The sequence below is a fragment of the Phaethon aethereus genome (assembly GCF_964289735.1).
Source record: "Phaethon aethereus genome assembly, chromosome: 9".
Classification (NCBI taxonomy): domain Eukaryota; kingdom Metazoa; phylum Chordata; class Aves; order Phaethontiformes; family Phaethontidae; genus Phaethon; species Phaethon aethereus.
The window spans coordinates 16,367,505-16,511,683 of NC_138585.1; the positions used below are offsets into that span (position 1 = coordinate 16,367,505).

General features: G+C 46.3%; 1 protein-coding gene across 8 annotated transcripts; it reads right to left on the reverse strand.

The window, feature by feature from the left end:
• Positions 1 to 6,007: 6,007 nt before the first annotated feature.
• Positions 6,008 to 111,021, reverse strand: TP63 (tumor protein p63; the record flags this gene model as incomplete). 8 transcript variants are annotated; one of them, XM_082003410.1, is made up of 14 exons in its annotated part: positions 6,008 to 6,310; positions 7,547 to 7,640; positions 8,503 to 8,647; positions 9,672 to 9,829; positions 21,248 to 21,384; positions 22,328 to 22,410; positions 23,435 to 23,559; positions 23,841 to 23,950; positions 24,276 to 24,391; positions 26,108 to 26,294; positions 55,230 to 55,484; positions 89,378 to 89,510; positions 90,256 to 90,384; positions 110,960 to 111,021. In XM_082003410.1, 14 exons carry the CDS (start codon positions 111,019 to 111,021, stop codon positions 6,014 to 6,016), a joined length of 2,031 nt encoding a protein of 676 aa, XP_081859536.1. The 8 variants fall into 8 exon arrangements, with proteins under 8 accessions (XP_081859536.1, XP_081859535.1, XP_081859534.1 ...); XM_082003409.1 differs by having other exon boundaries at positions 23,423 to 23,559; XM_082003408.1 differs by lacking the exon at positions 110,960 to 111,021 and having other exon boundaries at positions 90,256 to 91,224.
• Between the last annotated feature and the right edge of the window lie 33,158 nt (positions 111,022 to 144,179).

A 144,179-nucleotide genomic window follows, 5' to 3' on the forward strand; every position in this document is an offset into this window, starting at 1 on the left:
GCTCCAGCTCCTCTACTGAAAGAAAGGCACCTACTAACAGAAACACACACAAACCCAAAACCACCTGGTTCCACAGCACTGATGTTAAGGCCTTGTGTTGAAGGGATGGTATACATATATGGTTGGGAGAGGATGGGCACATAAGGAAAAGGGACCAGTCCATGGGGCTCAGATCGAGACAGAAAAGCTGTAGCAAACGGCTACTGCACCAAATGCTAAATCTTAGAGCGCTGAGGTTGAAACCCAGTTGCCCATGGGCCTGTGTCTGACGTTGCTGTGGGAGCAGAGCGAGGCATGGTACTGCTGCGACTGCAGCCACCAAGGCAGAAACAGGCTGGGCACAAGAAACAAGGTGCGGTTGGGACCCTTCAGCCCTTGGCTTCAGTGCTGCAGGCACACAGTCACTGCACACTGTCCCCAGAGGTGCCCCTTGGTGCTTGCCTGTGCGCTGGGGCTGCAGCTGCAGCCCCCCCACCCTGGGCCCACCCCAATTCCCGTGTCTCCTGCCTCCCCACTCCCACATAGCCTTGCCTTTACTCACCAGTGGTCCGAGGCGTCTGGCTCGCTTCATGGATGCAGAGCTGATGTTTCCTAAGAAAAAAAATGTGACACTGCAGGAGTGTTTACACGGAAGTCAAATCATTTTAACAAAACCAGCTTATCTCCCTACCCCCCATAAAAATGACTTAGACCAGTTTGCGCCAAGAAAGCACGTGGCCATACTCACCCGGCAGCAGGGCATGGCTGTCATGATGGGCTGCCCTGCAACATCCGCAGGCAGACAGAGGAGGCTGCAGAGGGGCTCCAGCTCCTCTACTGAAAGAAAGGCACCTACTAACAGAAACACACACAAACTCAAAACCACCTGGTTCCACAGAACTGATGTTAAGGCCTTGTGTTGAAGGGATGGTATATATATATATGGTTGGGAGAGGATGGGCACATAAGGAAAAGGGACTAGTCCATGCGGCCCAGATCGAGAGAGAAAAGCTGTAGCAAACGGCTACTGCCATATACCTCTGAGTAATATTTTGGCTCCTTAATCTTAGCGAAGCAAGCTGGGAGAAAGCTGCAGCCAGTCCTTGCGAACAGAGCATAGAGATTAACTTCCTTCCAGTTTATTTGACCGTCATGGCCAGCGTATCTGGCTACAAAACTCCAGCCTCCACTGTTTCCTATATGCTCAGGAAGATGATTCATTGCTGTCACAGGTCACAGAAGAGCCAAAACAGCTCAGGACCCAAAAACCACAATCTTGAGCCTGGCTGTTTGCCAAACCTGCCTGGTGAAGGCGCAGCATAGGCATGGCTCATGCCCAGGTGGCCACGCTCCACATCTGGGCAGTAGCCATGCACCGCTGCCCCACGGAGCAGAGCAGGTGCTTTGCAGGACTAAAGCACTGGCCTGGTGTAGCTCCTCCCTAACCTTCATGCAGCAGCTGGTATAAGCTATGCCTTTTATAGCTCTGCAAATCAGAAGGCCCAACAGCCCAAGCTCCTGCTTGGTGCTAGGGCTGGGCTGCGCACATGGTTTTCCCACTGAGAAATAATGTGCAAAGAGGCAGAGTGGGAGGCCGGGTCCTGTAATCCTCCCGCAGCGCAGGCGGACGCTCTGCCGTCAAGAAGGAAGGGGTTTCTGCTAAGCTGCACAGGACAGGAAGAACGTGATAAGCAGTACACCCTTCAGAGGCTCCAACTGGGTGTTTGCCAAGTTTTGTTGTGTCCGGATAAGTTTCATTCCAGAGGACTGCTAGCTTCAGCACACTCAGAAAACAGCAGAGAAGGGCATGCACATCTTCAGAGGTCCACCCGGGCTTGCAAAACATAGCTGGAAGCTTGTGATAGATCCCTGCCCTGAAAACTTCATGCCCGCATATGAAGCATCCCAATATCCAAAGAAAAAATTCCAACGGGTAGGGATGGAGGGCAAAAGCAGGAGTGCCAGCTTGGGATTCCTTAGCACTGAAACCCTTGCTGTAACATAAGCAATGCAAAAGCTCCTACTCCAGCAGTGGATCACAGCAGACAGCAACCACAACCATCAGCAAATATGTTTCAAGCCTACCTGGATAATAGAAACTGAAATCCTATTTTACCTGATCCCATTTGCTCATCTAGAGGCACGGAGTCCATCAGTTGAAACAGCAAGGTCTTGCAGTCATTATAGTAGCACTTCTCGCTTTGAGGACAATGTACTAGTTTTTAACATCACGTTCAAGTAATCCCCGATCGACTATCAGGGTGGAATCAGGGGACGGATGCCTCTGGATATTGATACCCAGAGACAACTGCTTCTCTAATCCTTCAGCTAAAAGGAAAAGAAACTGTGACCAGAACCAAAGAAACCAGGCAGCCATTAGCCTACTCTAATAGTAAATGTGAAACTAACTCCCAAGGGAAGCCTTTTCCTCTTTTAAGACCTTTGTAGGTTTTTTTCAGACTCTTCCCATTCCTGAGCCCCCTCCCTCAACCATAACCCAGGAAAAATGTAAGAGAGTGAGAGACATGGGGCCCCATACAAAAACCACTAACGAAGCTGGGCTGTGAATGTGGTGGTCCACAGACAGACTGAAGGCCCTGACAGACAGAGGCCACTCCATCACTTTCAGGACAGCCACCTCACTGGCTCTGAGCTGCTCTGCTTTCAAATCCTTGGAAGAGGCATTGGGACGCAAAGGGCTTTGGTAGTAGAGAGAGGATGCACGGGGGGATGCACGAGGTAATGTGCGAAGCCTTTGGTGCAAGTTGAACGAGGACAAACCTCCCCAAGCTCTGAGTGGGGTGGTGGAGATGGCTGTGTAAGGCTATTTCACAAGCGTGGAGGTAGGAAAGGGCAGCACTGAGCCTGTCTGCTCAAAGCACACGTTCCCTTCCCCGGCCAGGGCACACAGCAGTGTTTGAGCAGGACACTGAACCGGGGCACTTCCCAGTGACCTGCTCAGAAACAGAATAAAGAAACCTGATGAAAGGGCAAAAAAAGAGCCATGCAAATGATGCAAAAGCCAGAAGACTTCACATTTCATCAAGAGGCTTACAGAGGCTAACCCATTCCATCGGCCAGAGGGAAGGCAGATAGGTGTGAGATGGCACTTCATGACAAACCTTTGTGACACGGATGGTGTGGGGATGAGAAAACAGCACACATGGGTGAAGGCGACATGAAGCCCTGGCTGCTCAGAGGAGGAAGCAGCGGCAAAGTCTCCTGCTCATTTCCAAGAAGGCGCACAGGCAAGAAAAGAAGCTGTTTGGGAATTCAATGTCATTTTCAGTTTGGCTTTTATTTTCATTGACTTCAACAACAAGGTGTTCCAAAACACACACAGGTCCTGGTGCAGGCAACACTGTCATTGCTACAAGCATTGGCAGATTCTCAGCTCAATTAACCCATACGCTTTGATGTATCAAAATAAAACAAAACAAAAAAAAAAATCACAGCTCTACAGGGGAGGGTAAAAGCTACAGCAGTTCAAACTCACTTGAAGATTCCAGTTATACAGAAGTGGGCTCCACAGTGGTATACAGTAGAAAGAAGGTTTTCACAGCATATATTTTAATCATTAGTGATGCAGCAGAAAAGCTCCATCTCACTGCTGAGTTGAAAAGCAGATACTGAAGTTCTTGCACCCAGACTCTGGGCACAGCATTAACTGCATTAACCTTTATAGTCAGAAGCTTCCTAGTTCCTAAAATGACGGTATTTTTGCATCAATATTTGTACAATACTGAAGCAGCTCAGAAGGATTACACAATGGAGATGCAAAACCTTGAAGGCGAGAAGGGCATGATTTAATTAATCTCCAGGAATTTGCAAAGTACCCGCACTAACACTTTCCCCGCACTAACACTGCCCCGCTGAATTAGTTCTTGCATGGAGTCAAGAGCAGGATGACTCGCTTCTTTTGTAGCATATAGGAAAAAAAAAAGAAGATATAGTAAGTTTTCACACTGAGTATGTTAAATACTTTGAAATCTAGGACGCTTCTCTTTGAAGTGTTACAAAATAAAATGATAAAACAGGCTTTCAGTACCTGCCCCCTCCCCCCTCAACTGCAAAGTAACACAGGAATCTCAGTATGAAAAATACAAATATATTTGTCCAGTCACGAGTCATTTGTTACAAGGTATACTGTAAGCATTCTGCATAAAAATAATAATTAAAAAAAAAAACAGAAAAAACAAACAACATTTTCTTGTGGTTCTGTCAGACCCGGTAGCCCAAGAAGAAATAAAAATTGGCATGTTATGCTGTAGGAAACAAAAATTACACGTACAAAAAAATATTTATATACACACACTTTACAGGGTAACCATCCTGCATTACCATTTAGAGCTATCTAAAATAGGTTTGCGCAGTTACCGAAAGGCAGTATTTGAATGTAACATAGACCTGACACAAGAGACAGATGGAGGAGGATGCTAACAATATTGGACTTAAATGAAATACATGGCACACAGCAGGGACCAGAAAACAGCCACTGCATTGAAACGAGATTATTTGGTTGTAGCAAGGTAGGATGACAAGTCATTTAAGTTACTTTTTTTCATCTTTCCCCAACCAAAAATAACTCAGGCTTACTGTTAAAAAGAGCAAGCCAACTTGAAAGCAGCTGTGCTAAGCCAAGCTCCTCAGTTTAGGTTTGTTTTGTATACATTAGTCTCTCACTACCTTGGCCAATATAAACGTGGAAACACGCACTCTGTTCAGTTACTTGTCCACAGGATCACTGGCAGTCAGAGGAAATGCCTCAGAGCACAGCTGCTGTAGAGCCAATAAAGAAAAAACAGAGAAAAATCAATTTCTCATGTAAACATGACTTTTTGCAGTAGCAACACTCATATCATAGTCCCAGGAACTGGTCATTGTTCCAAGGCAGTTGGAAATTTCTTTTTTTACTCTCCACTTCTAGTTGCTCATCACTTAGTCTATAGTCACCAGCAACAAACCACAACAGGCTCCAGCCTATTACAGATCTATCTAAAGATGGTTCTACTTTACTTGGCAGGAAACCAATCTAGCACGGTCTAAATAAAAGGTTGTCTGGGCTTAGGATAGCTGAAGCCCTACAAATCAGTGTGTAGAGCTCAGTTGGTCCTCCGTTCAACTGGAGGCTAGGCAGGCGAATCATTATGCTAAACTAACCAGGCTGCATATGTGGCAAAGCCTAATTCTCTAGCTTAAATGTCAGTAGTTGTACAGAATGGCTAAAGGTTGGGTGGGGGACAGAAGTCACGAGGGACCAATGGCTGTATTTGTGTTTATATCCTGAAACGAGCAGACCAGGACATACACATGAATGTAAATTCAAAATAAGAAGAGACAGCATGTTTGGTTTTTTTCCCAGAGAAAGTGAGGGAAAAGGAAAAAGTGGGTTGCAGGTGGCCGTAAGCGCTGGCCTGCCCAGCAAAGTGCATGTGCTGTCTCCGCTGGAGAATATTACACATGAACAGAGCACTCAGCTCTGTGGGAAGAGGCTGTTTAAGTGCAGATTAATTCAGCAGACCGATTCCCATTTATTTTTTCGGATGAACAGCTAGTTCAGTGTTTGGTGGCTTTAGACTTTTTGCATTTGGTTTTGGGGTTGGGTGGGGGTTTTTTGGCTTTTTAAAAATTTATTTGAACCTTCCTGCTTTTCAAAGCAGGATCGCTGGATGAGAGACACAAGTTTGCAGGTCAGGACACCAACAAGGTGTATGAGGATTCAAAAGTCAAGAAAAGAAACCCTCTCCCCAAAGGAAAACACGAAACAAGAACGACGCCTTCTCGAGAAGGTCAGCTGCGTTCAAGGAAATACCACCCGCCTTCCCCCTTCGCTCAGCTCTTCCCCTTGCGAGAGCTGGGGTGGAGGTCGCGGTCCAGGAGTATGACCTAGACGGCATCAAGAGCGTAACTAGCATGAGCGAGCAAGAAGGCTCCCTCCGCCCTTTGTCTAGGGGTGCAGTACCAAGCAGAAGGAAGACAAATGAAGGGCTGAGCAGTTTGTAGCCGAGGCAGGGTGGAGTGGGGTCCGTGGAGCTCACTCCCCTTCCTCCTTGATGCGTTGCTGTTTGTTGCGCCGGGCATCCATGTCAAAGTTGAAGTCGTTCCACTCATCGCGGGGCGGGAAGGAAATGGTCTGCCGGAGCGTGAAGCGGACCGCGTCGATGACCCGCTCCCCCCGGGTTTCGCTAGAGCCCACGCTGACGGTGGAGGCGCCGCTGGGGGTGCGCAGGAGGTGGGGAGGGGAGGAGAAGTCATGGAGCTGCCGGTGGTCCAGGATGCCCTTCCAGATGGCATGACGGAACTGCTCTGGGATCTTGAGGCTCACCAGATCCTGCAAGGCAAGGTGAAGGGCTTAAAACAGGGCAATCCCTTGGGCAAGCTGAGCTCTGGGAGTAGAAGCAGCCTCTGAGCCACCCTGCAAATGCCTATTAACCAAAGCAGCTACTAAAACCCCGGTGTCCGTGATGCACTGTAGAAGACAAACCACTTATCCTGAAGGTGGTGGTTCACTTCTGAACAAGCATGTGTAGCCATGAAGCAGCAAGGACTAATGACATAACGTCTGTTTTGAAGTTACACAAAACACACATTCAGGCATAAAATATGGTGACCTAAAGCTAGATATTTAACTGGACTGCAAGGCCTCCAAGACAACCTCAGGGAGACCTGCTGGTTTTCTATGGTGGGGGATGCTGGGCTGCAGAATTCCCGTGTTTACTTCGAAGCCTGCTGCAAAAGGATTTTAGAATCCAAGCTTGAGCTCCAGCATTCAAAGCTCTGGGTCTGACTCTATTAACTGCCTTAATTACTTGAACATAACCAAAATTTAAGAACAGACACATAGCCTTAGAAAACTTGGACTTTGAGGCCCCATCATCTCTGGTGCGGTACCTGAGGGTAGCATTACCTAAGATCTGGGAAATAGGGTATCAGCTTCTGAAAAAATTAGCAACCGGCTTTGGTTAATTTTGGTCAGCTTTTCTGATTAGAGCAGCAGCAGAAGGCAGACAGCCCACGCTAGGAAGCGAAAGCACCACAGCCTTGCAAAGTTTTGGGGCAAAAAAAAGGGACAGCCAGCTCTGAGGTGAGCAATGGCACAGGAGCGGAAGCAGCAACCCTGCAGCAGAAGCCATGCAAGAGAAAAAATCCAACCATCTGGGCTGAGATGCCAGTGGCAAGGGAAAATTGTTAAGGTAAGGCCAGAAAACAGAAGCAGGGAAGGAAAAACACAGACCACTTCTGGACAGCCTACTTGTCTGCAGGCGAGTGAGGTGTTTCAGAGCAGTGTAAACTGAAACCAAGCCTTGCAGAATTAACAGGCATATGGGCTGGGGCCACTTTTGGGCTAAAATGCACAGTGGTGGGGAGGGGGAGACACTCTTTCTCTGCAGTTACAATGCTGGCCCTGAGTCCAGCCTCTTCACCTCACACTAAGTGATCTCTGTGTGCAACAGCCTTAAATCAAACTAATCGTATAAAAATAAAAATGTACTGAGTCTGGATTTCTGACCCGTTCCTACAGCAGGGCCAAGAGTGCAAACAAAGGAAATGGTGAGGAGTTACTTACATCCATGGAGTAATGCTCAATCTGATAGATGGTGGTCAGCCCCTGGGTCGTGAAATAATCCACACAGGATGAGCAGCCCAACCTCGCTAAGAAGCTGCAGAGGAGGAAGGAAGGAAGGAGAGAGAAAAAAGGATCACCCTGGCTGCAACAGCCCAAACCACAGAAAAACCAAACACTCAGCCAACCTGCAGCAACAGGAAACAAAGCTTTCACCCTTGGCTTGACCTTCTCCAAGACATCCCAGGCCAGCAAGCTGTGTTGCTGCCACATCAAACAAATGAGGGAGTCCTTCAGCTTGGCTCCTAGCAGACAGCCCTCGTGGCAGCACCTTGCCTTAATCAAGAGCTGGTGCTACACAGCCTGGATCTTGGGGCAGGAAGGCTCTTGTGGACCCTCCTGCCAGGTCACTCCAGGTGGCTGAGCCCATGGCAGCCTGCTGCATGGATAGAGGGCTTCAGCAAGGCAGTGGGACTGGGGCTTAGGCACATCATGCACACAAAGTACTTCAAATCAGCACATTCCTCCCTAAGCGTAAAGGATTCCTTCTTTATGGGCAGCATCTTTCAACCTGTGCGACTTCATGGAGGGCAGAGGGGCTTCTGACCCCAGCCAGTGGCTTGCTGACTGGCCAAAGGGGAAAAAAAGAAAAAACAAAAAAAGAAAAAAAGAAATGTTTGCAAGACTGCCTGGCACCCTCAGCTCCACCAGTCCAACAGATGCTGCATCCCTGGGCTTTCTTGCAGTCCTAACGTCCCTGTTTCTCTCAGCTGCTCAGAGGCGGGGGTTTGAGGCTCAGTGCTCAGAGGGTGCCAGCCCCAGGACTGCCAAGACCCACTGGGATCCAGTGCTCCAGGAGAACGGGGTGAGGGACCCGGCAGGACCCTTCAGGCTCCCGACACGAGGCCTCCACTCCCTGCGGGTGGGAAACGTGCGCCGGGCAGCCTGCTCCCGCTCACCTGACGATGCTGCAGTCTGTGGGGTACGGAGGAGGGGGGGTGCAGTGGGATGTTGAAGGCATGGAGAGGGGAGGAGGCAGCGCCTGTGTGGGGCTGAGGCCATTCATGTCGCCGGTCATGGCCATGTGGGTGCCCATCATGGGAACTGGAGGAGAGAAGAAGGAGGAGCACATTGTTACCCAGGTGTCCCGTGGACCCCCACTTTGCCCCCAGCATGAGTGCCAAGGGACAGCATCCGCAGCTCAAGCAGCCTTAAATCCCCTGCAAAGCCCCCCACGGAGTGAGCTCATGGGGAATTTCAGGCAGGGCCACAATGACCGCACAAGGACCAGATGACAGACAGTCCTTTAGGAGCTCTCCCCTCGCCGGAACAACTGCCAGCGGCGCCGCCACCGCCGTGTCACCTTCCCTTACAAACAGGCTCGGTAGAAACCTAAGCGAGCTGCAGGCATCTCGGCTTTCCCTGCTGCAGGAGAGGAGCGGGACAGAGCCAGCAGAGTAACCCAATACAGAAGCCAAACAGCTTTGTTTTCAGAGACACTAAGAGTACCCGAAGGGGATCAGCAACAGGTGTGGGCAAGAGCCCAGCGCTTTTGAAATAATAAAAAAACCCCCCACAAACAACCACCTGAAAACCCCCACAAAAAACCAAACACCACCCCCCTCCCCCAAACCAACCAACCAAACTCAGCCCCCAGAACCATGTCTGTCATCCTGGATTTACAAGGCTGCTGGGCACTCTTCAGCAGCCAGGAGGAAGCAGGTTACAGAGCTGAGAGATGTAGGTATTTCCTTTGAAACTAAGAAGTGTCTTAATTGAACTGAGGGGAAAATGTTTGCTAACGTTTGCATCTCCTCTGCTGGGAAAGGAAGAAGAAACAAGTCTTGAAAGACAGATGACAGTGCAGCCAGACAGATCTGCAGCAAGCAGCAGCTCTGTTCACACCCGTGAGGCTCAGAGCAGGATGCTGAAACATAGAGAAAGCAGGAGACTCGCGCCGTGGCACAGCAACGAGCAATACTTGGCTCTGCAGGTTCCCAGCCCTGCTACCATGAATGACTCCAGGATCCCCAGACTAACACTAGCGACTTAGAGATGCCAAGTCTCCTTCCCTACACTAGTGGGGTGCGCACACAGAACAGGAGGAGAATGAGCGAGTGTTTCTTACTGTTGGTTCCCATGCCGTCGGGGATGGTAGTTGGGGTCAGGGCATTGCGCTGCTGGGGGTTAATTAGCTGGCTGACCGAGGGCAGCTTGTTCATGCTGTTCATTTTGCTGAGCGGTGGAGAGTTGGAGCCGTAGGACGACTGTGACTGCATGGAGGTCCTGCAAACCAAAGAGATGTTAGGACCGGAATCACAGCAGTTGGTTGTTAAGAGCGTGCATCCAAGGGGCTAAGTTTTTTGTTTGTGGCAGTGGTGAGCTACTGCTAGTGAAATCACTGACACCATGGGAGCATTGCAGATAAATATGACTGGGGAGAGAGTCAACAGGAAATAAGAAGTTTCCCATATATTCTGGGCATTTATTAAAAAACAAATGGTGAAATACCAACAAAGGTAAGCTTCACTTTTGGTTCAAATTTTTTATTTAAGGAAAAGTTTCTATGTAAGATTTTCAGTTGAACATGTGCAAAGCCAGCAAACAGCTGCCAAAACTCAAAAAAAGTATTTTTAAGTTAAGATCTCCTTGTAGTCAAAGACTTTTTTTGTAAGACCAAGAACTGAGGAAGCCATCTCAAACCATCCTGGCTACCCCTAAAACCTGACTGCAGAAACAATTTTCAGATCGGGTCATACTTATCACATTGGTTTCTCGAAAATTCCTAGTTATTCATATAATCAGGTTGTTACCAGGTGTATGTTACAGCCAGAGGCTCTTTGCTCAAGACGGACTCTGTACACCTTAGATCGTCAGAGCTGCCTAGGATGCAGACATGCAGCTTTTGCTGGTGTTAAGGAGAACCTGGTATCCGAACCCTGCAGGCTGCTTGCAAAGAGTATCAGATTCCTACTACCGCTCGACAACAGCACTAGCCTCCCTCAAGTCCAGACAGCCCCGAACTCCATCCAGCATATCCACAAACTGGGCCAGACAGCCTTGCTGGCGAGCTCCCCCCTGCCCAGCCCTGAGGGTCCCAGCTGCAATCCTGCCTCGTAAGCGATCCGGAGGGCGAAGACCAGACTGCTTCTGAATGACAGCCCAGTTCCCAAGATCGAGTTACGGCTGCGGCATCCCATCTGGAGTGGGGTCTTATTTGGGATATGCAGAAAATGATCATTAAAGTGGGCCCAACAGTGCAACTGGCAGAGAGATGTCATGCCACAAGGGAGCGGGTTTTTCTCTCTCCGACACCAGGGGCGTTTGCAAGACCGGGCAGAGGCGCTGGGGAAGCGGGCATGCTTCCCAAACACGACGTACCCTCGCAAGCCGTGCTTGCCCGGCAGAGCGGAGGTCGCCCAGGCTTAGTGACCCTGTGGTGAATGTGCAAGGGCACATTCCCGTCTTATTTCCCCTTGGGAAACTCGTTCGTCTGGGTATAACTGGTTACACCAATTCCTGTGAACTGGCTTTCCTTCTATGCAAACAGAATAGTTATTACTTCAAATAAGCAAAGTGTAAAGGAAAGAAAAGGCTTATTCCTAGATAATTTATTAAAACCTTCAGCACTCAAGGTCAAGTTTCATACAATTACATTGTCTCCAGCTTCCTGCACTTTTAAGACTTGCAGCGTTGGGTGGAGAAAACATCTATCCTAACAGGCTAGAGTATCTAAGGCCCTGAAGAAATGTTACCTAATTACACAATTACAGGAGGTACAGAAGGGTGTGAACTGTCCTTTGGCAGTGAAGATGCAGGACAAGATCCAGCAAACTTCATAGACTCAAGGAAGTGGAAAGCACAAGAAGCTTCACAAATTAATATTAACAGCAATTCCCAAGGGGAAGTGAAACCGAGCCATGAAGTTCAGACCCACCTTTTCAGGGTGAAGGGAATGATTCAGATCTGAGGTTTCAATTCACCAATTATAAAAGTTGAGGCCAGCTGTGAAATTCAAGTCAGGTTGACACCACCCTTAACCTAAGAGACTTCTGGATTTAGGACCAAAAATGAATATTGCTACTTTACAGGTTCAGGCACCTAGTCTAACTGAGCTTCAGCTGAAATTAATACAACACCTGAGTAGTCTCTTAGGGCAAAATCTGCATGATATGCAAGTGAGGTCACCACATACAGAGTGAAATTCCAAATCAAATCAACAAAGACTTCCCAAAAAGGATTTAGTTGCATTGGTTAAGCTCAGAACAGATTTTATTCAGAGAGCTCATGACTAGAAACCTTTTTTTTTTTTTTTAAGGGATGCCTGTCGCTATGAAACAAGATTCTCCATGGAAGTCAGTAGTGGACCTAGCTTCACCCGCCCCACCACTGACTGTTTTAGGGACAAGAAAAAAAAAGAAACAAGCAAACACAAGCCAACCCAAAGCAGCCTACACTATACAAAACAAATGCATACTTTAACATATCACTTAAGGACTCCATTCTTATCTCATTCATAATCATAAGAATCAAAATTAAGACAATCAAGCTCAAGTGAATAAAACTGGAAACAAAAGCATTTTTCTTCATACTTTTTTCAACTAAACTATTCCATCACATAAGCAGACATATAAAAGGTCTAGAGAAAGCCATCTAGCCAAAGAAAAGTTCCAAGATAAACCAAGATGCAAAATTTTATTGAAAATTCATGTCACACATCAATATAGCAACAGCCTCAGAAACACAAGAAAATGTTTTTGGTATTAAACACACAGACTACATGGTGTTTGAGGATTCATTTAAAATATATTGCTTTTTTATCAAAAATTTTTTTAAACAGGTATTATAAGAATGTCATGCACAGTGATTTTCATTGAAATTATACATACTATGTCTCAAGAAGATTAGAAGTAGGAGCATTAACATTTCTTTGATATCAATGCCAATGAAATGCATTTTAATATCAAGGTATAAGGACTTCAATTAAAAGACTATTATACTTCTTGGAACAGTCTGATACGAAAGGCACTGAGTCACATTCTGCAACTGATTTTTCTCTCTTCAAGAGGCTTTGTAATTATTTAACCAATGACATTTATAGTTGTGCAAGCTCATATGAGGGCAATTGCCTCTCGTGCTTCAAGGCATATACTGATCATCTCAAGAGGTCAGGAAGGAACTTCCTCCTTCTCCCACATATGAAGCACAGCTCAGTTCACAGGTTACCTTGTATAATTCTGAGCTTTCCCATCTCACTGGATATCAGCCCTTCACCAGAGGTAGGAAACTGCTCAGATAGACCAATTACCTGATTCAGTAGACAAGTCCTAGAGTCCTCATTCGCATTAGATGTATGTAATCATGTAACCATCATGTAAGCAGCCTTAATGCAAATGACATCAAACGTTCATTAAGTGCAAGAATAGGGCAGCTCAGAGTTTAAGATTTCACCCAAGACCCTGTGCCAACAGGTTGCTATCCCTGAAGACCCAGAGCTGCCCACAACACAGAGAGACGCAAGTGGAACTGAAGCTGTCCAGTTCTGGGCTTGCCTTTACTTAGAGCAGCCACAGCAAGCATAGCAAGGATTACATCCCCAGTTCACACACGGTCAACATGCCCATTTTGCAACGTTTTTTCAAGTAAGGTTGCCCACTGGGCTGCATAACACTGGGATGCCACTCATGTAGTCTAGTAATGGCACACAAGTGACACAGGTGATGCTCAGTTGCACTTATCCACTTTGAAGGCCCATGAAACAGGACACTGAAGAGCAGAGAGATGCCCTTGCTCTCCATACGTCAAACAGCTGATATTCCAAAGCAAACAATAGCGCATCTTCTCAACCACAGAAGTCGTTTGTAGGCTTCGTAACTGCGATCACGGAAGGGAGGAGCCCTGATGGTCACCAGGCAAACAGCAACTACAGCACAGGGACAAGGGTGGCGATAATGACTCCCCTTAGATTGCAGGTATGGGAGTTTCCCAAGGCAGGCAGTGGATGCAATCCGCTCTCCAGGGAATGGAGCTATAATACAGGGAGTGGATATACATCAACTAGTTGACATAGACTGATATGACCTGACTGACTGACAAGGCCCAATTAGTCCACTTGGTTATTCCTTGAAAGGAAAACGCTTACTTTTCTGAAGACCCAGATATGACAAAGGAGCAGTCAAAAGACAGCTGGGAAAAAGTTTTCTTTTATCTCCAGAGGTCAGACTACAAAGGAACTCCAATTGCTTCCAGCTCCAGGTTATTTGATTAAAAAATAAAGCAAGCACCTTCTCATATAACCACCTTGTAGCTGGAGAGCAAATCAAGTCACCATTAAGACCACTTTCACAATCATCATCCTCTTATAGCTAAGGAGGACAAATCAGAAGGCTTTTCCAGAGAACAAGGGGATCCAAATAATTTACATTCTTGTTTGGTGGAAGTCCCAAGTGCTGCATTGCCCATCATGGTACAAGAAATTTCCTAGAGGTCAGACTAGATGAACTGGAGCATGAGCTGGAATCTCCCAGTGCAGGCTGTGGATGCCTTGTATCTTCTGGTGGGCCACCTCCTCAAATTTGCTGGTGGACAGGCCCTGGAGCAGAGCTCTAGATACAGATTAGTGTGTCCCTGTCGCATCTTTCTGTATTGCTATCCACAAGCAGACAAGACCAAGATCCAGGAATAGACCGTCATGGGAAGGACAGAGTGACAATGCCAAGCATAATCCTGCATCTGCGCTGCATTTGCGGTTCAGATTCCCACCTCTCACAAGGAAAGGAATTGCTTTTCTTCTCCCAAATAAAATGGCACAGAGCAAAAGTTATCTGCTTTGTGATCTTGAGGTATGTCCTGGAGTTTCCAGGAAAGTAAAGAGGCACTTGATTTGTCTAGCTTTATGCAAGGAACAATGATAGAGCTGCAGCTGTATGAAATAGTCACTCCTTGCATTTAATTAGTTATTATTTAATCACAATTCTGGGGACTCTTCTCCATCAGCCCTCTCCACTACTCCTATGGTTAAACAAGTCTTGCTAAGACAACGAAGGACATATCCAGGGATGGGATATGGCTCTCAAGGGAGATGTTAGTATGAGTCATCACCTGCTCAGATCACAGCTCTGCTGCCTGGAAGCGGATGACATGATGTTCAGAGATAAAGTCTTCTCCCATTGCATCAGGCTTTTTTCCTTGGTGGGTGGCCAGGAGGCCCATTCTGCATTTGGGAGGCACCTTCTGTTCAGGCTGTGCCTAACCACAAGTGTCAGAGCTGGGTACACACCTGCCTCAAATAAATCCAGCATTGACTGTGCTGCAGGCACAGAGGTCCCTGCACCTCTGTGTTGATCCAGCCACCACGCTGTGTTTCCCAGGGGCTGCTGATCACTGGCATTTACATCTGAGCTCTGTTCCCCAACCACCGCTGACCTGGGCTGACACCAGCCCGCCAGGAGTACCATTCCTGGTGTACCTTCAGTAACTTCTTCACATTTCTGTTTCTTGCAGCTGTGAACATCAGACAGTTCCTTGGGAGAGATGCCACTGCCTGAGAGCATGGCTTGAAGGACACTTCTCTTCCAGTATTGGGGTCTGTTCTTCATGTCAGGATGTTTAAGCATCTGCCAGTAGGGAAGAGCCGCAGCAGGAATCATGCCTACCTCAATCAGCTCCTCCCTCTTTCCCAGTGTCCGCACCTAGTGCCACACCACCTGCAATGCTGGGTTAATTCCATGGCATGCTACTTGCCTGTTGATTGTTCCTCCTTTGTGCTGGTGTGGGCTTACCACTTAGAGATGACGTTTCCAAAGGATTCAAATCCACCTTGTCAAGCCCCGTACAAACAGCTTTCAGAGGTAGAGTTTGATACAAGCAGTGTGAGGATTTACATGTCCTTCCTGAGAAATGATCTCCTGCACAGGAATTGCTAAGCCAGGATGGACTTTATGGACATAATAGGCAAAACCAAAGGCAACTGGTTGCAGAATTAATGGACAAGGTGGGCATGGCCTGAGGCTACTTGGTTGAATCAACTGCAACATGTGCTGGCACCACTTTCCTTTAAACTGTGACGTTTATAGTGATGGGGTAAAACATAGTAAGGTTGATGACTACTCTGAAGCAACATCTAATAACTGCTGAATGTCTGCAAGGAAAGGGGCAAGCGCTGGCCCCTTTACACAGGTAGGGCAATGAGCAGTTTTGGACACACTACCCTTTACACCCTCAGCTGCAAAAGGGACAGGGACACTGGGCACGCATGGACGTCATTACACAGAAGGACTCCAACCTCACATTCACTTTGTGCAGCTCAGCCCACCACTTGGATCGAGCCCACAGAGTCAGGAGGGACCTAAGTTCGGCAAAGCTGGATTAATGCCAGTGGTGCTGGTACAAAGTCAATGTCACCCAGTCTTCCTTACAATTTTTATGTATTTTAGATCAGACCCTTCATGATTAGAAATAAAGGGCAACAACTCATGATGCCAAATTAGTGGACATTTCTACAAGAAAAGGAAAACATGATTTCTTACCAGTGCCAATTCATATAATTATTACCTCCCCCTGTCCAGCAGTACAAATACTTCAGCTACTTGTGCTATACTTATTACTGCATGACCAGCATTAAAACAGGCCAAATTTACTATCACAGACTGTTTAAACACACCCAACCCATGAACACATTTTTAATTTAAACAAGACAAGAGGCATTTTAAAATTGAGACCTGCTCAGAGAAACCCCATTGAGTTTCACAAATACAGAAGTAACAGGAAAGAGTATCGACAGGTTACAAAAAAAGGAAGAAAACGTTACACTAAGACAGACGACGTTGTGGTTCCTGACCTCCCAATGCTATAGGCTACAGCTAAGAGGTCTGTAGAAGTGTCTTGTTTTTGCAAAGTTTGAGTCCCTTCAGAAGATTACTCTCACTATTTACTCTGTTGCTATCAGGCTGCATATTTGCCCCACTGTTCCTAGTCCCGCCAGCTGGGCAAAGCGACCCCACCAGCCTGGTTTATGGATATACTGATGGGTTTGGGGGGCTGGAATGTTTTAGGATGGCATCGGTCTGTTTGGGAGGGTCTCTCCTTGAGTCCGTGAGTTCACTCCTGAAGCAGGCCGAAAGGAGACTGTAAAGAAGGAACCAGAGAAAAGAAAAAGATGAATGTACAGGACCCTTCACCAGCCACCAAGAGAGAAACAGTCACTTTCCACCTTCATGATCACAGTATGGGCTTTGAAGGAGGGGAGAAGCAGATGTCTTAACACCTACAGTGAGGGTATGTGACAGGGAGATTTAGAAAGCCGGAAAGCCCCACGTACAAACGCGTGCTTGGCAAGGATGAGAAAACAACTAGTTAATAGGGAAATCTGATTTCTGTGTCCCAGTCTCATGGGTGCAAATGGTGCCCTGATACTGTTCCCAGTGACAAATGCAAGAGGAAAAAAAGCACTCAGCCAAAGGGGAAAAGGAAAGAAGCAGCTTCCATTGAGCCCACTTCAAACTTCAATTACTTAAAAACCGGGAGCTGCTGCTAGGAAGAGAGGATGGTGCCTACTGTGAAAGGGCCATATCGATTACATCTCAACTACTCCCCTTTTCAAAGCTGGGGGACCCTCTACACTGAAGCTGAGGGGTCCCTGGGGCTGCCAGCTGATGCAGAAGGTACTGCACCCTCAGACCCAGCAAAGCAAATGCAGCACATCTTCATATACCTAATTCCACACTTTTTCTTGCTTACTTTCATCTTGGCAATTCTCTAGTGAGAAGACTATCTGAGTGCCTGGAGTTCACAACGCATGCAAGCACAGCACTACAAAACTAAAAACCATGCAAAAATTCACTATTAGCTTCCACACCAAAAATGAGAATAACTAGGTGGAGTTATGAAGAATACCTTCCCCACCAGCCCCCTCCGATGACAGCAAGCGCCAGGATCCTCGCAGTGCCCATCTCAGCTGGAGCACTCCAGGCACTTGATAGCTCAGCTCTGTCACACCTCACTTGCAAGGTTAATCCCTTCTCATTTGGATAACGAACGTGCTGCTCATTAGATTGAAAGGCAGCCAGTGGGCAGGTTGCAGCCCTGCTGATATGAGAAAAATGTTTGCTGGGATACAAGATCCCGCTTGGACGTAAGAGCCCTCCTCTTGGTAGGCATTGGAAGACTTTGTGAAAATCCTTCAAAATCATGGGAATTGGACTTGATGATCCTTATGGGTCCCTTCTAACTTGAGATATTCTATCATTCTATGCTACGGCAAATTGAAATAAAGACTGTTCTGAAAAACAGTTCTGGTGAAACCCACCACAGGAAATTTTGCTGAATATGAAAAAGTGTTTTCCAGTGAAACCTTTAAAGACGGTGCAGATACTCCCTGGGAATATTAATGGTAAACATGTTTCACAGCAGAGTATCAAAGAAACCTTCCTTCCCCAACAAAGTACAGGCCACCTCTGGCATCTCTGCAGCAAGGATCTTCTGGCAAATCCATGTTTTAAACAGCGGCAGACCGTGAAAAGGAAGTCTTCTAAATAAACGTGTGTGTTGCTGTTCAAATGTGGGGCCCAGGATTTGGCAGTGAAAAAGGAAGAATAGAAATTGCCTCAAAAAAACCCAACTTCCCACCTATGATCATGAAGGTATTTGGCATAACAGTAAATAAGAGAAAACCATGCACAAAGCAGCAAACAGAGAAAGGAGATGAGACAGAGAAAGACTGTGGCCTGGCACAACGTGGAGCATTGCAGTATGTTGGTCATCTTGTCATCTAGACAAAGCTTTCTGATTGTCACCGGATTTGTCCTTTTTATTCCAGAACAGTAGGACAGTTGTATCTGCGGGCCTGCCAAATGCCGTGCTGGTCTGTATGTGCCTGAGAGCAATTATACAGTTGTTTTCCAAAATGGCAGATTTATATTTTTAAAACTGCCTTTCACCATGATAATCTTATCCTTACTTTTCCTACTCTTCAAAAAAGATGAAGCTTTCCATGTTGTAGGAATGAAAGGGAAACTTCTTCCCACACACCTAGATAGCTTTTCTATGTTAACCATTGCTAGAGAAGTAAACTGAAAAATCAAGTAATTCCTCTATCAAGGCTTGACTGTGGAGCACATGTGGATGCAGCTCCATTTTGAGAAGAAAGAGCTAAAGGCTCTTTCTCTTCATAAAGATCCCGGCCCCACAGAGCCCTGCTAGGACCTACAGCTTCCTGCACATTCGAACTTGGTCACTGCATAGACACTTCCCTAGCTCCCAGTGTTAACAAACACTTTGAACAAAAGTGAACTAAGACTGAGTTTTGAAAATACATCCCTACTTATAAAGTGAAGGGCATTTTCTTAAAAGTGAGAACAGACTCGCAAAGGAGTCACCGTGCTGCTGGGGTTGGCGAGGCTGACAAGGAACCAGTGGCCGGACATCTCCCAGCAACCTGCTCGCGTGCAGGTTTGCTCTTACCCAAACCAGTTCCTACAAAATGTCTTTTCTCCCTGCTCTCACACTGAGATCTGAAACCCCTTTATGATTCTTTTCAGCCTAAATGCCCCTTTGCCTTGAACACATTGCTTCAGAAATTAAGTCATACCCTGGATTATCAAGGCAAAAGCACCGGAATGCAACTGTACTTAAGAAGCTATTGCTTGAACATGCATCTCAGCACAGAGGACCCTGCTTGATGGCAGGCTGTCGGCAAAGACAACTGCAGCAGCTCTGGACAAACACTGAAAGTTATTTTTCTCCCAACTCCTGGCATCCTTAAAAGCTCTTAATCTTTCTCCCCAGTATCTGAGCACACTCAGCAGCTGAGAAAAATGAGTATATAACTGGACAAGTGCCAGGAGACATGCTAAAAGAAGTTTCATTAAATTAAATGGCTGGACTTATACATGCTGGTCTTAAAGGTAACACAAATACCAACCTCAGTTGCCAGGAACCCGTCTTATTGATATAGGAAGAATGAAAACAGTAATTATGGCAAAACAACTGTCAGCACCAAGTGAAAGCTGTCATCTGCCGCCATCCATTTCTGCTTACAAAACCATTTCTCAGCTGAAATGGCTGTAGTTCAGGTGGAGCTTTGAAGACACGCGGCTGAGCACACAGAGGCCACAATGCCTGGGAGCTAGTAAATACAAGCTATAGTATATACAAACAGTGCAGATGACTGATAAAAATAAATAATAATAACAATGAGAATTTTAAGTGCCCTGAAAAAAAGAGTCCAGAGCCCCTGGATGCTCCAGCCATTTTGGCACAAGACTTTTTTCACACCTCCACAAGACTCCAGCTGACACTAAAAACACACAGGTCGAAATGTGAACACATGCAGGGATCTGGCACAAAGCCATGGTATTGCAGAAGTCCTGAGACAAGGCCAAGGCACCGAAATAAATCCCTACAGGCTCAAGTGGGACTTATGTGGTGCCTTGGCCTCATGCTAACCTCCGCAGAGGAATGAGTTATACCCGCAGCCTCTTGACGCGTGAGCTTACCAGCAGGAACGCATGAGATCCTAAGCACTACCGCTGGCGGCTACCTAGAGCCCAGACGGCTATTTTCTGTCACCTGATACAGCAGGTGAAGCAATGCCCATGAATGACACCGCTTACGGTCTGTCTGGGAAGTCACTCTCTGACCCAGTCTCTGTGATTGCAAAGCTCTGGGAACAGAGGGGAAAATGGAAACCAGACACTTATTTGGCCCTTCTTCTCTCCATCCTCCTGCCACTTACACCACTCAAAGTAATCCTGGCACAGTCCTGCCAGCCAAGTTCAGATAGGAACTATGTCTGCCTGGATGGAAAGTTTCTCATGTGCAATGTGGAGACACTTGTCAGTGACAAATTAGCTTTTAAAAATGCTTTAAAAGTGCATGCATAGTCTTTTCTTTGAAGAACCCAGTGGTCACAAAGAAATTATTACGTCACATCCTTGCTCCTCATTTTCAGCTTCCCTTTTTATAGCTGAGGAACCTACAGTATTTATACCCCACTGAAACACCAGCCCTCCAACAGCACTAGGAGATGCTCAGCAGTGGGGTCCAAGTACTGAGCTGAGATGGTGCACACAGTCACGGCTTCGTGCGCTCTCGGCAAGATGCTCAGATGGACACCCTGGAGAAGGCGTGGAGGTGGCTCCGTGTTTGCTGCCGCTCCCACAGAGTGGACGAGAGAAGAGCACACCCACCCTGCGCCTCCCAGCTCGCACACGCGTGTGCGCTGGGTTTGCGTCTGCAGGCTGTTCCACAGCCTGCCTTGCTGTGCCTTGGGCCCCGGCTGGAAGTCAGAAATGAGGCACTGAGCCTGTCCTCATTCACCCTCCGAGGCCAAAAGGTGAATTGTGTGAGACAAGAGACCAGAGAGGGACCTTGCAAGCAGTCAGGACATGCGCTTGGGGAAGAAGGACTGCTTTGACAAATTGTGCAGGTCATGAAATCTGAATCTCAAACTCATAATCTCTCAGGTCCTGGTCCAGAAACTTGGCTTTGGCCAAACTCCTGGCACCAATTTCTATCAGCTCTGGACCAGGGGGTTAACAAGCAGCTATGCTGTTGGAAAGGATTTTGCTAGTGCAGTACTCTACGAGTGCTTGGCCCTCGATTGAGCACCACGCCCCAACAACCAACTGCGCAGAGCCTTCTGTGTCTCTCTCGTCTCTCCTCCTTCCCCACTGCACAGGTCACTGCAAGCATGCTCATACTCACTGCTTCTGGAGCAAGTGCTGGTGTTGCTGCTGCTGCTGCTGCCGGTAGGTCTCAATCGTGTGCTGGGGAAGGTACTGCATTAGTTCCAGGGACTCTTTGATCTTTAGTAGCATTTCATATGTCTCCCGTCCTCTCACCTGGATCATGGGAAAAGGAAAAGGGGGAAAACAAAGGCCTTAGAGACTGCATCTATAGTCCCTAGTGACAGCCACCTTAGCGAGTTTTAGATAAAGTCAAGCAAACAACCAGAGCAGGATGCAAATACTCTGTTTAAACACTATGCATACGCAATAAAACTGCTAAGCCTTGTGCTAGAGGTACAGCAGATAATGTTGAAGAGCGATAATCCGATACTGCAGGCTAATGAACATCTTGGGGTTGTCATCTGGCTCGATGTAAATCTATGCCAACCAAAAGCAATATTCTGATCCCATCTGTTAGACAGAAAATGTCTTTACCTGCCTCAGATGTAAGCAAATCTGGTGCTGAATCTTACATGCCTTGAGGAAAAAAAGAGTACTTGAATTTGGGTGTTGGGTTTGGATCTCTCTTCTCCTCTAAGCACACCGTGGTCTGTGATTTATCCAACTAAATGTGACTCATGGCGAAGCAGCTCAATGGCCAATAACAGATGCTTCTTGCCCTTTCTCATCCTACACTTAATATAGCACATTTCACTTCTATCGCTACAATACATATAAAAGCTGCAGAAGCATCCACCTTTGTCAGCAAGACAACTCCCATTATCACTAGAGAAAGCTCAAGTGCCACAGACTCAGAAATGACAGAGGAGGAAACCCTGTTAGGTCTCCAAAACAATGTTTTCAACAGGACAGACAGATCCCTTGGGATATTCTCATATGCCTTGCACAAACAACTCTCAGTCAGCAGCTAATGGGATTTTTTCATATTTTCTGTTTGGAATATGCATTTAAAATAGATAGCTCTGGGGATTAAAACAATATTCCACATCCCGTTCCCATCCTCAGTTCTCTCTGAGGTCTAGGTGAGCAGCTGACTTGCCTCAAGACACCGAGGAAGATATTAAACATAGGGTAAATGCAAAGAGAAAGAACTCACTGGCAAGTATAAGAGCTCATCATCTGGCGAACGTCTTTTTTTGATAGATGTCATCTGTATGCCATGAGTTCCTTGTCGAAAAGCTGGAAGAGAAACCCCAAAAGCATCCCATTAAAAAAAAAGGAAGAAAAAGAAAGAGAGATACAGAAGAGACATTAAATGCATGGCCAGCTCAAACCCGCAGTGCTGTGAAAGGGTCTCTGCCTGAGCTGCTCCAGAACCGTGCTTGCAGCTGCTGGCTCCGTAAGGCAGACATGACTTTGCAGATATTGTGTGGCCATTCCGCTTGGGGAAACACATCAGCCAAGGAGTGCTGGATATACAGCAAAACCCCAGCAAGGCACACCTAGAACAAGCACTGGCTCTTTGCATGAAAGACTCTGAGCTTTGGTGTTACGGTGCTGACAAGCTGTTGGTGGATCAGTGATCTGCGAAAGTGAGACAACAGGCAGGGAGCATGCAAAATTCACTGCAAAAACGAAGTCCCCCTCCAAGCTGCCTCCTGTTAAAAGCTGCTGCCTTGCTGTTCAGCCTACTGTCATCACTGAGCCTATGCAGGAAAACAAAGCTGGGTCTCCACGTCTTGCATGTCTGATGAGCACGTTGTGCTCTTTAGAGCACAAAGGAGAGGCCACTTGCCAGAGCACCTCTGATGCACAGCAGAATTTACGTGCAGTCTTAATCTAGATCGTTGCGGCTGGAAGACACATGCCATGGCACGAGACACTGGCTAGAAGGAGCAGAGAATGACAGCACAGTCCCAAACAAGCAGTAAAGGTTCAAAAAGTAGCTACAGAGTCCCAGCCATGTACCTCGAGGTTGGCAAACACACATCCCCTACAGCCAGTGCTGGCAGGACTAATCTAACACAGGCAGCGCTGCAAGGGAGCCCGCAAATCCAGAGTGTCAAATGCTGTTTTGTGAAAAATGCTCATTTTTCGGGCTGATCGACCCTGGGAGAAGAGACACCTAACGCTCTCCTGCCTCCAAGCCCACGCACAGCACCGCTTTGTCCCTGTGGCACAAGCGCCGGGGCCACACCTGCAGCTGGTGACAGCACGATTTGCAATCTGCCCAGCTCTGCCAGCTACTTACGGCGCTTCGTACCATCACCATTCTTTGTGCTGTCGGAGACTTGCTGCTTGCGAATGCTGTCCTCGTCTGCTTTGCGATCTCTACCTGGGCAAGCGCAAATGCGGGCTTCGAAACATCGGCGGCCCAAGACTTGCCCACTGGGGAGAGAGGTGAGAGGAAACATCAGCTGGCAGCTCAGATGTGGGCCAGCAGCATCCCTCAGCTTCACAGCAGACTATGCACAGACAGACCCAAACCTCCCATTTCCCAGTCAGGATGTCCCAGGCATTGGGGAATTCCCACCTGCAAAGATTTGAAAAATGTCCTATGGCCCCTTGCATCAAACTGTCCCTAAGGATATGCAATGCTGCCCTGAGCAGAAGAGGAGCCAGAAGGCCACCTCTCAAGCAGACGGCTACACTCGTGATGCACTACTTACTCTCTGGTTTCCAGTGTCACAATGATGAGGATCGGGCGACGGTTCATCCCTCCCACGCAGCTACTGTTACACATGAAGTTGTACAAGACTGTTGTGAACTCCGTACCAACCTGGATGAGACAAAAGGGATGAGCAGGATAGATGGTGGATGGAAAGCTCTGCTTTTTCCAGGCTCTCCTCTTGTACTCCCACAGCTGTGCTGCAATCAGACTAGCATGAAACAGGCCTCACCACAAGGCTTCCTTAAAGGAAATGAAGAACTCCAGCTCTCAAGGGATAAAGAGAGTGTTTAAAAGCTCATTTCTGACAAAGAGGAAGAAGGAATTCATTGTGATGAGGATGGGGAAAGCACAAGATCCCGACTCCTTCAACTAGGGTTACAACCCCCACCCCCTTTGTGTGCTGGGATGCCACCACCCTGAGCTCACAACGTACCTGCGGCGGCTCGTAGGGGACCAGCACACTCTGCCTCCCGGTGATGGGGTCTTCTACATACTGGGCATGGCTGTTCCCTTCCACCCTGATCAGGTGGCTGGGAGGCGCAATCTGCCCTGCAAGGGCAAGGAGGCAAAAAACAAGAGACACCGTTCAGTGAAGCAAGCCCACGTGCAGAGCAGCAAGATCTTCCACCAAGGGAAACCCCTGCGCCTGGCCCCGGAGGTCTATCAGAGCAGACATGTGCCTCCCAGCCCTTAAAGCATCCCTTCCCAAGGTGCCCACTGCCAAACATCAAAGGCAACGCAGACTTCCTCACGCTGGATACCTGAACATGGGCTTCTCAAGATCCTGGACTAAGTGAGCCCAAACATCAACTGAATGGCAGCTCACAGCCAGCTGTGAGCAGATAGCTTCAAGCAGATTACTCCCATGTGGATTTTAATACCAGCTGAAAGTCTTTCTTTTCCTCCCCCTGAATGTGTATGCAAGAAAAATTCCTTCAAGTCTCAATCCCTACTCTTCTCCCCATCAACTGCTAGCCCTCTTCTCTTACCTCCCATCAGTCTTGATCCCAAGGAGCTAAAAATGATTCAAGCAGCAAGAGAAATATGCATTTAATTAAGTCAACTTGAAAAATCACTCTTGCTTACAGCAGTGGCAGAAGGGAACATGGTGATCTTTGTTTCTAGGCCCCTTCCCAATAATTTGAAAAAATAGTTTCCTTCCTGCAAATTTACTTCAGTGTTTCTACAACATACAACTAAATTCTGAGGGGAGAAACCTGTTATAGGTTCATCCAAAGAATTTGTTTTGTGTTTGAACTGTTCATTTCTTACTTGAAATACAATGTATTTCTAGAGAAATAATTGCTTCAGAATAAGAATTTACAGTTTTAGGTTTTTTCTTTCTTAAAACTCCATCACTGAACCAGGAATCAACCCTCAAAAAATCCAGTTGCCAGAAAAGCACTTTAATATGAAAAACTATTTCAAAGAACTATCTCACTCCACTCTGATTTTACACTCACAGATCCTTGCTTATTTTTGGGTTTGTCAAGTTAGCTGCATTGTAACCAGCAAAGGGATCCAGGTTCCTAAGACACTCTGCTAACTGACACCAACCGGGTTTTTTTACAGTAGGAGATAAATAATGCACATAGAATAAAACAGATGCTCATTTGAACTTATGTGAACTTAAGTGGCCAAGGCAAAACCAAGCCCAGCCCATGAGTTTGCAGAAAACCCCAGGACATTTTTAAAACAGCTGCTACTTCACTAACATGAGGAGAAGCAAGTAGAAGATTAAAACATTAATACTGAACCGATAGCGTTAAATGTACAGGGAGGCTGCCTGCAGTTGATGCTGGCACTTAGTGTTATCCTGCTAGAGATAAACAGCCCCTCCGTCTTTGAGGCATGGATTAAGGACTGGGGATGATATTGCATCCTGTTACTAGATCCCTGTTCCAGCGACGTGGAAGCTCATTCCTGCGCGCAAGAACAGCTGGTTCTCATTGCGGGAGCAAAAGCGGAGCGTGGAAAGGCTGCCAGAAGGGCACTGCCTGCCATGGGGACAGACATCCATCCAACCTGGGCAGGCGTGAAGTTTATTTCAGTACGTTCTTCCCAAGGACGTGCTTGCACAGGGACAGCTAAAGTATAGCATGAGGCTTCCTGCTAAGCATGGGAACTAAAAAGCTGCACAAGATGTTGCAGGGAGATCTGCTTCCAGCAGGTTTGCTGTGAAGCTGCTGCCAAATCCCCGCACCGGCTACTCATCAGTCAAGCAGCTTTGGAGAGGGACTGCCAGCAAAGCACTGCCCTCCTTACCCTCATTGAACTCCCGGCTCAGCTCGTGGTTCGGGCAGCGTTTGACTACTTCGGTGACATGTTCGGCTTTCTTGTAGACTGGCATAGCCCTGATGACGGCTCCCTGAGGCGGCGGGGTCATCACTTTGATCTGGATGGGACATGTCTTGGCGATCTGGCAGTACAGCTTTTTCAGTTCGGTGGAATACTGGATGGGGAAAAGAGCAAGAGAGAGTCAGGATGTTCAGCTAGAAGTGGAGGCATGCCAGAAGGATGGAGGTGGGTTTGCACATGTAACTGGATGCACCAGCTGTTGCACGTGCATTGCATTTGTTCACACAACATTCGCACCTCCAGACAAGCGGCAAAAACTCCAGACCTCTACCTGTTTCAGAATAGCAGAGTATGAATCTACATCTTAGCTTTACCAAAGGCAAAAATCTCCAGATAAAAACCACTGCTTTTACATGAACAAATACAGTCATTATTTCTCTTGGGCACACAGCCCCTCTTCCAAGGGATGCACATTACCCACCTAACAAAACGGACATTATTGTTTTTCACAACACCCTGTAATCCTGGAAGCACTGGAAACCACATACGGAAAGCACTTCATCCTGTTTTGTAAGAAGCTCTCTTACTTTTGCAGAGGGGTAAAATAAAACCATGAACCTTGGAACTGAACAGTACTGGAAAGCAAGACCCCGAATAATTTGAGAGTCGTGCCAAATGTGACGTTTCAGTCATCTTTTAGAAGCATCTCATACTTCTGCTGATCATCTGTATAGCAACCTCCCCGCTTCCAAACTCAAAGCATTGTGTCCATGAAGTAAAGGGGGGAAATAATAATACTTCCAATAATAAAAAAAAAAAAAAAAAAAAATATATATATATCAGAGCTCAGAAGAGCTGAACAGCCCAAAGACCAGATCTGCAGTGGGACCTAAAGCACAACCCAGGAGCTGTCTCCAAAAGGAGGTTGTGACCATCCTGGGGTGGGCAATGAACACCTGGAGCAGAACAAGATGCTTTTATTTACTATGCTAATTTGGAGCATATTAGATTCCCTCTTTTAAGATGTTCCCCACTAAAACAGTAACACTGGTGCAGCATTTTCCTGAAGTGTGTTCCTATCTGGACACCTTTACTCCGCAGAACATTGAGGTGTGGGCTGAAGTCATTGGTTTCTGTTCAAAAACCCACACTGAAATAAGGGCATGTGCAGAAATGGTCGCAAAAACTCTTATATGGTTCAGTACAGTCTAACCAGAACCCTTTTTTCTGGATGTCCCCTGTGAAGGAGACTCTCCAGTCTCCTCTGCTGTACAAAGTTGTTCCAAAATACAGCAGTTTTTGGCAGTACCCCACCCCAGAGGCATTCAGTTTTCTCCTGGTGCTCAGACATTGAGTGCAGAGCTCTCCCAGTAACTCTAACCACGTAACCCACAGGAATTGCTGGCATTTCCCCACTTCCATGCCTTCAGTTCTTGCAGAAAAAGAAAAGTGAAAGACCCAAGGTGGTTGTTTTCTTAAAAAAGGTCTCTAGCAGCCATGGCCAGTACATCTCTGGTCCCAACTCTTCAAACAGAGCACCGACAGGTTCATACAGGTCGAGAGCACGACGTGGCCATCCACCCTGCCAGGATGGGAAGAGCCGGCGCATGCATGGGTGAGTGGTGGGTGATGTGGCAACAGAAGGATTAGCTAGCGATATTCAGGGATTATTTGCATTTCAAAGTGTGCACATTGCTAACATAGGAAAAACCAAAGTTAGGAGAGAGGGATTAGAAATAAGTAAAGCCGGTCCCTTCCCTCCTCACTCAATGGCCACCCTGCCATATGGCAGAGAAGATGCTACAGGTATTTAAGCTAAGGAAAAAAATTCTTTAAGATGCAAAGGCCAAATTGTGCAATGTATTTTATGTGCCTGCAGGCTAGAGATTAAACCCACAAAGGATTTACCCAGCCCGCGGAAATGGGGAACATGCCAAACAATTACCAAAAAAAAAAGTTGCGAAACAGATCTAGATGGTGATTTATATCATACATCTTTTTAACCTGAAATTCCTTATTGTTTTTTAATTAAAAAGCAATTCCTTACCAAAGGTAAGAATGAGCTCACTATGTTGTCTTTTCATTTCAAGAGGTAGGAAAAGAATCACTTACATTTGAAAGAGGAAGAAAATTTAGAAACCATTGTTTCCTTCAACACATCAGTTTGCTAATAGCATTGTGGAGGTTTCAAGGACAGAAAGCCTCAAAAAATCTCAAAAAGTCAACTAATCGCTTGGATGCCTTAACATCACTGAAGTGTAAAGAAATTCAGCACCCAAAGGCGATGGGCCAAAATGAAGGCATAAATATGGAAGCGCGATGGTGCAGGGAGGGCACAGCACACACCAGGAGCCAATGTGTCTGGTGTCTGCAGGCATTCAGAGAATGGAACAAATGGGAGGAGATACATGCCCCTCAGTCATGGATCAGGAGTGTTGGTGTTGACTGTAATTTTATTTCTAATACCTTCAAAGACAAAAAGCTGGAGTTTGGAGAAAAAAAAACAAAACAACAAAACTACTGCTTTCAGGAGGACAGGAAAGGTACCCAACACCAACTTGGGTACTGAAGCTCCAGGTCAAACAGTGTGGCCCCTCTGCCAGCAAAGGAAGAGATCTGTTCCTCATCCACCCTTCAGCATCCCAACTCTCAGACCCCTTTGGCTATGACCAGCAAGGAAGGCATCAGACCTGCAGCTTAAATTCACAGAAAGGAAACAGCCAAGTGCTAATGATGAACAAGCCTTTGCAAAGAAATATACTCATATATATGTGTCCCCAAAACACAAGACATACTCAAGAGCTCCAGGCTCTGGCCAACATCTTGAACTTGGCATGTCAGAGAAGGAGGGTGACCAGGAGCCCACCTCTGTTTCGGGACACGGTCAGGGCATGGGGAGGCCAACAGCAGCACCCAGCAGCAGCAGATGAGACAGCAGAAGGGCTGGCGCCACCTTTTTGTGACGTGATTGCAAGAGGAGTTCAGGCCTCATGGGCACCACACAGGGCTCAGGGCTGTGGCACATTGCCATGATTTCACATCTACCTCAGGCACAGCCAGCTGCGAGCGTACAATCACTGAGTGGCTGGTCATTTAACACCGGTGTAAATCTGTCCACAGGGTACCTGCTGTTAGACAGTAAGGGTCTTGAGTTTCCCACCCTGCCAGCTTTGCTGAAACCATGGGTAACCTGATGCCCAGCCATCTATTGGCATAAATAGATGTGAACAACTAGGTCATGGTGACTTCGTACTGGATCGGTGATAATCGCTATATCCACAGAGCAAGACAGGATATTGTATATAGGTTTCAAAGCAAATAAGCATCAGAAAAACCCCCGAGGTAGGAGTTTGTGCATTCCAAGAGTGCCTGCAAGCAAGGGTCACCTCTTGGCACAGGTGTCCGTCCCCAGCAGTCCCCAAACCACCCCACCCTGCAGGAGGTGACAGCCCCCCTGCCCACCATTTTGCTACAGGAACTGACAAATGCTCACTGTATGAGGGGTATGATCACAAGACCAGCAATCCCCAGAAATCTAGAGCATGACTATTAATCAACACCCTTCTGTTACCGGCTACTGTAGGAAAATTAATTAGGAGCAAAAATACCAAAAATGAGCTTGACCCAATCAACAAACGTGTCCTTTAGCAAGATGACAACAGTCATTATCTAGCAGCAGGAACAAAAGTTATGCCAACAGCCTGAGGGGTGCAAACACCACTTCTACCAAACATATGGACCGGAAAGCTATTTAAAACAAGAGAGCAGAGCCTGGCGACATGTTATCCATTCAAGAGGGAGAAGAATGAGCTTTGGCTCAGACTCTTCTTTGGGGTTCAAGTGCTGCATGTCATGCCCAAATAAGCAGACTTCAAGAGATTGCTAAGAACAACAGTGAATTTAGCTTTTTGCTTAATAATGTGTTTCAAAAGGAAAGAAGAAAACATTCCAGTGCCTGCAGCCCTGCCCTCCCCACCTGCCTCTGCAGACATACTGTATTACCCACCTTGGCACCCTGGCTGGTAATTCAGTATCACAATACACACACGCCAGCTACCATCAGGCAACACCTGTCTGATTTCTCAGCAAGCCCCTTCTCTGGAAGGTGTGTCAACAAAGGGCTTAAAAGAGAAGACAAAACACTTTTCACCTCACAAATGGAGAATTTTTGCTAGAAAGGACAGAAGTCTCCTGGAAGTAAGTGTTGGTTGCAATACAAGCTGCAATGGCTTTTCACTGAGCATTCAATTCCCCTGCAAAACTCTGATGCAGTGAAATCTCCCAAGCACTACTTTGGAAATCTACCTTTAATATCTGTTTTAGCATCTGATCTAGCTGAGGGATTACAGCCCCTAAGTCTTTAAAAGGAGCAGGGTTCATCCAGCTTTGCAAATGCTGACGGGTATCTACTTGAAGGTGATCCCAGAGGCTAGCTTATGGTGTGACAGCTCTCTGAGCGCCTTCTGCTCAGATCAACAGGTCTTTCAAATCTTTTGCAAACTTCTTTCAAGAAGTCACGTTTTAGTTCAACTCAGTTAAACAGTAGATTCATTTTACTTGATGTTTTCAAAGCTGTCGGTCAGCTCTGCTTTCTCCCCTATCAAACTAACTCCAAGAAGGGTAAAAAAAAAAACAGGTTAGAAGAGTGGGAAAGCAACATTTACTTGCACCAAAAAATTTGCAGATGGGAACAGGGGATCACAAAGAAATAAAGAATCACCTGCGCAATGTTTATTAATTCAGGAGAAAAAAGGCAGTGAGAAGAAAGTTAGTTACCTACTAGGAATAAAAATTGACATTTATGCGTGCACCTTAGATGTTTTTACTTTGATGAACAGTGATTTAACTTTTCATTCACAAAAACTGTTGGTGGTATGGGGGGGACACAATATACACATGTGTGCACATGCACACGTGCTGTTAGGAACTGACTTGTACCCAGAGGACACTCAGCAGGGAAGCCCAAGAGCAGCTTTACCGGGAGCATAACCTCAGTAGCATTTACCTCAGTGTAACCTGAACCCCACCGCTTACTAGCTGACTTGTTGCGGCTCCAGTTTGAGGTCCTCTATCTCATCAGGCTCCAGAGAAAAGCAGACACCTTGCTGCTAGCGAACATAGCAGATGTTCAAACCACGGGCACAACAGATAGGTCCAGCGATCATCACCCCGACATGCCTACAGATCCACCACGTTTGACAACAGCCCCCAGACTCAACAGCCCACCGCACCAGCAGGACGTGCCTGTGAACATAACCACCATGCCACGTCCGGGGAGAACGGGAGTGGGAGGGGATGTTATGCAGCCCCACAAGCGCTTTGCAGACATTTACTAAAGTTCTCTGCTCCGGGGCAAAGGAAAAACCCATGTCACCCTCCTTTGCCTCTTACATTCACCTAAGGACAGCCGCTTTTGCGGAGACTTAAACTTCATTTTCCCCTTAAGCTCCTCCGCCCCGTTCCCGCGCGTCCCGCCAGGCGCGCACGGAGGGTGCTGCCGAGCTATGAAAATCCTTCCTCCGAGCGCTTTTCCCCAGGAGTCGCAGCCAAAGGCCGCCTGTTGCCACCCGTCAGTCGCAGGGATTAATTACCTGCGCCGGGCTGGGAGCGGCACATTCCTCCCCGGCCTCGCCCTCCGAGATGTTGACATCAGGCAGGTGGGCCCCGCGTCCCCCCGGCCGGCAGCGCGGAGGGGCGGGAGGACACGGTACGCGACCCACGAGCTGCGTGGGGACGGGCAGCGCCCGTGCCGCGAAACCGCGGGAGCGAGAGGAGAAGCGCTGCGAAGCGTGTCGGAGCAGCTCCGCGCTGCCCCGGGGCGGGCGGCGCTCCCAGCGCCGGGCCGGACGCCGGCGGCAGCTGGTGCTGCACCTTGGATACCTTAGTGAAAGGAAAAAAAAAATAAAAAAAAACCCCAACAACCCCCCAAAAAACCCATATGTGCGTTGACCTGCTTAGGTAAACGGGGAAGGGGAGGCAGGGAGGAGAACGGAGAAACGTAGCCTGCGGACAAAGATTCAGCGGGACGGTGCCTGGGGTGCCGGGTCCCCTCCTTGCGCGCAGCCCCGCAGCGGAGCTGCTCGCCCTCTGCCCACCGGCTGTGGCTAACTGCGGGGCGCAGCCCACGGGCACGGGTGTGGGAGAAGCGCTGCTGCCCACCAAGCCGCTGAAAAGGGACGCGTGCGCTCGGCTGAGCTGGCGCGGCTCCTGCGTTGCGCTATCGCGCAGTGCGAAGGGCGAGAAAAGTAGGTTTGGGTTCCTCTCCCCCAGCAGATGCGCCAGCTCCATGTTCCCCCTCCACGCACAAACCCTTGCGATTTCCTCCGCGCCGCGCTCCCGTCCCGTCCCCTACCAGCACCCCGCAAACGCCCGTCCCCAGCCCCGCACCCTGACTGGGAGGACGGTGCTGAAGCAGGCTGAGGAGAGTGAGCACAGGGACATGCACACGTGGTCATGCTGTCGGAGGACCCCTGAAATCCCCTCCAAAATATTGAATTCGGACCATCCACTAGATTCTCCCATCTTTAGGAAAAGGAAATAATTAATTCATGCGACAAAACTTCAGCATCTCGCTTGAGGCTCCCCAGGGATTTTAATTTAAAACTACCTCGATCAGGCTGTATTATGTGCTTTAGGAATACTCCTATTTAACGCTGCCAGCAAAGACACAATGATAACAGAAATAACACCGATATTTCCCCATACTATTTTTGCACTGTGAAACAGTTGTAAATTTGAAAACTTCACATTTCAGAGCTTTTACATTTCATCAACAAACAAAGACCTCCTGAGGTTTGGCTTGAGAACAATTTTGGTTTTTGTTTTTTTTTTTTTTTTAAATAACTGAAAAGTATTCTGTTTCAAGAGGGGAAAAAAACCCCACAAACCCTGATGGAAAACTTCAGAGGAAAGCGGGGAATTATTTTACGCATGTTTTTTGATACAAAGTGATGGCTGTAAAGAAAGGCTTTACTGCTTGATTTTGTTAGTTAAGTTCTCTTCCTTTGGTAGTCTATTTTTTTTTTTTTTAAGTTTTTTTTTGAAATTAGTTTCTTTAAAAGCCCAAACTGTAAGACTCCTGCAGTCAAAAGACCTTACCTTGCCTTCCCAGCTCACACTCCAATTGTCTATTGTACCCTGTTTCTCTGCTGGTTTCTAAACTGAAACTTTAGCAGTACCAAATAACTTTCAGATGCTAACAATGGTTAGTAATTTGCATTTCTGATAGGCTACTTCGCACAGGAAATTTTGCAAATGAGGTGAAGATATGAAATGAGAGCGAATGTGCTGAAAGCCAAAGCTGAGCCAGTGCTGAACAACATCTTCCCCTGTGGGTTGCAGCAAGTGCCCACCAGCGGGATCTCACGTTACAAATAGCATGGGAGCTTTCACTGAGTGAAGTAGTCTCCAAAGGGAGCATTTATTTTACATTATTACCCAAAAATCTGAGGGACACTCTCAGATACCTTCTTAGAAACATCAGTTTACACACATACGCAAAGCACCTGAGCATTCTCCTGACAGTAGCACGGTTCCCTCGGATGCAATGTAACTGGCCAAAGCACACACGCCTTGTGAGTGTACCAGGCTCCCAAGGCTGCGCAGATTGCAACAGGATCAGAGTGTCTCCCAGCTCGTGGCCCTGCATGCCCCCGTGATGTTATTTTCATAGGCTCTACTGACTAACTGACATTAACATGGCCAATTACAGCCCATCAGTAAAACACTGTGTGGTATCTCCTTCCTGAAAGGACTTTTCTTTAGAATAATTTTGCAAATAAAGCCTTCCATGCATGGGGCCTCATGCTGCCATGTTATATTTCAGGCATTGGGGGTTTCTGGCTGTTTCTTGGTTTTTAATTTTTCTTGTGTGCGTGTGTGTGTAAGGGCTGGACACAGGCTCTTTTTATCCTGTTCAACTCTCAGCCTCGCAAACTGATATCTGGGTCTCCCAGTGACTTCTATATTACAAAAGCACGACATAAGCAGTCTGTTTGACTACCAAAGAAGATACAACACTACGAAACATACACTGTAGTAAGTCCACTCTCATGCTACCCAAACTCACCTAAAGGCTATGAAGCGTTAAAATTTGGCAGAATAGTGAGCAGTTAAAGTTAGACTAAGACTTTAGTTAAAATTGGATTTGAAAAGCGGCTGCTTCAATAATTGAACATTAATTAGTGAGCAAATAAAGTTGGACAGCATTATTTTTAACGATTACAGCGAATGCAGAAGCAGCTCCTTCAATAGCTCCATTGCATTTCTTCCCTCCTTTCACAGCTCCACTATCCTCAAAGACACTCAGCTGCTTCACATCCTCCTAGCAGGAGGGGAACAGACTGAGAACAAAGTGCTACACTGAAGTTACAAGTATTTGCGTCTATATAAAATACACACACCTGCTTACAGGTAATGCAAGCAGGTGTACAGTACATATATGATGACATGTTTGCTTACATGAGACTAGATTGATTAGTATGACACCAAGTGTCACACCAGCTAGAGACTGTGACAGTGACATAATCAGCAATAATCCTTAGAGGCAGTTCTACTCATTACACCAGAACATATTCACCAAAGCTGCAGGTAAAAACCTCCAGACTTGATTTAGCAAAACTTCAGCGTATGCTTAACTTCTGGCAGCACTGTTAACCACCGCCTGCTTAAGTCTGCATGCCTCTGCGTAAAGAGCATTTGTGCAGCCGAACCTAGAGTTAAGAAAGGTTTGATTCAACTTGTTTTTAAAGCAAGCCAGAATTTTCCTATAAAGGACTCCAGAAATGAACTGGAAAGAACATATTCAGGCTCCCAACAGCAAACCTACCCTACCACATACTGCTCCTGATTCACGTGCCTCAGATATTGAGCACCAGAACATGTTCTGCTCATGGACTGCTTTAAGTAAAGCCCAGGTTGACCATTTCAAACCTCCTCCTAGCTTGGCGTGGGGGATTAAACCTTCTTACAAACACCTATCTCAGGTTCAGCCAAAGATGAAGGCTGCTGTTTGCTTCCTATTAGCCTCCCAGATCTCACTTGTTTCAAGTCCACATGTTCCAGCATGCTCCATCCTATGAGCCAAACTCCAAACACTCTAACCAGCCAGAGGAAACATTGTCTGGAGTAGTCAGACATCAACTTCTAGTGCATCTTCCAGTCACTTTTGTCCCCTGCTGAAAGTCAAAGGGTGATGAACTCAACCGTAAGGAGAGAAGAACCACAGCAGCACATAGAGGTTGTTCTTACTGGTTGTTTCTGTGCATGCTCGATTAAGATAAGCAAATAGCAAAGCAAAAATCATAAACCTCTCCAAGATAAGCCTGCTCCCACCAAATCCAGCCTGGTTTCATCAATGTGGGTCAGCTGTAAGAGTTCCAGACAAGCAGATCAAGCCTTGCAGACCTCTAGAAAGTAGACATATGCTTTGGGTCCTCAGCAATTTGGGATACAGTCACAAGTTCAGACAGCTCCACACCAGCTGAAGATCAAGGGGAGGAAGCAGGGTACAAGAAAATGCAGATCTTCCAGACCAAACTCCAAAACTCCTTTTAGTTCCCTCATCTGCAAATATGGGGATTTCATGGATATCTCAAAGGGTAGTAAACGAGTCGTTAGTACAGTATCTGTAACAGCAAAGTTGTTCTGGCAATGTAGTCTTTTCAATCAGCAACATCCCAAGCTGGCAATTTAGGGGCAGCATCAGACCCAGAGGTATCAGGCACTCTGTCACAGAGTGCACCAGCCATTCAACACCCTGGAAATCAGAACACTGTGCTAAAGTGTGACAAATTTCCACCCAAATTCTTGCTCATGCCAAAGGGCTGATCTACTTGCAAATTGCCACATGGCCAGCATTTTGCAAGGATAAGAGTATATGCATCAAATATGGGTCCTTCTTCCTAACTGGGTCACTGATGGGCTCAGAGGAGCTGCAAGCTGGCTGTCTTTGCACACTCTCATTCTGACAGGTGGCTACAGTAAAGAAAATTCAAGCAATTCAAAGCTAAAAGCAGGTTTAACATCTTCTGACTTCTCATACATAACACCTTCGTCCAGACACATTTTCTTTCCTGTCCCCTCTTGACTTAAGGTTTAGATTCAGTGGGCTCTACTTAAAGGACAAATAACCCCTGAAGAAGTTCACATAGTTATTATTTGTATTTTCCTTGCCTTCCTAATGCGATACTAGTTGGACTTCTATTACCTATTATGACTTGTACCCATGGCCATGACCAATCCCTCTGTTGTTCCCCTGTAACCCATGTGGAGGATCAGCTTCCCTACTCATTGCATACAGCCCAGCAACTACCCTCCTGCCGACAAGTGCATTACTGACACAAACTGCAGGATATCTCCAGACAGTGTAGTTCAATGCAAGCAAGGGATGCCAGATTTATTTCAAAGGGGAGAGTTTTCAGCAAGGTTCATCTAGAGGGAAAGCTGGAAGGTCTGGCTAGGCACTCCTGTCTCCTTAGATGGTGAAACAGACACCTTCAGATACTGAATTTGTGCATGTGACAGCTCAGGGCTCTCCTACTGTAGCCCTCTGTAGCTCTTTTCTTCATCCAAAGTTTCCATCCAAAGACACAGGCCAGACAGAGCCAGTGTGAGAGCTCTGGGATACCACAGACCAGACCAGCTTGGAAAATGCAAAGACATCTGAGACCACCCCCTGTGAAACATGGGGTTTATTACCTATATTAAAATCCACAGCCAAAACGCATTAGGTCTTTCCTGAGCACAGAGCAAGATACTGTCTGCCTCTACCATGGACTGAGCAGTCTGAGCAGGTTGGTGACTGTGTGGGTGTTTTCTTAGCTGGGCATGCCTACCTCAATGTCATGCTGTGACCAAGTGCACGACTGCTCTGTGGCTGTCCCTTGAGTGGGGAACTGGCCACTGCACCCCATGGAGCAGGGCTGGTAGCTAACCAGGAGGCCAAGGGTTTCAGCTATGAACTTGAATGTTCCGATAAAACAAGGGGCCACCAGCCAAGTCAGTCAATGAGCTCTCTTCTCTATTTGCACTCTCAACAAAGACTGAATGGTTCTGATGGAAAAAGGCGATCCCCTTTCTCTCCTACTCACCTCCCTTCCCCCACCCCCCGTTTATTGCACCTGAGGGAAAGTACAGATACCTCTCCACTTCATCCTTCTAATAAAGTATTAATCACACCTATGGGAGGTGATGGGAGGAAAGACAGAAAGTATTAAATCTGACAGGCTCTCAAAGCAGCAGTGCCAGTGAAGTGCATCATTAAGGTGAGTAATTTTCCTGTTTGCTTCATACGCTCTGAGCCCCCCCCCCCTTCCTCCCCGCCTAAGATGTGGGCAGGACCCATCAAGGCAAAGCTTTGGAAGCAAGCAGCAGCGTCCCCAATTTCTACATAAATGCTGCAGGCCAAAGAGCAAAGGCAAGTTCCAACTGAGCCCTTGACAGTAATCAAGCACTGCGGCGCCTCTGGTCTTGTCTTGTGCATACCTTGCAAGTAGCATCATGTCTTCCCGCTGAGATTTCACTGGCAGCGCACACAAGCGCCTTGTTCCTTGGCTTCTATCTCAGAAAAAGAAAGTCCTGAACACCCCCTCCCGCCTTTCTGCTCCGAGGGAGACCATTTCCCTCTAAATCTTCAGCGTACTGTGAGCAGCCCTTTCAGAACAGATTTATGAATTTGCAAGAAGTCTCTTTTGTTCCCATGCAGAAAGGTTAGCACCAGTCCCTTGCCAAAAGGGCACTGAGTTTTCTCTAGTAACGTCCAGGAAACTTTCCTGAGTCAGATCTTATTACATTTGAAACAAAGTGCAGGTACCAGCAAGTCTCTTCCATGATAACAGCCACGGCCTGTCCCATTTCCTGATCACATTACGCTCAATTTCCAGAATTACATCTATGCAAATATTGTTCTCCTGCTTGCAGAGCATTTCATTGATAATTAAAGTGAAAAGCCAGCAAAGCTTTTCTGGCCAGGATGGTGAGCAAGACAACAAACTCATCCACAGATACCAAGCAGGGACAAATTTTTGTCATCTGTATAAAGACCATCTGATAAGGGCCCTCTCCTAGAAGACAGAGAATCCAAACTGAACCAAACCATTTCTGCAGACATCCCCCTGTTTTCTGGATTTACTGACCCAACGAGGCCATACTGTAGTTCTGAGTCACAGAGGAAACACAAGGATTAGGAAAGACACAAAAAAAAAAAAAAAAAAAAAAATCCCACCTAAACGAGCAAGTCATAGTTTTACTAAGAACATAAAGATGTAGTAACTCAGATCTAAGCAAGATCAATAAAGCATGACAGCAGCTCCAGCATACTTAGAATGAATGGTGACTAAGTCAAACCTTCAAACCTTTTATTCATACAATTAAGCTTCGGGGATGAATGGTGAGAGTCAGACAAGAACGACAGTCACTAGCTATTACCAGCATCTGCAAGGTTCTGGGATCTGTATTTTATCCAGAGTCTCCTTTCTCTCAGCCCTCTCCGTCCATCCTCAATGACCTAGCTAAGAGCAGTCCTTGAGTCAACTCATGTGGTTTCTCCTGAGCCTACTTTCAAAGTCAAGACATGATTCAGCAAGGTGTTTAAGCAGATGCCTACCTTTAAGGATGGGAGCAGCCTTGCTGACTCCAACAGAACCCAATAGATTTCACAGGGAATATTCACGTGCTAGAGGTTATGCACTCACCCAAGTGTCTTACTGAACTGAGACCTTGATTTTCCTACGTACCGTGGGAAACAGCTTGTCAAGAACCACGCTGAGGAACGTAGCAGTGTCGCTGCAGCATTGAGAAGTCCCCAGCTCCAGAACACAGCACCTCACCCCCAGGCAGCTAGTGAGGTTAATGCTGTGGCATCTTCTCTGCTAGAAAGAGCGGCAAGCCCATCCCAGGCTTGGGGTATTCCTCCAGTTTTTCTCATGCTCTCCAGCAGCCCTGAAGCTACACAACTACAGCGACTAAGGGAAGACAGCCATTCTGTTGAGCAACATTTAGAAAGGGAGGAAGGCTTGCAATGAGTTTGGGAAATGTTAGCAGCAGTCCTTCCTACCCTTCTTATAGAAATCAAAATCTTCAGTTTTACACCTTCTACCCCCCAAGAGAAGAATGGAAAACCACATCCCGGTTGACATGCAAGCACGAGAATATAGAAGGCTTGAACACAGCATAGTCCACACCTGTTTTAGCCAATTCTTAGGTTGCTTCGTAATTTCAGCAGAATGCATGGGTACATAAAGCAAGCTTGCATGGACCTGGATGCACTTTACAGGCAAATCTACAAGCCTGCTAAGTAAGCTCGTCAGGAATAATTGCCCAAATGCTCTGTGACATAGTTACAGATCTATAAATTATTTGAAACAGCAAGTCTCAAGATTACAGCAAGTCTCTCAATACCTAGCAATTGATTTATTTCACTTGGTAACTGAGTGATAATCATGTCATCTGCATGACCTAACTGGAAACATAACAGGAATGAATGTGGATTTAGATGCAAATCCTCATGACCACAATCTGAAGACGTCTTTCCAAGAAAAACATCAAACAACTCTTTGTCCCTGCCTCTGCACTGCTCCATTTGCAAACTGCAAGCGCTGAAGACCCCAAGCCATGGATGCTTTGTGAGAAGACCTATCCCATTCAAAGCAAGGCTGCTTTCCCAAAAAAAAAAGCAATCTTTTGGTAATGGATAACAATGAGAACAGGAATAGTTCCCTGGGAAACATAATTTTAAATTCAGATTTCCCAACTAACCACACCCAATTAGTAAGTAATGCCATATTTTTGCGTGATTATGGAATCCCAGAAGATTTTTCACCAGTTTCAATTTTGTGATTTCCTCAGTCTTCCCAACAACAACAACAAAAAAAGCAAACAAAACCCCCCTCACAGTTTTACATGGGTTGTAAGGTCACTAAAGGCAAGCCCCTTCCTCCCTAAAAAGAAATAAAACAAAATGGAGCAAAACAAGACAGAATTGCAACATCAGAACTTATTGGCTCACACCGTCCGGCACTCCCGTTTTCCTTACAGCTCATACATGATGCATCAAAGGTGTAAAGCCTCCACGGACAGAATGTGCTGTTTCCCTGCACAATACTGTGCAGATGAATTCCTGCCCTTACAGCAAGCAAGCTTTGTCCTGAGATAGCTACCATTAGTCTCATGAGCTTGCATCACTGCAAAAGCTATCAAGGGTAAGACTTAAGACCAGACTCTTAACAGCTCTGAATTTAATGCTACCCAAACAAGGGGGCAGGAGGAGGTCTGGGACCAACGCTGGCAAGCTATTCACAAGCGTAGCCTATTGAAGACAATCAACTGGCACCAAAGAAAGAAAGGACTTTGAACCTGCAGAAGCTAACTACCCGTCTAGAATTTTACCAGCCACCACTATGTAGAGGAAGACACCATTAAACTACCAGCATAACCCAAAAGATGCTTTCCATCCACCAGCTTCACAACTGAAGAGCAGCAGAAAAGAGTCCACAGGGTAACAAGAATTTACGTCTCCAGTTGCAGACAGCAAAGTGTCAGAATGCAAAAAAAAAAAACAAAACCAACCCTAAATATGATCAGAGATATGACAAAACACACCACAAGGATGTGACCATGCTACTGCTGTGATGGGCAGCAGGATCGTTATCATGTAAGGTAGCGTTCAAGGCTCCTCTGCACAAAGCACCAGGTGATAAGAAATAAGCCCAGTTTTACAAAGCGTGGAGGCAACAGATAAAAACAATTCAGAGGGAGACACCTGTGAAGAAGCAAACTGGTGAGGGAGGAGAAACCCTATTCACAGAACACCAGCTACCTGACTTTGGAGGACAGCAAATGATAGAGCCCCAGCTAGCCTGTAACTGTTGCCACATATTTCTTATTTAAATGCAATTTGTTTAATCTCAAGTCGGATTCAACCATCAAAGGCTCTCTTCTGTAGCACACTGACAGTTCACTCTAAATCTCTGCACTTTTAATCCTTTAATTAGCCAAGAAAAATGCAATCTCAACTCTTCCACCAACCTAAGCTAATTTTCTGCATGGAGCTTCCAACTCCTGTAGGTTACAGGTTTTAGCTGCTCAGGTAGCCAAGAAGAAAAACACAAAACAAAACATCCCCCCACCCCCATTCCCACACAGGCTGATGTATGCTTCTCCATATGCTGCCTCTCCAAAGAGCAAGCTCCTTGAAAAGTCCTTGCAAAAGCAAGGACCCCTTTTCACATTGCAGTAGTGGGCTAGGAGTCGTAATTACATCACGCAATTCAGAGAAAGAGTGAACAGAGGTTTCGATGCGTGGTACAGGGGTGGCTGGAGGAATCTGGGGACAAGGCAATGTTTGCACAGGGAAGAGATAAAACTGTTGAGTTAAGCCAATGCTTGAAGAGAGTGTCATTCCCACCATGTGGCTTTGGCCACCCTCCTTGGTGATTTTGGGATGGGAGTTCTGAAGCAAGCAAACAAAACCCCAGACAGCCAACCATTTTGGAAAGTGTCTCTGCAGAAGATTCCTGCAGAGATAAGCTCTTCTATTGCTCAACACAGCTCTGAAAGCAGAAAAGGAAGACTGCATGAGTCACCAGTGCATCAGGATGGGGACCCATTCAGGCAGCTTGAATTACACATCAGGCTTTTCATGCAGTTCAGCAGAGCAACCTCGAGGAAGGACAAGAGGGCCACCTAAAGTCCTCTTGTCTGAAGCCCTAGGCATGGGGAGTGAGGTACAACCTGCACCTGAACACAGCCTCGACTGCCTCTCTAGGTCAGGATGCTCCTTGCAGGGCAAAGCAAAAGCAAGCAGTGCTCTTGCTCAAGGCCTGCTACAGGCGTGCCCATAGTGCAGCTGCAGGGACTGCTGGCTTGCCACATGCTAAACCAGCGTGTGACGTGCGTGACAGTGTCTGAACAGAGTTCAGACATGGCCAAGCCATCTCTGCTCAGACCCCAGCCTATCATGCTCAAGTTGCAACGTGCCAGAACTAATGAACCCAACCCACTGCTGCAGCACCAGACACAGCAGTTCTCTTTCTAGGCGCAGCCTGACAAGTCCACGCAGCATGGCATGGAGCCTAAGGCTAGCCCTAGCTATGGGTGTCTGCCTGCAGAGCATGGGCAAGCTGTAGGAGGCTTTCCTGGTAGCCAGCCAGGGAACACAGGTGAACAACAGCACCAAGGGTCACAAGGGACTTGACAAATACATATAAACACAGGAGTGAGAGTAACCTCACTCTGATGAGCTAATGCACGATGGAAGAGCCCTGTCTACATCAAAGGCAGAGGAAAGGCATTTCTGCATCTTGCAGTTCCTTAATTCACTTGTGTGTTGGGGCCTTGAAGAACATTAGCACATGACCAGGGCTGCCTTGCTTAAGCAAGCACTTTTGTCACAGCAGGATTTGGTGTGAGGCAGTGGGGGGGTGTCTCTGTGTGTGTGTGTGTGTCTGTGTAAAAAAAAAAAAAAAGTAGCCTGCTGGTTTTAAGCACTGGCAAAAAACTACCCAGGTAGTATTACAACTCCATCTATGCAGAACAGAGCACTTTAAATGCATGCCCTTTCCTCTGGTACTATTTAGAGGCACCGTGTTCACATTCTCCACTTTATTCAGCCCAAATCAGTTCCTCCCAGCTCCCCAGAAAGGAATCCAGCCCACAGGACAAGGAAAAAGACCTGAGAAACAGTTGCTACACTGACAACAGATCCCAGTCACATGCAGTCTGTACATTCAAAACTCACATTAGTTATATGTGCAAATACAGCTACGTGTGCATCTCAGGGATCTGCTTAAAAAAAAAATAAAATGGCAGACCTCAGTATGATGATGATCACTACAATGGTATGAGAACCTCAATATGAGAACCTCTATTAGCAACCTCACCACTTCAGCTGCTCCTGAGTCATATAACTGTTCTACGCTGCCACAGGCCTTGAGAAAGAGGCATTTCAAGCGCACAATTAAAGGCAGGAAAACGAGCTCTGCAAACTGCAGTTGCTAGATGTTCATTCTACATTCAGTTCTTACAGAAGAGGAGGGAAATAGCTGGCAAGGAGCATTTGACTGGGAAGCTGCATTCTCGTGTCCAGGCAGTCAGCCTGGTAACTGAATCTCTGCACACCCTTTGATCAATGTGTTACAGAACATCCTTGTACCGACAGTCCTCAGGGTGGGTACGCAAAGGTAACGAACGGTTACCAGATTCGCTCCAGGCCAGAAAGCAAGCCTATTTTGCAGCACCAAGATGAGTAGGGTTTTTTCTCTTTTCTTTTAAGAGAAAAAAAACCCCCAAGATTCTACAGTGCTCTGAAAGCAGCTAATCAAATTATTAAAGTGCTTAAAAGTTTAATGAAGAAATCAAAGCTATTAAGCAAACATTCAGCTTGATGTCTCTTTCCCTTCTTACCCACCCTTCCTCAATGCATTCAAAACCTCTTTTTGCTGTGCTACAACATGTTTGAACAGGTACTGAGATACAAACAAGTCTTGGCCCCATCTCATACAGAATGGATTGGTTGCAGATGTTCTCCTGCAAGCTACATCTTGCCTCCTGCAAGAGCATTCATCTCCAAAACACATCATTTCACCTACTTTGCCTGAAGCCAAAACTCAAAGGTTATTTAATTTTTAATTTTTTTTTTTTATTAACTCTAACATACCTACAGCTGTGCAAGCAAAACCACATCTGGTTTTTCAAGGTACAAAGAGGCGAGCGACTGAGTTTAGATAAATGTAACCAAGTTGGGGCAGTCATCTTTCTGTTCACCTCTGCCGCAGCCAACAGCAATGTCAGGGGTGCAATAAAACAAAAAACCTGCTATATTTCAGAGAAGCCTGACATATTTCACTATCTTCCTAGGACAAGTCAGACATGAGCTCATACAGTGGCAGGTGAGTCAGTGACGAGTCAGACAAGAGCTCCTTAATTAAGCTTTAGGGGCAGATGATCCCTCGAAGGTGTAATCAGATTGGTATGGCCAGTGGAAAAAAAAAAATAAATAAAAAGAAGCCGAGCGAACTGTTACACCCCAGCTGAGCCACGCCAGGCGGGCTGCAGGCAGCATGCTGCGCAGAGCCCGAGAGCCCCCAGCACACAGCAGTACCTGACCCTCCCGCACCTCTCCCTGGCTGCCAGCGCCCGCCTGCGTGCTCAGCCCTGCGCCTGTTGGGAGCAGAGAAGCCCTGACTTCTCCAGCGGGCAGGTTACGCTGGGGTCACGCTGTGGACACAGTGTGGTCTGGGGGGCCCAGAGTAAGGTGGACCCCAAGAGTTCGACTTTCAGAGTCAAGGGGGTGGTTGGCAACAGCTCAGACCTGCGTGGCGGAGAGGGAAGCGGTCAAGTGCTAACCAACAGAGTCAATCTTGGCCACATGCTTTATCAATCCTTAAAATGCTATCAAACCACCCCACTTAAGAGAAAGTCCTCATGAGTTATGTGTTTAGGAAGCTTCTCCAAAATAAGTTGCAAAACATTCATCAGAATATCAGTGTATTGAAACAAAATAGCCCCATTAAACAGATTGTTATCAGCAGGGTGACTAACAGCATCAGAGTGTTTTTGAGCTCACAACGTCACATGCAGCACGGAAAGGGTTTTCTTCCAGCACGTGTCCTTGCAGATTCAACCTAGAACCTGTCTGGCCCATGGAGCTGCTCTTCCCATCAGCCAGGGACCATGCTCCAGGGCTCCCTCTGAACACCAGCAGCACCAGTCCAACCCCGTTCTCCCCATCTTTATCTTGCACAGATCAATTTGCTGAAAAACAAACCCAGAAAGACAGACTCCAACCTCTGTAGCCCTTTTGAGAGGCATGGCAAAGGAAATGGGCAAAAAGGACTCAGAAGCCAGCACACAAAGGGGATGCCAAATAAAGGTCGAATTTATTAATTCCTTGTAGAAAATCTATTGCAAAGAGATCAGTCCACATACTTTATCTTTGTCAACGCTTACAGAACTAACGATGACTCTTTTGAAGCTTTTCCTTAGGTGCCTCACCACTTCCTTTATGGGTACCACTACCATAAAAGATTTTAGTATGATATCTAGAAATGCACTGACTGTTTTTTGTTGGAGTCCTCTTTGCTCATAAGCCTACAGCAACCCACCAAAGATGGGTCAAAAAAAAGACTAAGTATGAGTAACACGAGCAGTTTGCAGCAGAAGAGACAGGAAACAAGGAACTCATTGCAAAACCAGCCACCATCTCGCTGATTAATGAACAGGCGTCCTTCAGTGTTCAGCCACCCGAGAAACATCTCGCAGGAAGAATTTTTCTCTCCCACCCATGGTGATTCTGATGATCAAATGCAAAGAGAGCGGGTGTGCTGCCTGCCCCATGAACACCCTCCAGGCTGGGCACTGAGCCCAGCAGCCCTGCTCCCATCCATTCCTCACGGGAATCCCTTCCAGCCCTGCATTTTAAAGGGGGGTCCAAGGAGCTATGGGTGCAGGTTTGATAGCAAACCTGGGCTCACTCTGCTCCCATTGCAAGGTCAGGAGGAAGTCAGCTGCCAGCCACAGCTCATGTGGTTGAGCTAATAAGCCCTGAGAAGTGGCAGGGTGAGTTTACCAAGGCTCGGCACCGCAGCTAATGTAGCAGTGCTGGTACAGCATCATGCTCTGGCTACCTAACAGGAAAAGTCTTTTCCTTCATGCCATAGCCCTCAAACAACCTCTGCAGTAATTTTCACACCTGGTGGGCTTGACACTGGTAAAACCCAGTATCTCAAGCAGGGGAAGCAATAACCCAACCAGCAGTCAGGCAGTTTCAGGCTTTAGCCTGAAGATACATTTTGGCTCCTTCAAAAATCAGTTTGTAAAAAGAATTTAGTGTTCTGTAAATAAGTCAAAATGAGAGGCCTGAAAGCTAAGGCTAGTTATACAGGATGCACAGCGAGCAGCAGTACCCAGCTGTCCCCGCCCCCCCCCGGGCATTTCACATCAGGGGCCTAAGTGCTTTACAACACTGGATCATGGTGACACAGTCCCAAATTTGAGGGTGGGTGTGTGGAAAGGGGGGGGGGATGGGGGGAATGGAGGCAGAGGGAATGACTTGCACAACGTTACCCCGATTACATCTAAATCACAGGGCAGGAGCAGCTCTGAGGCTGGGCTCAGAGCCAAAGCCGCTGCTCTGGACGCTGCTGCCTCGCAGGGCTTCTCTGGGCAGCACGGCTTTGCTCCCCGGGAGGAAAGCGTGGTGTACCCCAGGGCTCATGGTAGGAAGGGAGGAGAGCCCCAAGTGGCTGCCCCTGCAGTGATGGTCCCCTTCCTCTTCTTCCAGGGGAGAGCATGGAGGGCATTCGTCCTCCCCAGCACCATGGGGCAGCATGGCCATTGCCACTAACGGGGAAAACCAAGCCAGAAAATTTAGACCCAAGTCCCATCTCATTCATTCAGGAAAGACAGAGTCAGCCTTCGAGTGCTGCTTTCCTGCGTTTCCTCTAGCACATTTTTCATCTTTCCATAAAGCTGAATTTAGACTAATTTCAGCAGCTGACATGTACCAGCAGATCATAAAACACTCCTTTTTATCAGACAAGTGATATTTTACTCTCCTTAAAAAAAACCCACTCTCATACAACACATCCGAAAAAACGAGGGAGAAGTAGCCCTCTCAGCTCCAACAAGTTTTGCTCCAATGTTTAAGTGTTATCTTTAACAACTGGAAACGATAACGTTTGTATCAACACTCAGGTCTATTTGCAAGAGGATCTAAGCTCTTGTTTGGGTAGCTATCCTATTATGTTTACAATAATAAATCTGACACACCTGCACACAGCAAAATCTCATGAAAAGATTTCCATTGCATAATAAAGTTCACGCTCTTTCTATACAGAGGCCATCCCTACCCAGGACGCTTCTTTTTTAAACAAGGTGGGACATTTCTTCAGAGTGTGTGGTCTGCCAAGCACTGGAGCTGAACCCTCAGCGTGCAGAGCACCACCAATGCAACACGCACAAAACGATGCTTGCTTTAGCACACAGCCGAACTGCTGCTTGCTCTCTATCGAGTTGGCAGGGAAATAGTATCTATGACAACTGCAATATTCCAGGTGACCTAAGGAAAGGAATGATCGCCTCCAAGGGTGGTCTTTGTCTGCAAGGCAAGCAATACCTCTTGCACCAGCCTCCCTGAAAACCTTTACCCAAAAGTAACTTATTAAACAGTCATGCAAATATTTTTGCACAACGTTTTTTTGGAGGTTGAAATTCTTCTAACAGTGCTCCGTTGACGCAGTTGAAGTTATACAGCTCAATGGTATGGGGGAAACTGGCAACTTTTTAGGAAACCCTCTTTGCCCCGGAGCAGGCTACCTCTCCTCTGGCCCAGCTTGCCATGACCTCTGGAAAGGTAAGGAGGTGACTCTGCTGATGCCTCGTTTGAGCTCTGCAGGGCTACTTTGCATGCTTAGCACTTGTGAAACCCAGGAGAGCTCAGCAGCTTTTACAAGCCAGCCTAGAGGCAGTCCCCATGCTGAACACTACCAACAAAAAAAAAAAAAAGGCATAAAAGGCAAAAAGCCCAATCCAAAAAACTACTAGTTTGGAAATTTTGGCACTTCTGACACCTTGTTTTCCCTTCTCTAAAATGGCGACTACAGTCCTGATTTGCCTACTAAGCAAAGGTGTTTGCTGATTAGGGAAGTAATGTTTGTGCAGCACTTTGAAGATTTAAAGTACTACATTAATCCTACATGTTGTCCTTAGTAGAAGCCAATTTTTAACTAAGAGGAGGAGAAAAAAAAAAGTGATTTAAATAGTGACCCTCCCCTACTTCAAGATGTTCACTCATCTCCCAACATCAGCTATTCTTATCTGTAAATGTTTTTTTAACCCTTCCTTCTCATAGTTCTCAGAAACCACAAGTCTCATTCAGCTTTTATTTGAAAAATGGCTTCTTTCCAGGCTGTGGCTGTTTCTTGTAAAGTTAATTCCTTTGGTAATACTGCTGGAGGCACATTGGTATGTTTGGTGTGTGTGTGTATATACATATATATTTTCCCCTTTTTCACATGGTGTTGTTTTTATATATGTGTAGTGAAAGATACCTAATCCAGGATTATGATTCTCTTTATTCCTTTCTCATGAAAGTAGGTGGGGCTTTTTTGTGCAAGTTGCATTGATGAAAATTATGTTTAATTAACACTTTTTCCTCTACACATAGAAAAAAAAAATTCTCATTAAGGACCAGAAAGCATTTCTTGCACTTAATTCTCTCCCTCTGAATTTTTCTTCAAAAATAACTAGAACCTTAAAACAAATTTTCTGAAGGAAAAAAGTAAAAATAAAATGTGTGATGCCAGTACAACTAGAAATTACTTGTGTAAAACAGCAGAAGAACCTTCTGTCCCTGTGGAGGACACAACCCTTCCCCACGACTACTTCCTCCATCCTGCTATGTCTGACCCTAATGTCTCAAGGTTTTTCACTTGCCCATTCTGGGAGGCCTGTAGGGAGCTGTAACTGGTCTCCTGTTATACTGGGGGAGAATCAGGCACAAACATAGCGACCGAGACACCAAATCCTAGTGGAAAGAGAAGGACATTCATACCACCTGAAGCCTGCTTTCTCTCAGCAGGTCGGCATGCTGATGCCCAACACTAACTGTGCTGTTTGAAGAGCAGAGCACGCACCATCGCAAGTAAGGAGACCCAAATTTTCTGTTCCCAGGGCCGACCTGTACCACTTCATATAATCAGGAAGTGATTAACTTCCCTTCTCATCCTTCCTGGGCACTGCTAGCTGTGTGGGGTACAGACCGTCCCTCACAGCATGTTCTTACACCACAGCACAGCTCTGTCAACACTGAGGGCACCACTCTAGTAGAGAACATACAGCAAAACTCCCCACCGCAATGACAGCAGTTCATATTGGGAGGCTAGGTTGCCGTGGTAGGCTTTAGAAAACAAAGGATACAAAAAAAGAAACAGAAAAAACCAAGACAGTTCACATCGCAAGACGTTTTCTGGAAGCTATTACACAGATCTGTAGAGCTGCTTGTAAGGAGTAACAGAAGAAGATAACTGCTAATAAAAACAAAATATACATGACAAAGAGATTAGGGGTAAAGAGCACAATTACATTCTAATGGGAACCTAATGCACTCAGATCTCCTTTTACTCAAGCATAAAAACCCAAACAGAAGCCAGCAGGCCCCTCCTGGCTGGTTCTCACAGGTGAACTGGTTCTTCCCAGCTTTGCTAGCTTGAAAACACCTCCCTCCCGTGAGAAAGGCACCTCCTTCAAAGACAACAAGCCCGGCTCCTCTCTTTCCAGGTAGATGACCTAGGACAAGTTACATATGCCTCAACAGCCTTAGTGTTAGGCCCTGTAATAGCACACAGAGGGAAACACACTTGACAAGCTCTTCATGCAGAAAAGTGCTATCACAACCTCCCCGTGCATGAGAACGATGGTGGCAATCAGCACCCGCCCTGCCTGCTCCGTGCCAAGAGGCAGTGCGCGCTGGAAACAGCCTCTTCAGGACGACATGGCTGCAGACAGCTTGAGGAAGCCAAATCTTAAGCACTTCTCACCCGAGACAAATGCCCAAATATGGAAGCACTTCGCTTCGCTGAGATCAGAGGGGAGCCAAGCCCTTAGCTCACACCATTGCATCAGCTCTCGCAGCCTACAGCATGTGCATCCGAAGGCTGCAGCCCCATCTCCTCCTCCGCTGCCTTCTCCTAGCCAAATCGCTTCTCTCCCTTTGGATTGCAGGCATGGTTTCCCTTCCTCACCCCTGCTGTAACAAGGGGGGGTTGTCACCAGCAAAATTAACTTCACTGGGCAACCAGCTGGGCTGAAGAGAAAGCCTACATTTAGAGGCATGAAAAGATTAGTGGGCTGGTCAGCAGGTGACCGATTTCAGTGCTCGGCGAGGTCTGCAGACCCTCTGCACGAATGAGTCTCTTACAAGGACCCTTCTCAGCTGCCCCGTGCAAAGAGCTAAAGCCTACATCATCACCGACTAAGAGCCTCTGAGGACAGGAAAATCCAAAATCCTGTAACAAGACCACTTTCGCTCCCTTTCTTCTGACAGCTTTAAAAATAATGTTAAAGGGTGAAATTGGAAAGCTCAAATTGCGCTGACCAACACACCACCAAGCAATAATGAATCTAAGATTTCACGTGAACACTTAGCACAGCCCCGCACATGTATGTGCATCGGGAGAGTCCCCAGCCTTTAAAAAAAGTTTTCATGTATGATGTAGAGAGATAATCAGCAGCTGGGACAATACTGGATATTAGCAGGGTTACTGAAACAATGCGCTATTTGAACAGATTATTTAAGAGAACACTGAACACATAAGGACTGTTGAGTCGAGGCAAATGCATACATCTAATTGCCCTCTTCACTGCTTCACTATGTTTGTGCACAGTCCTCTTATTCATTCTATAGAGATTGGGAAAAAAATTCCCAATTTTACCAGGTGGTTCAGGACACAGAATCTATTTAAAGTGAAAATGGAATGAATTAATCTGAAATAAAAAGACTGAGATGGCCCAGCCAAGGAATCTGTACTCTCAACCACGGAAACCTGTTATTGCTCGCGTGGACTAATTTAAGTGCATTCCTTTCACCTTCCTTAAAATGCAGCTTTTCCAAATCCACTAACCCCAGCCAGCACAATCCATTTACTTGCTTTCATGCATGTTGCACAGGCTGTCATCCAGCTTTGCTAGCAAAGAGTCCAAAATCTGAGCATTTTCTGTAGGTGCAGCTGAGTTTACAGAGAACAGGAGAACCAGTGAGCCTGACTGGAACACGGATTGCAGCTTTGCAGAGCTCCATGTTTCATAACAAAGCCCTGCAAGGACCAGCCCAGCTCAGCTCCAACCTACTGCAGGGCATGAGAATAAACTGCTAAACTCAGGTATTGCCAACACCTGAATTATGCAAGTCTTGCAGGGCTGGGTGTCTGTCTTCAGCAGAATCAAAAATTTGCAAATAAATTTCAGATTTCATTTAAAAACTTAAAGCTATTTCTGCTTTCTTTTTCCTTAACCCTCATGACTACCAAGAAAAGCTTTAAAAGATTTAGTAGATGCACCCTAAAGGCTTAAAAACCTGGGGGAGAATAAGAAGAACCTGTTTGTCTTTTTAAAAGAGTCTCATGACTTATAAGGTGGTATCTTGCTTATGGGGATGGGTGGATCTGATTAATTTTTTGATAGCTCAAGTTTGGCAGTAATGTTAACTTTTCCTTACCTTGACATACAATTTTAATTTTTACTTTCCTACTGCAATCATGTTCTTCCCCATGTAACAGGTTCTGCTAGTGACAGGTGATTGCCAAATCTTTTTTTAGGGGGGAAAGTGCCAGTGCAGTTGTTTATTTATTTATTTGCACTCAGAGTGGGTGGGAAAGATCGGCACACAACTTACTTCCACAAAGAAAGAAAAAAAAAAAAAAAAAAATCTGAGGTGGCACACTTTTGAAACGCCTTGTTTTCTTTTGCTGCAGAAACAGAGGAGATATTGCAAGTCATGGGAAGATGGGAATTCTCACCGAGGAAATATCCCACAATAAATGAGACCCAGTTCTGCCTAAGTTCTTACTTCATCCAATTCATAGGGCTTCTTGGTCAACCTCAACAACCTACTCTATCTCAGCATTACAAGTGATAGCTGCTTGCTCCTTCGCAGCCTGGTTTTCAAGGTTTGATTGTACTATGAGTATGTGTGTGAGAAACTTTGTTCATTTTAGACTATTAAGCCTTTTGTTTTTAAACACTTCAGTAGAGTTTCAATTGTCAAAAATTTTCCTTCTGAAAAGGCTGATTAACCTGCTTATATTCTTACTTGTGTTCTCAGGTCATTACTTTAAAAAAAAAAAAAATCAAGGATGCTTATAAAGTCCTCTGCAATCCAATCTCAATTTGTCATCATTAATTAGTTCAACATTGCATACAAATGAAGACCTAACCTGATTAGACAGCATGTTTTACTGGAATTCCTACTTAAGGTCATGAAAGACTTCAGAGAGAAAATCTGTAATATTTTCAAAGTGAACCGTTCATACATATGAAATCAGCCTCTCACCTGGCAGCAGCTAGTGTTTCTCTCTGCAATTTTTGGCCAGTTATTCTTTTTCTTCCGCCCCCCCCCCCCCCCCCCCCAATTAAGAACCCATCACAAACCAGAGCAGAGCAGCAATCCTGATCTTACACTCATCTCCCTCCCAGAATATACAAATGCTGCTGATTTGGCAAAGGGTGCCTACTGTCCTAGGACAATAAACCCTGCCCATAGAAAGAGCCTGCAGAACTTGGGGGGGGGGGGGGGGGAGTTTTTAGGAAAAAAAAGCCACCATGAGATTCCAGGGCTGTTTTCAGAGACATAGCATTTAGGTACTCAGTGAGTACCCTCTCTCCTTTCCCCCACCTCCAAAAGAGGTAACCTTGGGATCTACATATGATTCCAGATTATTGCCTCCAAAGCATGCAGGTTGGAAGCTAAATGCACAAAGTGGCTGAGAAATCTGAAGCATCTTCACAGGTCTCTAATCCTCCCATAAAAACCGCTCTTGCTTTTTAGAGAAATAACCCAGTCCTTTTACCAAGCCCACAACCTTCGCTCCCATGACCTAATCTGACGTGACTCAGCCCAGAAGCTCAGAGGAGCTCCAGTGAAGCGTGCCGTCAGCCAGGACGGCAGATCCCCTGCCAGCTACCACTGAGCCTTCCCAGCAGGGCAAGGTGGGTCAGCCTGGCTCATCCTCTCCCAAACAGGGGAAAGTGCGATACAATGGATTTCCTTACTTAATACTGTTACCCTGGGGAACGGCAAGAGGGGGAAAAAAAAGAACTAAGAAACAAGGCTTTCAAGTTTTGGACTCTTAATAAGGGTGGGGCCATCAAGCGATTAAACTTTTAATAGGTCACTGCAGTGGAAGAAACTCTTCCAGTTGGGTAAGTTCCTAATCCATCATTAAAAAAAAAAGAGACGACAGGCATTAATCAAAGCATATGAAGTCACATGGGGGGGGATGAGCAACCCCGAGAACTTGCTCTTGCTGAGAGGATGGGGCAATCACTCCTCCTTTCATCAACATTTCACGCATGTTTCCACATTTCTCAGGATGGCAGCGGGAAAGAGAGCCTTCACGTCCTTCCCCACCCACCCCACTGATAAAGCTGTCGAACACATATTACCAACCACTCAAGAGCCTATGTGAAATGAGTTGGTGGATTAATTAACAGAAGGGCAGAGCTCTCAAGATGGAAAGATGCTCTCCTGTGAAGGCATATTGATTGAAGGTCCCCAGCCACCACCGCAAGACTGTCATCATCCACTGCGAACATACAGCACACTGCCAGCTCCTGCATGAGCAGCTAAATCTAGGTCACTTGGCTCAGCACAGGGACACCTGGACAATGCTCACTCCTCCCTGATCAGAGACCTGTTTGGGGGTCCTTTAGTAAAATCATGGACTTACACCTAGACAGATTGCAACAGGTACAGGGAGCACAACTTCATCTCGGTACTGTGGTCCACATCAGGGCAAAAGAAAAGGAGGGGAGGCTAAACCTGCCTTCCCCCGGGCTGCACATGTTTGGAGACTGTAGTCACCAAGAAGTTATTTTATTTATTTTTTAAAGCCAGCGTGTAATCTGATCTTTGACTACTACTCATATCCACACTAAAACTCAGCCTCCACTTCTAACCCAGAAAGCTACTACAGTGAACCATCTCAAGTGCTTGCTTAACTTTAAGCTCATGAGTAGCCCACTCGTCTTCAGCTCTGCTGGAACAGCCTACTACATACGTTCAAACCTCATTTCAAAAGACCTCTTTTCATAGTTGAAAGGACAGCATCAAACACACTGGTTCCCTGCAGCTGTGTTAGATAATTCTTTGTACCACATGTATCAAAAGAGAACATCTTTTCATATCTCCTTCAAAGGACCCTCTCCAAAATAGCCTGCAAAAATCCAAGGACAGCATTTTCTTGCTCTGAGAAATGGAAAGTAGAGCTGACCAACTATTTCCTTACCTAAAGGGAAAACAAATACTGCATGTAGTGTAAGGGGAGAAACCTGGACATGAAAACAAGCATGAACTACAGCACAGCATCACTCCTAATGCAGATAAGGAAAAGGTGCAATTTCAACCTCACTTAAAAACCTTTCACCCTTTTATGCATAAGGAAGTGAAAAATTTGGCCTTGACCACACCTATTGCATTTTAACCCCATTTGACACAATTTTTGGAATAAAGTTATTGTTACCAGTTTTTGACAAATTTTACTGGAGAAGGCTTTTAGAATGTAAAGGATGCAAACTTGCTTGTATGTGTTATGTGGCATCTTTTTCCAGAGTGGAGCTCATGGGCTCTGCTGCTTGACTGGCAGCAGTGGCTGGGAGTTTGTTTGTTAGTTGCAATTACAGCTAGGTTGTATTTAAATTTGTGATTGAAATAATGCCTCAGATTAAAAAAGACAAATACCCTATACTGTTTTGATGCTTTTAGCTTTTGGTAAAAAGTGTATCTTTTTTGCTTTTAAAAATAAAGGTATGTGTATATACATACAAATTATACACAAATAACCCAAATACCACAGGGCTAAGCCAAGCTGACGATACCGGGTTTCCCACACCAGCTGCAAGAGAAGAAGGACATGGAGAAAGAAGCCGCCCCACACGCTATGGGTCAGAGCAAGGAGCACCACCTCCGTCCTGCTGGCATGGCCCTGCATGCCAAACCTCACGCAAGCCCATGGATACTGAAGAAAGCCAAGGGAAGCACTGAAGCCATGCTTACACCCACCCTACGTTTTACTCCAGCATATCTGCTAGACCCAAATGGAGAGCCACTGTTTCATCACGCATGGATTTTAGGTGACTGTCTTTTTGCAAGGCATTTTATTCACCTGGGATTTAGTGATATTATTGAGGGTTAAATTCCCACCACACCCTCCCAGAGCAGCCAAGATAAATCTCTCCCTTCTGTGTGATATATCATGCACTGAAGAGGACATGGGTCACACTGTTCTTGCACAAGCCTGGGTATGTATCACATGAATAACGTCACTACTGGCATCAGGACTGAAGCCAGAGAAGGAGCAAAGCGATGCTGTGTCCTTACCGTCCACGTTGCTGACTTTGCTGTGCTGGACTGTTGAAATGATACATCAAAGCTGTGAGGTCCTGGGTAGTCTGTGTTGGAAGGGATGGCTGGGGAGGGCGAGAGGGCGTCAAAAGTTGAGCTGGGCTGGGCGTAAGGCGAGGGGGCCGTGACGCTGTTTTGCGCGTGCTCCGTGTTGTAGGGGCTGGTGGAGGAAGAGCCATTCTGGATCTGCTGGTCCATGCTGTTCAGGAGCCCCAGGTTCGTGTACTGCGGCTAGAGGCAAAGAGATGCACAGGAATGTTACAGAAGCAATGTTAGCACAGGCTGGCTAGCCACAGCATGGCCTTCACAAGGGAGGACGCACAGCATGATCTCAGCACCACCGTGCATGTGTCATACCAAAAGGAAGGAGATTTGCAAAGGATATACCCTTCTTTACACTGGTGACTGAAACAGAAAGAAGTAAAGCTTCTCACAGCCACACAGTGGATCAGCAGCCAAGCTGGGAAAAGAGCTTGCACATAACAAGGAGGTGATTCGCAGGACAGCAAGCCATCATGAGGACACAGGCTCCCTATGTCTAGCAACACTCAGACTGAGACCTTTTAGGAGGGACTGCTATAACCTGATAAAAATCAACAGGATCGTTACAGTGCAACCGGCTCTAACTTGTACAGGGCTACCTCATCTCTGACGGTCTCATGCTCTATACAAAGACTGCTCCTCTCCTTGTCGATCCAATCCTGCTATGCAAGGTGACATTTAGGACCTCTAACTCAGGTAGTAACTGCACTGAAGTGTCACTCACTGGAGAAAAGGTTCATAGCACTTCACCAGCTTGTACCATGCACTCAATTTCCGGTGACCAGTCACAGACAGTAGTAGAGAAGAATTAATGGTCCATGAAGTAGCATGGAAGCTCACAGCATAGAAGGCTTCGCCACACACTTAAGCAGCAGCAGTTGCACAGTGTGTAGCACTTAAATGAGCAGACATGGTTGTGCCCCAAAAATAACCTCCAGGTACAAGTGACATATGAAACAATTGAAGACATCAAAAACAAAGGCAAAAGAATGGAGTAGAGAAAGGCAAAGGCTAGATTAGGGAGAGGTTAGCAGAAAAATCACATGCCCAATGCCCTAAACTCTATGTGTAGCCCTAGTCCCCCACCTCAAAGAGATGAGAGGGGAACAAAGTTCAGAGAAAGGCGATAAGAATAAGCAAACATTTTCAATGACTTCCTGTAATCAAGCAGTAGATGACTACTTTTCAGACTGGAAAAAAGACAACGAAGAGGGAGGTGGAACTCAGTGTGACAGAAGTAGATAAATTCCTAAGTGATATGGAAAAAAGCAAATAGGAAATTAATTTTCATGCTCTCTTAATAGAGGAAACAAGAAAACATCTTGAGTAGGATTTTGGTTTAAACACACAGAGAGTGGTTCTTCACAAAGCCCACAAATAAACATGGATTTTCTGCCACAAAATGCTGTGGATACTAAAAGCCTATGTATGTTCAAAAACGCATCAGACAAGTTCTGCTGGAGAAAAATCCATCAAGGCAAGCATATCTGATTTTAAAATTCTGAACCACAAACAGTTGGAAGCTGGGAAAGTACTCTGGAGAGAGTTATACAACTACTCTGCTCTTTTAATCCTCCAAAGGACGCAGCACTGGCCACAGAGACAGGGCACCAGGTGAGCCGTACATGGGATTCAGCCAGGTACACGTAGTCTCATCCTTGTGTGTGTCCAAAGGGCATTGTTTGTGACCAGCTTAGGGAGAGCAGCATCCAAAAGGTCTGTGGTACCCGTCCCCCAGAGCTCTGGGATCAACCAGGAACACACAGCAATAAATGCACCGCGTTCTGCTGTTAGCTGCTGACATGGCAGAAGGGACTCAAGCTCTTTCCTTTATCCAAGGGTCCAAGCACCTCACGCCCCTCCACATCCTATAGCTTCAATCCCACCCAGAGCCATCAAGCTCACATATCTCTTAGTATTTCAGCAAATATGCTCCCGACTTCCCTCTTGCCAACAATTGCTCCTTTTCCAGACACAACTCTGCGTTATCACAGCCAAGCAGCAAAGGTTCCCTGAGTCAGAGCACCAAACATAAGCCCCATAAAAAAAGCTTTCCCAATACTGGGAATCCCGCCAGTCCTACTGAAGCTTCGAGCAGAACATCGTCACTCCTCCAAGGACCTGAAAAAGGAATGGCACAAGCTATCTGCTGAGCTCCCCAGGGACTTTGGACAAGCCATTTAACACCCAGCTTTGCCCATCATTTCAGCCAATGGAGGAAAACAGGCTGGTCCCTTCGCAAGGATGAAGTGCCCTCCCTACACCCAAATGCTTTAAGCTCTCATCTGTCCTTCCAGAGGAGGAGGAAGTAGAGAAATTTAAACCAACAATTAGAGCTCTTCCTTCAGTTTCTGTCCATTTCACTGGAAAAGGCTGATGTTTTATGGGGTTTTAATTAAAAACTCAAGGAGAGGCTGGTTCTCTGGGGTCTTCAGCGAGGCACATGGGACCTTCCAGAGATGGATCAGCTTGCTACTATGAGTTGTGCTGGGAAGGAGAAGGTCTGGTGGGGAACAGCACAGGGGACTTCCATTTTGGGAGCTGGGATGGTCTGCAGACAGAAGCGAGAGCTGGTTCCCTCCCTTGCTCTGTCAGCAACACGCTGTGTCCTTGGGCAAGCCACCTCGCCTCGCCCTCCACCCTCAGCCTACTTCAGGCAGCAAGGTCTGCAGGGCAAGGATTGCTCTTCACTATGTAAAAAGCGCTTCGGTTAATGGGCCTCTGTTTTGTCGGAGGCCTTCAGGCAGCAGAGTAATAAAAGCAATTACATATTGAGTCCTAATCCTGGGTGAACCAGTGACTCTTCATGTTGCCTCAGGTTAGTCATTTGCCCTCCCCGCCTCAGTTTCCCCATCTATAGCAGCAGGGATGTTATAGATGCTCAGCACCCCTGTTAGATGGGCAAGCGAGTATCTGTGATTGGACTCAAAGCACGCTAAGTAGTTGAGGCAGGAGAAAGCGCTCCAGCCTGGTTCTGCCCCTCCAAAAGGGGATCGTAGCTTTGGCAATGCCGATGACAGTTATGTCTCATCTCCTGCGGGCTATTCAGCCAATCAAGACCCATTTAACAGACCTTTGGTACATGTTTTCCCTTGAGGCTAATTCTGTATGGAAAGTGCCAGAATTCTGATGTACTGCTCCAGGAACAGTCTTTTTCCTGCTTGATAATTTTGTATTTAATCAAAAAACAACCGTCCCTGCCATCCTGCCTCAGAATACCCTTGTAAGACGCGAAGACTTCTAAAAAACATAGAAGTATCACTCAGTTGTTTCATTTCTCATGGAGATTAGCATCAGACACACTCCCTAACCAGCAAATGATGAAAAAACGGCTGTGATGAAAACAGTCTCCTAAACCAGCTCAGACATACAGACAGCAAAACAATAGTGTTTCAGCTTTCACTTAAAAACTATTCCCTCTAATCCCAGGCTACTTAAGATGATGGAAAAAGATGGCCAAAGAGGCAGTCAGTATCAACAAGACAGCACAGTCTGAAACGCTGAAGGTGCTGCCTGGAAGTAAGTTAAAAAAACAACAAAAAACAGAAAACCAAACATGCCCCCCATTAAAGTTTAAGATATCCTTAAGAGAATAAAAAATCCTTTTCATTCCTTTCAGTCCAGGAACCATCTGTCTAAATGTTACCAGCAGAGAAGCCATTCCACCACATTTATACACTCACATGCCACAGCCAAATGCCATGTCCCCATTTGCTCTTTAAATAACTATTAATCTCCTTGCACTTATCCTCGTGCTGACACAAGCAGCTGTTGGATTCCCCTTCTCTCCGAGTCCCACCAGCCTTTCACCTTCCCTGGCCCCTTACTCCCCACTCCCCAGGCAGGTGCTCCATCCCAGTCAGCCAGCCGCTGGGTTTGCGCGCGCACACACACACACACACACACACACAAAAACCCCTCGTCTCCCAGCTATGCCCCAAGGCAGGCTGAGAGTTGTTTGCGCTCAAGGGGTCAACATCTGAATTGCTTGCAAGGCTTTTGGAGGAATCAGATAAGGCTTTTGGAGGCACACGCCTTCTGACAACACAACAATTAGAGGGGCAGTAGGCCTGGGGAAGGCTCGCGCAGGAATTCACCCGCCGTCGCAATAAAACCCCTTCACCCCAGCCACGCTGCGGATGGCGAGAACAAAGAGAGCGAGGGGCTGCGGGCACGTCTGCAAGGCATCGCCCACGTGGAGGGGCCTGCAGAGTGTGTGCTTGCACGCACACAGCCTCTTTTCACCATTTACAGAAAGAAACACAACAGCATTTAATTCAGAAATTAATTCTTGCCAGGTTGGTAGCCCAGAATTTAGCGCATGCTCATGTTTTGCTGCGGGTTTGTTTTAAACAACTGCAGGATGTAGTCCCACCACTGATTCCTGGCAGAAGGAAAATGCTATTTGGTGGACAGAAGAGAAATGCATGCAAAGCTGAAAGAATGGATTATCTAATTTTCAGTGCCTTTGTTCTCTATTTTGTTCCCTCTATCAAGTTTCTGAAACTATTAATATCGCGGAGTAATTACAAAAACCTTCAGGCGAGTTTAACTGCAAATAATCAGTCCCCTACAATTAGAGCTTAGACTATGTATTTTGGAACATCACTTCAATAATGTATCTTGAACTATTGGTTTCGCTTCCTACATCTCATCAGCTTCACTTTCAGGTTTTTCATGCTAACTCATGCTTCTAGATTAGGAGAGCCATGGTTTCACTGGAGAGGCTGCTGAATTAAAAACCAGAGTGAAAACTGCAGAATTGTGTAATCATGGTTCTGCTGTCGCGAGGACAGGTGTCCCTAACGAAGGCTGTGGACAAGGTGAGGCAGAAAGCCTCCTGACCCCAGCAGCTCTGGGGCACTTGCCACAAGAGGGCAATGCAAATGCTCCACTGCGCACGGCAGAGCTGGTGTGCCGGGGAAGATTCCCCAACCCACCCAAACTGGGGTCCTTCTCACCCTGCCCTGCAGCAAGAACCCACCCCCGGTTCTTTAGCCACAGCCTGCTTTCAAGCCCGTCGTGTTAACTTATAAGGTTATGCGTTAGATCTGCAAAGAGACCCCCAGTATGAAGGCATGAGGGAAGTAACACAAGTGAAGAAATGTTCTCATGGGGACTTCCAAGCCAAAAATCCCCTAAAATACACAGCTCCAGCTATTAGCTACCTAGTTATCAACCTTTTGGAGAAAGTTTTGAGAGTTTCTCCACTGAAGAAAATAAAGGAAAAGTTACCGTCTTCAGGTGTAGAACACTTAGATGCTTCCACCCTTACCAAAGCCCTTCTCTGTATCTCCAAAAGAACATGCATCTGTTGTGCAGACATACCAACAAAATTTTAATTTTCACTGCTGGATCTATGAATCTCAAAAGCGTTGTCCAGCTACTCAAAAAGCCTTGCAAAACACCACCACTGGTGCTCATTCTCCAAAGATATAAGATGTTGAAACTAATAAACTACCACGGTTGTTAGCAACATGAAGATTTTGCAAGGCACTTTGCTAATTCTGTACTTTGTCCTTAACTGCACCACAACTGCTGCACCAGGGCTAACAGTTGCAGAACTAGTAGAAAGCAGTTTATAGCAATATTTTAGTGCTGGACCAGGTGAACATTCAGATTCCTATTGGAGAACAGCTCTCGAGAGCAGCAGGATAAATGTTTTCCAGCGTGCTCGATGCCTATCCAAATCGGAAGACAGACACCTCAAATGTATCAAGAAAGATTTAAGTCAACATAGTTTTTCAAACCTTCTTAGCAAAGGATTTTAGTACATGGAAATAAAGCACTTGAGCTCAACAGAAGTGTTTCTATCGTAATTATTAATCAAGATATTGCTGACTGCAAGACTGTGCAACTTTGCCAGTTGCTCAGAAGGCAGCTGATACAATACCCAATGTAGGCGCACTGCTTGTGCCATTACAAAGAAGTGCCAAGAAATAAAGAGCTCCACCCATGCCCCTCAGCTAAGATCAGGGCTGAAGACGAAAGAGATATCTAACTCACTCATCGCAATGAAAGGTGTGATTTGGTTTGCATCTCTAGCCTCTTTTCTCATCAAAAAAAAAGAGAGATTGAAAAACTTCTTTATGTGTCAGACTTTCCACTCAGCTCACGTACATCTGGACTGCACTCCTTTCAGGAGGAACAAGCTCAGTTTGGACATGGCTCTGGTCCCCTCCAACCCATGAGGGGAAGACATGTACAGTCATTTCAACAGCAGCTCAGGTGCAGATCCCCACAGGGAGCCGGGGTGCTGGCAGCAGGTCTCTCAGCCTCTGCACTCCCCCCTGCTCCATTTCTAAAATGGAAACAAATCCCATAGGTCTATTTTGAAAAGTTTTTCTTCCAGAGCTGCTGTGCAGCTAAATACATCAAACACCTGGAACTCCACAGATAAAATGATAATGTGCACCATATGCTCAACGTGAAGAGCAAGGGAGCAAATAACTTTGGTTGAACCAAAGATATCAACAATTACCAAGATAAGTTCCCAGGCACTATAGCTCCTAAGCTCTAATTACCATGTGTCATGGCTTTTAGCACTACAGCAGATCAATCTGATTTGAGTAATCTTACTGTTGGGTCATTGCTTTTTCCGGGAAAAGAGGAGGCTATTTCACTTCCCAGTAGCATTACAGATTCCCAGCATGATGGAGTGTTTTGGACTAGAGGTGGTCCTGGAGTCAGTAACTGGCTATTAGACCTCCTGCAACATAATCAAACATTTAATGTCTCCCCAGTTCAATCCCACCTATAAGCAGGGAGCACAAATATTTCCGCATAGTGTCTTCTGTACTATTTAAAAGGGGATCTATTTGGGATCTACAGGGCTATGCAATAAGCATGACCACAGCAATTTAAAGAAACTAAATTCAAGAATAATAAAGAAAAAAATATTCTTCCAAAGGGGGTGAGTGTCCTGTAAAAAAAGACAGTGTGTGCGTATATCTGTCTCTCTCTCCACAATTGTCCTGCACAGGTATTTCATGTTAAGCAGTAAGATTCCCCAGCCTGGACAGCTTCCAACACCACCTAAACACATAAAGCACAACCTAAAGAAAAGAGAGTCCTTCATTTCTCCCAGCTGGGGAGAGACAAAAAAAAGGAAAAGAGAAAAAAGAAACAAAGCAACAACTTTCCCCCTCTAAGAAAACCCAACAACAAAACCCAACATTAAGTGACCAGTTGAAATCATGCCACCATGTTTAAAGTTCAGATATACAGGCTTAAAAAATTGCCTGCTCTACCTACTTAACACAGCTTCCCTTCCAGCAGCCGCCAGCCAGCCCTTTGGCCATGGCCAGCTTGGTGGGCAACACACTAGAGATGCCAAACGCAAGAAATCGGTGCACATCAATAATTTGCAACCACACACCCTCACACTTGAAAAATACTATGGTTTGTATACTGGGGGGAGGGAGGAAAGTCTGGGTGATTTTCGCTGGGATTAGCTATTTTTGCATGTCATGCTACATCTACACCTTTTAGGTTTATACAAGCAGCACAATTTTAAGAGCCATACCCAGTAAGGCTGCAGCCCACGTGTTTCCACCAAGAGACAGTTCTGTTGAACTCAGCAGAACTTCTTGTTCAAGTTAAAGTCTGCATATGCAGGTATTTGTAGGCTTGGAGAATAAGACAAAATTCATGAAAAGCAACATGAGGGCAAGTCCACCTATAAAGTCTGTAAGCTTTGGATTCATCTTATTCCCTCAGCTGTAATTTTTAGCTAAGCTTTGAGTTTTGCCCTTTGGTTAATTCATTTAACTCAGCAAGAAGTATTTTTCAGCCAGAAGCAGGGTGCCTTTTAAAACAAGCACGGCCCAAAGCAGGAATGCCTGTAATTCCTGACTCCTACCACCTGCCACAGGTTCACGTAAAAGAGCTTGTCTAATTCGAGGATTATCAGAATGACAGTGCGTCCCACTTCACACAAATATTAAGTCTGGACATCCTATATTGTGTAAGTATTTCTGAGTATTTTCCCATGCTTATAAAAATATCATCACTGGCCTCCCTAGAGCTCTATTTTAGGCTTTTAATGAAAAAAAAAAAAATTCTGAATGGGGCTTCTGAAAAAAGCTCTCCTTGTGTAGAAAACGACTTCATTTCTGAAAGTCAGACCATTTTATGCAGGTTTTCATCAGAGTATCTAGGCTATGCTTAGTTATTTTGAAAATTCAGACAGTTTAAAACAGGAAAAAGTCCAAGATCCACCCCCCTGCACAGAGACAGTCATTTCTTTACCCTGGGCTTGTGCACAGCAATTTGACATATAATTGAAAAACATAAAAAGAGGGGGGGGGGGGGGGGGAATCATACAGTATCATCTCTGAGAGATGCAAGAAATCATGAGACATCAGAAGTCCAGGATCTTGAAGAAAATTGATTAATAACCCAAACATTCAGCTTCCTAAAACTAAAACAGAGGCCAGGAGTTTCCTATGTTCTCCTATTACCAGCTGGACAACACAATGTCAACAAAGATCTTAAGAGCCATAAAGTACAGACGATTTGGAAAGGCACCCCCTCACGCTCCCAAGAGATGTAAACATAACTGAAGACAAAGACCTACATCAGGAAAAGCAAAAAAAAAGACTGCAAGATTTCAGCAAGGCATTTTTGCCTGATTTCAGTGGCTGAGAAGAACTGTAGGATCACAGCTTGGCCAGATGCCCAGAAATCTTATGTGCTGAGTTTGTACAGCAATGTTGAAAAGTCGGATAAAAAAATAAAAATAAATATTTAAACATAAGAGGAATTGATTAAAATACAAAGGGGGAGGTGGGGAGGAGAAGCAGGGACTGGGGAGGAAAACTCCAGTAGTTGATTAAAGCTGCCTTGTTTCTCAAACTCTTTACTGGATGGTAACCATCGATGGTTATCAGTCATTTCAGACATGCAGCATTTTATTGTGTTGAGAGGGCAGCATTAGGCTGGACAGGATATCTGTGTGTCATCCACAGTGAAAGGCTGCAGACACTGGAACCATTAAAGTATGGCCATAGGGCACAAGGACAATGAATAATCAGGGTCAGAATAGCACCAGGAGTTGAAGCTAGCTCCCAAATTCATCATTATGCTCAATAAAAATCAGAATAGGCCAGCTTTCAGACACCAAGGTAAAATACTCCAGTTAGGTAGCATTTTAGTCAGAACAAGAAATTCAGATCATCTGCAAGTTAAATAAGTCAAGCAGTTAAACACACACCAAAAAAAACCAACAAAAAAAAGCCACACACATAAACCCCCCACACCCACTCTTTGAAGCGTGGTGCAACTATGGAATATAAGAATTCATAAGAAGAGTTATAGGAGGGCAAAGGGCAAATTAAAACAAGTTAGAGCAAGCAAAGGAAAAGGGTTACACTGCAGCACGAGAGTCCCTATAGATTAAAAGGAAGATCTACTGGATTTTCTATTGTATTTGGCCATTTCATCTGTCCAAATCAGGTGAGAAAACTCCTGGATGACTTTCTTAAAAGCCTGAGACACCAAACAGCAGACTGAGAAGCTTTCAAGATTGGGGAGTCAAGAGGACTGGCTGCCAAATTCTGATTATTCCCCAATGGCAGAGAACAAAGGAGGCAGGGCTTTGCTTTCCAACACTTTATTCTGTATATTAAAGCAGCTCTGGACCTGCACCAAACTGGTGTTGCCTGCACCCAAGGATCTGTTGGGGTTCAGTACAGCAGCACGCACAAAGCCAAGGGACCACCCTAACCACCCTCCCTTTGCGGTCACGTCAGAAACACAGCTTCACATCACTGCTGCAACCTACTTCCAAGAGATGAGCAGGAGTTTTATACTGTGTTTTCCAAAGATGCCAGGCCATGCATACACCAGACCCAAAAGCTGGTCTTAGAGCGCAGGGTGTGTGCATGTGTATACGGACACAACGTGTGTGCAGAGGCGGTGCTTCTTCCACAGTGATTTCACTCCATCAGCCTTACAATCATCAAGAATATTTTCCCCTACCATTTAAATCACATTATCACATACTCTGTACACCCAGGATTTCCTCAGGTCTCTCTGGTACGGGCCCTCCAATGTCTAACAGGAGGACCAAACACACTTTTCAGTACTTCTCCCCCGTCCCCAATACCGCTGACTTCAGCAAACACCAAGACACGTGGTGCCATGCTCACTTATACAAGGCACAGCTTGGGAGATCCACATTTGAGGTACTCAGCTGGACAGACCTTTCACAATCCAAACTGAGAAGCTGATAGATTCATCGTTCGATATGGAATCGCTCACATTAACTGAAAGGCAGGAACATTTTCTGCTCAGACAGACCTTCCATAATTTTAGTGGCTACTTCTAAGCAGGTTTGCTAAGCTAACTGCAAGGAATTTCTAGTCATTTGCCCCCACAGTTATCCTGACTACATGTGATTTTGATAGCCAAAGACAGAAAAGGGTTCTTCCAGATTTTTTGAGTAACAACATACCTACTAATTTCCATCCAATACCATGTTAAACTGCCTACCCTTCCAACTTGGACATTCACAGTTCCTTTCAGACACACAGCACAGTGGACTGACAAAGGCTCGTCTCAGCAGCTTTCTCACCTTAGTATTCAAATAATAGTTTCCCGTTTGCAAAATATTAGATTACACCTAGCCAGTGTATGTTCTAGCTTTCCTTTTAAAAAACTTCTTGCATGCTTATCTGCTGCTGAAAGAGGGTGGAGGGAAATTCACTCATTTATTTAGTTCTAGCCAGTCATCACCAGTGCTCCCAAGAGAGTCAGTTCTTACACTATGGATAAAATGCACAGCAACACTGCAGCAGTGAGAAATCACAATAAAGGTTTGCAGAGGCTATTAAGGACCTCAGAGACACAACTTAAATTTGCAGAATCCATATTTTTACAGAACAGTCAGTCAGAATTTAATTTTTTTCCTTGAGCAATCACACCCCCAAAAAGTATTTTGTGATGCATGAAGACATCATGACATTACAAAAAAAAAAAAAAAAAAACAAACCCAAGCAAGATGATTAAATACTTTAAGTCATTTCCCATGCAGGAGAGGGATCCACTTGCTGACTTGACAATTTTATTGGCAGCATGCTTAAGTTCTATAAAGCTGCAGGCTGAGTGAGCGCATCCACCTATTCCTATTGTTCTGTTCACCTCCGCTCCCGAGGCATCGTGCGCCAGCCCTGTGCATCAGATCCCTTACGCAGCTGGACCGCAGCTCTGTGGCACAGGGATTTCTGTCTCAGCAGCACAGCTAAAAAGCTCAGTGCTGCACCTCCTCCCCTCTCCCCGTTCCCAGAAGTCGGCAAGATTCTTTGTATTTACTTCCTAGATGTGGATTAAAACTGAAAGATTCATATCTGCTGAGACACAATCCATCCCTTTCATTCCCAGACACTACCCCACCATAAAATATTTCCCCTTCCCTCCCTAAACTGGGCGTTTCCTCCCACTCTCTTGCCCTTGGTAAAAACATTAATCTTCTTGCCATCTTGAGGAAGTTGGACTCATCTCAAATTTCACCAGGTCCCCTTGTATACCACTTCCCAAAGTCCTTGGGGGGAAGTTTAATCCGGATCCAAACTCTGGAATCAATCCCAAGAGGCTGCTGGGCTCCAATCAATGCATTAATTTTCAAGCATGCTCAGCCTTGCCACTTGGGTCCACTTCCAAACAGAGCGGCCGACTGAGCACAAGCCCAGAAATACATCACACCTCGAGCCATCTATTCTAGATACTAACACACACATCCTGGTTCAAACACTGCTCCTTTGGTTGTACCATTAAGACTCCAGGCAAAACAGCAGAGGCAGGGGATTTGCAAAAATACAAGATATCATTGAGTGTTCTTGGATCAACTCCCAAATCACTCAAAACTTAGTACAAATTAAAAAAAAAAAATAAAAAACACATATCCCATGTTTTTTTTTTTGCTTGCTTGTGCATGTAGCTCATAACAATGGTCAGTAATTTCCAACAAAATCATCAAGTTGGGATTTAAGTTCCTAAAGAGGATTCACATTTATTTTACCAATGCCAAGGAACTAAAGCTTTCCGTGTCATATCTGAGAGTTCCTGAACAGTCACTTCGTACTGATTTTTCTTCTTCTATTAGAAGTCTTACAGAAATAAAACCCCAATCATCTTAAATCTCATCCTGCTCTATTTGCGCCTTGCTCAAGGTAATTGCAAGCAGCTAAGCTAAACCTGGAAAGCCTCTCATAGGCTCTTCTTTAGAGGAGAGTTGGGACTCTCCCCCAGGAGCCAGTCTGTTTATAAAAAATAGGTTCATCCCTGCATTTCACTGCAGTTCCTTCTCATTAGCTCGCAGCCAAATCACAACCTGCAAACTGTTGTTTTTCCTGGGCTGTTCTACTAAGGCTTTATCCCATGGTTTGTCCCTACTGGAAAGCAGCTCTCTAATCCCTTGAACAGTTAACAGCATCTTCCCCCAGCACAGCAAAGCTCTGATGAGAAGCTCCATTTGGAAGACTAAAGACTGGAAGATTTCTCAGAAATAATTTAATACTATAACTGAAGAAACCAAAACAAAACGGGAAGTTTTTGAAGAACAGCAAGTTTATTCAAGCAAGTTTGGAGAGACCCACCCACATACCTAATCATGGCTGAGCTCACGTATCATTCTAAAGATCATGGCCTTGGTTTGCCGTCAAGGGACTGCAAGGCACCAAAACAGCCGAGAATCCAGAAAACGCATGCAAGTGAAAAAAAGATGAACCTCGACACCCTTGGAGAGAAATTATTTTCCTCTTAATACCACTTGATACCAAAAGTGACTTGACACTAATCCAGGCCAAGTGGCACAGATAAAGAGCTCGAGCTCACTTCTCTGCTGGAGACGATGGAGTGCTGCTGTTGATATACAAGAAGCTCCTCTCCTTTCTGATGATTTATGCAACCTCACTTTAAAAGAGTTGCATTTAATTTATTGCCTACTCTGCACATTCTCAAGAGGCGTTGGAGGCAGTGCCAGAAAAATAACAGGGCTTAACAGTGTCTAGCGCAAATCCATCGGTGCAAGAGCTCCTTTCTGAAGCGTTTCCAGATTTTTTTTTTTTTTTTCAGTGGGAACATTTTGTAAATAGAATTTAAAATTTGCCTTGAGCCAGGCAACACCCGCTTTTATTCAGCCCTTCACGATAATGAAATAAGTAGTTTCTCCACTAGTTATAGCCAACGTCTTCCAGAGGAAAGAAAGTGCAAAGCACATGGTTTACACCCTCTCACATCTCACAGCCACAGCTTTCCTGTTGCAGATGCCACGTCTTCTTCCTCATGGAACTACGGAAGCTTCTGTCTCACAGAAAACAGCTGCAATTGGAAATAAACCCTTCCACTTAGGCATAACTTGGCAGACACAACTGAAAAGGTTGCCACCAGATGGGTTGAAAGACACACAAGGCAGACAAAGCTTCCTATTGTTGTTTCTCTATGCTCAGGGACAGAGGAAAGAAGAAAAAGCAATTTCACTAGACTTAAGCCCGTTACTTTGTTATTAAAAAAGATAAAGAAAAAAGGAAGAAAAACAGCTCCTGAGGGAGCTAGGCAATAACAAAACTGGGTTTGTGTCAGAAGAAATTAGAATTCAGGTGTTGGTGACACTGTGGAAGATTCAAGCCCTCAGACTGGTAAAAATAACCAGTCAATACAACTATTCTTGTATTCCCCAAGGAATAATCCTGAACAGAAAGTATATGGATAATTTCATCCTGTCTCAACTGAGGCCAATTTACAGCAAATAAAAACAGGTCATCAGTTACAACCACCAGTTCAAGATGTAAAATGCCCTCACTGCACTGCAACAGCAGCTCTTTTCCATCTCTCTCAGTGAAAACCTTTTCATTCTAGAAGATCTCTAGTACTAGTTTCTTGCCAAATGAAGCAAGCTAACAATTTGCTGGCAACTGAGAAGATCTCATGTGCCTAGTTTCATACTGCTTATTAACCCTTTTTCTGAGCACAGAAAATGTAAAATGAAGATGCAATATTCCAATCCGATGTCTAGTGTAATTGCATTACTGTACAAACCACAAAACATGTTACTGAGCAGTAAAGACGCTTACACACAGACAAACTATCCTGATTTCTGCAGAAGTATGACATGCCGCACACTGAGAAGTTAAAGCTGTGCAGACAGACTGAACGTCATCAGGTTTCATTTTTGTCTATTAAAGGACATACTCATTCATTCTTTCCACCCACATGCAGGTTACAATCACTTACTTCTGGGCAACACCCACAGCCTTAGACTGCTGAGGTCCAGTCCCTCCATCTAAAGCAAGGAGAGGATTTCTCCAGGTAACATCCCCGACTCACTGCTCAACGTGGGGAGCACGTTACCTCTACTATCAAGACTGATATCACCAAAATTTTTTGGTACCCTATTATGAAACAACAGAAGACCATACATAGCATGACAAACCTGCTCCAATAATAAGTAGTCAGACCCTTGTTGGAAACACTCAACTCCTGCCCTTCTCTGCATTTCTCCCCATGAGCGGGCCTCTTGTTTCAGCTGGGAGGGAGATGGGAGCACACAGCAAGAGGCAGGCCTCAGCTTCCTGCCGCCCATCTCTCTAGACTGCTTCAATCTCTTCATTGGCAGACCCAAACAGGGCAGTAGCATCCACTTAGTCTCTCCAAACAAAAGACACAGGCATATCTAACCTCAGGATTTTCTACCTCGGATTAAACCTTTGCAATTGGACCACAGTTTTAAAACCTCTCAGAGGAAAAAGGTACCTGGTTATACAGGGCCTCTACATCCTTGTAGATGACCTTTGCAGCCCAAAGATAAGACATGCCTCACAAACCTGCACAGAAAATGACAAAAACATTAGTCCCTTAAGTGCTATTACAGCAAAAACAGAGGATGGATACACAAGAAGTGTAGCTGGAACTGCAGCTGGACACCATCAAGGAACACAACCCGCAATGCATTTCCCTATTTCTTCCTCCTAATGACACACGTGTCCAAACGTGTGAGGTGTTGATACCGTTTCAATAAACGGAGACCACGGAACGGCATGGCACTGGTACTGGAGCCCCGCACAGCTTCAGAGAGAGGTTTCCCCTTGGGGATCAGGAGTTGGCTGCTTACTTGGAACCAGCAGAACCCCAAGACATCTTCACAAATAGGAGGAGGAAGGACCAGGAGAGACGGTCATGTTTAGACAAAACCTTCCTTGAGAAACTCATTAGGCTTCACACAGCATCTATCCCAGTGCTTTCATCTTGGGGTAGGACGAGATGTGGGGTGCAAAGGGTACTGCACAGATGAGCCTTTCCCCCTGGTACATCCAGGCTGGAGGAAGGGAGCGGGTGGGCTGCTCTCCTGGGCACTCACCAGGCAGCGTCCCTCAGAGACAGTTTCCTTCACCCTAGGTTTGGCAGAGGGACACAGAGAAGAGGCGGCAGGAGGGGAAGAACCTTTGCCAAATGCAGCTGGGGTGACCGCTGCCATGTTGCAAAACCAGCCAAGGAAAGCAGCACCAGAAGGGCTGTGGCTTTGTCCTCTTTGGTGGGTCACAGCCAAATCCAGGCTGACAGCAAGGACAATAAGCCACGGTCACATTTTTACTGCACACCAATGAAGCTGATGCTCAAAAATGAGCTACATCTCAATTTCCAGATTCCTTAACCTTAAACTAATATCCCAGTTAGAGGAACATTTCTTGTGCCTTACTGAGGGAGGCAAAGCTCCCTCAGGACATCCTTTTACGCCACGCCAGAGACTGATGTGGCTGATCCTGCAAAGAGGAAGGACTCACATCCAGGGCACTCTCCAGCTCAAATATGTGCATCTGAATTATTATTTAAAAAGGGGGGGGGGGGGATAAAAACAAAGCCCAAAATGCACCCTCCTGAACAGGCTGTCCTAACTCTCAATCAAAGATATTTGCAGCAATCTATATAAAACTTTGCTTAATTTCTGGTGTGAAGGAATGCTGCCAAAAAGCCATAAAGCAGAGCACGAGATGTTTTAGTATAAAACTAGTTTCCCCCATTCCCCTTCCAAAGGTATGATAAAAATCTTAATGGAAAGGGATTCTTTAATTTGCCTCTGTCCCAGAAAGGGCAGGAAGATCTTTGGGAAGGCTGAAAGAAAAAGTGAAAACTCACAGCACATATTTCTTATCAGTGTTTGAACAAGATGTGTTTATTCGTTTGGCAAGACTTTAATTTGATTTGAGCAAACACTCCAAACTCTGCATCATCATCTCAGTCAAACTAAAGAAGAATCTAGAGTCTGCAAAGGGAATCTCTATTGCTCTAATCCTCCCCTCCCAGTATCCCGGAAACTTAGACAAGACTGGACAAACTTACAGATACCCTCTTCACACACAATTTTGTGCAAGCTCCCCCACAAATATTTCTGCACAGCATCTAAAACCACCAAGTGTGGAAACAAGGTAGGAGAGCCACCTGAGACCCAACGGGTTTCTGTTCATCAGCACCTCATCACCCCATTGTAACCGCCCCAACGTCCCTCTCCTTTTCACATCTCCTACTCAAACACACAGGAACACATTGGAAAGCATCTCCAGGGTCATCAAGTCCAGTGCTCTGCCAACAAAGAGCCTAATCGCTCTTATAGTCAACCCAGATGAAATACTGGGTTAGATTAAGCTGGAAAAGTGCTTGGGGCAGGTTTCACCTTTAGTCTTTCAGGGTTGTGATTCATTTCTCTGACACCCTTCTCCCTTCTCTCAATTTTTCCTCAACCACATTTTGCCCATTTGGGAGGTACTTCTCATCTCACCGCGGCGTTCAGTGCCGTGCTCGCAGGCACAGGTGCCGTGGGCGATGGTGCTAGCTCACCGCCCCGACCATGCAGCCCACGCTGGGGCTTGCGCAAAGGACAGTTCCCAGGCTGCGGGGCGGGACGCGCCGCACCGCCGGCGGGAGCCGGGGGCAGAGCTCGGCACCCACAAGCAGGCAGCGAGCGTCCTGGGGCAGCTGGGCAAAGCACCCTGAGAAATGGGCTTTGGGTGAGAGGGGACTCCCCACTGTCCATTTAAAAATTTGATTTTGGGGGTGGTGGTAATTTATTTCCCCCCTTCTGCATGTTTCAAACATAAACTGTAGTCTATATCAAGTTTTTCATGAGTTGGCGTGGCCGTCTTCTGCCCAGTCCAGCAACAGCTCTAAAATCTGAACTCCAGCAAGCACCAGTTGCAACAAATCGCTACTTTATTTCCACACTGCATTTTTTGCCCCCCCTTTTTTTTTTTCATTAAGGAAACCCTGTCAAAGCCCCCATCTTGCTTTCAAGCTTAGGATGGGTGATGTTCATCATCACCAATATCTTTTAATTGAGCATTAACAAGTCTCTGTCTCTTGAGACAAGTTGTTAGAAAGTCTGCCTTTCTCAGAAATAAAGCCAAGTCAATGCCAATCAGGTTTGCTTTCCCCAGCGTACAATGCTTCGCTAGATGAACAAAGCCAGTGCACCATGTTCAAATCCAAGAAGGGGAAAGGGGCGGGCGGCGGGGGGGATAAAATCAGAGCTAAAGCCTTTAAAAAAAAAAAACCACAACAAACCAAAACCCTCCCCTGACAGCAACAGTGATGAGTGGCATTTAAGCGGAGCGAGAACACTCCTGAGCGCATCGCTTCTGACAGATGAGCCCAGCAAGTCAACCATAGGGACTCCACAGCCCCACCGCTGCTATTCAGCGAAAGTTGATCAGATAGCAGCAGACAAGTAATGCCAAGCAAACACTCTTAGAAGTGCTCTCTCCACATTTAAGAGTTTATAATTAACCTAGGAAAAAACGAGAAAGAGTCACCAATTCAGGTCTTCTGCACGGCGGCAGCAGCAAGGAACCGAGTACAGGCTGGGTGTTTGCACTGCCTGCAGAAGCGGGGACGGGGAAAGCACACCGGTTTCAGTTTACCCCTCGCTCTCCCCAAATTGCAAACCTGCCATCCCAGCCGTGCAAACCCCAAGTGTACTTTTAACAGGCTTTTCCTTGCCAGCTATTGCATCTCCTAGCTGCGCTCTTGGCCTTACAATTCCTATTTTGTTTTCTTCTCCAAGTGCTGAGCTTCTGTCTGCTTTGGGTCTCGTACCCCGTGCCCGCCACTTGAAGCATTTTCACCAGGAATACACACACGCTCGCACTCACGCACACAGAGGAGCTTTTGCTGCATTGCCATTCTGACGAGTGTCAACACAGCTGCTGTCTCTGCTGGAATGTAAACCAATATTGTTGTTAGATCTCCCTCAACCCCAGGTAACTTCCTCAAAGATTTGCAGAGTGTGGCAATTCTTGCCACTTCCACCTTACAAAGCATTGACCAAAGTTGGTTAAAAGCAATTAAATAAAAAAAAAAAAACCAACACACAACTCAAATCTTCATCCAAAGTTTGTGTTCCACTCACACCCATGCAGTCCAAAGGGCTGTAAAAAGCATAAATGCATCCATTGTACATGCATTCATCCTCATATAATATGTTTAGACTAACACCCTGTGTAAATTATCCTGCTGCTGCTGCAAGTCATGAGACAAACTATTAACAGCACTGAGTAAGAGAGTTATTGCTGTACACAGTAAATGCAACATTTGCAGCAGACAACCTTTGTTTGCTTATTATTTTACTTAAGAAGGTAACCTAAGAAGGGGTTTATAATGCATTTTTGGTTATTTCCTAGATACCATCTGCTTTTAACAACAAGCAGCAATTTTGGCAATAAAAGACTAGTAAATGAGTTATAATGCAGTCAACACAGATGCTGTTCAGACTGCTACAGGAACACAGTGCGTATGCATTGCCCACAGTAAGCGACTGCTTTGCCTCGCTTCTCCAGTGAAAGAAAATTACGTTTGGTTGATCAAAGTTCCTAAAGCAAATTCGCTGTCCCAAATGGAAAGACTCAAAGTTCACTCTCATTCCAGTACATAGCCCAGCAAAGTCTGCTTCCCATTGCAAAGTGCAAAAGTTTCAAAAAACAAGTGTATATTCCACACCTAATTTCAGGACTACAAGGGTGAAGAAATTGCACGCATTCACTAAAAATAAAAATATATTAAAAATATGATAGCTCAAACCTAGAATCCTTACCTCGCTATACTGGGACTGGGCATTGTTTTCCAGGTACAACATGTTAGCAGTCAAATTGATCAGTGCTGCTGTTCTTTCTTCTGGCTCCAGGATTTTGACAAACACCTCCCACCCCTTAGAAGACCCTAAAAATATGTGATGCTACTTGGAAGATAACAGGACTCGGAGTGTGCCTCTCTGCATAATTGAAGTTTCCCTTATATACCTAACTATAGGCAAGGAGGAGGAGGTGGGGCTCTCCTGCCTTACCTGTCCAATCTGTCAAAGTGCCACCTGGAGTCCTCCACTCCAATGGAGAGAGGCCTCTCCCAGCTCATTAAGTAGTTAGAATTCCTTATCACCAATCTCTAAAAAGCAAAGGGAAGGGAAGAGAAGGGAAGGGAAGGAAAGGGGGGGGAAACAGCCAAAGGAAAAAAAAAAAAAAAAAAGAGAAAAGAAAGGAAACTAACTTTCTCCTGTCACTTTTCTACAAGTTTGGGAACTCAAAAGACAGCAATGGAGTTGCTCCAAAGGAGCCGCTCCAAGAAACTTCTATTTATTTTCTGAGAAGACTCCAGGGTTTTCTTCAGGCACAGGTTTACGCTGCTACCAAAGCCCAGAACGTTCAAGGAGGGTTTGAGATGCAACGCTTGAGACTGGTCGTGCAGTAACGACAGCCGAGCCTCTGGCTTCCGCAGCATGCGGGTTTTGGACCAAAAAAGACCCACGAGGAGCTTTGTGAGAAGCAATCACTTGTTTCATGCACTATAATCCTGCTGCATGCTCCACCATCTGCATGCTTTCATCCACACTGACGGCCAACAGGTCCTGTGTGTTCGCAGGACATCAGTCCGGCTACATTTTTTCCTCTCTCCTTTGCAATTGCTTCTAACTCACGCCACTTTAACAAGCCTTTAAATAATCTCGCTTGAACTAGGAAACGTTAAAAAGAAATTTAAAAAGCAGTTTGTTCAGAGGGGCTCATGATTTTGAATTAATAGATGGGTGAAGTTGTTGGGTACCGCTCAGTAAAAGCCACCCGGACGCCGTGCCCACAAACCAAAGACTTTGAACAGGCACTTAGCCGGGGCTCGGTCTGCGGGAGAACGGAGCCAGCAAATGGGCCGATCAGAGCGGCCCCGCTGCGACGTTACTCCGAACGAGCAGACAAAAATCCCCCGTCCCCTCCCCGGTGTCCCTGGTGGAGGTGCCCGGAGCGAGGTGCGGGCGGCGGCGGCCCCGGGGAGCGGCCCCGGCTCACCCCACTGCACGGGGCCGCTGCCGTCCCGCCGAGCCAGAACAAAAGCCGGCTCGTTTCGCCTGCTCCCAAGGAGCAGGGTAAGCGCCATCGAGCGAGGGGAAACCGAACACCTTTTCAGAGGGGTGGGGAGGGGGAAAAAAAGTGAGGAAACCAAACATCCAGATCGGAGCGCAGCCGCCGGCCCTCCCAGTCTAATGACAGCGCTTCAGACGCTGGGGTGAGGACCTGCGGTGACGCAGGCCGGGGCCCAGTTGCTGTGTGCCTGCACGAACTGCCAGTGCTCACGGCGAAGGCCAAAGCTGCTGCCGTGGGGGCGAGCGACCGACCCGCAGGTGCTTTGCGGGGGGGCAGAGGGGTCCCTGGCAGGGCCGCAACCCACCTGTGGCCTCAACGCCTCCGTGCAGCCGAGCCTCTGCCCGGGAGCTGCTGCTGCTCCCCGCCACGCCGACTCCCTCGCCTTTGGGCATCATGTAACCCCAACTTCTCTGGGCACACGGGGAAGGACTCCAGGTTCAGAGGGATGAAAGCAGCTGTGCTGCTCAAGGTCCTAACGGCTCTCTGGGCTGCCTTCCCCAGCACATGGCAGCAGAAGGAGCCACCGCTGACTTCCTGCCAATCTGCGAATTATAGGACATTGCAAAGCTCGCACCAGCCCCTCTCCAGGCTGGAGACAGGCAGAGCATTCACAAAAGGGCCACTAATAAAATGATGCAAAAACCATCTTCATGCAGGAACCAACACCAGAGCAAACAGCGAGTGGAGGATCGGAGTGCCCTCCCTACCCTCCAACAGCTCCCTGCCACGAGGAGCGAGGTAGGTGTCTCATTTAGCTCTAACCCTGCAAGCACAGCCGGGCACGAGAGGGAAAGGTTGCAAGCATTTCCCATGCACCTTCTCGATTCCTCCTTGCCGAGCATGACATGAGGAGGTACTTCCAGGAACGGGCTGCAGCGAGGAGCGCAGAGCCCTCCCCAGCCAAGGGAGAGCCCTACCTACCCACCAGCAACATCCCAGCTCAGGCTGGGGCCACACACACCTCCAGCACTCCTGACCTACCAGCAAGAGCCTGCTGAGCACACAGCAGCTTTCCTACATCACAGGAACAACTCAACAGACCACTGCCACAACCCCTTCCTCTCCTCTCCATCTTCCCTGGCACCACCCAACACCAGCGGCTATGCCTGGTGCCCTTACCTGATCTCACCCAAGATGGGTATGAGCCAAGAAGCCACACAAGTGCTAATCTGGAGATACAGGCAAGGTTTGCCAGAGCAGCCACAGCACTGTGAGTGAAATGGGTCACTTCACAGCGCCATTGCAAAGCTTGCACGGAGCTGGACATCAAGCTCGACGTCACCTGTGGATTTTCTGCTAATAGGGAGGAGAAGTTATGCTGTGCTCAGAGGACCATTTTGACCCCTGAATACTGTCAGGTTTTTGATACTGGCCCATGAGTTCAAAAGCTGTGGAGGGGAAGAAAAGAGGAGAAGGTACATACATAGATCTCTCAACCTCAGCAGGTCGTTGCAAAAACCTCTTTTACTAGCTGTGGTATGAAACTCAGAAGATACTCCTTTTCCAAGTCATTAATGCAGCACTGTTGTGTTGGGTATCTGCTATCTTCTGTCCCACAGGTGGCTGGAGGTGGTTGTAGGTGAAGCAACACCCAGATGCACTACACAGAGATATGTGGAAGTTTATCCAAAGAGATCTGCATGTCAAACATGAGGAGAAGTGTATACAGCATGAATAAATTGACATGTCAGCACAAATCCCTGCACTCTGTACACACAACCCTGACCTGGCTCAGTGTTTCAGAGGCATTAGCCTGTGCGGTCACCTTGAAGTGGATGCTGGACAAGTGGCTTTCTGCAAATCAGTCATCCACAAGTGACACAAAGGAGGCCACCACCACCCTGACAGGAGGTAACAGAGCATGCACCAGACACTGCGCCCACCAACGCTGATGCAGCCCAGGCACAGGTGTACCCATCTCATAACCTCAGGGCTCCAAACTTTGTTTCACTGGCTTCAGACCTAAATGCACTCCCCTCATAAGATGCTTCCCCCCTGTCCCATGGGCTGGTGTCGTGCCTTGAATATTCATACAGGCACCAATGGCACAAAGGAAGAGCAAAGGCTTGATCACTCGCCTTTCTACCTTATGATGAGAAAGAAAAGCTCCTGGAGTCTCATTTGATTCTCTCTTTTTGCAGATGCAGAAATTTCACATTGATGAGTCTCCTACAACCTAATAGCAGTGAGGCATCATCTCTTAGAGGGAATCTTGACTCTCTGAAATAGCACATGCTTAAATGGCTGAGTCACAAAACCAAAGGGACACCCCCCACCTCCTCAAACTGCACAATCACTTCTCAGCAGTGGGACAGTGATAATTATGATTTATCTGAGCCTTCTGGACAAGTCTCCAAGGGAAACACCAACATCAGTCCTGTTGCAACTGTGATGCAAATTCATGGTCAAAATTTATGGCAAGACAGTCTTTGTAGAAAGAGATTATACCTTAGTATACTAATTAGCCTAGTCAGAAAACACAGATTCAGGCAAAGGCCCTCCCTTCACATGTTAAAAAGAATTACTTCATATTAAGGCCAGATGCACAAGGTTTAACTCTAATCTTCTAGTCCAGCAAGCTCTCCCCCATCCCAAACAGCAAAAGAACAAACTAGAAAATAATCAACTCAAAGCATCAGGAGTTGTGCAAAGTCTGGCATTTCACGCTTTTGATGCTCAGTTGGATTGAACTTAAAAAAAAAAAAAGGGGGAAAGGAAATCTCTTTAAAGCAAGTTACCTCCAATACTTTCAGAAACTAAAAATAATAATTGCTAGCTAGATTTGAAAGTTTCAGCTGCAGCCCTCCCAGATCTGACTCAGATATTCTAGAGAGCTTCTGGCAGTGCTTTGTGCTCCTGCTGGTATGTTGAAAAACAAAATAATATGCAAAGACGACCCCTACGTTTCCAAAATGAGGCATCGGCCAAGTCAGACTGCTGATTCAGGTTCTTTGTTTGACTGCATTTTCCCCATGCTGTTATACAGTTCGTCCCAGCCTGTCTCACCAGTACCACTCACAAGCTCTCAATAACCCTCCCTGGACACAAGGTAAGTGTGCTATATCACAACGATTGAAAATGCCATTGCTACAATCGTAGTGTTAATTGGAGACTGTGTAATTTCTTGTAGAAGGTGTATATGCGCGTGCACCTGCCCACATGTTAGATGGTTCATGTGGAATTTCCTGCAGATCAAAGAAAAAAAAAAAAATCTGCTCAGACCTCTCCACTCTTATAAAAATAGCATCTGGATCAACCGCATCACCACGGACCGTGACATTCAGTCAGCTCAGAAATGTTTACAAATTAAGACTGAGATAACAGAAGGAGGAGGGAAAAAAATAGAACGTGGCATTTGGTTTTTTTTTTTTTTTGTTGTTTGTTACATCTGAATAACTGCTGAATGCTAAAAAAACAAGCCTCTGCCAATTGGCTTTGGAAATCTTTCCAGTGAAGACTTTGCAGTCTATTATGTCTGTCCCTGTAATAGCAGACAGCCAGGTTAAAGAGCAAAGAGAAAATACTTTAAAAAAAAAAAACACCAAAACATAAAAGTCACCCTCCCTTCTTGAAAACTCGTGCAGAGCTGGTCTTCATTGCTCAAACCACAAGGCAGAGGGGAAAAAGAACCCAGCACATACTGAAACAGGGACCTTCCCATTAAAAAAAAAAAAAAAAAATCTATGGCAAGAAAAAAAAAAAAAAAAGAGAGATGCAGCTGAAAGGCAGCATCCTGCCTGCGTATGGCCATGTGCGTATCCTAGCCAGGCTGCTCCGGAACACTGCATGGGAGGTGCAGCTCATCTGTATGCAGGAGAGGGATGGGCACCCCCCCAACTCTTGCATGGTTAACTATTCTGCTGTGCCCAGGAGCAAAAATTGGATGCTGTCCTAGCTTCCCCACCACTGACTCAGGGACAGGTCTGCTGACCAGAACGTCCTCTGGAAAGCACTCAAGTGTATGAGCCTTCAAGCTAGAAACATGCCCTGGCTGCAAGCGCTTAGTACTGAGGATCAATCCCTTCTTCCAAGGACTTCAAATTGCATTCCCCTTTTAAAAGTGCAGGGTAAAGATACAGACCCGCTGAGGGCAGAAGAAGAGCCCGGCTCCCAGCTCTGCCCATGGCGCAGGTCAGCTTCTCCTCCCCCAAGGAGCATGCCCTCCCCAAGGCAATCGGCTGTCACAACAGCCCTGCCCTCCGACCCTGGGTAAACATCTGCGCACGCTGCTTATTTGAGCTCCTATAGCCTTGTTATCTCCCCCAGAACACCCCTAGGGCTAATTAGAGAGTTAATGGCATCATGTCAGGAGATAATGCTACGTGGGGGGAGCAGGGAGAGGAAAGGTGGAAAGGCGTTGTGAAACAAAACCAGTTCCCTTCACAACCGCTGTGCAATATTGGTTTAGGAAGGGCGCATGCAGCCCCGGGGATTCTGCCCTCCGGCTGCTGAGCTCCATTTAATAAGAGAGCAAGACATTCCTCTGGAGAGATTCAGCTTTCCAGCTGAGATGATGCAAGGTCCCCACGCCTTCCCGACCCATCTGCACAACCAAAACCCAACCAAACCCATCAAGGGAGGTTGTTCCCACCAAAGTGCCAGCAGGGAATCGCTTCCCACTGTTGGTGTACGGTACAAGATGGGCACTGAGCGTAGAGATGATTTATCAAAAAGTGTTGTCTGTCTATTCCTGATGCTCCTTTTATCTACTTTTTTCTCCCCTTTTTTGTGCTCTAGTGACTCTCGTTAAAGAGAGCAGTTGCTCTCTCTAAAATGCTTAGAGATAAAAGGAAACAGACATCTGGACACAGAGGTTTTTTGCAAGGCAGCTGATCAGTCTACGAAACCACTGACCAGCAAACACTTGAGCAAGACACTTTTGCACTGATGAGCGAAAAACCACAGGTCAGCAGACACTCGCACATAGAGACATGACTAGGGGACTTCGGGGGTTCAAGCTATCAGCAGCTCTTTTGTCAGAGTAACAATGTTGAACCTGCATTTTTGCCTGATGAGGACCTTTGGATGCTCAACACAACACGTTTGACTCCCACCTCCCGGTCCCCCCAACACATTTGTAAAATATTTTGCAAAAGAGAAAAATTACACCAAGAAAACAATCATGCAGATTGCTCCTGACCAGCATAAACAGTCCCAATCCTCCAGCTGGAAGCGAGACAGGGGCATGGCACAAACCTGCATCCCAGCATGAGACAGAGCACTCCGGCCAGGGAAAGGGAAAAGCAGGAGATAGTGACAGATTAGAGAGTCTTTGTTTTTAATTACAAGAAAGGAGCAACTGTTGACAGAGCAGGGTTGTTCTTGCATAAGCAGCTGAGGGGAAAGTGTTGTTCTTCCCTTATCTTGTATAAACTACAGATTGCTCTCAGGAAACACACAACTGTTCATAAATGCACAATCACAGCAGCTCTTTCCAGCCAGCCCCTGCTATACTGCCAACTCCCTCCCACCCAAGCCCTTGTACAATAATCCAACATCAAAAAGAAAGCAATGAGTTTGCAATAATTCAAAAATAGTCTCCCAAACCTCTGTTTAAACCCTGACCCCCTGCAACTGATGGCTGTTCATGCCTCTTATGCGAGCACATCGCTTTTATCCTATATTGCCCTGGTGTGTTGGGCCACAACATACACCCTCAGGCAGCCTGTTTATTCCTTGTTTCCTATGCAGAGATGTTGAACTTCTCAGTGCTGGTCTTTGTCCTCTTGCCCTGTGCCTGCTCTCACTTGCCACATCCACCACTAGTATAACAACAGCCACAGGGTTCAGTTATTTTGTTGGGGACCCTCCCCAGAAGATTGATCATTTTAGTTTCTGATTTGTCTAACTTTAATGCAGTCTGGACATCACCATGAGATCCACCATTCCCACCCATGTCCTCAAAGGGAAAAAAAGGGTGCTTCAGGATACTTTTTCCTTGTGTTTAAGCAGACTGGAGATAAAAATTCATACTTTTAGAGCTGACAGTTATGTTTGTTATTGAATGCTCCTTTGATCTTTCATTAATCTCTGCAAATTCAGAGGCTGATTAGCAAAGGGTTCATTCAGCAATGAGCATATGAACACAGGCCACAAACAGCCCCTAATCTATGCTTCACAGAGATTGATTTCATTTTCTGTTTCATTTTTCTTTGTGACTGCCTGACAATTCACTCCCTCATTAATTTCAGTGCTATCAAATCAGCAACAGCGAGGTGGAAAGCAGATGGTAGAGACATTCAGAGGAAAACTTTGCATAGTCCAAAAGTCTCCTCATAAAATATTGGAAGAAAAAAATAATAGTTATTAACAGGACTGTGGGCAGGATCTACAGAACCACAAAGCAACATATATAGTGAGACTTTGGATGCATAAGGCTTTCTTCAAAGCAAGAATCTCAATTAATACAAGAGAGAACTTTAAAAACAAAAGCTACACCCCACAGCTCGCTGCAGTACAGACACTTTGGCCATGTCGGACAAGGAAGGGGAGCAGGACACTCCCAGGGCTGTGTTCCAGGTTTGTCTTAGTCTGGCAGGAGCATCCCATGAGCCTGGCCACCCTTCCCAGGCACACTCAGCACCGCAGCTTGCAACAGGGCTGCGAAGTGCTCTCCATCCTCCATCCATCTCACCCCACAAAGCGGGGGGGGCGGGGAGTGAGGTACCACAAGGCTTGACAAGGTTTTCATTCGGCTGGAAAAGGGCGGCTTGATTCGTCAGCCTACTTCCAGCTAACAAGAGAGAAGGGCCTCATTTCCTTCCCACAACCAATTTGGTTTAAAAATAAAAATAAAAAAGTCCAGAAAAACATGAACTTTGGGGATGGCCACTCCACTTCTGTTGGTGTTCAAACTGTGCTTTGTGCCTTGCTGAAGACGCCAGCTGCCCAAGGGGTTTACCGTGTGGGTGCTAACCCAATCAAAGTGTTCCCAGCAAATAACATGGGAAGTATGTTTTTAGTTTAAGGAAAGAACAGGATCCTATCAGCTAGCTAGAAACATACAGTGGATTTCCCAGCAAGTCGGCATAAACCTTAAACTTCCTCTGCAGGCAAAAGTGTTGCTCCAAGACCAAGATGCCTTTTAAGTAAATGTTTGTGCAGGCCTTTTAAAGATATAAAATAAGCACTAACACATTGTTGCCCCATACTCAAGCGAGGAGCACGTGCAGCACCATGGAAACCTTCGGAGGCAAGCCTAGCTGCTTGGGGAAGGTGTTTTGTGAAGCGACTGCTTCTTTTGTTTGGAGGTATTTGCATGTAGGCAGATGACAGGACTTGCAATTGCAACACTCCTCCACCTCAAGTGCTCTTAGCAATATGAACCAGGGATTTAAAGCCAGACCTCCAGAAGAGACAGGCCAGAATGAACACAAAACACCCCATCACACATGGCTCTCTTCCAATAGGTTTGTGCTTTTCAGCTTAAAATTAGTATATTCCCTCCAAAGATGAATGTAAAGCAAGATACTAAGAGGGCAGAAATATTTAAAGGAACTTTAAATACACTTCCAAAATGATCTATAGCACAGCAGACAGATCTCCCATGATTTTCTTCGATACCATTGAGAATTCAGGGAAGTGATGCTAAAAATAAAACACTTGATGTAACAATACTAATCAACTGGCTGCATTCCTACAAAAAGAAATGCAGCCAGCCCTGATCTGCAGCCAGAACCAAGGCAAAACAGCACAGGAAAGGGGGATAGTGAAAAATTATTTTAAAGAAACATAAATATGTCTTTAGAGCCCTACTACAGGCAGAATGAGAGAAGTCTTCAAGCTTTGGCCAAACTGAATGTACAAATACATTCTCTATATGTGTCCTTTATCCGAAAGGATTGACATTTCTGTATTTGGATCTGCAGTCTTAAATGCTATTAGATCATTTGGAGGGACCTACTCTGCAGAAGATTAAACATTCAGCAGGATTACAAAGCCAAGTCTAAATGAGCTTATATGAGTTCAACTGAACACAAGAGAGGTGCTGGAGGGAAACTTCCAACAGAGTAATGCATTTTCTCATTATGGAAATGCCTTTGCATAATCTCGACTTTCTTTGCACAGCTATGGAACGAACAAATACCCACAAAGAAGAAAAACTTGGCAAGCCTCAAACTCTCTCAAGCACAAACCAGACAGTAATAAAAGCTTTGATCACATCCCTGTGCTGTACAAAGTCCTTCCTTCCTTTCTATGGTCAATCTGGGAATACCTAGGCATCGAAACAGATGGCCACACAACCCACTTTGCTGCATCTACTTATCAAATCAGCTTTATCCTCCAGGTGCAAAACCATTTACCAACAAAACGCAGGGCTGCGGCACCTGCCAGAGCCCTGGGAAGCACAGACCACGCCTTAGCCAGCCCCTGCACCGCTTAGCCACACCGTGCATGCCGCGCCAGCTCCCTGCCCCGCTGTTGGTACACAGGGATGTCCTCCCTGTCCCACAGTCCCATCACCAGCTTTCATCTGCTTCCTCAGCCATTACCTCACACCAAGTGGAGTACTCTTCTCCTGACCCAGCAAAACATTTAAGCAAGCAATTAAAGTTAACTGAGATCAGAGCCTGTGCTTTAATATTACAGCATTGGATAGGATGCAACAGACGTCCTTCTGGACAGTAGGGTTTTTTTTTTTAATGTCTGTCTATCATGTTCTTGCACATCTGATCCTCACCATAACTGCCAGCTTGTACAGGTGATGGGCTCCTAGAGATCCATGGCCACCAAACATCAGTTACTGAACTGATTTACATAGTGCTAAGGCTGAGAGCATGTAGAAGAGATCTACCAGCTCCCCTGGCCACCCTGGGCCAGGGTAACCCCGTGGGGACCTCAGCCCTGCTCCTCTCCAGCTTGTTGGGCTGAGGCATGGGAAGGTACCCTGTGTAAGGTGGCTGGGCTGGCTCCTCCATGAGCCTACAGCAGGTTAAACCTGGAAAAGGTTTCTTGTTCCCATGGGGAAGCATCAAATACCAACTCAGTCATTGGTGCAAGGGCTGAGGCCGAGACCCTTGGCACCTCCAGGTCCTACATGGGCCACATCTAATCTCTCTCACAGCCCAGTTTTTGCTACACCTCTGTGTATAAAGGAAAACAGCAAAGCTACAGAGCTGAAGCTGTCACTTTCAAAACTATGAAACACATGTAGCATCTCCAAAATTTCTGTAGCCACTACACTTGGGACACTCACAGCCCATGAAGCTGAGGACATGAACCCAAAAAGACACAGCCCTGTCGGAAGCGCACACATCACCATCCCCAGGGCAGAAACCCACCCCACGGGGAGCTCAGCAGTGCCTAACCAAGCCACACACAGCAGATCCCCGTGATGATTTGCAGAAGATGAAGGACAAACAAACAAACAAAAAGGGGCAAGGAATTCTCTCCCTCTTTTGTGTGGAGGGACCGATCCAGGCTAAGAAAACTCTGACCACAGCGACTATCTGGGGAAAGGCATTCCACTGAACTGGTTAGGCAAGGGGCTGCAGGAGGACAGCTTGCTCAGGGGCATGAAAGGAAGGTATGTACAGGGGGAGGGGGATGAGCTGCTCCATCACTCGGGACAGCACTTCTGCTCCCGCCGGTGCGGTCCCTGGAGCCCTGGACGTACTGCTGGGATGGTGGCAGAAGACTTCCAGACTCTGCAAGGCCCTCAAATAACACTTTTTTCAAGATGCTGCCGGCTGAAGTCCTTAGCCCAAAGCAGCTTCCTTTGGATCCAGACTAATATCTCTTAGTACCAGTGAGCAGTTTAAAGGACTTCAGAGGGACAGTGAAGGAAAGCAATTTTGCACCTGGTATGACAGGCTGACAGCGTGCCGCGAGGGCTCCGGGGCAATGCAGGGATTATTGCACTGCCACACGCTTGTTCCTAGAGAGAGGTCCCCAGACCCCTCCTCCCCATAGCTCCAGGGCATTTAATTAGTCAGGAAAAAAAAAAAAAATCACCTGGTTTCTAGCACTGCAGAAGACAGCCTTGAGACCAGTGTCCCTCCTGAATGCAAGGAGCTGGCCACCACCCCACCAAAGAACCCCACAGTTACTGGTTACATCCTTGGTCAGGGAAGAGGCTGGAGACCACTTTCCTTGGTGAAGCCTAACAAATGGCAGGTGGCTACAAGGAGATACATCCAGCTTACCTTCCTGACCATCCGCAGCTCCTTCCCACACCAGGGCCATGGCAGAGACTAAACGTTCTCCACACCCACAGGGACCACCAGCCCCTCACTCCAGCTACACAAAAAGGCAGATCTCTGCTGGGATTTCCCAGCCTGTCTGTGGTTAATGCCATAGGAGAGGAAGGGGCACAGCCAGCAGCCTCACAGCTGGGCCACCCAGGACATTGTGAAAGAGCTAGTCACAAGGCACACGACTGGAGAAGGCTGCTGACTGTCTAATGTTACACCAGACCCACAAACCCTCTTCCTGTCTCCTTCAGCTCTTTTCATCCAAAGGTAGTGCTGATCACCAGTTTCTCTTGCCCTTTCTTACATGGGACACAGGAAGAATATTTCTTCCTTAAAAACAACAGCATGAGAACTGCAAGGTCTTGGGGCAGCAAGAGACAGAGCTGTAGCTCAGATGAGAGGGATTTCTTTGTCACTCAACCTTCTCCTCCAGCTCTCTCCCCAGACAGTTGCATTTTCAAGGCAACAAACACAGCTGATGGGTATTCAACAGGGCAGGACTCATGCTCATTTTCCAGCCCACTGGTGGGATAGTTTCTTCAGGCATTGCTCTGAACACTGCAGCTCCTTCCCCACTGCCAGCTCTGTTGTGAGCAAGCAACTGTACCCCCAAAACATTCAATAATAAATTAAAAAAAAAAAAAAATCACAGCTCTCACCAACACAACTCTTAACTTCAAAGGTGGATGACATCTTTTAAGGCTGAAAGTTTCATTTCTCAGCCATAAATTGCAAGGAGGTGCAGAGCTTATTTTAAAGGCTCGTTGGGATTGCCTTAAAGCCCACAGAAGGACATTGCTTTAAATAAACCAATCTTAATTGCTTTGCACCTATTTAAATCTCACATGGTGGTGCATTTTGGAGAAAAGCTGGCCTTGCTCTTTTCCTACGACAAAACTAATAATAAAAAGCACTCTGCCTTGATCTCACTGTTCATCTCCCAGGGCCCCTCTGTTACTGCTGCATTCCTTTGTGTTTATCTGCCCTCTTCAACTCGGTGCTGCAATCAGCTGCGTGCGGCACCTCGTGTCTAGAAGCGACATGGCTGAGGTTACAGGAGAGACAGGTGCAAGGGGAGCTCTTGCCCCGAAGCTATCCAAAGGAAAAGAGAAGCTGGAGGGGAAGAGGGTTGTAAGGTATTTCAGATTAAAGCCGACAAACAGCAAACACCTTGCCCCAGGCTACACATTCTCTGCCAATGCAAGCTGCAGCGGCTGCGAGCCCCAGAAACAGCAAAGCAAACACGGACTCCTCGGCAAGGGGGAGTTGTCACCTGTCAAGGGTGTTTGCAAATTTATAGGGAGGTGGTGGTGGTAAGGGGAGTAAAAAGATCTTTCCTCCTTTTAAAAGACAGGCTGTTTGCACAGGTTTGCGATGCATATTTTGCTTTGTAAAGGCTTTTGTGCAGCACTCAACTGAGCGAAGGTGCTGTCTTCCACTGAAGACAAACTGGAACGTTTATTAATGTACATACATTAATGTATTCTGAGCTGCTGCCTTACAGCCAGGGTGAGGATGGGATGGAATTTCCCCTCTCCCTCTGTGGCTTGTCATATCTGTGAAAAACGTTTCTTTAAGAAGTCACTGTGCAGCTCAGCTTCTTCAGAAATGCCTCCTGCAAGGCTGGGATCAAACCCATCATAAGCAAGAAGTAACCGCGCAGCAAAAGCTGCCTGCCCTCCTCTCCTAGCCCCAGTGCTGACTTCAGCAGTGCTCAGGAGCACAAGAGGAAGGGATTTTCCACTGATGTTTTCACTGCACCACAGACAGGAGAGGGAGACTCTGAACAAGGGCCTCAAGTGAACCTGTCAGCTACCACAGTGCTCTGCAGACAGCTCAGAGGAACTGGAGATGGGGAGGCTTTGCTAGCACTCAGTGCAGTAAATCCAGCTTTGGGCATGGAAGGAGCAAAGTTTCTGCTGATGACCTTTAAACTGTGGGCAATTGTTTTTAAAAGGACATAGTTCAAACAGAACATTACTACCCATTTTGAAAAGTAGGAGTCCCTCTAAACACAGAGTGTCTTTTGGACCAGTTATTGAAGAGACATCATTTTACTGGAGCTGTGCTACAGTGTTGGAAAAAGCTGACAAGCGGCCTGTCAGATCCGGATGCTGATTGAAGGCTTGCACACAACCCCGCTGTGCCCAACCTGAACACGGAATCAAAAGATAACCAGACTTGACATCAGGCACTTCTCCTTGTGCACTCAGGGTAGATTCACCACATTAGCTGAGCAGATACCCAACCTCAAAGCGGCCTTTTTACCTTTTACAAGGAGAGAGGAGAGCATCAGAGTCTCTCCAGCAGTCAGACCAGAGAGGCAGTAACAGGTCAAACCTTTTGGCACTGGGGACTGCAGTCAGTGTGACCTGGGAGCTCTTCCCTTGCCGATGGGATCCTCCAGGTTACAAACACTGCCAGGTTACAGCGTTTGTAACCACCAACACTTTGGTTGAGCACATTAAAAATGGTGGTTGATTAGCCAGGGAATTAACTGACACAGTTTCTCAGGGTGGAAACATGGAAGAACCAGAAAAATGTACAGACACCAACACAAATTTCAAACCACACATTATTTTTACCCTGAAGTACACAACAGTATACAAAACCCAGGAAGAAGAGAAACAGGACACGAACAGCTCAGACTCCTGACATACCTCCTGCTCCAGCCTGCAAGAATAGCACCTGACTTCTTCACCAGAGCTATTGCTAAGAAAGGGCTGGTCAGTTTGTGCCAAAGGCACAGCCAGGAACCACCAGTGTCTCATCCACATTCCAGTCTTGAGCTGTACTGGCAAGACACCCATGACCAAGACTAGTTACAAACATTCTCTGGCTTTGCCTGCCTAGTAACACAGGAGGAAAAAAAAAAAAAACAAAAAACCAACCATGGTCTGAAACCAAGTTTTCATCCATACTTGACCTTCAAGGAAAGAAAAGCCAGTGAAGAACATCCTTAAGGCCCAACCCTTGGTCATCAAAGTTGCAACTATGCCCAGAACATCAGCTATTTTAAACACTGAGGCCATATAAGCTAGCTCTAAATAGGGAGAGAGCAGAGGCAGTTGAGCAGCCAGGCAAGTGCAAGAGGCTCCTCAGCTCTTCTGCCTGTTTAGCTGCCTCATCCCTCTCTCCTGCCATTGCTGCAGCATGAGAGGGGGAGCAGGTAAGGAGTCAGCCTGCTCCCCCTCGCAGCCCCGGGGAGGCACAGGGGAGCGATGCCTTTCCACAAGTCACATGCAGTCTGGTTTAGCCACAGGTACAGACACCACTGTTGACCCCCACCAGAGTCACTTGGGAGAGCCATGCTCCCAAACAGCTTCCGTGGGTGGGACACAACAGGCAAAGTGAGAAGGAACTTCCTTGGTCAGAGGCAGCAGACACAGCTCCTCCACCATGAAGGAGAAGATGGCCTCAGGACAACGCAGAAAGAATAGCTCCTGCAAAAGCTCCTCACCTGTCCCTAAAGGTTAAGGAAGTTCTCACTACTCACCCACATTGGGTCATTGAGCTCCGTGTCCTGCACCCGTACGCAGTCCATGCTAATCTCTATTTTGTTTGTAGGGCCATTTTCAGATGGGCCATCTATGAAGTTCAGATCGATTGGCTGAACAGAGCATATTGGCCTGAAAAGAAGAGTATCACAGTTAAAATTGGCCAAATTTTTATTTCGTCCCCCACCCCATGCTAGAGTGTCACCCAGGACTTGGGCATGACCACAAACCAGTCTCAGGACAAAGTAATTACTAGTGAACAACTCACCTGCTATGCTAACAGCAGCCCCTGAACAGGACGAGGCCTGGAGGGACATTTCACTTGCCTGACCAGAAAAACGAGGCAAGAGCGTAGGAGTTAAATCACACAGGCAGATTTCATGGAGGATTTATAGCAGTAACTGTCCCAGCATCAGTCATGGCAAGTCAGGAATGGGAACAGACTGAGTTTTATTTCCTTCAATCGACCTGACAGAGCGAACTCTGCACCATCTCCACCTCCTCTCCCTCCCTAGCATCAGCAAAGGAGGAAAACATGGAGCCTGGACATAGAGTAACAACCCCATTTCCTTAGGGGAAAATGCCAAACATCGACCTTAAGCAACCATTTGCTGGAAAACAGTCATCTCAAGCAACCAAAGGTCTTGAGGACAGTCAGTGTCACTGGTCATCTCTGCATCTGCTCCCTGTAGCCTGGATGAAGAACTTCTTGAGAGCTCAAGAGCAGTCAGTCATTACAGACTCATACCCACATCTTCTAACCAACAGGTACAGAAGACACCAAAACCCCCAGCATCAGTCCCCTGAGCAACCTAATTACAGAGGCATCCTGTCCCAAAAAGCCTTCTTTCACAAGCTCCACGTAAGGACTACTTACTGTTCCAGGAAGTCCCAGATATGCTGGAGCACCTCTGGGCTGAGGAATTCCCTGGGCTGCGAGCTCTGGGACATGGCTGATCGGTAGTAACTCTCCTTCCAGGAGAAGTGGCTCGGAGTTTCTACAAACCTTAAAAAACAAAAGCAAAAAAAAAAAAAAAAAAAAAGGCAAAAAAAAAAAGAAGAAAGAAGAAAACACACAGAGAGAAAGATATGTTGAATGCATGAGCCTAACTTGATGAAAACCCATAAATAGAAGCTATTGTGTGAAAAAGGAGACACGCTGAATGCCTGGAACATTCACAGCTGTACAACACACATTCCACACTGCTGCAGATGCTGTATTTAGATGGGAGAGAATTTGGCCACCCTTCCCAATAAGTTAAATACCTCTCAGAGTCCACTGGGATGCTGTATCATAAGAATCCCAGAGGAAAAAAAAAAAAATAAAATCCCAACACCTTCCATTTTATCCCCAAATAATCAGCTTTCCTTATAAAGCAGGTAGTCTTTGCAACAGGTAAAGCACCTAAGTGGTGTGGGATTCCACTCTCCCTGGCTGGTTGTCTCTCTAGATTGCATGCCCTTGGATGATTTAGGTGACTTTTCCTACACGCAGCCACTGCAGCAGAGGTCCGGGACTAAAGTAAGTATTTTAAAATAAAAATTGAATAATAATAATAAAAGTATCTTATTTTTGCTTGATTTTCTATGGAAGTAAGTTCCATCACATCAGATTACATCTGCTTGTCTACTGCCTTCTCACCTCCAATAATTTCTGAGCCTGACCAGTTGATTTCCACCAGAACTGCTAATTACCTTGGCCATTTTTATCCCCTTAAGCTGACACGGGCCCACCTATTTCTGTGAGGCTTAAGAGGAGCAGTGACGAAGCCGGAGCACTCGCGCCTTCCACAGCTGCACATTCTCATCCCACTGGCCAATTTCTAAATTCAAACACAGCAGCTTTTACGCCCGTGTCAAAATACTCAACGGCTGCAGGGATGTAAGGGGGGTGGTGGTGGGAGGAATTTCTCAAGTATATTTGCAGTTGACAAAAATTCTTCGTTCAACTTAATTAGAGTACAAGGCAGGTGACTGCCTTCCCTGATACAAGGATGGGGGCACCCTGCAAAATTTTAATATAAAATAGTTGTTTTGGCACAATGCAAGTGAACAGCCATGCTCCCTGCCAGGGGAACGGCTGTGGCAGCGGCCAAGGCTATAAATGGATTCCAAAAAGAATTAGACTAACATTTGGTTTAGCACATTTTGGTTCTCTTTAACACAATGGTCTAAACAAATTGCATGGAAGACCCTAATGTATTAAGCTGCCAAAATTAAGAAAGAGTGTTTCAGAGGGAGGATCACACTGTGGTTTTTGTTTTCCTCTACTTTTTCCTGAAGCATCTATTTTTGGCCACTGCCAGAGAAGGATCTATCTCTCTTTACTGAACTTGTATGGCCTCTGTGTTTTGAGGATGAGTCTGGTCTGCAAACAGCAGGACTTTCCTCACCTCTGCTTCCCACAGAACTGTATGCTCTTTGAAAAGAGCAGGCAGTTTTCCCAAGCTAACAGAAATCAAAGTGGTTTTACCCCCCAGAGCCATAGCTGAGCATGTCTCAAAATAGGTAAAAGTATCACTTCAGTTGCTCATCCTTTTTGTGATTAACAAAAAATCCAACATCCTTTAGAAGTTCATGAACAGCCAGAGACAAAAATAAAATTCAAAATTGTCATAGCTAATAGCTCTGTCTCACAGGTGTGAGCAGGTACCCACACTACATGTGAATAACTAATCACAAATCCTCCGAGAACAGCAGTTATCCCACAAAGCACCAGAAATTACTCCTTTCAAGCTTTCAGTCTGGTAATGCACTTTCAAGAGTGCCGTGTTGAAACCCAGAAGAACAGATCTGGTGTAAAGCCTGCTATATAAGCTGGGAACCAATGCTACCACGAGCTTTGGAGAAGTGCAACGGGGAGTGCATGCTCCCCAACCCACTCTACCACCAAACCCACAGACCCCAGGCACTACTCAATACCCTGCACCCGGTCCTGACCTCCTAGGAACAGGCAGAGAAACCCCACCATGGGTTGTCCCAAACCACTGAAGCACTCGCTTTTAACAGTTATTTGGCACTTTCATAACTGCCCTTGACTTAAACACTAAAACTCACTTTTTAGGAGTTGAGTGCAAAGGTGGTGACAGCCATCCACGTCAGCTCGTTACTACATACAAAGGAACCAACTTCACCAAGAAGGAGTTATTACAAAACAGACCTTCCTCAGAGGCCTTCTTTCCTTCATAAAGTCTCAGTACAACAAGGTTCCTGCATGCCATGCGATGCCATGCCCCAGCTTTAATTCACAGCTACACAAAGCCCTGGGTCTCAAGAAGGCAAAGCAATCAGTTCAGCCATGTCTGCTCTGGCCCTTTTGGTCCCATTGAGCAGCAAAGCAGAAGTTGCTTCCCATAAACCTACCCCAACCAAGCACTCTTCACAGTGCCCACAGCCTGCAGCACAGGAGAAGGAGGAGGTATTAGCTGCATGAACTAATAAAGCCTAGTTTGTTATTCTACACCTCTGAAGCTAACAGAGATGTTGGAAAGAGTCACACTAGTTAAGGACACAACTGGTGCATCCCTGTACTAAACATAACTCCAAATTTCTCCAGAGAGAGGCATTTTCCAGCTGTGTCATCTTTATCGCTGTACTCAACCAAGCTACTGACAGTAGTTGTTTCTAAGAAAAGCATTATCAGATTTTACCCAATGGCCAAAAAGGCATGTTTCTCTACATCAAGCAAAATAGTTGGTTAATGCTTTCACAGAAGCAAAATTTGAGAGACTCCTTCCACACTCTCTGCAAGACCTTTACTACCCGTACAGCTCTATTTCCAAAGGAGGCTGCAGAATTAAGTGGCCAACCCTGGCAAGGCACCTGTGAGAAGGCTCCAGCATTACAGAGGTAGTGAGCATTGTTTTTTACTCAGTTCAGTGCATCCTGCTCTCAGGTGGGAAAGAGCTGTCAAGCACAAGAAAACCAAATTCAGTTCAGCACAAAGCTACATGCAAGCTAAATTGTATTATTCCCTGTGATCTTAATAAAATGTAAACCTAGTGCCATTTTCCTTAACAAACAGCCTTCAACACAGAGAAGCAGCCTCTGTCTACTGAACAGCATACCTAAGTGCCCAAATTTGTTCTTCCATAAGAAAACAACAGCTAAAGCCTAGATAAGGTCTATGCATAAATCTCACTACTCTAGTTAATTGTCTTTTCCCACATCAGCAAATGCTCCCAGCTTCAGTAAAATAATCCCCAAGTGCCTAGAGTTAATCACAAGATAGCAGGAGTTTGCATTGTTCAAATTGCTCCTACCAGCTGCTTTTTTTATTAACAGACATTTAAAAGCCATCGCTTTTACCCACAACCACTCATCCCAAAGTACATCATAGGAAATAACACTACTGAACGCAGTCTGTTATACCAAACCACTGACTATGACAGCACAAAGCATGGTAGTAGTTCTTGCCTAGCGTGCCCTCTGCCTTAAGTCTACATATGCTTAATATGCTCAATTCCATGCAGTAGCTGCTGAACCAGTTGGCTGGCAGCTTGCTGCAAGCATCAGAGAGCACTAACTAACTGCACCAGACTGGAACTACAGAGGCATTTATAGCCTCCATCAAACCACAAGCTGAATAGGACACTGCACCCACAAGCCCCCTCCTTTAAAAAACACCAGGAGATTATTAATTAACAGAAATAGCAAGTTAAATCTTCTCTGAGAAGAGGCACCTCACCAAGAGCACAGGGTTTCCTAGCACAGTGCTAGGACACTGCTCCTACACCACTGAATCCTAGGACAGGTTTCAGCCAGCAACACACTCACACTGAGGTCTAGCTCAGCTCCATCCTATTTATTTTGCTAAAGCAAGAGCAGCCCAGGCTTCAGGTGAAAGCGTTTTCCAGATTCAGGCTGTGGGCTGAAGCCTCGTGCACACTGATTGTGTTGCTGCCTCCTGATCGTTTCCCCACAAGTGCTGTGTTACAGCCCACCGGAGTGGGACCACATCCCAGCTGATTCAGTTTGCCACCACACTGATGAGCGAGATCTCTGCAAAATATGGCAATGAGAGCAACATGCCCCTGTAGCTGTACCCACACAACACTCAATTTCAGTGCCTCCCAGAGGGTAGTGATTGTTAAACTTCATCCAAAAAACCCAAACCCTACCCCACCAAAAAACAATAACCAAACAAAAAACCCTGGCAAGCACAACTTTTGCCTTTCACAAACCTTAGCCCATCAGCACTGCTATTGCCTTTCCCTGGAGCCAAAGGTCCCAACACAGGTGGAAACAAAGCCCTGACTGCTTGGCCCAGCACAACATAAACTGGTGGCAAACCAGAGAGAAAACAAGACATTTCTGCTCCTGCTACTTCCCTCTAAGCACGTTTTCCACTCTTCACTACATTTTTCCCATTCTTACCTTCACATCAAAGACATTAAAGAAAAGCAACACAACAAAACAAAAAACCACTTTCCACACCAGAAAACAATGACAGAAAACTATTAAACTCAACTATTACTACACACCAACACTTCTCACTCAAAAAGCCACCTTTCACTGCAAACAAACTTTCTTAGCCAGGGCTAAACCCAAAACACTAAGCCTGACTTACCACTGGGGAAAAGGCACAAGCTCCTGAGGAAAGCAAGACCTGGGTTTGATACAGAGCATGCACAGCCCCTCCTCTGTAGCTTTAACCTTAAAGGCAGATGCCCCTGCTCTCACTGATATATGGTCAGATCTGATGCAGGCTCAAGCACCGGTGGTGTATGTGTGTATCCAGCAACCTCCTTCCAAAAAATCAGGCAGATTGTTACAACCAAGACATAGCATGGTTTTCTTTGCTTTTTGTCATCCAAAATAGGCTTGGAGCCTCAACATTCTGAACTGTCCTTGGGTTAGTAGTAGAGTTTATGGGGAAACAAGAAATGAATAAGGTATCTTCTGGGTTGGATTTCAAGAGATCTAAACACCTCCAGTTCTCCTTAGCTTCTTGGAAGCTGGAGCTCTGGGGTGGTTTGTGTTTCTCCCTCATGGTGTGCAAACTCTTGGAAACTCAGAGTGGCTTATAGATACTGAATTTCATGGCTTGATATTGGTGTAAAGCCACAGTGTAAAATCTGGTGAGAAGAAATCTTTCACAGTAAAAACAAGCAAAAGTATTTGCAGCTTTTACTCTGCTTGTTGCCAAAGCTACAGAATGTTGCTTTCTGCTTCTCCCCACCAAATGTCTAGCAGTGGTGTACAATTTTCTATCACTGGGTCTGTAGTCCGCAGTCAGTGGACAAGCAGATGGGGCCAGAGAAGTCTTTCTTTGTAAGCTACAGATTTTCATGTTTTTTCATGAGATATATTCCTCTGAAGGACCTGCTAGTGGAGTACTTAGGAAACTTTGGTGCAAAGAGAAGAACATCTATTCTTATGAGCAGTGCACTTCCACATTATACAAATTAACCCAAAGAATAATTAATCATGTCTAAATAATGATATCTAATATGGCTCATTTTATACATAGCTCTCAAAGTGCTTTACAAAGGAAGACAGTCTAATTAGTCCCATTTTACCTGTGGGAAAACTAAGGCACCAGGAGGTCGTAGGATTACTCATTGTTACTCAGCAAGCCAGTTGTGCAGCCAGAAATACAACCTTGGTCACCTGAGTCCCAGTCTGGTGCTGCTCAAAAAGGAACTAGTGATTTTGGGTGTCTAGATAGGGAAATTCATAAAGACCTTAATTTCTTCAGGTAGAGAATGTACTGCACTTCCTAGAGCAAGAAACCCCCAAACTTTGTTGATCTTTAGGCACCAAAATGCTGATGCCTAGGAATGAAAATCAAGGCTGCAAGAAATACTGTGATGGGCTTTAAGCCACACTCAGAGTTCAGGGTGGAAATAGAACTCAATCCCTGATGTCCGTAATAAAACTAATCTTTCTTCCTGAATGCTTACAGCACTTAACCACTTAACAGCCCTTAATTCATGCACAGATTAATATATTAGCCCCTAACCATCATGGGCTGTGGGCCAGATAGAGAAGTAAATCATGGAGCAGAGAAGTTGGCACTCTCAGCTCCAGCAATCCCAGTCCATGTCCTGGTCCCTGCCTTCTCTGGTTACACCTTGAAGCGCATGAAAAGCAACAGTAAGCAAATGATTTAAACTTCATGAGCATTATGCTTAATTGCCTGAATCTTGGTGTTAGCTGTGTTTTTAGGTATTGAGTGGGGAGGGGGCTCCTTTTTGGACCACACTGTTAAAACTGAAGGAACTTGGCAGCCGTCGTCCTGCTGGAATTCCCCCCGCTCTGCATTTTAACACTGCAGTGATTTGTAGACATCACTACCTAATGAAGCTCACAGCTGTGCAAGAAGAGAAGGACGCGGGGTCTGGCAGCACAGGACAAGCGTGGCCCTGGCAGGCAGTGTCATCTGGAATTCCCCGAAGCGTGGAGCACGCTTGTCCCCCACGGCTGCATCAGCCACCCTCAGCCGGCAGAGCAGACCCCAGGAAGCACGCGTTAGAGACCTTCGGTAACCAAACAGGTTCACTGCCATAAACAGGGTGGGTAAAATGGAAGCCCATGGACAGACAGGCAGGCTCTCACCCCCCTCAAAGAGGAGATTGCTGTTGAACTTCAGGGATCTGCATTGTACCTCTATCTGTGCCTTTTTCTGTGTTTGCTTCATCAACAGGCAGCCACCCTTGCCAGCATCAACTGCACTGTACTATGCATTTTCCCATTTCTTTCTCTGCCTCCTGCCATATTGCAATGCCATATTCCAATTCCATATCGTCTTGGCTCACGATAGCCCAAGAGAGACCGACTCCCATCCTGGCAGAGGCAGGTCCTGCTGAACTGCATTCACAAGTATTTATTCTCCTTTAGATTTCCAGCCCAGCTTTCAGATTCAGCTTTTTAAAATCTAGACTTCCAGCAACTTCTTTAAAGCCTTCAGATTTTCCTCCCATATAACATTGCTCCTATGTGTTAGTCCTATACAATATCTTTGGAAGAAGTGATGGATGTATGGGTTTAGAAAGGCAAATGTAAGGAATAACAAACACCAACACAGGATTTTTTTTGAGGCAGAATATAACTTTCACCCATAGTTCAAATGTCCATTCTTTTTTCCCAGATCCTGCATTTTTCAGATGTTTCCCGGATCTGATCTGCAATCTCACTGAAAAACATCTGGACAGCAGTATGGGTTATGGGGAGGGGCAGCTGAGAGAAAAGCGGTCCAGTGGCACAGAGACATGCATTAGAAAACGAAAGCAGCTAATTGCCTAAAGGGTGAAGCCTGATCTCAGAAGTAGCCACCAAGCAAGGAAACATGAGGAGCACAAGAAGGAACTGGGAGTGACAGTGGCGAAGGGCTCTGTCACACTGCTGGTGTCCTACAGCATCCATTGAGGACAGTCTAGGCAGGACTATTGGCTCCTTCCTATTCTCTAAGCAGATGACACTTGTGCACGCTCTGTTTCAGCTGAGAGACATATGATATTTAGAAGAATTAAAGCAATTCTGTCTCAGAGGAATGCCGATTGCATGGCTCATAAGAACTCTGAGTCTACTGTAACAGCGCATCCTGACCTCCCTGTGATTTAAACTTCTCTTTTGGAAGCGTATGTATGCGAGCAGAATGGAAAGGGGTAGGAGGGATGGTTCGGCTTTCTGATTGCTTTCTACTCAAGCCTTCAGTGCGCAGGCAAGACTGAGCTATATCAAATAAAGTGAAACTGGCTGCACAGAATGATCCTCCTAATTCATTATGCTGAAAAACACAAGGGGGATTTTTTTCCATTCATCATCTTCTTTCAGTTATAGTCATCCTGAGTAAGGCTGTGCCCACAGTGGATGCAACATTTGCAGCTTTGCAGTGGCCCCTCAAAGCACGTTATGTCACCGGAGCCCTGGGCCCCACACCAGTGCCCTGCTCCAGCACCGGCAGCAGAGCTGCTTTGGGAAAAAAAGGCTCCCTCTGCATTCCCAGTGCTACCGTGCCAACAGGTTCCCAGCTTAGGCACTGCATGTCCTGCTCCCTGCAAACCACTGGGAATGGCTTCTGGAAGCAGAACGTGTTCAGAACGCTCTCAGCAACCCCTGCAGCCCCGGAACCCACCATATTGCCTATCTACATCTCATCACGTCTGCTATCTACATGTCATCGTTATCAGCCCAACAACAGTGACCACTTCTACATAATGGAGGCATTTCTTTGTCCTCAGGGCTTCAGGCAGCTAATCACTCCCCCAGCACTAGATGCACAGTCCCCTAGTGGTTGGAGCAAAGTCACCCCTAATTTTTTTTTTTCCTCCAAGGATTCCTTCAGCATCTTGTGAACTTTCTCAGGCCTCTCTTATCTCCCACTCAACCTTGGACACCCCCTTCTCACCCATCCTTGGAAACTACCTCCTCACCCAGCTGCAGACATCCCCTCCCCTTCTGTCAGCCCTTACACCCATTCCCCTTCTCAGCAGGGGCCAAGAGAGATGGAGCTCTGGCCAAGGTGAAAGCACTGCCACGGCAATTCCTCCACCTGCCCACTGCAATTGGTGCTTTCTAGCCTGGGGTACAGAGCCCTCGCAACCTCCGAAAGAGGGAAGCCCAGAGTTAGAGCACAAGCCTGGAGCTCAGGACACCCAGCTCAGCCCCTGGCCCCTGGGTGACCTGTCCGTCTTTGCCCTTCAGTTCCTGAGGTATAGCAGTGCCACCAACTTTGTAAAGCATATGGAGACCTGTTGGCCATCAGTGCATCTCCAGGGAAACATGGTCCCGAGACTTTGCAAATTTAAGCAATGAAAGAAAATCTAAATCTCCATCCATTTTTAAAAAACATTAAAACAAACAAAAAAAATTAAATAGCAGTTCCAATTGTATTATTTTGTAACTCACTTTTCCGGTCCATCCCTTCCCCAAACCTATTTGCAGCGGTCGTTAAAAGCAGTGCCCATGGGGAGCGGGAGGAGTCAGAGCTGCTGAGCAGAGGTGAGAGCTTTTGCTGCAGTGAAAAAGTCTTCTCAAAAGCAACATGAGCGGAAAATCCAGGCCCAGCCCTCAAAATTCTGAAGTAATTTTAAGCCAAGTCCAAAAATAAGTATTGTAAGATAAAATTTACAGTCAAACTGCTCAGAAGCCACAAAATATTTTCAAGTCCATTTAAAAAAAAATAAAAATATCCCTTTGGTCTAAACAATAGACATGATTAGCTCAGTTTTAGGTACCCAGCTGAACATGCATTTGGATCTACCTTTCAAAGTATACCGCAGCCCACAACTTTTTGCAGTCAGCTAGCCAGCCCTGACAGTTTTATGGCAGGACAAACGGAGTGATGCCTCCTCCCGCCGGTGCAGGAGGGGACGAGCACTGAGCTCTGCCGAGAGGTCTGCTGCTGGGTCGGTGCTGCCTCCAGCCCCGCTGCCACACGCCAACCTCTGCTGCCAAGCCGCAGCTACAATTAAAGACAAGAGGGACCATCTTTCGTGCCTCCGAAGGGACTGCCTAACCCAAAAATCACCCCCTGACCCACTCCACCATCAGTAATGGTTTTCAGCAGGAGCCTGGGGGTACATTCACGAGCTGCTGGGGAATAAGGAGACTCAGAGATCTCTGCTGTTGCATTCTGCTGCACAGTATGGGGAGACCCCTCATCTTTTCTGGAGGAGGAGTGGGGAACGGGCAGGTAGTAAACGCCCAAAGCAGCCTAAAACAGCTTACTGCATCCTTTCCAGTTATCCAGATCTCTGCAGCATCAGGGAATATTACAAGAGAAGAAAGCAACAGCCTCAGAAATGAAAGTGGGTGAGGTCATTTTCAAGAGATGACAGTCATGACAAAATACAGTTATTACAGGCCTTCATCACTACCGTGACTACTGTTCTGTAGTGATTTTAGGTACATAATAAGGAAAATTGAAAAGTTCTGAAGTGGCAATGGCCAGAAATCTGACCTTCCTGAGGCTTGCTGAATCAAATTCCCCCTTTTGAGCTTTGCTCATCGGTATTTTTCCTGTGAGCACAGCTTTTACCCAATAACAACATAATAGAATCATAATCATCTAGTCCACCCCCCCTGCAGTGAGCAGGGACATCTCCAACTACATCAGGTTGCTCAGAGTCCCGTCCAACCTGACCTGGAATGTTTCCAGGGATGGGGCATCTACCACCTCTCTGGGCAACCTGTGCCAGTGTTTCACCACCCTCATTGTGAAAAATTTCTTCCTTATATCTAGTCAAAATCTGCCCTTTTCTAGTTGCTGTTCAGTTTTTACAAGGAGCTTGCTTTCAGTATTTCCCACAGGAAATGAGGCGGCCTGGGTTTTCCTTCTTTTAACTATTGTCTGCTGAAATTTTGTACTTTTGAGTACAAGCAGCATCTCTCAAGTTTCACTAGTCTACCTCCATCACACCAATACAGAGACCACGACACAGAATGAGAAATTACTTCATTTATTACAGATGGCAAAATAATTCAGCCAGGCGCATCAGAGCTTCAGAGAGGCGGTGGGGGTGTCAGGAACTGACTCACATGAGATACTACAAGGCTCTGAAAGAGGCCAGAGATGGGGAGGGGGCAGGGGGAGAAAGGCACCAACAGAAAAGTTTCACTTACAGCCAGGGTAGAGCAGCAAGGAAAGACCCTGGCTACATCCACACCGTTGGTCTGACCTGGGTTCAAGGTCTGGCTTGTGTATTATCCCTTATTTACACGCAAGCACATTATTCAGACGTGGCTCTGGCTGCCTGGGGAGGAAGTGACTGTGACCCCTGTTGAGCCCAACCTCTTGTTTTATGTAGCCTGGACGAGTTAGGCATGGTCTAGGCTAAGCTTCCTACAGCCCAGCCCACCACCAAATGTCGTGAGCTCACCTCTTCCCAAAGACTGCGTGCCATCAGAGCAAGTGCCAGCCACAGGCAGCACATCGCCAGGCAAACCTGAGAGAAACACCCAGATCAAGGGCTCGCCACCAGCACAGCCGGTCCCCTCGATCAGGGACACGCACTGTGCTGGGTGGATGCCAGGGAGAGCTCTTTGGGTTCCTGACCGGCTTGCTTGTTAACGCAATAAAAATGAGATTATGTGGTGCAAAGAGCAACTGTTACAGTCTAGGGAGCAAAGCCAGAGCAGTATTTCTCCCAAAGAGTAACAGAGTTAAACAAGGAAAAAAAACAAACCCACGTTATTTTGTGCCTCTTTTAAAAGGCACAGTCAGACCCCGACAACATCTCATCTCATGTGCAATTCTCATGCCTGCAGACATGAAATCCGGCTCAGTGCTTCTCCCAGGGAATGCAGGTGTGAAGCATCATTTGAGGAACACCCACACTGCTGATTTACTTGCTCCAAACCATGGTACACAGACAGCACCCGGTTGACCAGATAATAGGTCATTTCAAGCACAGTATTTTCTGTTTAGTGGCAGATTCACATAGCATTTTAGTGTATGGGAACTACTGGAGCGACTCTACTATTAGATATGGTGCATTTACATGGAACCCTTCCAAGGCAGCTCCACAGAGGCTGTGAACACCCGGTGCAGCGTGCAGCCACTTCTGGCCACGAGTTGCGTGTGTCTCATTCAGCCTGTTGCTGCAAGGCTTAGTGGAAAAAGAGGAGACTTTTTCAGCATGTGACCATGGATTTCAGAAAACCAGGTGAGCACAGCTCAGCTCTCCAGGTGTCTGACTGCCCTCCATGTCCCTGCGGTGAAGATGCTCTCAGATCTGGTCTTGGCAAGGGGCTAAACTGAGCACCTGTCCTCACCCTCCTGCACCAAACACCATTTCTGGGGTGTTTCCAGCCCACAGAAGAGAGAGCAAGGAGCTTCTGCCTCTCTTCTCCCTGGTAAGGATGATTCAATCCCCTCCAAAGTTTTCCCAAGCACTGATGCCATCCAAAACCCTCCAGAGACAAACAAAATGAGAGATGCAGGATTCAGCTCCCTCCTGCCTCTGCTACAACTACATCCGCTGAACTTAGTGCACTTTTCTGGACCAAACCAACAGGATTACCCAGACGCTGAGGCAAGGCAGAAGCGCACACAGCATGGGCTTTTCTGGCTGTGCTTGCAGCCCCGATTGCTGATGCTGGGGTTGCAGCCCTGGAAGATGCTCTGAGCTTTGTTTAAAGTCTGGCATCGTTTTCCTGCAAGCAGCCCCTTCCCTGCTTGTCCCATATCACTATCAGTAACATTAAGTGTATATGGTCTCCAGGACACTAACACGCTCTGCCAAGAACAGCGTTTCTTTTAAATTTGCTGAGATTTGAACCTTTTTGATGGGTGAAGTCATCAGGTCCTCTCCCTGCCAGGGTTGCCCCACTGGCTCTTGGGGTTTGTTTGCTCAAGTGCTTAGTGTGCTGTAGCTGCAGCCACGGGGAAGGCACCGGACACCCCTGCACACTGAGCAGCAGGCACCGAGTTGCTACTGTCCCGGTTCGTACAGGACAGGCATTCCCCAAATTTGGCCCCCATGAGGAGGCAGCAGGGAGATGCTGGTGAGGGGACATCCCAGATGGGTCTCAACATGGACCCCCACCAGGAGGAAGCAAAGCAAGAGAAGTCATGTAGCCCACCCTGCTTTTCAGCCCTGGGATGCTATGCATGGCAGGGCATTTAGTCATATAAATATAGTCAGAGAGGAGAGGGACAGCTTCCCCAGACAGAGAACATGAAATATGTGATTCTTTTTTAGGACAGGAAGGTCTCAGACTGTCTACTGCAAAAGACTCGTGACATTTTGAGTTGAGCCAGGTAAGACTCTTGGCTCCCTAAGGCACTTAGTCTTACAAAAGCTGCTTCAGTCTTTAGTTACACAAATTCTTTTCTCTATGAACCGCTCAGGGGACTTACAAAGTCCCTTTCTCAAACTGTCTGCAGAAGGTTGAATTTTACAAAAATATAAAATAAATCATCACAACAATACAGAAAGTCCCCAGAACTCTTTAGAAGCAGGAAACTGTAAACAGCAACATCCTGTGTTTCAGTAAATAATTAAAATGCAAAACAGAAATCCCAGCAAAGCAGATGTTAAGTGTAGATTCCTGTAATATGAATTTGGTTGAAGCTCCCACTTGTTACCCCCACAGCCAACCTGCTAAATCTGATGTGTTTTGGATGATAAACAGTAACTTCCACTCCCCACCCCTGCCACCAGTGATACTCCTATGGCAAAATGAAGTCTTCTGCTAAATACCATGCTGGCTACATTTTTCAGCCCATAGAAACTCTGTGGCAGGCCAGCTATTGCTAAGACCAAGGGCAGAGAATCATTCTCTCAAAAATAAGAGCACTTGCAAAAACTTTTCTCTGTGTCACAAAATAGCTGAAAGACAGGGCAGATTATAGTCCTGGAAGACAGGAACAAGTGACCTGTTCATCAGAAACACTGCTGGTGTGTAAGGGAATGCTACCTGGAGTGCTCACAGGATCTTCGCTTTTGCAACTATGTCTGGTGCTAAGAAATTACAGGGTTAGCTCCCTATAATTTTATCAATACGTTGCCACACCTAATGTGATTTATGATTTTTGCTTGTGATTATCTTAAAGCAGTAGCTCCTGGAGTGCTATGAATACATCAGTGTCTCCCGTTGCATCAAAAACAGGAATGAGAGTTTATATTTTAAGAGGAAAATTCACAAATATGAACAACCAAACTTGGAAGGCAGTGTAAAGGAATTTTGTTGTTTAACATAAAGATTTCTAATCCTGTAATATTTGGCCACCTAATGCCCATGTTATCTCTCAGAGCCAGTTGAACTATGATTTCACAGCCACCTCATAGACCCCATTGGCAGCAAGCACAGCAATCCCATCATTTTGCCCCACCAGCTCGGGCTCCTACTTGCAGTTTAGAGGCAGACACTGCTGGCAATACACAGCTGAGTAGCTGCTGCTGCAGTGTCCAGCTCACCAGAACATTGCAAGCTTCTTTCCATGCATTTTTTCAGCATGCATTGACTTAGGTGCATATCAACATTACTAAGGTAGACAGGCATAGAACCTCCCAGGGCAAGGTTTTGTAAGCAGACTTATTTTTACATTGCAAAGAGCCTACTGAACCCCCGATCACACACTGCAGGGTTTCCCTCTTCTCACTCTGGGAGGTGGCTGTTCTCTTTATAGCTCCATGCACTAAACAAATTCCCCGTGCTTACGTGCATCAGTATTTATCACATCAGGCTGCCCGTGGGATTCAAACACCTGACTGGAGATGACTGAGCAGCAAAATCCTGTGGGGAGATGGTCTGCTACACAGCAGTAAGTGATTACAAACAGGGACCAAAAACTCCCAAGTAAGCCCTTGGAACAGACACAGACGTTTTTGTGAAGCTATCTAAGCAGATGGAAGGATATTATCTACCTATTATCAGCAGACGTAGTCAAACAGACCTCAGAAATCTATTATAGCAAAACACTCTCCTTCTGATTATTTCAGATTTTATCGTGGGCTACAAAATTTTAAACAAAAGTCAAAATTTTTATGGCAGTGTAACCATTGGCTCCCACCACAATGCCCATGTTCCCATGAAGGTTTTCATGTAAGTGCAAAACTAGCTTAGAGCCAGGCAACAAATTAAAAGCCAAGTTTCCTTAATTTCTTCCTCATCTAAGATCCTCCTTCCTCCCTCATTCCTTGTGAAATCTATGGACTTTTTTTTGGCCACTTGTTGGACGTCAGAGGGTTTTATTTTTCCTCTGAAATTGAAGCTGAGCCCTTCTGCTCTGTATCACGCCAGAAATCCTTGTGTTTGTTGAGAGAAGCCATTGCAAGTTAGCTTGTAGTAGAAGGTACCACACAAATCAGCAGGGGTTTATAACTTACAACATGCACCATGAACACCCTAAACATCCCTGAACAGATGAGCTATTGAGAACTTGCTCCTTTAATTTGTTCAGTATTTTTGGAAGTTGAGCAAGATCCTATGAATTAGGTATTCTCTTTTCATAGTAAAAGGGACCACATGAAAGCCTTCATATATTCTCCTTACAGTCCTTTGAGATCCGGGAAAAAACAGAAAATGGTTGATTTGGCTCCACTTTAATCCTTTAAGCAGCACTAAAATTACCTGCAAGGAGACAAATATTTTCTTATAACACTCTTGATGGGCCTATACTGTTTTGAAGAGGAAAAGAGAAAAGTGCTGTCCTTGGCAATGACTGCGAGGGGGTTGTGACATCCTCAGCACAACGACATGTCTCTGACATAGAGCACAGAGGTCCAGTGGGGACAAAATGGAGGAGGGCAGTGGGGGACAAGCGGACTGCGGGGGCTCTGCCAGGGAGAAAGAACTGAAGAGGGCTTAACACGCTGCTCTTGAACAGTGTTCTGCAAAGATCCTATCTTCTAATCCCATCTTCTGATGAGACTGCAGTATAAGAACAGGAGAGTGACCAAAGAACAGACCTCAAAGATGAGATAAATACCCTCCCTTCCTCACCACCAGCAGCGTACGTCCTTAGGGAGGTGGTGGGGGGCCAGCTGGCAGCATGTCCTCCCTGCAGAGCTGCTCTGCAAAGCCCTCCTGCCCATAAGGCCACCCCGCGATAGCTGTGTCTCGGCACGCTGCATGCTGTCCCCTTGCCCACGCCTGGCTCCAGCTGGGAACCCTCTCCCCGTGGGATTTCTACCAGGGATGACAGCACAGCCATGAAGGTGAGCACCACCTCACAGGAGACCTCACCCAGGCTAATAAAAAAAAGCACCTCCCCGGCTCCCCTCCACCTTTCCTTCCTGTGTGGAGCCAATTCTGCTTCTCCAGAAGTCACCGGCTGCTCTGAGCACACCACAAGCTGCTCAGAACAATTTCTGGCCCCTCTCTGAGTCTTTGGAAAGTACCTGCTGTATCACTGGCTGTTTCTGCAAATAGATCTGTACCAAGTCATGTGGCTTTCCTTACTTGGCTTCAGGTCTTTCTGCCAACACGGCAAATTTGGGCTACCATCTGAAAGGTGAAGGTAGATGAGATTTGTCCACCCTGTCATAGCAGGAGTTCAGTTATTCTTCAGCAAAGCATACTACGAGGAAAGAGAAAAAGCGTGCCGTTGCCCAAATGCAAGGATTCTGCAGAGCCTGCGCATGGGATGAAGCACTCCTGCAAGACATTACCCTATGACAGCTTAAGCGAAGCTCTGTCACAATGTCACCCAGCCAAAACCCGAGTGAAAGGAGAGCTGCTCACACCAGCATTGATTCAGGACCACGAAGGGGCACAGCACGCTGCTGCCTGTGATCAGGAGGGGTAGCCAGCACGTTTTGCCTGAATGTGCCCCCTCCCAACCCAAAGGGAGGAAACCTGCTGTTTCATTACTGCCTATTAGTAATGATGAGCACTGGGTACAGTGAGTTTTTCACCTTTGTGCTGCATTGCAAGCATTGACATTGGCGAGACTCCTATCTGATAACATCAGTCCGTTTACCAGCCCTGTTTGATACGTGTGGGAACCAATGAAGGATGGTGAAGTGACATGGGCAATGCTCCTGACGGAAGATCCCTTTGAATGCAAGAGCTCTGGCTGGCCGGAAATAGACCCTGCTCACCAAAATCCATCCAGATACAGCACCCAACAGATGATGCTCCCATGGCCCATGCCCTCCCCTCCCTTTCATGCCCCAACTCATTTCTGAGAGAGTTCCCCTCCTCCTCTTCTAAAGATAGATTTTTTTTTTCTACATATCTGGTTGGGGTTTTTTTATCTTTTGGGGGGGTTTTTTGCAACCCCCCCAAAACCCAGGACAATGTCTGAGAAACCAGGTTTCCCGAACGGATGCTGCAGAGACCAGAGGATTTCAGGGTTGTTCCTTGGGTCTCTGTTACTAGTGAGATTTGGGAGGCTGGGCTGTATCACACTGTGCTGAAAATAAAAAGCCAAAAATGAAAGAGGAAAAAGCAGCTTGTGTGAGAGGCCTTTCATTCAAAAGGGAGGAGTGACCCACAGTGAATGCCTTCAACACATCAGCGACGCGAAATCCCGAGGCCACCAATTAGCCTGGGCATGGGGAGAGCGGCGAGCAGAGCAGGCAGGACCATAGTCCGGTGCACCAGCAGGTGCACTCTCAACAGCCCCAAAAGAAGAGAGCTCCTGGGTAAAACACAGCCTAATGACCATTATTTCCAAGAACACAAGTAACTTATCTGTAAACATCACTCCCCCAACCAGGCATTAGCTGAAAAAAAAGCGGCTTTGGAGAGAGAGAGAGAGGGTAATTACACAGCTTTCAACAGCTGGACTTTGATCATAATTACAGTGCCTTCTTCATCTCACATTAGTGGCTTTCAGCTGCAGCTAGGTGGGCACTGCTTGGAAGGTGGAAGTCCCACCCGTTTTAAATAGTTAGCTCATTTTATGACTCAGAGCGAGCCTGGGTTTTCTGCAGCGCAGGATAAGCTCCCACGGTACCATCCAAACAAGTAATTCATGAGGGTCAGCAACTTGGCACTTCAACGCAGGTGCTTCTGTCCTTACAGCAGCACCTTCCCAGGCCCAGCCAGAGCACTGAGCCTGCTTTATCACCGATTTCAAGGATTTCATGCAAAGCCCTTTATAAGGGAAGCAGAAGTAGAAAAACTTTGAGGTTTTTGCTCAACTCCGTTATTTGTGAATTTTAGCATCTCTTAGCTCTTTCTATTTAAGAAGAAACATAAGCACGCTCAGGATATACCTTCCCAACCTCACCTCGCATGCTACATTTGCATCCCTCACTTCTGCACAGGGATGTACGTCCCCGTGGGTGCCCGGTGCCCCCCTGCCCCTCTCTCGGCTGGGCTGCAGCTCCAGCACCGAACTCCAGCACCCACAGCAACAAGCGGGGTTGTGAAGGAGGCTGCTGCCCTGTGCCCAGCTGAGCTGTCTGCGCGTTTTTGTGATGCAGGGTGTGCTTTACTTTGATACCCACATTTACAAAGAAATAAACACCCTAAATGAGACAGCTGGGCTGTTAAGACAGAGGTCTAAACAGTAACACACAGCACTGGGAGTCTGGGCAGCCAGCTATTTTTCCTCATCTATGGCACTGAATTACTGCGTTGTTTGGATATACCGTAGCAGCAGCACATAGTTGCACTGCTGTGCAATGACAGGCAGTAAGTATACAAGCATTATAATGGAACATTAGTTAACGTTCCTAAGCGTGATCTGGGTTCACCTCCTGCCAGAGGAAATGTTTTAGCTGGCTCCCACGGTGTCTGTCTGCCGGACACCCCCAAAGTGAAGAGATTAATAGATGAAGCAATGGCAGAGAGTAAATCTTAACCACAAACCTTAGAGATAACTGGAATTTATAACTGCTTCCCCCTCCACACTGACCTACAGGGAAATCTGTGTGACACCTCCACCCCTCACCCATTTAAGCAGGGTTTCGAACACGTTTCACTATTGTTATTTTGCCAGCATGCCTCAGCTCAACTTTATCAGTTTGCTGTTTAGATTATTACTAGATGTAATTTTAAAGTTGCAAAGAAGCATACTGGTATTAGCTAAACAAAGCACTTTGACCACATCAAAGCAAAAATGTTTCAAACTGTGTAAAATAAATGCAATTATGAAACTATTCAATTTTGTTAAATCAGTCAGACAAATGTCATCCAGCACATCATGAATATACAACCAATGGAGCTTAGAGCTGAAGTCTGTCTACATCTTCAGACTGAGGAAAGTATCTCTGGGACCAGCTTTCAGCTGATTTTGACTTGCGGCAGAGCCCAGCCTCTAATAACTGGACAAATGCCACTCTCAGCTCATGTAAACAGACATGCATAACAGCTGAGACACGTTATTGCTCTAAGCTGCATCTCGATCAGGTTTTATGACTGAGGGGTGTCACAAACTCTATCTGTCCCAAGCTGTCCTGAGGCTTCCTGCACTGCAACGGTCACTTAAAAACTCATTACGCTGCTAAGGAGTGAAAGGCCTGACTTGCTGGAGGATGCAGATTTGAAGGGGAGAAAGCTCATTTAAAAAGTTCTACAGAATACAGCCACGGGAATTTTTTTCTTTAATTCCTGCTCCAGCTGGGTTTTTTTGCCTGATCTGCAGCACCTATTTTATGAACCTATTCTTTGACATGGGATGGAGTGTGACTGGTAGGAGTTCACAGGGGCTGGGAAGCTGTCCCAGAGCTCAGGTACACTTCCCAGTGCACCTTTAAGCTTTCCAATTCTTCTTAATAACTCTTTCAATTTTCTATTTGGGAATTTGCCTGGCTGTGGCTTCCAGAAACTTATTTGTCTGCTGAAGACCCCACTGCTGCCGGCCCAAATCCGCCTTCCCGGGCGGGCACCGCTCTTGCACTGCTCTTCTCCTGGGCGCACGCACATCCCGCGGGGTCAGCGGGGCTGGGCGGGTTTGGGGGAGATCAGAGCAGGGCTGCGTGTGCCCGGCCAGCCCTGGGACTCGTGTTGCGGAAGGTCTCGCTCGGGAAACCAATACCCCCGGCTTCGTTCCACATTCCTCTGCCACGGCAGCCCGGTCAAGGACCGCGCGCTATTTCCCAGCTCCCCTCCTCTCCTTCCCCTCCGCTGGCCCCAAACGCGGCCCCTCCTCGCTGCCAGGTCTCCACGCTCCTCTCCAGGACTGTCCCACAGAGGTGGCATCGAGCACCTAGAGGATCCAGGGGGCAAAATACACCCCACCAACATTTTAACAAATCTGAATAGTGAGGGAAAAAAAAGGCGAGATGACAAAGCTGCCTGCAATGCTTTGGGCTGGATGGCCAAGCCCTTTCTCCAGCAGCCAGCTATGCACCGTAAGCAGGCTTCCCCAGCGCCCTGCAGAGGATGCAGAGTTAATATTTAACCCTTCTGGGAATCTAATGCCTTCGTGAGACACCAGCCAGGGCTTTTTCAAAACGCAGTCAGAAACTAGCCTTGAAGTAGCTCGACAAGTGACCGCGCTCACAGGATTTCACCTCTCTGAACTTTACGACTGGAAAAATACCATCTACATGTCATTTACATGCTTAAATATAGTATCTTCTATTGGGAGAAACAAACAAACTGACAATGTGATACCGTGATACCTTGTGCGGACATGCTCTTTTATCTGCTGGAAAGTTATAAAACTCAGCGTAACAACAAAGCTAAAATAAGAGTGGTTGTCAGGCTCTGAGGCTGGCTGTTAGACAGAATGAAAAAATATTCTTGGAAAAGTGCTCTCTTAGAAGGCAGTTTTTTCTTCTCTGAATCTTTTAAAGATTTATCCTTTAAATTTCAAAATCTCAGAGCTTAACAGTTAAGCTCATATTCTCTCCAGGAGCCTTTTCATTTAAAGGAACAAATAAACACACTACAGAAAGCTAAAGCAATTCCTGCACTACCCAAAGCACGGAGTAACCTTCTGCTCCAAAACAGAGGGAAAAGATAGTATCGGCTTTCATGTTATTTACCATATTTTTGTTCTCTAATGCCAAAGAGGAAAAGGGAGATATCTTAAACGGATGCCTATAATTAAACAGTAACCTGTTAGAAAGCCAAAAATAATAATAAGCTCCACTGAGCATGAAGAGTGGCACATTTTTTCCGCGTGCAGCCCAGCTGCCACCGGACGATAGCAGAAAAGTTAACAATTACACCAGACACACAGATCAAACCTGTGATAGGAGAGAGTTACGTCACGCTCAGAGACTCACCGCTGGATGCAGGGATCGGGGTAGTACGGCAAGGTGGTGAAAGGTGCCGGTTCAAAATTCATTTCCTTCGAGCCCCTCTTTGGGCACAAACCAAAATAAAATAAATAAATAGATATAAAGCCAGCAGGCTAAAAGCAATAAGGTCAAGTGGTACACGAGGTACAACTTTAGAGATTTATTTTACACTTGCGAATGGGTGGGATCTCCCAGGGACTTGCCCAATGGGATTCATCAAGTGACCTGAGCATCACCACCAGTCCCTCCTCGCCAGCTGGGCATCTTCTGCACAGATATTTTCCCCTCCTCTCAACATCCTTAATAAACTTCGGTGTACGTCGGCCACACTTGTTGTTGGGAGCTCATCTGGGGCATCTCTGAACTTCTGATCTCGCCGGTCATTGGTTGCCTTCCTGCCTGACTTCACAGTTTAATTTTGGCAGCTCTTGCGATTTTGCAAACTGCTGTGGCTGCTGGTCATCCTCGTCTCCAGCTGGTCGGAGTTTCCTCGCTGGGTGCAGTGCCCGTGCTGAATTTCGTCGTGCTTTAAAAGCTTTCCTTGTCAACTCTGTGGCTAGTACCTGCGCGAAGTCGCCTGGGGAAATTTTCAGTCTCTCTCGCACCACAGTTCAAACAGTCTGTTGTGGTCACAGTTTCAAAAGCTGAATGACAAAATATGGGGAAATTCCTCAATTAAAATTAACTCTGAACTTTTGCTCCTCTGCCTCCCCTTCCTGCCCTCCTCCCCCCAAGAAAACTACCAGACATAATTGGTAATGTTTCCCTCTATCTTTTGACCTTTTTTCCAAAGAGAATTGGGATGATATATAAATCTTTCATTGTTTTAGTGTTCTTTAAAGAATATACACATTTTCCACATGAAAAAACAGCGATAGTTTCAAATATCTTGATGAGAAAAGAAAAATAAAAAAAAAGAAAATAGGAGTCATAAGTTTTTCAGGCCATTTAAGCCTAAAGAAACAAGAGCGAAGTCCACCAAAACAAACTACCAAAGATGAAAAGCAGATTTGATTTTCCTGGAGGAAAATAAAAGCCAAGAAGGAAAGCTTTAATTCCCTCCCCCCCCCCTATTTTTTTTTTTTAATTCACACAGAAAATCGTTCAGGAAAGCAACCTGTTTTGTCCCCCTGTTTTTCCCCCTCCATGGCTCATCCAAATAGTACAGGCTGTAAACCTATCCCGGTTTTGTGGTTTTAGAGAATGAATGAAATATGAATCAGGAGCTAAATTAAAATGGATTCCAGCAGGAAAAAATAGCGTCCATGTATCTATGCACCAGTGGGACTGCATCTTCAAGGAGATGTATAAGTTTGTGCGTATAGAGAGAGGGGAAGGGGCTGCCCTATAGCTCACCTAACAGTGCATCTTTTGTGCTGATGTCAGCACAAACACCAACCTCCCGAGCAAAAACCAGGAGCCCTCTGAGGCAGCAGTGTTTGCCTCTTACGTTTCCCCTCTGCATTTTCCTTGTAGGAAATTTTGGTTCAAAGAATGTCATGTGGAAACATTTTCTTTGCTGCCTGTGCCAGGGTGGCAGGGGAGCTATTTCAGACTTGACATTCTCCACCCACGCTCAGCCTGATAGTTCCTAACATCTGTGAATTGTGAATCCTGCAAACTCGCAGGGCTGAGCCCTGGCCAAGTCCAAGCAGCTTTCATTATGATAAGTGGCATTTGCCAAGGAAGAGAGGCTGGAAATGAAGGATGTATTTATTAACTGAAGTTAAGGGCTTCCTCTGCCTGGCCTGTGGAGGAGCAGTGTTACAAAGCCCCTTTCCCCGGAGTAAACAGCAAACCTGATAGCCTGCATCGATGGGGAAGAAGTGTAGAAATGTCCAAACCAGGCTCTGCTGGGGAGGGGAGAATCACACCAGGGCTTACATGCAGCCCAGGGAGCATGGCTGTAGAGTGGCTGCATCCCCTTCTGCTGCTGAGGTCAGGACTGTGCTCGCCCCTGGGCAGCCGCCTCTCTCAAGGCAGCAAGTACCTCCAGGGAATGAGCAAGGAGGGCCAGGGGCCAGTGCGAACTTGTGGTTCACACTGCTAGCCTGGCTCTGGCCCAGGCTTTGAGCACCTACCCTTAACCAAGGACACACAGTGGGCAAATCCTCTCCCTGCAAAAACCATTTGAGAAAGAGCTTGGGTTCATGCTTTCCTTTTCCAGGGCTTGGCTTCAGTCTTGGCTTCATACTCACTCCATGGGCATCAGTATGAATAACGAACCTGGCTGGGGAGATGCGCGCAGGCACCAGTCTCGGCTAAGACCCCTGCCACAAGTCAGTGAAGGTACACGGCTAAGACCTTGATCTTACAATCACTGAATCACAGAATCATTAAGGTTGGAAAAGACCTTCAAGATTGTCAGGTCCAACCATGAACCCAACACCACCATGCCCACTAAACCATGTCCCAAAGTGCCACGTCTACAAGTTTTTTGAACACCTCCAGTGATGGTGACTCCACCACTTCCCTGGGCAGCCTGTTCCAGTGTTCAACCACTCTTTCAGTGAAGAAATTTTTCCTAATATCCAGTCTAAATCTCCCCTGGCACAACTTGAGGCCATTTCCCTTGTCATATTGATAGTTAACTTGGGAGAAGAGACAAACACCCACATCTTGCTCCTAGGGGCCGATCAGAAGCTTGTTGAATTTCCTCTACCATGCTTGAGGTGGGACTAGCTGTTATCTCTGCAGGCCTGGCTTCACACAAGCGGCCATGCGTTGTGTGCAATCCCAATAGCTTGAAAGAGTTTGTCTTTCCTGATAGATTTCAGCCTAAGAGGAATAAACCTTATGCAAAAGAAATGCCGCGTGAAAACAGCTGTTCTCGTGAAACCTTCTCCACCCACTTCTCCACATGAGCTGGAGAAAAGCCTTTCCCAGCATGGCCTGGGTGCCAGGGACGACACATTGGGAGTGGTGGTAAGCTGGACAATTCCCACCCGGAGACTCAGACCTGCTCTCCTGGTTTTGGCCAGTTCCCTCACCTGGCACATGCCCAGATAATGCTGTGTGGTCAGATCACACATCCCAAGGACTTTGTGAAGTACAACAGCCACCTCCTGGAATTGCTGCTGCTGGGCTGCCTCTGCCTCCAAGGATGACCCTGACCCCTGGTTTTACACAACCTTAACTCTGCACAGCAGAGTACCCCTTGGTACCTCGGACACATTAAGTGCAAGTGTGTTACAGCCCGAACTACCAAGCCTGTGATTCCTGCTTTTAGTGCCGAACACGTCTAGCAGCACTGCAGTCAAGAAGAGGCAGTTAGTCTCCAGCTTGCAATTCACACCAAAAGAATAGCTTTTCCTGAAAAACCATAATTAATTTAAAAAAGAAGCACCACATAATTTTAATGAGAAGTAGTAGCTTGGAGCAGGGCTCTTTTCTCACTCACAAGGCACTAGTGGGAGGGGGTGTCTAGCAAGGACATTTCCATAAAAACTTCAAAAGGGGCCATCAACTGCCCAAGGTCCTTACCAGTCTTCATGCCTGAGGCTGGGCAAATGCAAGTGGCTCATGGTTTGGCTCGTTTTGGCAGTGCACACAACAGCTGGCTGATTTTCCCAGAGAGATGGACATTTTCAGCCTTCCCCAGGGATCTAGACAGGTTTTGAAGTAGCTCAGAAGGTCCACCTTTTGCTTTTCCCAGCTGGAAAATGGAGCCAGGGAAATCCACTGGCGATAGTGCACAAAAAAAACCTGCAAAAGCCAGCAAGACTCCTGATTTCTCTCCCCCAATACCAGCTTCCTTCCTCTCTCCTGCTCACAGCCGACATTCAGCTGTGGGTTGATTCACCATGAATTTAGGTAGAAATATCTACCATTGCAGTTAGACTGTGTCAAACTCCTCTCAGCTGCAAGGCGCTCCCTTGCATAGCACAGTCCGCAGTGGAGACACAAGTCACGGGGTGGGGGGTGTACTGCCGGTACCCCATGCATAGCTGGGAGGCTCTCAAGGCTCAGTGGTATTTGGCCAACCCCATTTACACTGCCTTAAAGAAAACCTGCTGGGAGACGGAGCCTGAGACACTCGAGAGCTGAAGGTTTCAGAGGAGGTCTGAGAGAGCACATGAGAACGAGCAAACTTCATCACGGCAACCTGGGAGAGCAGGCAAGGGGGAGCTTCTCATAGCAGCAGACCTCAAAGGTAGTCAAGAGGAAAAGGGGCTTGTGATATCCTCAGCGTTCACTACCCTTCCTAGGAGGTTTCCTTGCTGGAAACGAGGGTGATGCTAACCTAACAGCAGCAGGCACGTGTCCCGCAGAAGCAGGGCGGAAGCCGGGGTGTCAGGGATCTGTCTGGCTCGTGGATTTACAGCCGAGCCTCTAGTGCTTGCGGTAAGCAGGCGGCACGGGGATATGCGGAGGAAGCATGTGTGTAGGTGGGCAAGAATGCAGGGCATCGCTCCGCCGCTGCTGCTTTCACGTCTGGGAGAGGAAAACAGCCAGAGAAACAGCTGTGGACTACTCTCCCATTACCCCTCCGTGCACCCCCTCTGCAGCTTCGATTTAAGCTGTCATTGAAATGACCACGAGATTATGTTTTAGCAGAGACAAACATTTATATCCTCGGGAGGAGACTGCTGGGGATTTATAATGGCCTCCCCACCGACACCCAAACTCAGCGTCAGGATGCTTGTGTGCCAGCCCCCAGTCCTGAACAAGGGTGAAAGGGAGACACAGTTTCCTGACATCTCTGTGGCTCGAGTCCTGATCTATGGATGTGAGGACCTCTGAACAGCTTGGAGCTAAGGAAGGCAGGGAAGGGGAGATGCCAGCTTTGCTCTGAGCCACCTTTGCAAATGCTGGCTTCAGGATTTGCCTGGAATCAGCCCCACCCTTTACACCAGGGGATGAAATGTTTCATTCGTAGCTTGGGGTTTCCAGGGGAGTGGTTGTGGTCGTTTTGGTTTTTTTTTAAGTTAAAATGAAGTTCTTTTAAGAGCAAGAAGTCTGTGGGATATTTGGGGATTTTTTGTTAGAAAAAGTTGAAGAGAGGGAAATAATTCCCTCCCACCAGCAATAAAATATCTTTAGCTTAGCTATCCAAGGGAACAGGAATACACGATGCCAGTGTCCCTTTTGAGCACATTTTCCAATTTCAACTAAATATTACAGATGTTTAAAGGTCTCAGATATTAAGGTTTCAGTAGTTTCACGAACAAAAGCAAGCACAGGAAAGACAACTTTTCAGTAACTCCAGTGAAGGGAAAGAGGCAACAGGATTATGAACCTCACAGACTTTGGAGGATCTACCCAAATGCTGTAATGGTGGGAAAAGCTTCCATAACAATTATCCCCAGCCAACAGGGATCTCTGATCCCACTGCTCCAGAAGTGTCAGTTTTCTGGCTTTTGGCTCATACAAGCATTCCCCCCAACCCTCATACTGAGAGACAAAAGGACAGAGAGAACAGCGAACTTTTAAAATAAATTAATAAATAAAAATACCACAGTTCTACACACAATCTTCCCCATTCCTCCATCACTTTTTGTCCCTAGTGCAAACATAAACCAGTAAAGAAGAGGGTACTCATACCCCAGCCCCTCCACGCTGGCACGGCCCTGCATGAGCAGCGCAGCGGTGCTGGGGGGGACATGAGGGGCTGAGCCCAGGCAGCAGCTCCGGGACAGCACTGTGCGGATGCAGCTGCAATGTTTGAGTCCAGGACATGCTTGGTCACCAGTGGCCGAGTCTGGGTCCAGGACTGGTGAAAACTCAGTGAGCGAGCAGCCCAGCACAACCCTAGGCACATCTAAGAAGGTGAGAAAGGTGCCTGAAGGTACCGCTCCCCACATCCTCCTCCTCCAGCTAAATCTGAACATACCACTGCTAACAACTGTGGACTTTAAAATACACACCAGCTTCAAGCTGCTCTCTGCATATGATAGCACGCACCTGGAGCTCTGCACTACCCTCATGTTGGCCATCAACTGTTACGCAGAGCTAGAAAAAAACAACGGACGTGGCACTGCTCAACAGGACAACATGAACTACTTTCAGAGCCGATTGGTTGCCTTTGGTGTCTCCTCTGCCACATCTCTAGTGTCAGAGCATCATCCACTCACAGTAAAGGACTGTACAGTTCGGTGTTTTCTTTTGCAGGGATATCAAATGGTTTAATGAGGCACAAACCACTTCTCGAGCATTTGTCCCCAGGACCTTGTCTCAGCAGGAACTCAGATGACAGGGACTGTAAGACTGACTACTCTACGGTGGAAAAGCTGAAGGTTTCCATGTTCTTCCCCCTCACCATCAACTACTTTGTAGTCTTTGTCTGTCAGGACATGCCATAGTTCTCTCCCTGAGCATCCCTGAAACTATTAATACTTCCAAGTCACCCAGAACAGCTACAACAGGAGCTCCCCACTGCTTTCCTTTCTACTCCAACCCCACAGCTTCCAGCAAAACACTTTTTACCCTTTTCCAGTTGCCCCACATCTTTATGGAGACTTCCAGCTCCCACAGGACAGTTAGTGGCTTCCCTTGTTTGCTCCAGGCTTTCCCATCTTCCAGGTCCCAGTGCAGAGACTGGTGCTAGGAGCAAGCCCAGAGCACCCATCTCAGCAGGCTAATTGGGATTGTGCTCTGGGCCTTCCACAAGTCCCAACTCTGCGTGTTTCCTTGGGAACAGTCCCAGCCAAAGAGCCTGCCTGAGGCTAGCTTCACTTCTAATGCACCAGCCTTTATATCTCACTGATCCTCCACCAAGATCCTCAGAGATGTTACCTCCTACATCACAGACTGATGGTAAAACCTCAGTATAGCTATGGATGTCCCCTCTTCTGGAGGCATTCCCACCACTGAGGGCCATACTGGGTCTTTTTTTTTCCCAGAAGTGGGGGCAGTGGGAAGTTTTGCCCCTTGTTTTTGCCTAGCCGGAAGGAGATGGTATGAAAGCAGGCTTGAAGCTGAACATGCATTTTGGAAGCTGCAGTCTCCATTTTCTCACCATGGAGGAGGAGTCAAACAAAACCAACTGTAGGGGTAATGCCATCAGTGAAGAGCAGATATGAACACCGGAGGGGTTTCTCTTAGCTGTTACGAAACACCAGGACTCTTCTCTCTATGAAGAAGGAACAAAAGGAACCAGGTCTGAGACCAACACCAGAACACCAACACCCCAAACTGGAATTTTGCTCCATCTCCCTGGCATGCTAAAGAAAAGAAAGACCCAAGCCTTATGGTATTCATGCACATGTGAAGAAAGTAAGACACAGAGAGCAGCGGCTAGAGCGATAAACCAGAAACAAGGCCAAAAGGAGGCTCCCCTCCTGCAGTCAGCTCCCCAGCAGTGCTCTGGTGCCAAGAGAGCCTGCCCTGTCCTCGAGAGCTGGCAGGACACCGCTCAACTCCCACAGGAAACTCCCTCCACGCGAGGCGGGAGGGAGTGACAGACCTGCCGGGCAGAGGGAATTTCCCTCCCCGGCACCAGTGCAGCTGCGCCAGCGTCTCTGGGCGTTCCGAGACACGGCGGGGCCGCAGCCTGGGCTAAAGCTGGGCTGGCGGCTGGAGCCCCCCAGGACAGGTGGCAGCATCCCGCCGTGGGGTCGGGATTGCATATCAAAGGGGTGGCAGGAGATGTGTAGGTGGAAGGCTTGGCCTCCCCATACAGCTGCCATGCGACATGTCTGGCATTCTGGAGAGAACGGCGCCACAAATACACGTGGTGTCATCGTGCCCTGCGAGGTCAAGCCCAGGTTGGGGACAGAAACCCCGGTGACCACATCCGTATGGGTGAAGGCCTGCCCCAGCTCTGCTGCGCAGTGGGGTGGGTGGCAGAGGACGGCAGGACCAGGAGCTCCCTGCAGTTCTCCTTCGGTTTTCTACCACAGGCTCACACTCATCCTCTCACCTCAGACCTACCCCAGAGTTCGCTCACTCTCTGCACCCATCTCCCAGGCTTTCAGATCAGAAGCCGCAGAGGTTGGTGCATGGGTATCAAGCTTCTGAAGTGCTGGTGACTGAGCAGCACCAGACCAGAAGCAAATGAACGAGCAGGTTTGCTCTATGTGAAGCAAAGCAAAAGCTTTTGGCAAGTTGTCTGTGTGGGGAGATTCACCCAGTGAGAAAGGCACTAGCAAGGATGGCATTTACTGTCAGCCTCGATGGAGGACACAGAAATGCAGTGGACTGAATATGGCTGCATCCCTCATCTTTCACTCCCCCTGACTTTTCCTTGTGAATCAGAGCTGAGCTGAATCGTAGCAACATCTTGTTGCTGTTATCATCCCCGGCTGTTTTCCATCTCCTTCATGCTCCGCACAAGCAGAAACCTCCCTGTCCTTTTGGCACCTTCAGAAAAGAAATCCTCCATGCAAAAGCACAGGTCTCAAAAGAATTTCTCATTTCCAAACAGGATACAACAAAAACTCTCTGCTTGGCTGGCGGGGCTCTAGTTCCCAGCATTAAGGCTATGTCTGTCTTGCAATCTGAGGTGCAAGCACAGGTCCTGCAGGCATACCCGAACTAATGGGATTAAAGCCAGTTCAAGAACCAGTAGCAATTAAAATAAAAATCCCCAAAGCATTAAACACTAGCGATGGAAGCCCTGGTTGCAAACCTGCACATCCTCTGCAGAAGCCTGCACTTCCACACCTCCCCAGCCAGCAGTACCCAGCTCACCCAGATTACCATTAACGTGGGTGTGTTCACACAGATAATAATTGCCCTCCTGACTGTGCTGGAGATACAGTCCGAGAACACCTGCATTTAGGGGCACTGGGGTGTTCTTCCAGGCTTACAGCTTGAAAAACAGTAAGGACAGGACATGCTCAGCTCTGCTAGTCAATCCATCCCCCTCAGGATGGAGGGCAAAATCCACTTAATCAGTGACAGTAAAGTACATGGGCATAAAGTAAGGGTTTGGTGCCACTTAAGTAAAATGCAAAAGTATTAATAAAACATTTTTTCCCCCTCACAGAGCAAAGCTCAAGAAAGCTGAAAAGACAGTATTTCATGTCTTTATGGAGAAAATATTGACTTAAGGAGAGCCTCTTGCATTACCCCCATCCTTGCAGTTTGATGTTAATGGCCCATATATGCATCCTTGAAAAAACCTCAAAACCTCATAGGTGATATGATCAAAACTTCACACCTCACTTTTTCCAAAGTGAAACAATTTCTGCTGTGACTCCACCACGCACACCATATATTGCTCCCTTGAAGAGGGCAAAAGATTAAGCCTCTGTCCCAAGCTCTCAACTCAGCCTTCAGCTTTTCAAGCCAGGGTGGACAGCAGAAGCCAGCATTGCTCTTCACTAGGAAGCAGACCTGCCAGAAACGACACATCTGGGTAATTCCAGCTAAACAAGGGGTTCCTAAAACACAGGCAATCTTACATTTTTAGAAACCCAGTCCCTCCTTCTGGGGGATCAAACCTCCCCCAGGCAGCACTGCTGGTACGAGGTGCAGCACGCAGCGGGCAGATTGACAACCGGCAGTTGATTGTCAAGAATCAACCTCTTAAAAACCTCAGCGATGTGACGTTTCGAGGCAGCGCACATCTGCCGTACGGGAAAGCGAGTTATTGCGAGTGCGCGTAACAGTGCCATCTGGTGATCCCTGCCACAGCGTTGTGACGGCCGCGCCGTCGCGGGCAGCCACCCACACCTCCCGCTACGCGTGGGACCGGCTCTGGGGTGCTCAACAGCCACCTCTTTGCAAAGTCTCACTGCTGAGCGCTGCTGCTGTCGCCTCATGGGGCGGCAGGTCAGAAACACTCAACTTGGGAGTAGGGATAAGGGTGAGAGGGGTTGCTTTTTTTTTTTCCCCCTGCCTACCAGCTTTCCTGAAAAGTCCTGCAAGCTTTTTTTAAGTTAAGTGCTGGGTTCATTTCTTTCCCCCATCCTATTACCATCCATCAACAGGATTTCAGCCAAATCCTGCCTTTCACAGCATCTCTGCAGCCCCCTGACTTTCCATACCCTTTTCCAGGGGCTGTTTCAGATTCAATTAGAGACCATGGTCTTCGTGGGCATGGAAGCAGAGGTCAGCTCTGTCTTGCAGGGGTGCGCTAGCCCCGGAGAACAAGGGTATTTTAGTCCCTAGGCCCACATTTGAGACAAATGCAGAGCTGAGAAGCATTCCTGCTTTCTTTTTTTTAAGTCACTCTTCTTCAGGGTAGGGCTCCAAAGCATGGTACAAGTTGCTCAAACAGCATGAGTTCAGACAACCTTAATGCTGCCTGCCTCCCGCTCAAGGATTCCCAGGCAGCACCACAGTCTGCGTTAACTCTGCTAAAAGCAGCAGCTTTTGCAAGTCCTGTGGAGCCCACCTACCATACACACAGCTCCTGCACCCAAATCCACTGCAGCTTAAGACAGCACCAGAGGGATGCTGTCACACGTTAGCCACTGAGCAGTTATGGGCTGCCTGTATGCCTATAATCCACAATAACTGGTAATTGGCACTCCCTTCATACTCACTAGACAAGAGGTGCGTCCCTGTGGTGTGACAGTCCCAAGTCCTCCTGTGACAGGTCCCGGAAGAGCAGGGGCCACCCGAGGCTGATCTCAGCTTTGAGGAAAACCTGTCACTTAACACAGCTCTTTCCAGCCTGCTGGAAGGGAAGGAGGGGACACCTCCACAAGCCCTCAGGCAGCTATAGCCCTGCCAAGTGCATCACTAATCTATTAACGGATATCCCGATATCCCAAATAGATACAGGTGAATCTTTCCAGTAAGTCATCTGAGAAGATGGGGAAGGGGAATACTTATAATAGCATTTTCTCTTGTGTCTTCTCAGCATCCAGGAATGGTGCAGAACTGCGTTTGTTCTCCTTGTGAGAGAGCTGGCGTCTCATACCTTTGGCAGCTTGTATTACAGACCTCCTTCTGCTCTAAATAAGAGTAGAAAAAAACAACCCCAAAACATAAAAAATATTTCCACAGTCTGCAAGGCTCACAGTGAACACCTCCCTTCATGTTTCGTTGCCTGATGCTAACACCTAGCCCTGTCTCAAATCTCCCAGGAAAGGAGAAGCTTATTCGCTTGTTTCCAGTTCTAATGTCGTGAGGTCTCTAATGAGCCATACGTGAAAGTGGTGTTAAATATGCATTAAATTATATTAGTGATAACATCATTTAAAAAAGCTTTATAAATAAAATGTGTTCCTGTCTAAGAGCACCTAATTAATTCCTTTTTCTAAATAACTTATCCTAAAGCATTAGCAATCAATTACTAGGCAGACAGGCTTTAAGAAAGTCTCTTCTAAAACAGATTGTAACATGTAGATTCTGTGTTGTTAAAACAATTCACATGCCTTTTTCACACATGATTTCAAGTTACTAAGGTAAGCGAGACCACACGATATAACTTAATACATAGCAATCAAAAATTTCCACACCATCCTTTAATATAGAGCCATGTCCCTATGTAATAAGTGATGCAACAGACTTTCCCTGAAGTCCCAATTCCTGCAGTTGAAGCTTAAGCCCAGCAAAGAAAGAATTAAAATTCTTTGGTTGCCGCTGAATCACTGGCTGCGTTGGGTTATTTTACTGTGCATTAGACTTTAATTATAACTAAGCTCTAGCCATCTGTTCTACTCCCTAATTACAGATGCAACAAATATTTCACAATTCCAACCGTTAAAGAAATCTAAGAGACCTGAGTCTGTTGTGTGCAAGGTTGGCTTCATTAGGACCCTTTGCACTCTGGTTTAAAGGGCTGGGGAAGAGCACAGAATACTCTGCACGCGGAGCCTGCTATTGTCATTAATCCCAGGAGGCCTTTGCTACCATCAGCTTTCACACCTCTTGGAAGGACTGCAAACTACCCTCTGCCAGGGCACAGAGGGCCACACTAGTGCTACCTGCTGGTGGCCTCTAACCCAGATGTTGCTGGTACCATAAGAGCTTGAGAGCGTAATAAGAAATTCGGATCACCTGCTAAAGGCTCATACCCGGGAGCATCAGCAGTAACAGCATTTGGAAAGGACTCTGGCAGATAAGTTTTGGGCTCCTTTGCTGTGGAGGCTGAAGGTGCTTCCACTCCTAGCTGTCCACTTGGCTCCTCTTGCCGTGGTTCTTATCATGCCACATGCATCCTGCTAGGATGAGTCCCTGCAACTGCTTCAGCTGTATCACTTCATGGACCAGTGTCTCATCAACACCAAGAAAAGTGGGACTATCTTTAGACGTCATATTGAGAACAGCAGCAGCTGAAGACAAAGTCCCCATCGTGTCCCCTTCATGCCTGCTGCAGCAATAATCACCTCAGCATGACGGCCAGGCAGGGAGAAGTGTTGGGTGAAGGTGTGATAGCACCCTAACCAGCCAGAGCTACCACGCAGCACAGCTTGCTTAGCGTAAGCACTGTTACCAACCCTCCCTGCAGAGCTGGGGCTGGCTGCCCTTGCCCATAGGCTGAGGATAGCCCAGGAGGAGAAACTTTCTGCAGACTCTAGAGCCCCTCAGTCACCTTCCCAGCGGCTCTGCCCACTGTCATGAGACACAGCTGCAGCTGCCTGACTGTGCCACCACCTCCTCCCTCCCCTGCCCGCAGCACTGCCCAGTCCAGCGCCTCAAGCACACTTAAAGCTATAGGGTGTGCTTGTGCCTACACAAACCATCTGCACAACTGCCCAGTGTTTTGTAATTACGCATACCACCGCTGACCTAGGCAATCCCTTGACCAACAATAAATAGTCAGATGCCCAGCGAGCTCCAGAGTGGTTATTCATCACAAAAAGATTTTGCTTCATAGTGGCTGTCTGCAACTGCGTTCGTACTTAGGTGTGGAGAGGAAGGTACCTCCTTTTCAGGCACATGCCATGGGCTACTTTTTGTTTGTGTGTGTCTGGAGAGAGCATGAAGAAAGTGGACGGGAGAAGAAAACGTTGAATTCACAGAGCTGAAGTTTGATTTGTTAGTGTACCAGGAAAATAGAGCTTTATAGACAAAAGAGAAAGCTAAGAGAGGATAGAGTAACCCAGAAGCACATACAGTTTTCATAGTGGCATTTCACATAGTTATATTTTAAATTACCTCATCTCCTGAATCCACAGTAAGTTTTCAGATTAAATCCAGTGGTTTCTCACCACAATCATATGTAATACCCTCTTTACATTTCAGTCCACTTAGGTATATGCCCAGACTTTCACTCTGAATGTAATGTTAAAATGAATGAAAAAAAAAAAGTAATCAACCAACACTCTTTTTCTGTGCTTTGACAGGGATGAAAAACCACCACGTTTCTTGTGGTTTTCTTCTAAAATCATTATGACAGGGTTGAGTGGAATCATGAGGCAGGTCTGCTGAGTGGTTTGGTTCTGAGAATATAATAGAGTCCAGAGTCAAAGCGTTTATCTCTGGCACGAGGGCAAGGGATCACAGTGTTTCTGTGGGTACACATAACCATGTGCTTGCATGTCCTAGCCTCTGGGTGATTATATATCACACAAGGTGATAACATGCACACTGAGAATAACTCTGCAGGAGATGCCATGCATGGAAGGAAGCAACTCTCCATGATTTCCTTGAAGTTAGTCCCAGAGCTAAAGCCAGAAAGTCCTGCTCTACCATTCTAGTTCAGCTTTAACCCATAAGGAAAGCAACAGCGGAATAATATAAGTGGCTTCCACCTCAAGGAAGAAACAGACCAAAGTCTAACATTTTCCAAAGATCTCCAAAAGCTTTCCAGAGCCATATGCTTAGTTCACTTTGCCCTCAGGCAAGCCACAGTCTTATCTCTGCAAAGGTCCTGGAAACAGGTGGCTTCCCTTTTGAACACAGATGCCTGTTTGGTTTAGACTTTGATGCATTCAGTAGCCGTCTGAGAAGTGACCAGAGCCAACTCCCACAAGGGCAGCCCATGGATGAGAGCGCAGCCTGAAGTTCAAAACACAAATATAAGCAAAGGTTCAAACGGCACAAAAGCAGTATTAACAGGACACATGGGATCCAAATCTGGGCTGAAACTCTGTCCTTATTCAAGCCACAACAGAATTCTCACTGACTTCAGTAAGTCTTTTGCCACTGGGATATTATTTTCAGTTTAATTAGCAGGCTGCAGCTATATCTTTCCCCTGTTAGTACTTTCCCACTTTCCATGCCCTGGGGAGTACTGAGCAAGCAAGCAGCCTGGGGAACAGGTATTCAGAAACCTCTCTTAGCACAGGAGTCGGCATAGTAAGCGACTTTCCCTGTGCTAAGAGGCTGACATAGATACTGTGAACAAATGCCTGCAAGGAAGCTAGATTAGGGGATCCACTTAAGGAGATTAAATAATTCACTGGGGCATTTTTCAAGAGCTAAGTTGAAAGGGAAACAGTCTCTTCATTTGAATGATTCCCCTCGCCCTTACATAAAAGGATAAAAAGCTGCTTACTTTCCTTCCCACCAATGATCAATTTTATTCAATATGATTTCTGTTTCTGATCTCCCTTTTTGCCACCCCGTCAGTTTCTGCATCCACCCAGAACCAGACAGATCAATACGGTAAGTGCAGAGGAAGAAGGAAAGCTGCACAGTGGAAGACTGCAGTCCAAAAGGAAGCTGTTTGCTTTGAGTCAGCACATCAGATGTCTGTTTTTACTCACAGATGTAGTACAAATTCTGAATCAAAATCCAGGATTTTCCCCACCCACCACTCTATATTCACTGAATGTCGCCGAGCAATAAATTCAACGTGTCGTGCTGGGAGATTAAGTTATGCTCCCTGCATAGCAAGGACAGCTGCACTGCACTGAGGATACATTAACAATGTAGATTTTTATTGATTTTGGCTGATCTCAACACTGTTGACCTCAAGACGTGTGATGCTAGATGGAGATGAAGATTAATGGTGAGGAATCTGGATGGGATCGATTACTAGTTTCTGCAGACACAAATTTGGCATGTCTATGGGATAAGTATGTTGAGTTGCTCTGCCCTGCTCTTCTGAGCAGACGCAGTGAGCTCTGCCATGACCAGATAAGACTCAGCTCAGGACCAAAAGCCATGCAGTTATATGAGCCTGGCTGAAAGCCCAGGCCAATATACCCAGCAGCAACATAGCCACTGCCGCACGGCTCAGACCAGCACCGGCTTTTGTCCAGACCAGACAGGGGCTCACATCTGTCTGCAAACACTGCGTTGCCATCCTCTCCATCTGGCAAGCTCTGATCCTGCAAGGCTCTACGCTCAGCGTGTGCCTCATCCCTCATGATGCACCCAGCATCATCTCAGGTCAGACCATCCATAAACTGTAGGAATACCTCTTGCACTTCACAGTGGCCAAGAACTGCGCAAACCAGGCTGGGGAAGGCATTCAGCAGATTCAGGCTGTCCTTAGAGGATGCAGATGACCTAAAGCAAGTGATTTGCAGGTGACTAGATAGTAGTAAACAAGTCAGCCTGCCTGCAGGGGCAGAAAGCATCACAAATATGCAAGTTACAGTAACTTTCCAGAAAAGGAAGAGGGAGGAATAAGTGGAGACCTGCTCTAAGATGAGTAACTGCATAGAGTCATCTGCCCTAACCGCAGTGCACCTGCTCTCAGGCTCTCTTGCTCCTGCCCTCAGCACCCTCACCTCGCCTTCCCCACGCTGCCACATCAAGGCGAGCATGAAGCACCGCTCTGTGCCTGAGGCGGCTCAAGAATTCCCAGCGGTGCAGGAGCATGAGCAGGGAAAGGGGCAGAGCTGGGACAGGGAGCTGGGAAGGGTAAGAGAAAGGGCAAAGAGCCCTGTGGTCGCTGCTTCTGTTGCTGCATGGAAAGCATCAAAGGGAGCAGCAGCCCCTTTCTGAAAACATCCCCTACCCAGCCAGGTATGGACCAAGGTTTTCCCCCAGCAGGTACACAACTGATGTGGCCACCAGCATGGCTTTTCAGGGCTCCAGTCACAAAGAAATGGAGAACAAATCTCGCCAGAGCTGCCTTGCCATTTTGGCAGCCAGCTAAAATAGGCAACTGCCTGTGGTTAGAGTGAGCCCTAGAGGTAAGAACACCAGAACGCCTCTTGCTAGGAGTTTCTGAAGAAAATCAAAGGGGTTTGGACCATCTGAAAGATGTACAAAAAGATGTGTAAGAGTAGGAAGAAATTAATGATTCTGTCAGGGGATAAAGCAGCCCTGAAGCAACGAAAGATAGGAAAGCATGATTATAGCAGGGATTGCATCCAGCACAGACAGACCCCAGGAGAGAGGATAGACTGGAGTCCCAGCTAAGGCTGTAGGGACTCTCTGGAGACATGTTTCGGCACAGCTGAAAATGTAGGTGTAGAAACTGGGGCTGGCAGAAATGGATCAACGGTGCATGCCCAGTTTGTGCAACGGGTCTGAGACCTCATCATTCTGCAATAGCCCTGTGAAAGAGGATTTTGGTATCGTCCTACAAAGACATTGGAATATGAGAATGGATCTCCAAAGATATGGATGGGAGCAAAAAAATAAATCAATCTAGGGATTTGACAGGGAAGTATCCTGACAGGGACACACTATCATTGCCCTAGCTTTTACCTATCTCCTGGACTTCAGGTCTTCTGTCACAAGAACTAACGCCTCAGGGAGAACTAACTTATCTGCAGCAAGAGTACATGCATTCAGCATTGTATTTCAGCATGATCTGCTTTTTGTCACTGCTGTGTTCAGCCCCAGGTGTTCCACAAACCCCTGCAAACAACCTTTCTCTGGCTGCCGGAGGAGACTCAACCTGGCTCAGCATTTGTCCTCTCCAAGGTTTCCCAAGGGCAAGCAAAAAACTCTATACTCTGGGATTTGGCTAGAAGAGGAAGGACATGGAGGATCTGTCCATTCAGATAGAACTTACTTAAAAAAAGGGGGGGGGGGAGAAGTTTATCACATCGCCTTATCATCACTGGCGCTGGGCCAAAAAATCTGCCCTGGGCGTGCTCAACCCAGCCTTCAACACAGGTTCCCTTCTGCATGGCTGCTCAAGGATGGTGGGATCTCAATCACAGCAGTATCTTTCTTGCTGAGCTGGTGCCTTCCAAGTCTCATCATCCTGTAGCTGAAACAGGACAATTCACTTCCCACACTTTCTGCTCTTCCTTCTGACATGAACAGAAGCTTAAGGGAGAGGGACCAAGCACACTCTTGGGTTAAGGCAGCGGGTTGCAACACACCGGTCTCACCAGGTCCCTGCCTGCAGCACTGCGTCAGGCTTCCATGTTTTCCAGCTCTGGGAGACCCCAAGCCAGAGACGTTAATGTTGCATTTAGTAGCCCAGTCACTTATCTTTCATTAGTTATCTAATTTTAAACTGGAAGAAGTTTTCTGTACCCACAGATTCCTCTGTTAACAGGTTAGACAGTTAACTGCTCAGTGTGCCAAGAAGAGCAACCTATACAAGGGGAAAGAACATGCATATCTGCAAGTTTCAGACACTGCCTCCTTTGGGTTGCTCTGTGCTTGGCAGCCACCAGTCTAGTTTTATACTCCAGCTCCTGAGAGTAAGCGAGCATGAAGTCTCTAGATAACCTTCTCCATGCCACTCACTGGTTAGTTGGCACCTAACATAATTCCCCTCTCCCTCACTTTTTCGAGGCTGGAGTCCTCACCTGCTTAGCTGTTTCTTTTATGGAAACTGCTTCATATCTTGAGTCATCCATTGATTCTTTTGAAGTTTGACCAGATTACCAAAGACCCAAACACTTCCCCAAAAAATCACTGGGAAATACAATGTGCAAGGAACTCAAGGTGGGGAACCACCACACTGAAATAGCTTTTTCTCCTGTAATATTTTACAAATCCAAAGAGAAGTAAAAGATTTAGAGGCAGGGGCATTATAACTGTTTATAGATCAGTGTCAAACCACAGATAAGCATTTCGGACAGCTTGCGTAATAATGTGAGTGTCAATGTGCTACCAATAAAACATGACTGAATAGTAACCTTGTAAAATTAAGTCCAACTGTCCAGCAAATAACTACAGCAACTTTCACAGACAGCCTCACTATTCAGTCCAATTTGAAATGTCACCTTTGCAAATGAGCACATGCCCATTTCCCTGGAACACTTGCACCTTTACTTCTCCAAGGCGGCTATTAGGTGCCAAACATCATCTTTATTCATCCACTGAATGTCTGCTCTAGAAGAAAGGCAAATGGACCTGCTGCCTCCCCACCACTCATTTCCCAGGCAAGTACTGCAGCTCCAAACCCCACCAAACCTCCATGCTCACAAAAATGTGAAATGCTCAAATCATTTAAAATTGCCATGTGATCAGCACAGAGTGAAGTGACATTACTCGACTGTTTTGGATGGTTCTGTAAAGCGTTGTAGCTTGGGATTCAAGCAGCACTAAGAGATGTACACATATCCCTTAAGAGGTATCAGACAGAGATGGAAAGAGGCAAAGAACAGCTGTAGCAGGGAGAGATTCCTTGGCTTAGGTAAGGTCTGTATGCCAACCACATCCAGATGCCGCTTCAGCTCTTCTCACTTGCTAAGACATTCTGGGAATCCATGAATGGAAACCATTCTGTATAAGATATATAGGTGGTGGTGCTAGTTAGGAATGTGAGAACCTGGGGAAGAGGACAGGAAATGTAAACCACTAAAGAGACATAATGGCAAGAATTGAGCCATTTTCTCAAGCATAAGTAAAAAGAAATATGTGTTCCCACTTGCATCCCTGTAGCACATGTACAGAAACCTCCAGAGAGCTGCTAAGATGCATTCCTTTGAGGTCTGGTTCACTCTAACAGTGTCTGAATGCTGTGTTCCCGTGTCTCCTTACAAAGGCTTCAGCAGAAGAAGGTACTGTCTTTGCAAGAAAGATTTTAAGAAGATTTTGATAGTATGCTTTTCCTCCTCTCTCTCCAACATCCATACTCTCCACCTCTGACAGCTGCTCAGGAAAATACTCAACTCCTACAAATATTATGCTGCCTGGTGGCCAGAGAGATAGAAAACACAAGTGCCCTATGCTCTTTGAAGGAAAGGCTGCAAGAAGTGGTCCGGCTTTTAGCAGATTTAAAAGAATCTTAATGAGAACATTTATAAAACTAGAATGTAGGAGAACTACCAATGGGGGAGACTATTTTATTAGACAGCAGGGAATCCATTCCTCCATTAGGGCATCTCTCTGCTGTGGGTTTCTAATGCTTGTTATTGCATTGCAGCCTCAATATAATGCAGTAGGGGAAAGTAAGTTCTTGCAAAACAAAAAAAAATGCAAAACAACAACAAAAAAAAAGCAAAACAAAACCCTGCATTAACCACCAGACAAAGCCCTAGGAAATCTGACTTCACTGTCTGCCAATCACAGAACCCACTTGCTGTTGTTAAAATCGAAAAATTTCATGATCTGTCCCGGCAGGGAAGGAAGACAGCCTGGGAATGGACCCATTTTAGCAGCTTGTCTTTCCCACTTGCATAAGAGGGAAATGGTGCTGGTGGTTTTGCTGCAGAAGGAAGCAACTCTGGGCTCGTACCTCAGAGCCCATGTTGCAAAGAAAGAGCTGGCCCGGGGATGCCCTGCAAAAACCCAAGTGACACAAGGTGGTTTTAGCTGCTCTGCAGCTCTGATTGCAACCACTTCCACATCACTACAATGAAACTACCTACCAGAGCAAGGCTTTGGAGGGACACACATCTGAAAAGGAGCTGAACATTGTACTCTGCTCCAGGGAATGGCCACAAAGATGTAACCCAGGGACACCCACCCTGTGACTGAAAAAAGTCAGCGGTGGACTGTAGGATTAGTTGCTTTGGAGATGTAAATTTGGATGAGCTACAGTATGGGTGTGTTATTTTGGATGCCAAGTCTCTTTTTAAGTTAGTATAATTCCTTAGTGTTGCATTAAGGGAAGAGGAGGCAGGGGAAGGAGGAGACTGAATTCCACAGATGAAATAGAAATACAGTTTCTCAAGCTGCAAAATGAAGGAGTGTGCAGCGAGCAGATCCCAAATTCAGAGTGGGCTGGGGGGAACATTGCTCCACACTGAAGGCTCCTATTTGAGTGGGGTGGGAGATGCTCAGTGGACTTTTATGTTAGCCCGCGAGTCAGAGAAAGACTATGCTGCCAGGTAAAGCAGCACACAACAGAAGCCTTTTCCCTAAGAGCAGCTCTTGGATTCAAAGCCTTTTCAAAGCTAGTGAAAGAGGTGCCCAGAGCTCACATTATGCAGTGATGACAAGTTGCAAGAGAAGGATTCCACTTCTTACATTGTACATGTGAGGATTTCAAGGGCTTTTGACTTTGTCTAATCAAAAGCCATTTTCACCACAACACTCAAAGACTTTGTGTGAAATCAAGATAGTTTCTTTGCCAAATTTTCTCTGGGTAAACTCTTGCTCCTCACGTGCCAAGCTGAGTAAAAAGAAAGAGTAACAAGTTTTAACATTTTTCTCTGCTATTAGTCAGAGAGGAGAATTAAACCGCTGAGGCTTAAGTTTTCCACAAAAATTTACTCTAATTAAAAAGAAGAAAAAAGCATAGGAAATTTTATCAGGGTGCCTGAAAACAGGGATAGAGGATAGAAAAGCTAAGACAACTCAAGTCAAATAAGGGTCCTCTTCTCTCCTACAATAAGTTATGGTTCCACGATTGAGGCGATTTTGCAGAAGTTCAGTCTGAGTTGCAGATTTCACAGAGTTCCCACACAGTAGAAACAAAAGCAAAAATCTCTCACGCTGCTTGTGAACATTTCTGCAAGGCAGTGCCTCACCCAGTTCTTAACAGGAAGCTTCCCATTAACAATAAGAGAAGGATGACGAATGAATGCTTAAACATTCTCCAAACCCATTCACTCCTAATTGTTTTATGATATAAACCATGCTAGTCACGCAAGTGTTTCAGAAAACTGGTATTCTATATGTTCAAAATGAACCAAAATCATTCTGTGGCATCTCTTGTCACTGTATGCTGCACAAACTTATTTGCAGACAATCTTGAGATGATGCTGGCTACTACAGACAGCACACACATGCACTGCGACCGCTCAAGAACCGATCTGCATCCCACAGTCCTCCTTTTCACAAAGCTTGTGTCAGGTATTGATAGAAGCGGGGGGGAAGTAATCAGCCTTCTGTTTTGAAGAGGTGAACGCAAAGTCACATCTGATATGCCGTGACTAGCCCCCAAGAGCAACCCTACACTGAGGAGCTTGTAGGAATTTCCCACTGACCACCTGCTCTTGAAACTGCAGGGGAAAATCCCACATGCTCTGGGATGAAGGGAGTTCAGTTAAAAACAGCACTTAACAATTACAGCTGCAGGTTATTTTTAATTGAATTCAGATGATGAATGCGAAAGAGATGATTTCAAGTGAGATAAGCAGGGAGATTCTTACTCTTGTCAAGAAGGTATGGAGCACCCACTCTCCCCAGCCAGCCTAGAGAGGAACTTTTTAATCACTGAAAGAGAAATTATGGGTCCAAGCTATGAAGGTCTTCAGTGCTCAAAATAGCCCTAGGGTGAATCAGCAGGAGGTGCTGGTTCTTGTCTCTGGACAGACCTAAAGGGCCCCGAGAAGCCCCGTCCTTCAAGGACTAACGGCAGAGTTGGTGCACAGCTCTCCCTGTCACATCAACACAATGCCTGTCCTCAGCCTTGGAGAAGGGGGATGTTCTCACACTGCGCTGTGGTTCAGAGCTGGCTACAGACTCCTCACACAGCTTCAGGTGTGTTGCTGAAACTGGGCAATAGTTTCCACTATTTCCTTCCTCCCACTCTTGTCCATCTAGATGATAAGTCCTTTTACATGTAAAAGATGCTGTGAAACAGCAAGGCAGAGTTTTTGATAATGTACGGGTACCAGTATGGTACTATGGCTTTGGTCCTGCAGTACTGCCAGCTGTCTTTCACTTATCGCGGTGCATTCGGATGGGTAATCGGATACTGAAACAGAAACTTTGTAGGCACAATGGTTGCCCCTCAGCATTGACAGAGAATAAGGACAGGTTTGATAAGTTTGGGGTGTTTTCCACGGAAGCTGACAAAAACATTCGTTAAACTAGAGACACTGTATGTCAGGCTGAATATCAACAGAGCAATCTCGACACGTGCACAAACTACTGAGATGGACATCTCCCCACACCACAACATTTTTTGTTTAGATTCATTTTATCCATGCACGTGGTAGAACATGCTAAAAAAGACATAAAGTCTTTTCTAGGCTATTGTTACATGGAAATACAAGTAAATTCACTCCAGCGGAACTTGATCAACACTCATTTCTAATGTAATGAAAAGAACACACATGCAGCTCCTCTCTTTCCCTCAACACCAGATCTTTGCAGGATATTATTTCCATTAGAAAAAATGAACCTTCTTTGCACATGTGCAAAAGAAAGGGATGAGCGGAGCTGGAAAAAAGAAAAATCATGCCTAAAAGTGTACACAGTGTTTCACAAGATAATTGCAGAACAAATAGAAAGCAGAGCAGAGCCAGATAAACGCAGACAGCCTGCGCTACATTCTCATGACCATCTGAAGAGCATTTTAACGCAAAGGGAAATGGAGCAGATAGATTTCTACTGAGCCATTTCCTGGTATTTCAAAGATGACTAAAAATAAAAATTAGAGTAGAAGCACTTCTGAGTAGGTACAGGTCTTGCATACACTGTGCACATTCAGTGTCAATTCCTGCATGCTTGGAGCAAGGCATAGCTCAGCACAAGATGGAACAAACCTATTTTTTAAATGCACTCCACAGCTGCCACATGGCAATCCCCCCCCGCCCCGATATGACTCAGGTGGGATTTGGACTAGCACTTTCGCAAACCTTCGCTACAGCCTGCCCTACCATTCTCTCTGTGTAAAGAGATCCAAGTTACCTGGCTAAGTTTTACAAAATCATGCTAAGAGGCGGAAAGGAAATCCAGCAGTTACCTGCCACAATTTAAATGCAAAGTAAATTTCAGTAAGCCACCATCCAAAGAACCGGAGGCAGACATCCCGAAATAGAGCATCTCATGGAGTGTCCCCCTCAGCACAGCTTATCTGTTGGGCAGGTGGTTCACCTGCCCAAAGGGAGCATCACTGTGCCCCACCCTAGCTTAGCCCTGGGCTCCAAGCAGCTGATGACTGTTAGCTTCTCAGGACCCTTTCAGAAGGAGCAGACACTGCACTTCTACCTGGAGTTTAGGCTGATTCGTTAACTAGCTATAGAAATTAGTAATCCTCAGTTGAGTCAACAGTTAGGCAGTTGCTTATATCACCTTACAAGGAAAAAAATATTGACACCCTTATACTGTCAACAGATCTAGAAGTAGGCAAATATAGACAGAGATAGAGTATTCAGATAACCTGCCAACCCCTGCCAATCGCAAGCAAAAAAATAGAAGGCGCTCTGCTTTATGAAGATCTGCAACAGGGCAACAGCTACATGAAGAGCCCTGGAAGCATCTTCTGAGCTGAGTTTAAGGCCAGAGGAGCATTATTATTTTGCTACCTCAAGGATTTTTCTGCTCAAAAGAGCTGCTGATGTTATGGGCTTGAGCAACTGGAAAGCAGTGCCTCTGTCTCCTTTGGCAGAGGCAGCAGGAGTTTCCAGCTTCAGCTGCAGTTGCAAGATAACCCAACAGAACCAGAGCAGTCTGGATTTTGAGCCACTTTAAACCAAAATCACTAATTTGATTTAAAAGAAACCCCTCCATCTCTACACTCAGCCCCTTGCTCTATTTTTTCTGAGTCAACTCAGAGGAAGACTATTCAACCCCTTTCCTCATAAAAACCACAGAGATGCTCCAACAATGACAAGTGGCTGCTTAGGCTAACCACATCCCCACAGCCCCTACTTTCTAGCACACTCTTGGCAAAGCCAAAGGGACACATTGGTTTGTGGTCCTGTGGGGAGTAAATCTTTAATGGAGGCCTGAAGCCCACACCAATCTGGGATTAGCGTGCATGGGGTAAATACTGGCTGATGTTCAAATAATTAACCTCAAGGGAGGGTAGAGGTGCAGACGTGCAGGAGAAAGATTTTAAGATATCAGGCATACTTTTCACAATGTCTACGAAGGTTCAGCTCTGAGGACAGGCATGTTCCACATTTAGGTTTGTGAGGTGGAAGAAGACAAGATTTAGGCTCAGCCCATCAAGAAATGGGCAAAGATTCAGTGTGAGCTGCAATTTCTTCTACCTGAACCAGTTTGCCCAACCCTGGAGATGCTACCCAAGATATTAGATTTTCTGAGGTTCCCATCTGACATCTTTCAAGGAGGGCAGAAGGGCTCAGAGAACTCCAACCCCACCTTGGCTTATAAACCTGCCAAACATGTTTCTTGGCAAGGTAGCAGAGTCATTTCCCCAAAGGCATGGTGGTTTTGCTTTGTCTGTCTTTTACCAGGTTCTAGCCCTGTGGTGCTAGCAGTTGTCACTGGGAGACAATTCTAAACTAAGAAAGCAAAGAAGAAAAAAAGTAAATAAATAAAATAAAAAACAACAAAAACATTAAGACCACAACTACACACCGAAAGGACACGTTGAGCAGACAAAAGCCAAGATGGATGAAAAAAAAAGGACTCATTTCTTTTCAGAAGTTTTTTGCTTGTTCCAAAGCAAAAACAAATGGTGGAATAAGTAATTTCCATTGTGTTTAGCTGCTTTCTGTGGTTTTTACCAGTAGCCACAATTGTCTGTGTTGACTTAAGTATTATTTATAAGGTACAAGGAATGAGTTGTGGAAAAGACAACCAGGGATTTGACAAACTGCAAGAAAGAGCTTGGAAGTTTTCCTGGTCTTCCCTGTGCCTGACACTCACCACCCCTGGCCTTTTCTGTCTTTCCCTTTTCTGCCTTTGAGAAGAGAGTTTTGCCATTTCTTCCTCTTTATTACAGGCTCAGAATACCTCTGCAGGAAAGCCAGTAGTGACAAACACTCTTTCAGCAACAAGAAGGAAAACACTGGCACCTCATTTGAGAAAACATTGGAAATGGAAGAGGAAAGAAGATTAATTGATTCTCTATGAGGAGACCTACAACCATCCAGGCTGCAATGACACTGTCATCCCCCCAAAATGCAATAGATACGGAGATGTGCCAGCGCAGTAGGTGCAGAGATGCCCAAGCAGGCTCTGTGCAGGGCAGCTTTGGATTGCTAGGGTCAGTGAGGGCAGCACAGATACTGCTGTGCTGATGGCACGCAAACCAGCCTGAGTCTGGAAACAACCTGGCCACTGTGCAAACCCAGTCACTTTGTTTCCGGATGGGACTAATATGCTGAAACGGCACTTTTCTACCCTGCATTTATTTACTGGCTCCTATCTCCATTAGACAGATCCTTATTTTATGCTCGACCATGGCAAAACCACCTGGTTCCTCCAGTGGCAAAACCACCTGGTCCCCCTCTCCTCTCTCTTTCTCTTGCCTTTCTTAGCTCAAACATAATTTGAGTTGACATTTCTAAGCAAACAAAAAATTTTCATTTTAAACAAACTTTTGAGAACTGCTTCAGAATACTTAATACCTGATGATACAGAAAAATGTTTCATTTCAATAAAAAATATTACAGAAGTTTTATTCAATATTTCCAGGTCAATCTATTATGTCTGGCTGCAAAAAAAACCCCCTCTTTATTTCATTAATATCTTGACACTATTTTTCCTTCTTAGGATGAATGCAGATGCATCTTGGAGTTTCCCAAGGGACAGAAATGCTCTTCCCTCTCCAGTTCTGCTCTGTTAGCCGCTTGAATACATTGGCTGCATACTGGGACTTGGAGTTGACTATTTACTGGGAATATGGACACCTTTGTTGCAAGGTGCCTCTCATTAAAAATAGCAACAAGGCAATCTGGGATAAGAACAGAAGAATCCAGTCAATGCCCTATACAAAAAAATGCTCTGAACCTGACTGTTAGAACATCACAGGCTTGCAGAGTTCGTAGGAACCTTTTCTGCTTTTGATTAGCACAAGATGCTCCAGCTGCTTCCCTTGACTCGCCTCCTAACATATCGATTTTAGTTTCAAATCGGGGCAGAAGTCAAACACAGGCAGCATGATTCATGTGCCTCTCACTTCAATCTGCCCTCTTCTTGGAAAATGAATTGTCATTCACTTTAAAGTTATGTTTCTCTCAAGTTAACATTTATAGGAATCGCAACCTGCTCACTGAGTTGTTTTGGGATAAATCGTTCTATTACTGTGGTGATCTCACTGCAGACTGCAGCAGGGTGGTGACAAGAAGAGCTTTCCTGCAGCAGGGCCATGCAGTCCTTGTGCATTCAACTCCCTTAGATTTGTTTTATTTATACATAGCAACTCTACTGACACACGAGCAGAAACAGAATAGGGTCCCAAACTGTGGCAAGCTTTTGACCTATGCAGCCTCACCTGCTTTAGAAAAGGTTCACTCTGGATGTCTTAAGTCAAGGCTAAAGGCACTGCAAACTTGAATAACCTCAGAGTGATCCTTACTCTGTGTAAGAACTGTAACTAATCTCATCTCTTGTCAATTAAAACAAATAAGAGAAAAAGAGGTCCAGCTCCAAAGCCAAGGAAATCTGCACTGGTTAAACACAGCAACTTCATTTTCTTTGCATCTTGCTGTGTCCATACTGATCCTCACCTAAGTTGTCTTCGCAAGACTTCTCCAGGCCCAATTTTAAGTATGTCCTTCACTGTTCTTCCTAAAGCAAGATATCCTGCCCCAGGCAACCAGCTTCTTTGATTTGTGCTGGTCCCTCATCAGAATCTAGTGAACCGTCATCAAATTCCCTGGCTCGCTCAAGCCAGCCCTTGGTATTATAAATCTTGGACTTTTTGAAATTGCATATGAAATCTTCATTGGCTCAGCCATTCTTAAGCCATGATTAATAATAAAAATAATAAAAAGTAAAAAAAGTTAATTACACCCATGCTGGTAACTGGAGTGAATAGGTCTCTTGCACACAAAACAAATCCCTGTACATTGACTTCCTCTGAGTCACGCCCCAATACACCCACGCCTCGCCTCACTAAGGTATTTCTCATGTCATCGTAGCCTAAAGCAAACACCTACACTCGCTCTGAGCCTGCAGAAGAGAGAACCCAACCTTGCAGCATTGGGATCAAAGGTGCAAACGCCACCATCTTCCCCAGGATGTCCTGCAATTAGCAGGCGATAACATGGAGATGGTGGCTTGGCCTGAGGTCATTTTTCTCAAGGGAGAGGGTGTGTGATGGCTTCTGATGTACCAATAAGCTCCAGACATTGGGCCAGGTGCAACAAAGGAGGACCCAGCTCCTCTGGCCTTATTCGGTGTGGCCCCTCTGAGGACCACATTTTGGATGGGGTGAAATGAGGCTCGCTCTTACACAATGTGCCTAATTTCAGACCAGGGCTTGCAGACATGTTTGGACAAATGTGCATGGGTCTGCATTCAAAAAGTAGGGAAAGAGAGAGAGAGATTGAGAAATGGAAAAGACAACAGATGCAGTGATCAGAGAGGAACAAGGGAGAATAAAAAATTAACAAAAAATGATGAAGACTGAAGTGCTGGAAATGCTTTCAAGAAAACACAGCCTCTTGCTCCTCTCTGGTCTGTTTTGTTGGAGTTGCATTTGTGAGCACACCCCCATCTGACAGTTCCAGTTTGCTCCTACAAAGCAACCCTGGGCTAACAGTTTTGCAGGGTCCCACTGCATGGGCAGGGTGTTTTACAGATGAACGTTCTTTGTGCAATGACTTTCCACAAAGCATCCTTGCATCAGCTCTAGCTCCTGAAGAGTGATGTTTCCCACCAGACATAGAAAATTTAATAAGTATTTGCACTCTTGGGTTAAGAAGAAGCGTAGGTCACGTTACGGTCATGCAGTGCCCTTAGCTTGCTGTGAACCAGCCTAGTTTGAAAGCCTCAGTAAATCTCAGCCGCCACAGAGTGACCTCAGGCACCTCTGGACTGCAGCTGGTTCTCCTCACTGCTGGGTCACGCGGCCTCAGCTCCCTGGCAAGCCTCCTGCCTGCTGTGGTTATTCTCCTGCCAACACTGCAACATGGCTGGACATCAGTTCCCAAAGCTGGCAGCAGGAGCCATGGCCTGACCTGCCACCCTTACACTGTTAACAGCCAGCACATCCTGTCCTTGCCCCATGTTGGCTGCAGCTTCACCAAGAAGGTCTAGACATCCCAACAGCAAGTCCCTACACTGGACGTATCTTCCAACTATCTGCTGGAGACAGAGCAGAGGACGCTGTCACTGTGTTCTCCCTGGGGCCACCAGGCTTCTTGAGGAGGGCTTTACTGGGTCAAGTACCCACCACCACCTTTTTGCAGCTGCAAATCCCTCAGACGGGGCTGGAGCTGGCCCTCAGTTCTGGCTTATATCATACATGTGCTGAGAGTTGGATGGTGCTTGTTCTGGGCTATTTTGGGCAGCTCAGTCATTATTTATTCAGGTCAAGACTGTTGTAACAGCCAAGCCTGAAGCAACACCTTTCATGTCAGCAGGACCAGCAGTATAACCACCTTCAAAACCAGGGACATTAGATATAGAAAGGACACTGAGTGATCAGGCTTCATGGCCAATGTATTATCTGCAAGGCTTTCCAGCCTCAGAAGTTAGAAACAAAAGTTAAAACTGAGCAAGTGAAGCAGCATTTTCTTGCCGCACACTGCCTTCTCGCAGCTGTGACCAGCAAAGCAAAGGCTGAGGCCACTGAACTGGGTTTTCAGCAGTAGTGCCCTTGAGGCAGATGAGAAGTTGGGAGGACTCTCACCTCCTTCCCAGCTCACATGGACATCCACTGCATCCCTGAATTTACAACGGCTGAAAATCCCAGGAGACTGAGAGAGGTGATGTGGGGAGCAACTACACCCGTGTCAAATAACTGTGGGCTGAAGTACTTTTGTACCTGTCCATGCCAGCAGTGTCCCTACCTTTCCTAATGGTATAGAAAAGGAACATAATTAGCAGTATGCAGCACGCTGATGTGTTTCAAAATCTTTACTGGAATATCAACACCCAGCCAAACAAACAGAGCAGAGCATGCTGCAACGAATATCTGCCCCATCTACAAATAAAAGCTCTCCTGATTTCAGTATTAGTAACCTGCAGTGAAGAATTCAGCCTACGGAGCTCCCAGATCTATGCCAGGCAGACACACATAAGGGCTTCTCTGCAGCAACCAAACTATCTGTCTAGAGACCCATGAAAAGGTGATAGCGATGGCACAGTTGGATAGTCCCGAAATACCAGTTTCCCCATAAATACGCAAATCAATTAAAGGTTACGAAATGCAGTAATTTTCTATGGGTGTAGCTACATGCTTCTGAATTTAATGAGCAAGTAAATGAAGTTGGGAGAGAGAAAGCAAAAACACACTTTGGACTTCTACCGTTTTGTTCCTCAAAACCTACAAAACTTCACAAGTCTTAGATCACACCTGGTGACCCTTAGAGGACCTTCCAGTTTGTGTCATCCTGCAAACAGTCACTCCTGCCCGCCATCCCCTTGGGCCTGATGACTCTTGGGAGGAGAGAGATGTAGAATTGCCTGTCAGGCACAGAAAGTCAGGCACTTAGATGGGATATAGTCCAACCAATTTTGCAGATGGTGTGGCGAAAAGAAAATGGCTAGAGAAAATGTCAAAAAGCAAATCCTGCAGAGAGTGTTAGGACTGCAAATGGACTAAGTCCAATACTGCCCCATTTTCTGTCCTTTGAAAAAAGTTTTAGCACCTTTCCTTTTCCAAAACCAGGTAAGGAACCTTAAGGATCCAGAGAGGTTTTACATCTCTTGCTGTAAGACGTCCATATCCCTACGAAGGACAAGCATCTGTGTATGCTCCTCTCTCTCAAAGAGCACAACAGTTTCCCAGATGAACTTCAGGTGAACCCTTCATAATGCCCCAAATTTGCCTCTTAACTTATGACGTGATCTCCTGGGTATCCTACCTTTAAAACTAAGCAATTCCTTGGTGCTTTAGGTGAACGCGTTCACGTATGCCTATGAGCCTTTGGGCTTGTTTGCCTTGCTTACTTTACACAGTGAAAATTTCTGCTAATTCAGAGCCATGATTGAGAACTTCGCCCTCATTTCATTCTCTGCTGTACATTTTTGGGGGGTCATCCTTTACAGCAACCCATTTTTTATGAAGACGTGATACAATGAGTCATTCCACTGGCTCCCCAAGACCAGGGGAACAATGAGGACTAGCCCATGCACAGGCAATAATAGGCTTTCTGAATCATTCTGCAGCAATTTCTTGGCATTGCACTTGGGAGATGAGATACACCTCCAGATTTCTCCACTCCCCAAAATAGAAGATACTGCTACTTGGGCACATTTAGTAATAGAAAAAATAGGAATAGAGTTTCTGTGCCATTAGAGCTGGTCACAGAATTTCCTTATCTTAGTTTTTGGTGCACAGACCCATATTTGGTTGCAATTTTCTGCTTGCAAACCCACTCTGGGACCACATTTGTCATGCTACGTGCCTTAGTCCTAAATGCTCCAGCCACAGTCAAGGGCTTGGTCCCAGATTCATGAACTGGTGCTCTTAGGCGTGACCAGAGATCTGGCATTCCTTCCAGGAGAGGGCAGCAGCCCTCACTCAGCCCAAGGCCCAGAACTGCTAAGAACAGTGCTTTCTGGCCACTGGCAATTTTGACAGTCAAGAGATTTCTGCCAAGCTGGGATGCAGACAAAAGCACGTTGTTTTCATTGAACGGCAGGTATGGAAAGCAGCACTTTGCTCCTGATTGAAATGTTTTGGTTAACGAGTAAGAGATTGCTTAAAAGAATAGAAAAGTTCAAACTCTACAGTATAAACTAAAGCAAGAAGAAAAACACTAAATGAAATGTTCTTTTAGCCAACGCCCCAACTTTAAACCCCTTATTTAGAGCTATTCCAAGCTTGTTAATTTTGCACAATTAAAAATAAACAAAGGAAAGAATTCAGTAGAATTTCATATCACAAACCAAAGAATCTACAATTTTTCATTAAAAAACAGGGGCAAACATTCTGCCTGGCTTCTCAATCATTTTAAAAAAAATATCTGACTTCCAGCACTATTATATCTGAACAGGATGTTTAGCTGACAGATGCATCAGTAGGATCAATACGATAGTATTCATGTCCTGGAATAATTTCTGTTTCACTTCAGTTACAGAAGGGAAATCGTGAGTGTAATTGTCAACACAAACCCAGTCCTCACCAGCATTGTGCTCTCACAAACCAGTTCTCAGCTTTGTACATTGGACTCCTCCCGAGGTCAATTTACTGCTGCACAACCATCCCGTTCTCTGTGTAATGGGGCAAGGGGAATTCATTTTACTTCTAATAATGAACCACTTCACAACCCTTATTTTAAATTTGCATTACATAGAAACCTTTAAAAAGAAGGTGTCGTTAGGCCAGAGGAGCTGGCTCTGCAACATGCTTCTTAGGTAATAATATCTTTCACATTCTGTAACTTCTGAAATATAGGTATGACATAAACCCTATGGAGGCTCATATCACCGAGATACTGCTAACTCGGGCCCTGCAGCCCTTCTCATTGGGTGCAGAGGGAAAACACTGCAGCCAACCACCCTCCCATGGTCAGCAAGGATGCATGGATACTGTGTGTCGGAGTCATGTCCTGCCTTCATTGGTAACCCTAGAAAGACTATCTTTTCAGTTTGGTCATTAGATAATTTACAAAAATATCCCATGCCACGATCCCAGCACAAAGGGCACGCAAGAGCACAGGTGGAGCTCTGCCTGGCCTCGGGAGGATGCTAAGTTAAAACCAAAGTGCAGGTCGGTGCTGCCAAGGGCAGTACGACAACATTTGGCTTTTTGGATAGGGGTCCTGGTGTTTGGAGAGTATTTATTGTCACTCTGGGAGACGTGAGCTCAGCCTCCTGCTTTGAGACAGGCTTCTTTTCAAAGCAGGGGCATGTACGTTGGTTTTGTGCTAGAGTGAAAAGTTTTGAGGAAAAATACCTTCAAGATAGATTTTCAGCTACTGTGGTGACACAACCACACCAGGATGCCAGGAAATTAGATGGTCTACTTCCCGTCCTCCTCCCACACTGGTCAAGACGTGAGGCTCTGGTGCGTGAAGAGGTTGCTATTGCCTAATGAGCTATTGCACATCATCTGACATGGTGCAAGTGGTTATGCCCCGGTCTTGGCCTGCAGCAAATGAAGCTTGACCCTCCTTCCTCACACGTTAAGTGTGATTTGTTGCAAAGCAGGTGTCTATGTGTGTGCTATTATCATATGGCAATGCTGTTGCTTGTAAAACAGGATGAATGCGGGCAAAAAAGGAGTCACTGCTATGGGAAAAATAAAGCTTGAAAAGAGCAAAGATCACTTGTACAGCTTGGGGAATGAAAGGTCCTGAAAATTGGAAAAGCAATCAGCTAGAGATCTCCTGATAACCACTTGTATATTGAGGATCTTTTTAAGTTAGAGACCTCTGCCTCTCTGCAACTCAGTTACAGGATTGAGTGCCTAATGTCTAAAACTCAGCACTGGGAGCCAGGCTCATGGGTCGTTGTTAATCTCAGCTGAGCCAATTCTTCATGATTTTGATCAAAGAAATGCAATCTTGCAAAGCATATGGAAAGACTACATGGAAAATCAGCTACATAAAGCAGGACACAAGATCGAGCTTCAATTCCCCAGAGGCATTAAACTCACAAACTTAGCTTTTTGTTTGTAAAATACTCTAGCAACTGAGGATAACATGGATTAAATAGTATCTCAGAATTGGGCTGTATTCCAGACTCCATCTCGCTTCTCCTGAGAGCCTGACTGACAAACCTCTGGTATTGCAGAACAAGAAATATTTGAAGGTTGATGTTTCTGGGTGCTCCTATGAAGCCTTAGGTGCTTAAATACCTGCATCTCTGGTCTAAATACAAAATCTCATGGAACAATTTTGCTTCAAGTGCATTCACTTTATGTACAATGGAGAACATTTTTCCTTACAAAACAAAAGGTGATGGTGGTTGTTCTTATCTTTTGGGAAGGTCCTTGGAGAAAGACAAGGAAGGTCACAAACACTCTTCAGGGAGGCATGTTCACCCTGAAAGTGTTTGTGTGGGCATCATGAAAATGTTGTGGGCTTCAGCTAGCTTGGGAGCAGAAGCTGTGCTCTTCAGTGAGTTGACTGTTGAGACACACACTCCTCGCAGCAGCTGATGACTAGTGTATAGTCAGAGCAATCGTTGTGGTGAAGAGCGTCTGAATAACCAGCAAGCTGGGTACATGGCCAAACTCAGGGTGAATAATTTCACACAAACAAATTTGTAAAACTGTCTGCACAACATGAGCTCATACTTAAGGACAAAATTTGGTGATAAATTTTGTCTGTTGAGGTGAGAAGTGATG